This window comes from Peromyscus maniculatus, chromosome 15 (assembly GCF_049852395.1).
Source record: "Peromyscus maniculatus bairdii isolate BWxNUB_F1_BW_parent chromosome 15, HU_Pman_BW_mat_3.1, whole genome shotgun sequence".
Taxonomy (NCBI): domain Eukaryota; kingdom Metazoa; phylum Chordata; class Mammalia; order Rodentia; family Cricetidae; genus Peromyscus; species Peromyscus maniculatus.
Window position 1 is genome coordinate 28,549,795 of NC_134866.1, and position 141,402 is coordinate 28,691,196.

A 141,402-nucleotide genomic window follows, 5' to 3' on the forward strand; every position below is an offset into this window, starting at 1 on the left:
AGAAAACTGATACCCACACCAAGCCAGAGTCAAAACTGCAACCCTGACATCTTGAAACCAAGTTTATCACTCTGACAATTGTTTCATGCTGAAGGTTCTCTTAGGAACCAGAGAACAGGCACAGTGGGATCTTTCTAAATTTTGGGCTCAGGAGCTTGAGAGTACAGATTTAAACTTTGTGTTTACATACCATCTAGCTTTTATTCTCTGTGAAAGAAAGCTCATTTAAGTCCCCCAACTTTGAAAGGGCTTCCTCGACATTCTAGTGTCAATGATAAATTTCCACCCCCAGATGGGTAAGAATGCAAAACGTACAAAATCTCCGTGATCTCCTTTTTCTACCCAGCCTTTCTTTTTGATACAGGAGGGACTTACCTGTTCAATTGTCAAGGACCCAGTGCATAATAGGGTTCATTCTATCACTTTCAAACATACCCCACATCTTTGTAGTGCTACTATATGCTTTGTGACCTTGTGGGACAAAGCTGCATGATTTAGGGCTATGTGGTGTTTGCTGAATGTGTCTTTCTCCCTGGAATGTAACCATTTGACAGCTACTGGGCTATTGCTAAATCTTGACTTCCTGCACTGTTTTCTTCATTAAGCCTGACTCCAACCTTAGGCAGAGAGGTAGCACCGACGATCCAAACACTGCCAGTAGCTACAGGAGTCTGTTCTCCGAGGTCTAGAGACCCAGAACACCAGAGACTGATGGAGTTCAGGGTACTTCAGGAAAAGGCTGGACTGACTGACTAGCCAAGGATCATAGCTGAAAATCGCCCGTAGACGTAGCAGTTTTTAAAACTATCAGGCTCCCGAGCCCTGGAGCGCCTTCCTTTCTTCCATGGGATTTATCCTTTTCTCCTTCGTCTTCGAGAAGTAATGTTCCTGTGCGACAGACACCACAGGACCGTTCACAGCAGCAAGGCTTTACTCCCGAGTGGCCCTGGAGAGATAACCTGTGCCCTCGGAGCTGCAGGCCGGAAGTATACCGCGTTGCCATGGCTCCTGATGTCATTGCTAAGAGGTGTCCGTCCCCATGACAACGCATTGTCTCCAAGTTCAGAAGCTTAGCTTCCTTGCTTCAGGACAAGACCTGGCTGGCGGGGACACTGACAGGAGGCAGCAGAGATCCTCACTGCTTAGCCAGGTGAGGGAAGCTAGGAAGGCGTTTCCGGGTCGGGGGAGCCAAAGGTGCTCACCAGCTTCCAGGGCAGGTCGTCTGAACCCAGGCGGGGAAGATGGGGCCAAGTCCCCGAGAGGGTCCACCTCTAGGAAGCAGCAGTAGAAAACCCCGCGGAGAAACAGCAAGAGATGTTTGCCCCCGGGGAGCCAAGTGCCAAGTTCTAATTCACGGCCCTGTGTAGCTGCATGGGAACGGCGTGTAGGATTGTTTAGAAAGGAGAGTTAGTCCTTCTGCCCAACCCATGTGTGTGTAGTTGAGTGTTCTGGAGCCTGGGTCAAGGAAAGCGAAGGCAATATTCTTCAGGGAGCGATTTGGAGGGTGTCAATGTTCAGTAAAGTGTGTGTGTGTGTGTGTGTGTGTGTGTGTGTGTGTGTGTGTGTGTGTGTGTGTGCATTTAAGGGTTAGGGATAGCCTTGAGAAATACATTTTACAAATTCTTCATCAACCACTCCCCCGACCCTCCTACGAGGTCCGCCTTTGTCAACAGCTAACAGCAGCAGCCTAAGTAGGCACTTGAGTTTTAGCCTCTTAACTAGAACGTTCTATTAAATAGTGGCATGGATCCTGGAAAGGGGAGGATTAACCAAAACACTGTAGGCTTTACTGATGAAAACTGATTACTTTTTGGTTTCGCTTTCCCTTAGCGCTGCCAAACAGTATTTGAGTTGAATAGGTCACCATAGTTTGGATGACCCGGTAAATGTAAAAGATGTGTCATGTAGGAAATGCTTTTAAAAGAACTTTGGAGGCATGATATAGAGTAGAAATTGGGAAAAAGAAATGAACTCTGATGAGCACCTTCAATTTCGTCTTCTTTGGAGTTTCTGCATGTGGGTCTGCATCAACTATTTGTAGATTTGTATTTAGTAGTTTTAATTTAAAGTTAGTATGATCTAGCAGAGGGAAAATAGAACAAACGTCCAAGCCCTTTCCCCAAAAACTGACCTCACTTGTGATTTTTGGTAGGAAGATGCAAGCCAACCCCATCCGCATTCCAACTGTTAGCAATGACACCGACTGGGACTTCTGCTTCCATCTGTAAGTACTGGCAGGACATGGACATGATGCTCACTCGCCAGAAAGGGTGGGCCTTGCCACTTTAAGGAGAGCCTGAGCAAAACTTTCCATAGAAGAGAAAGGTCCACAGCTGTGCTGTATGTTAATAACATTATAGAATAACATCCATTTGTGTCTACAACTTCTGAAAGATGGATGGCAACTGTATTTTCCTAATTTACGAAAATGTTCAAGTTTATACAAATAAAGCAACATAATAACAACTCTAGTAAATCCAGTGAGATAAACATAACAAAATCAGAGTAAGATTTCATGAAACAAAGAGGCAATGGATAAATAAAGGCATTTAAAAATTATTTTTACTATTTTAAATTGTTTATGTGGGGTATGTGCACAAAAGAGGGGTATGTGCATGTGGGTGCTGATACATGTGGAAGCCAGAAGAGAGGGTATTGGGTACCCTGGTGCTAGAGTTACAGATAGTTGTAAACCACCTGACGTGAGTGCTGGGGACTGAACTTGTGTCTTCTGGAAGAGCAGTAAGTGGTCCTAGCAACGGCGACATCTCTTCAGTCCTAATAAGAACTTCTCCGTCCTCATAAGCAATCCTTATTGAGCAGGTTCTGTGTGCCTGTCCTATCACGACTCTGTAGGGATGTGCCGTCTGCACTGCATTACTGCACTGCATTAGATGGTGATCATAAGTCAAAGAGAGGTTAGGCAGTTTGTCCAAAGTTGCACAGCTAGTTAGTGGTATTGAATCCAGCTTGTCTACTTTAGCCATTAACCATTTCTCCATATGGTGATTCGCTTACTCTTGGCACTATTGGCATTTTGAGTTAGATAACTCTTTGTTAGGGAGATTTAGAAGTATACCTTGCTTTTAACCACTATATGCAAGTAGCACTGCCCCACATCTGTGACAAACAAAATATCTTCAGACATTGCCAAATGGCCCCAGTGGGCAGAATCAGCCTTGGATGAAAACCACTGCTTTATTCCAGTGTGTAGGAAAAACAACAGAGACAATAGCTATCAACCACTCTGGCATTTACATTTTTCTGATAGCCATAATAAAAAGTAAACGAAAGTAGGTATATTTAATTTTAATGCTATTTATTTTAGTATACTTAAAATATTATGTATAACTGCTAAATATTTTATACTAATTGCTAAATATTTTACACTATTTTTTCAAAGCATGTCATCAAAATTCAGCCTATTTTCACATTTTTGGAAATATTTTAATTCTAACTAGTCATATTTCATATTCATAATGGCCACCTGTGGCTAGTGGTTACCTTATTGAAGATTATATATCATAAAATATAAGGTTAAATGTTATGCAACTATAAAAATGGACTTAAAAATTTAGTGTTCTATATTTTTATTCTGTATTTATCTCTGAGAGAGATGACTCAGCAGTTAAAAGCACACTCTATGCATCCAGAGGACTGGAGTTCAATTCCTAGCACCTACATGGCAGCTAATAACTGTCTGTTAACTCCAGTTCCAGGGAATCCAAACCTCCTTTTGGCCTCCATAGGCACCGCACACACAAGGTGCATAGACACAATACAGGTAAAACTGTGGAATATTACTTACACTATGTGAATATATGTCACTGTGATCTGTTTAATGAAGAAGCTGACTGGCCAATAGCTAGAAAGGATAAGGTTAGGGGAGAGCCAAACAGAGAATGCTGGGAAGAAGAAAAGCAGAGTCAGAAGAGTCACCAGCTAGATGGGGAGGGAGCAAAACATGTCAGAGAGGTAAATACCACGAGCCTTGGAGCAGCATATAGATTAATAAAAATGGGTTAATTTAAGTTGTAAGGGCTAGTTACAAATAAGCCTGAGCTATTGGCTGAGCATTTATAATTAATATTAAGACTCTAAGTGGTTATTCAAGAGTGGCTGCTGGCACAGGAAAACTCCACCTATACAAAACACCCATAAAATAAAAGTAAATAAATCTTTTTAAAATATAGAGTTCACAATATAGCATACTGGAAATGATCATTCTTTAACTATATTACCAATCAGGGTTTATATTTATTATTTGAACAGATGGAATGAGTCACAAGTCTAGGGAGGCTTCACTTGCCTTGCTGATTCCTTTTATTCTGACTTTCCTGAGAGATCTCACTTGTCATTATGTAGTGTCTTAGTTAGGATTTTATTGCTGTGAAGAGACCCCCATGACCATGGCAACTCTTAAAAAGAAAAACACTTAATTGGGGCTGGCTTACACTTCAGAGGTTTAGTCCATTATTGTCATGGTAGGAAGCATGGTGGCTGGCAGGCAGACATGGTGCTGGAGAAGGAGCTAAGAGCTGTGCATCTTGATCTGCAGGCAGGAGAAGGAGACCTCAAAGCCTGCCTTCACAATGACACACTTCCTCCAACAAGGTCACACCTAGATAAGAACCCAGTTTATCACTTGCCTTCCAGTCAAAGCCTATCACCAGGCTTTCTCTTGCTCTAACTAAAAGCATGCTCATCTGTGGGAAGGTCATTCTTCCTTGGCCTGAAGAAATGCTGCTCTATCCACATGACCTGGCACACCTGCTTGTCTCTGGGCATGTTATTTGGAAGACTACTCTGAGTGGGTTTTATATAACTTTTCAAACTTGGTGTTAAAGATAACACAACATTTATCTTCCCATCATACCTTTCTCAATTCCCCCATTGAAAAGAACAGCAAATATACATTGCCCAAGTAGTTAGTGTGAAAGGATAGTTTTGTTGTTGTTTTGATAAGATCATTTTGCAGCCCATATTGGCCTTGAACTCATAATTCTTGTGGTTCAGTCTTCTGGCATTATAGGCATAGCCCACTACCACTGCTTAAGAAAGACAAACTTTATTTTTAAAACTTTGCATTGTCTAGAATCCAAAAAAGTATTGTGACTACAAAGATGATTCCTATGGGAGACATTTCTGATTAGTTATCATTGCTCTTAAGATGTTGGAATTCTGTTTATTCCAGATCATTTTCATTTTTTCTGGTGATATTAGGATATGTTTATCTCTTTTCTCTATGAATACACTTCCAGTTACTTCTTTCACAATTGCTATTAACCTTGAAGCTAGGGATTTATTTATATTGTATGTTAATGTATATATGGTGTGTGTGTGGGGGGAGAATTCTCAACTTGGTTCTTTCTTGCCGAATTGGTTTCTAACACAACAAAAGAGGCACATGCACTTGACCTAGCATGTGGCTTTTCTCTTGCCAAAAGCTGCATTCTCTTTGGTTAAATTACAAATTACACATGGAAGATTTTGAGATTTATGAAAGAGAACCTGTGAAGTTAGTCTATCCTCAAAACGTTATTCCCTATCTCCTATTTCATTGTATCCGTTCCTTTGCCTGACTGGGATCTAAATTTTAGGGTCTTCAAGATCTTCTAACTCAACACTCTCATTTTGTTGAAGGAGGAAGCCGAGTCATGGGGTCAATAGCAGGAATAATAGCAAGCATTAAAGAAGCATTTGCAAAGTGCTGCTCACTGTACACAGGGGTTGATGAGGATGACCTCCTTTAGTCCTAATTGCATTAGGCAGGCATTCACATTGACCTGCCTTTATGGAGAAGTCATTTAAATAGCACTTATTTAGGGTTCCGTGGTTCGCAGGCAGAGGAGCTTTGCCTCTACTGCAAGGTGACAAGTTTACCAGATGTTTTCTTCGAGCTACTGAATTGCTGCATAGATGCTAGGTCCTTAGAGTAGTGTGAGTTTACTGTGTATCTTTATCTCAAATTGAACTTAGAAAGTGTGGTGGTTGGAATAGGAATGGCCCCCATAAACTCTTGTGTTTGAATGCTTGGCCCACTGGAAGTGGCACTATTAGGAGGTTTTGGTCTTGTCGGAGTGGGTGTGGCCTTGTTGGAGGAAGTGTGTCACTTTGGAGGTGGGCTTTGAGGTCTTATAGGCCCAAGTGAGGCATAGTGTGGCAGTCACTTCTGCTGCCTAGATCAAGATGTAGAACTCTGAGCTCCTTCTTTAGGACCATATCTACCCTCATGCCACCATGACAATAATGGACTAAACCTCTGAAACTCTAAGCCAACCTCTTTTAAATGCTTTTCTTTATAAGAGTTGCCGTGGTCATGGTGTCTCTTCACAGCAATAGAAACCCTAACTAAGATGGAAAGCAAGTTCATATCCTCCAGCTGAGGATACTTTAGCCTTCTCTTTTGTCTTTTTTGAGAATCCTGATGCATGCCCTCTTATGCCAACAGGTCACAGCAAAACAGGAACCCAGCACAACACACTGATGACTTGTTTACTATCTGTCAGTATAGAGAGACTGAAGAAGACACTACAGTCCAGAAAAAAGGGATGGCTCTTCCAAAACAGCAATTAGCTGAGTCCCAGGAGAAAGTTGGTCAGCTCGTTAAGGAAAAAATGGTAAAGCAAACAAAATATTTACTGGGTTTGGGTTGCCATTTAAAAGTGTGTACACAATATGAGATAGCCTGCCTTGACTGCAGAATGAAGCATGTGAGGAATCCATTGTGTGTTGTAACTTGAAGAAAATATAGCAGAGCATAGTTGAGCATAGTCTACCCTCCAGTTCTCTGTCCATTTTGGTGTCTGTTCCTCACAAGAGGGCTCATGCTTTTAACTTTTAACCAAGCTTATAACTAAAAAAATTCAGTGTTTGCCACATTCAGTTGCTTTTTGGTTAGCCTGACCTTTAAAAGTCTCTTATCCCTTATATCAAGATTTCAAAGTGATTCTTGGGTAAGAAGAGGCTCAGGATGGTAAGGCAGGAGGTCAGGAACAGTAGTAGTCAAGCAGACAGGTGATATAGGAAGGATGTCATGGCCACAGTAGACGCAGCCATAAACCAAAGTACAGAAAGCAGTGGAGGTGAGCATCCATGAAGGTACATGCATTTCTAAAGCTGAGTCAAGGACTTGGGAATTCTGATTTCTGAACAGATGTATAAACAAAAGAGTTCAAAATCTAGGATCTTGAGACAGCAACACATTGACTTTCCTTATTAGGACACAGCCACCAGCCTGCTCCCAGGTTCTGATTTATCAACAGAGAGGTTCATACACTGACTCTGGCCATTCACCGTCAAAAGATGATTCTAAAGTACATGTGAGGAAAGCAGGAAGAGGGCTCAGGGAAGGCTGAGAAGGAAAGGACCTTTGCGGCAACCAGTGTTGATATCTCTCTAATGGATGTCTGCAAATCTCCTTTTGCAAGCTGTCCAGAGAACATCAGTAGACAACTGTCACAACCTGGGTCTTCTTCAGTTCACACATGCATTCTGGAAATATCATTCTATAAGCAAAAAGGTCCCATCTTCCGCACCGTGAAAGTGTACTTCTTTGCTTTATATTGCTTCAATAAGCACCATGACCAAAAGCAACTTGGAGAGGAAAGGGTTTATTTGCCTTACATTTGCAGACAACAGTCCATCACTGAGGGAAGTCAACTCATGCAGGGGCACAGGCAGGAACCAGGGAGAAAAGACACTTTCTCGCCTGCTCTTTCTGGCTCGTGCTCAGCTAGCTTTCTTATAAAGCCCAGACCCACCTACCTATGTCTTTTCTGCCCACAGAAAAGGTGCAGAGCCCTCCTGCACCAAACAGTAGTCAAGAACATGTTCCGTAGACATGCACAAGGGGCCAGCCTCATCTGAGCAGTTCCTCACTCGACTCGGTGACTCTAGGCTTGTGTCAAGTTGACAATAGACTAACCAGCATAGCAAGTAGAGGTTTTAAGGTTTGAAACTGTGTCCAGTTCAGATAATGGTGATATTTATATCTTGGGAGTTAAAAGTCACTCCGCCCTGAAGGACAGGATACTACTGTAAACAACAGCGGTGGAATGGCTTAAGCCCATTCTAGTTGTCTCTTCTTCCCTAAGACAAGGAGTGTGGGAGGGGTACATACTGTTAAGGGCCAGCCAGCCCGACTCAGAGCTCTGGACTCCTCCTCTGACAGTTTTTCGAACACTTTGTTATATACTCAAAACAAAACTTAATGTTTGCTATAGTTAGCCTATGATGAACTCTCCAAAATGCTGACTGGATATTTTTAAAGCATTGGGAAATGCGGGGCTTGCATCATAAGAAGGAGGTGAAGTACCTAGCTAAGGTAGGAAATGCAGGAGTTGGAAGGAGGTGGACTGTGGACCCATATGAAGCATTACTTTATTTTAAGTGGGATATAATTAAATGACTTAACAAATTTGCATCATGTGGACATGAACTAATTCTCTTCTTTCAATAACTCTTTGAGATTGGTGGTACAGGCTTCCAAATTTCAGGAAGGGAAGCTGGGGTTTGGGTGACCTTCCCCCAAACAACAACGTAGCCAGCAAACATCACAGCAGGGCTGGATCTTCCGCTTTTGAGTCTTTAAAGTGCTGTTTTCACTTGACCTGGAAATTGACATCTGGAGTTAATGACCACTGTCACCACTGGATGACTATGTAAAGTCACTAGAATTCATGACAGCACAAATGTGTAGTTTGTGATTTATTTATTTATTTATTTTGGTTTTTCGAGACAAGGTTTCTCTGTGTTGCTTTGCGCCTTTTCTGGAACTCGATTTGGAGACCAGGCTGGCCTCGAACTCACAGAGATCCTCCTGCCTCTGCCTCCCGAGTGCTGGGATTAAAGGCCTGCACCACCACTGCCCGGCATTAGTTTATGATTTTTCTAGAGCTCTCTGGAAAGCTCATCCTGTTACTCTATCTTTATCTGTATCACAAGAGATGGTCCATTCATTGGATGCTGCAAATATACCTCCTCTGTGCACAGTCCTCTAACAGTGAATGAGAGGGATAACCCCTCCCTTCTGGTTTCTTTTGAGACAGATTCCCACTCTATATATAGCTCTGGCTGTCCTGGCACTCACTCTGTAATCCAGGCTGGCCCCTAACTCACAGAGATCCACCCACCTCGGCCTCCTGAGTGCCGAGATTAAAGGTGTGAGTCATCACACCCAGCAGGAATAAACTTCTTAAGGAAGTTATAGTCTATTTGGGAAGGCAGATAGTAAACAAACCAACAGCAGTATCAGACGGGAGGAACATGAGTCCAAAATAAACCAGGCAAGGAATCGCGAGTGGCTGTTTCAGAAAGGTAGCCAAGAACAGCCTCCCAGGTGAACAAAAGGAAAGTGAGTGAGAGTTCTCAAAAGAGCATCTCAGGCAGGGGAGCCCACAGTGGACGCCCACCAGCCCGATTCAGGGTCAGCTGGGACAGTATGCTTGCAGCAGTGAGACAAAGATGAGAACAGAGAGGGTTAGAAAACGGAGGAGGTGATCAGCGTAGGGTCACACTGAGCGGAGCCGTGCAGGCTATGGTGAAGACTTTGGATTTCATTAAAAATAAAAAGGATGACTGATATATACAGGCCAGTAAGCTAAGCTAATTATACTTTTAAAAGATTGTTGCCACATGAAATGTTTAAAATCATTTAAGCTTATAATAACTATAATAAACTACTTGCTCGCCATTGATGATGCTCATGAATGAACTTGTTATTCTGAAAGTGGGTAGGCAAAGGGAAAGAATGATCGTGTATCCTGCCCTGTCATTACAAACTGTACCAGTACAGCGGGTAGCCAAGAAAGTAGGTGGCAGAACTTTCTGGCTTTGATGTATTATTCTTGGTGATTGTGTATATGTGCACACGTGCATGCATCACAGTGCATATAGTGATCAGAGGACAACTTTGTAGAATCAGTTCTCTTTCCACCTTTACATGGGATTCAGGGATTGAACCTTAGTTCACCAGGCTTGCAATTTTAAAAGGCAGCAAGTGCCTTAATCTACTCAGCCACCTCACCAGCCCTGAGGAATTTCATTTCAGGGAAGTATTCTGGCTAACACATGAGGGAGCTGTGATGGAGAATGTGTGCTAGCCTCAGGAAACAAGACAAGCAAATAGTAACTTCTGATAGAAGAGCACACTTATAAAGTAGTTGTGCTTAAAAGTTTTTGTTTGTTTGTTTGGGTTTTTTGTTTGTTTGTTTCCTTTTGTCAGAGATAACCTGGTCATGGTGGCATTCAACACTCAAGAGGCAGAGGCAAAAGGATCGAAAGTTTAAGGCCAGACTAGCTACATAGTAAGACTCTGTCTCAAAACACAAAACAACAATAAAAGTCCTCAAAAACTTCAAAATATTGGGTTTATGACACTATTTGATATTAAAAAATCACTGCTGATGTTTTGGTGATAATGATTTTGTGGTTGCTTTTAATCTCATATCTTTTAGAGCTACCCATGAGATATTAATATATGAAATAATATAGATTTTCTTCAATGTACTAGAAGGCAGAGTCATGGAGCATATACCTGAGTAGGAGTGACAATGACAATAAACAGGAAACCAGTGAAGGCACATGATCACTTTCTATGTGTTATAAGTTTCCCATGACGAAGTGCTCTGGAAAAGCTCTTTGGCTATGAGATAAAAGACCGAGTGTGAAGGACAAGAGCGGCACAAATTAGGAGGGATGTATTGTCTGTCCAGCCACATAACGATGGGGGTGCATGAGAGTGAGGAACTCAAAGTGGAAATGAGAAGAGCTTGGTTTCAGGATGTATGTGTAAGGCGGAGCCAGACTCAGTGTGATGAGAAAGAATGACCAAAAAAAAAAAAAAGATACCAGGCCAGTGCAGTTCTAACCAATAGTGAGGGACCCCAGACTTTCCTCCTTTCCTAAAAATGACTTTTTTTTTCCTCTCTGCAGAATACCAAAGCAAACAAGGAGCTGATTCGGTGTTTCATCCTTTCTCGGATTATTTTTGGGGAAGAACACTGGAAATGTGCACAGGCTTTAGCCAACCTGGCTTATGGTTACCTGACACTGAGAGGTACTTTCCCCAGCCAGGTCTTGGTGGGCCGGTCTGTGAGGCCAAACTGAGCCATCCCTTGGGAGCTGAGATGACTGGGAGGGCCCCTACTTAGTTAGCTCCATGCCACAGTTCATCAAGAGAAGGGGGAGAGTCCATGGGCACAGGAGACAGTGTACCTTAGTAATAAAGATGATGGTGGTGGTGACAGTAGTTACTGAACGTTCACTGTGTGCCAAGGTAGTGTTTTTTAGTCTTCATAAATCCCTCAAAGGGCTGTATGCGTTAGCTTGTGGTGAAGACACTGGGGCACAGTGAGAAAGAACAGGGCACTAGGAAGCTAATACTCTGAAGAAAATACTCAGCTCTGGGGGATGGCAGACCCAGTAGTTTGCTGGTACAGGGGTACAAGCTAGAATCTGTAGTTGGTTGTTTTTACTCTTTGCTCTTTGGGGGCCCACCACCCAGATCCCAAATAAATCACACACAGAGGCTTATTCTTTCTTATAAATGCCCAGACTTATATTGGCTTATTTCTAGCCAGCTTTCCTTAACTTAAATGATCCCATCTACCTTTTACCTCTGGGTTTTTACCTTTCTCTATTTCTGTGTATCTTTTCTTTCCTTGTTATTCCGTGTCTGGCTATGTGACTGGGTGCCTGGCCCCTTCTTTTCTCACTCCTTGGTCTCTCTTGCTTCCTAATCCCTCTTTTTCTCCTATTTATTCTCTCTGCCTGCCAGCTCTTCCTATCTTTCCTCCAGTGTTGCTATTGGCCGTTTAGCTCTTTATTAGACCATCAGGTGTTTTAGACAGCAACAGTAACACAGCTTCACAGAGTTAAACAAATGCAACATAAAAGAATACAACATGGGCCAGGCGGTGGTGGCACACTCCTTTAATCCCAGCACTCGGGAGGCAGAGGCAGGCGGATCTCTGTGAGTTTGAGGCCAGCCTGGGCTACCAAGTGAGTCCCAGGAAAGGTGCAAAGCTACACAGAGAAACCCTGTCTTGGGGAAAAAAAAAAAAAAAAAAAAAAAAAAAAAAAAAAAAAAAAAAAAAAAAAAAAAAAAAAAAGAATACAACACATTTTTGCATCATTAAAACAAATGTTCCTCAGCATAAACAAATATAAGACATCTTAAAATAATATTCCATAATGGGAGTCCATTTGCTGAAACTGGAACCCGAGTAAAAGCTCAGAGTTCAGAACTTTTCAGTAAGGGCTCAATAAATATCTTCAATAGACAGAGGCATTTCTGGAACAAAGGGTGAGTGGAAACTGAGAAGGCAGTATTCTGTACAAAACTCCTTATAAATCAGAACATCATAGGCTCTCTTCAGACCCAAATGGTGAGAGTCCTTACTGAAGGACAAATAAAACTTTCTCCCCATGGTGCTTTTGGTCATGACATTTATCCAGCAACTGAAAGCAAACTAGACTAGTTGGCGGCTGAAAAGTAGGTCTGCAGCTAGGAAAACATGAGTTTGGGGGCAGTGAATACAGAGTACCAATTTGAAGTCATAGGTTTGGACAAGTTTGATCAGAGAAAGTATGTAAAAAGAGGAGGAAGGAGGGCAGAGGACATAAGAGCAGAAAGCAGGAATGTTAGGAATGGGCATCGGGAGAGGAAGCAGAAAAAAAATGGAAGGGCCATGTCGTGGGATAAGGGAGGACACGAGGTCTCCCAAAGAAGTGTGGTCTGGTCTCAGCAGTTGATAGTCAGAGATCAAATAAGGTCAAGGCTGGTGACCCAGTAGAGTTGGCAGTTGGGTCCCTGTTATGGATGAGAACTCTGTCTGGGCCCTGGGAAAGTCGGGATTCACAGTCACTACCCAAGACCTGTTGACTGGGAGATGGACAGTAGGAAGTGAAAAGGAAGATTTGTCTGAACTTAGCATAAGGCCAGAGGCTGTTTTTTATGGTGTGGGTAGAAGATAACCGTGGTCAGGCTATACAAGAAGCTTGTCTCATGTCCCATTGCCCGCTAACTAACCTTTACCTTTCTAATTCTACTGAAAGCTGAGTCAAATAAGGAGGTAACCCCACAAAAGATGGTGTCAACAACCTTTTCTGTGAAATTCACAGATGTTCCTGCTATGTGAGTAGGAAACCACATTTTGGATAAGAGGTTAGAAGAGACAAATTCTGTGAAAGGGAGCGTTTGTTTGTTTGTTTGTTTGTTTGTTTGTTTCCAGATGGGAGAATGTTTTAGTTAGAAAGAAGTACCTAGACTTGAAACATGAGTCCCTCACCCCCAACCTAGCGTTTTCTAGGCTACACTGATTATGGCCTTTCTTGGAGAATAGCTCGGTGCAGGTCTCCCCAACTTAATCCTTTCTAGTGTCTGGCCCATGGAAATCAGCACCATAGACCTTTGAGAGCGATAAAGGACTCTCTGAGTTCTACTTACTTCTGTTGCTACTAATCCAGTAACTGCTTCTAAAATGGACAGATGGACAGAATAGATGAGCCAGCCTGCTGTGGGGAAGGAGGGAACAGCCATGTGTGTCTTCATGCTTGGATGCACATGTTCATGTCTTAGAGACATCAGACCTGCTTTCTTCATTCCCCTCTGGGTCCCTTCCCACATTGGAACATGGGTGTCAAGCCCAAAGGCTGGTTTTTCCTTCCGTAACCATTTTATGATGAATTTATACATACAAAAGAAACACCAGGAAGAGCACACTGGAACTATCACGTGCAGGCACCCTCAAAGAACTTAGAACCTCTTGTGTGAAGTGAGCTGCCTGGAGACCTACGATGGCAGGTGTTTAAGGTCAGAGTTCTGTAATTGATTTAAATAAATGCTCTTGGAAAGGTTGGTAGATGGTGTGTTTGTGTGTTTGTGTGCATCCCTATGCACATTCAAGAAAGACTAAGAAATTAATAGGATGTGGTTGGTAGAAGAAAACATGGTGTGGGAAGTAAGAGTCTAATGAAAGACCAGGGCAAAGGTGAAGGCTTAAGGAAGCAATGTGCAGTATCTGTTTAGACAGCAGGGAGTACCCTATGTAGCCATGATTTGGACTAGGAAGATGAACTTGGAAATGAGGCTGTGCTGGGCAGATAACAGCATGGCTTTTAACATTGAACTGATACAATAGGCAAGAAAGGCTGCTGGAGATATTCCAGCAGGCTGCTGAAAATATCAAAGTATCCCTTTAGCAAAACTAATCTCTCAATGATAGTTGAATGGAAGCAACTGAGTTATCTGGATCTAATACTAAAGATAAACCTAAATAAATAAGTGAAAAAGCAAGGATTCAGGGATCTAGGAAGAAAAGACCATTTTAGAACCAAGTCTCGATTCCAGGAATCTTTCCTAAATACACGCTTACAACATATGGATAAAGCTATTTTTTGAAGATTGGCTATGGTACTGAAAGATTAGAAACAACAAGAATCTGTCAACAGAGAGCAAGCACATATACACAAGGGGAGAAGGACTTGTTGAGGAGCATGAAGGACCTCTGTGTACTGTCAGGGGGGTGTCTGAGCGCATCTTTAGGGAAAAGGGAATCACAGTGAAGGGCAGCACTAGTGTTTACTTCTTGCGTACATAAGAGGGGAATAGACAAAGAGTATGCGAGATAGACAAGTATGATAGCGAATGCTTATGATAACAGTAAACCAGGTTGAAAATGAGGCCTCAATGTTTGCTGTTCCATATGACTTCAACTTTTCTTTCTTTCCTTTATTTTCTAAGATGTTGTATTATGTAGCCCAAGCTGGCCTCCAACTTACTATGTGGCTGAGGATGATGTTGGACTCCTGATCCTCCTGTCTCCACCTCCCAAGTGCTGGCTCGATTTTAGCATTTCAACCAAAGAAATAATCTGTCCTAAAATGATCGTGGCACAGGAGGGCACAGCAGCACAGGTGTGTGACCTACAGCAGCCAGGAAGCTGGAGCAGCAGTAGGATCACAAGCTAGAAACCAAACCACAGAGCAAGTTCAAGGCCAGCCTGGGCTACACGACACTTGTTTTCTCTACCCACCCCAGAAGAAAAGGTAAATTCCCAAAGGTGACTTTGACCCCAAACAGGCCATTTTCATTGATGAACAGATCATGAAAGGAGAACTGGAATTATTGAGTGAAAAGTGTTTTGTTATTGTTCTCTTGTTTGTGAGATAGGGTCTCACTATATAGCCCCGGCTAGCCTCAGACTCACAGAAATCTGCCTGCCTCTCACTGCTGGTATTGAAGTCATGCACTACCAGGCCTGGCTGGGTGCAGGCTTTGATGTGTTGATTTTGAATTTCAATAGAGAAACCTACTATTATCTTACTTGGTGCTAGAAACCTGGGGACAAAATGTGAGGATGGAGAAAGGAAATCATAAGCACGAGGACCATCGGAGACTAAGACTTGGCAGGAGACATGGGTGTGACAAGCACTTGAAGCTAGCTCGGGTTGCAATTACAGGAGTTCCTCAGATTTCCAAAATGTAAAAAGAAGAAGAATATGCAGAAAGACTTGAAGAAGGGCGTGGCAATGAGTGGAAACCTTGGGAAAGACTTACTTAGCAAAGAATCGGTTAGGAAGGATCAAGTAAATAATGGTATTTGGTACTGTGGCAAAATTGACAGTAAGAAATTGTGATTTGATGTATTTGGTAGGTCTTTGGAGACCTCAGAACAGTTACTCCACAGTGGCTGCAACAGAAGACAGTTTCCAGAGTTAAGTTCAAGGAACAGGGATGGATGATTACACAGTACATTCTCTTGTTTTGGTTTCGTTTGATTGGTTTTGAGACAGTGCTCCATTTTGTAGACCAGGATATGCTCAAACCTATAATTTTTCTGTCTAAGCCTTCTGAGTGCTGAAATTACAGGTGTGTGCCACCATGTCTAGCTAGACTACATGCTGTACATACTAGATATTGAAAGATATGAAGGAAGATAGGAAGGATAGCTAAAAATGTCAAAAAAAAAAAGACATTGTTTTACAAAAGAAAGAGATACAATAGTATTTCAGGCAGAGAAGAAGGAGCAAATTGGAAAAGAGTATTGGAAATGTCTTAGTTAGGGTTTCTATTGCTGTGAAGAGACACCATGACCATGGCAACTCTTATAAAGGAAATCATTTAATTGGGGGTTGCTTACAGTATCATTGGTTTAGTGTATTGTCATCATGGCAAAGAACAGGACGGCATGCAGGAAGGAATGTTGCTGGAGAAGTAGCTGAGAGTTTCCACCCTAATCCATAGGCATAGGAAGAGAGAGACACCGGGACCATCTTGGGCATTTGAAAGCCCAAAGCCCAACCCCAGTGACACATTTCCTCCAGCAAGACCACAGCTACTCCAATAAGGCCATATCTTTTAATCCCTCTCCAGTGTGCCACTCCTTGCCGACCAAACATTCAAATATGAGCCTATGGAGGTCATTCTTATTCATACCACCACAGGAAGCATTTTTTTCAAATGGGGTAGCTGGGTATGGTGACACATGCCTGTTCTCCCAGCACTTGGGAGACTAGGACAAGGGAATCATTAGATCAAAGTCATTCTGGGCTACATAGTGAAACCCTATTCAATCAGTTAGTGGACTAATGAGTGGGATGGGGTCCAGGAGGGAGCATGAAACCTTGGTAGAGCAGAATGTGTAGGTGGTTGTTGCTTGGTGAGGTAAAGTTAAGGATGCTGGGAGTGGAACTCTGTTTCCAGCTGCCCTGAAGGGCAATTCTAAAGAGCTTGATGACAGGCAGCAAAAAAAGGACAGGCAGAGACACCAGGGTCGTCTGACGCATGACGATGAACTGTTTCCAAGTGCACTGAAAGGAGCAGATGGTATGTAGACAGGCAGTTTCCTGCTAGTTTGCTTGTTATTAATGAGATAGTAAATTAATCAGTCAGCTTGTTGTAATTGGAAACTGTCCAGATATTCATGCTCTGTTGTAAGTGCTACAAAACCAGAAAAAGTAAAAGTCATGAGCCCCGTCTTCTCTAATTAGAAAAAAAACAAAAAACAAAAAACCTGATACAGAGACAACTGAGGATGATTTAAAACAAAGCCAAACATAACAACAAACAAACAAAAACTCCCACAGATGATCTAGCCTGCAGGAAACCCAACTCCAACTTAAAATGAGTTTGCATTTGAGAGAGTCTTCGCAGAGCCATGAAAAATGGATACAAGAAATTAATAAGAGAAACTGTCTCTGGGAATACCAGTGGTTAACGTGCAGCTAGACTCTATTCTAGTACCACCTAATCCTTTCTCATGCATTAAATTTACCCTGGAGACCACAATAAGATGGAAGGTGTTTTCATGAGCATCTCTTAGGAAGAGAAATCTTGAGGCACAGGTAAACTAAATAGTTTGTTCAAGGCCACATGGATAGTAGTATGTGGCTATGCCAGGACTTATTTCTAGGAAATCTGACCACTGACCTTGGTCTCTTGTTCCATAATAACTTCTTTTTTGGTTTTTTGAGACAAGGTTTCTCTGTGTAGCTTTGCACCTTTCTTGGAACTCGCTTTGAAGACCAGGCTGGACTCGAACTCACAGAGATCCTCCTGCCTCTGCCTCCCAAGTGCTGTGATTAAAGGCGTGTGCCATCATCACCCAGCCCATAATAACTTCATAAACATAAAAGATGACCAACGGTGACTGCTTTCAAGTGACAATAGTGACCTTAGAAGACTGGATCACTCTGAACAGATTTCCTCTGGCCTGAGTCATGTTAAGAGACATCAGAGGCAAGCATGGTGACACACCTTTAATCCCAGCTTCCAGGGTCAGAGACAGTCAGATCCCTGAGATCGAGGCCAGCCTGGTCTACAGAGTGAGTCAGGACAGCTAGGGCTACATGGAGAAACCCTGTCTCAAAAAACCAAAGTGGGGAGAGTAGAGAAACACAGACAGACAGACAGACAGACAGACAGACACACACACACACACACACACACACACACACACATACACACACACACACACAGAGAGAGAGAGAGAGAGAGAGAGAGAGAGAGAGAGAGAGGAGAGAGAGAGCAGAGATATCAGAGAATAACTACCCACACTAAAACAAAATGATTAATATGTTTCTAGATAAATTTGAATCCATTCGACAATTCATCAGCACTTACATGTTACCACTGACTCAGACTTCTGCAGGCTTTGATGCTACTTTGATTTTTACCTCATTTATGCATCTTAAGTGCAAGGTAGTAAGGGTGGTGATGCCCCTGGAGTGGAAAGGCAGAGAAAAGAAAATGATTGAGCAAGCACTGGGGTTGAATACATGGAAATTAGAGTTGTTTGATGATGCACCTGTGACATCCTTCATAGAAAGACCCAGTAGAAAATCTCATATATATGCACATGTGCAGAGTTTTCTTTTTTTCTTTTTTTTTTTTTACAGAAAGGAAGTATTTTTCAATTAAAAAATGCAAATTCATTTCAAAGTGACACTGACAGTGACTTCAGAGGACATTTTATCACGCACTTTCTTAAATGGTGTGTGCCATAAAAATAATTGCTATCAGAAAATGGGAAACTGCATAAATACTTCGGACATAAACAGAGTGCTTTCATACTTGAAAAGGATGGAAAACATTTCTCTAGAGCAGTGGTTTCCAAGGTCTTGGGAGTTAGTTCCCCTTTCACTGAAAGTGCTTGGGCACTTTCCATTTCTGTCATTTATTACAAAGCAGGTTGAGAAATATTTATATATGTAATATGATAAATAGTTATAAGACAGGAAAAAAAACAGGCTAAAAACAGCACCAAAGTGTTGGTCCCCCAACACATGATGGCATCTCTAGTGCCCACAGGAGCACATGCACCCTGCCCAGGCCGGAAGGACTGTGAAAGCAGCACTTTCCCCCTTCAGTGCTTACTTTGCAGTGTGGGAAAATCCCAAACCCTGCTCAGTCTCTTTTGGCCCCACTGGTTTTCAGTTCAGTGTTTTCTCTGGGGACATAGGAGTGTGGAGACCACTGTATAGCTGGCTGGCAGATGAGCCTGCTGGAAGACAGTTCCTCTCAGAGACGTCACAGCAAGCCAGGCACCACCAGAGAGCAGTGGGAGGGAGGCCTATGAAGCCCTGGGGATGCTTCAGAGCAGGTTTCATTGTGGTGGTCGTTTCACTTCCAACCTACCCACCCAGGAAGGTTATGCTGCTGCGGAGATGTTGAGTAACTCCTCCATGTTCACCCTTCTTCCTGCCAGGGAATCAGGGAGACAACTGAGTTGTGTCGCTACACTCCCAAGTATCCACGTCATTTTGGAAAACAACCCATTTGATCAAAAGACTCTCGGTTTCCTATTTTAATGTCTTGGGTTTTAGACACCAGCACCAGCTTCTAATGTCTCACTTTCCGAGTTGACTAGTTGATGGGCCTGAGAAGTGAGATGCAGTCACCTCACCTTAATGTCTGCTTTGTTTTGAATGTGTCCTCTCTAAAAATCTAGGTGTCAGCAAGGTGACAGTATCAAGCAGTGGAGCTGATCTAATTATCCGTAAGAGATGGTTGGGCCAGATAATCTCATCTCCAAGAATGAGATTATGGCCTCAGTAAAAGAGAGCATAAGCCATCCTCCCACGTGAATACAGCAAGAAAGGCATACCTACCTGTAGATGGCATACTCTTAGACCTCCCAAGCTCTAGGACTTTGAAAAAATAAACTTTTGCTCTTTCTAAGTTATCCAGTCTTAGATGGTCTATTATGGGAACACAAGAAGGCCAGCCTCCGAGACTACATCATACAGACCCAGTGCACAGTTGGTACATCTTTAAGTTCAAACTGCACTTTTAGTCTAACGGGTCCATTTCTTACCTTTTCTAACACTTTCGTTTTCATGGCCTCAGGCTTTACTCCAATGCAAACTCCTCTGTTAATCAAAAATCCGACCCACTCACTCTTCAAGACCAAGATGAGCCCATAAAAATAAGAGGATTTTGCTAACTCTGACCAGGCATAGTGGTGCATGCCTTTGATCCCAGCAGAGGCAGGCGGATCTCTGGGAGTCTGTGGTCAGCCTGGTTCTATATCATGAGTTCCAGGATAGTCAGAGCTATAAAGTGAGGCCCTGTCCCAGAAATAAAACTTTTGCTAACTCTATTTCTCCAGGTGTGGGCCCCAAACACCCTGGACTAACATCACCCAGGAGAGTTGTTATCAGTGTGAACGTTAGGTCACCCTTGGGGACCTTATTGCTGTTTTAACTGGCCATCTTATTTCTCACCGCTGTACTTGTAAACCAGTAACGACTGGAAGCTGAGAGCGAGGCCCTGCACAAGGCAGTGATAGAGCTGCACGAGTCTCTAACTGAGGACCAAGCCCTCTCTTTACAGAGCCCACTTCTTCCTTCAGCTAAGCTCTTCAGGGACTAGTTGGATTCAGGATCAGGTTTAGAGCCGCTCCATAGAAGGAAGGCTTTGTGCCTTTCACTGTTGTGACTCAATGAGAAGGCCCCGCACATTGAGAACATGGGAGGCCTGCAGGTCCCAACGGCCACTCCTTCCAAACATCCCTTGTTGAAAATTGAGTCGAACCTGTGCTGTGAAAGCATGCTCCAAGGCCAAAGGCAAAGTTGAATTTTTTTAGGCACAAGGCAGTGGTGTAAAGTAAGAATTAGGGGCACAGGAGGCCTACTTGGCAGGAATGAGCATGTTCACCGGCCCTAGATGCCTTCAGAGGGGTCCACAAGTAAGCACTCCTTCTTGATTTCATTAGGATGGAAGAGAACAGGATGGTATCCAGCCCTTCACTTTTCCCATGAAGAACAGGGAAAGACATGAGTTAGAGTTGATGATGAGGAGGTAGTCCAATAGACGGTATTCTCAAGTCTGTCTTCTACCTCTGTTAACTGGACAAATAGCTTGGATAAGATCTCAGGAACACTAGATTTTTTTTTTTTTTTTTTTAGAAAACAAGAGGAAACCCCCACCAGTTCTAGCTGGGACTTGGCATTCCCTGAGTCTTCCTAGTGAGGGGCCCCACTGCACTTATAAATTGGATTCTTGTGTGTGTGTGTGACCAATTAGTATGACCAGCTTCATCTTGGATTGGACAAAAAGAACCCTCAGATGGAAGTAATTACATTCCTAAACCCTTGTATTTATAGAATGTATTTTCCAGAAAGCTGAAAGCTGGCCCTATTTGTCTCCGTGTGCTTGGTTAGGGGCAGTTTTCATAATGAGTATCATTTGCCATTTGGAGGATGGAGATGCTTTGCAAGTTGAAAAGGTCACATGCATTTGCAGCAGAATGTCGAAGGGGTTACTCAACTCCCACTCCTGAAAGTCACTGATTTCTAAACTGAGATCCACAGACCAATGCCAGGGAGGCTACATAAAGATCATCTGTGGGTTCAAAATACAACTTCCTGGACCTGTTCTTTTAGAGATTCCAGCTTCCTAGGCCTAGGTTAGATGCTGTATGAACACTCCAAATACTGCGATTCACTAGATTTAGGAACCATACCTGACAGTCACACTGTCTACCTTCTGCTCTTTCAGGAATGCCTTTGACTGGAACATGCCTTATGAAATGTCTTTTTTTTTTTCTTCTTGACACCCCCTAACTTCTCTGACACCTCTCTAACCTTCCTCAGGCCTCCCAGCTCAGGCCAAGAAACATGCTGTGTCGGCCAGGAACACACTGCTGACCTGGAAGCAAAACACAACCTCAGACAAGGAGAAAAAGGAAATCCTGGGAGCGCTGGTCATGCTCTACTACACTCTGGGAATAGCTTGGCTCCTCCAAAAGCGATATCCTTTCTTGCCCAAGTGGATCTGGTGATGAAGGTTACGGGCTGCATGCCAGATGGGAGGGTGGAAGGCGGAAGTGGTTCCTATGAAGTGTGTTCCAGCATCAATATGGCCCTCCATAAGATATTTGTCCACCCACAGAGGTATGCATTTGATTTTTGGGTTTGTTCCTGTAAGGCCTGAGTTGAGCCCTGGAAGGGATCTCACTAGCCACACACCCCATAGCCAATTGGAATGTTCTAAATCTGGTAGGCCTTCCATGGAACACTCAAAGTTAATATTCCCAATGCATATGTAAGTGGTAGTGGTGGTAGCAGTGTAAGCCTGGAGAGAGTGAGTGGTAATTTAGAAGGCACTTTAGCAAACTAGCTCCCTATCCATAGTAATTCTCCGGGGGAGCCTTAAGAATAAGTGCTAAATGGCTTCTTCCCTGGGAATTTTTATTTTATTTTTTTAAACTAGGTCTAGGATAATTCTGTTCCTTGAACTGGTTGAAAGACACAAATAACTATAATGTGTAGCAGAACCCACTGGTTTAATGGTGCTTGATCATCTAATGCTTTTTTTTTTTAATGCTGTTAAGAATATTGCCTGTGAAAACAGAAGCCACACAAATGGACCACTGGTGAAGTTCTCCCTGTCTCCAGAAAAGGAGCCTGGTGTATGACTGTATCACATGACATACTCAGCTTATAAAGGGGTTGGGAGTTATGTCAGCTTATAGTTGTAGAAGTTCTAGTTCAAGATCTGCTGGATCCTCTGCTCTTGGGCCTGTAGCAAGGCATCATGTCAGGAGTGCCTAGTAAAGTAGAACCATTTACCTTATAGCCAGGGAGGAGATGAGAAAGAGGAAGATGCTGGACTCCCACTGTGCTTATCAAGGGCATCGCCTCCCCTTCTCCAGTAACCAGATCCCACCTCATCAAGGTTCTACCATCTCCCAAGTATCATGATAATATGCAAGCTCTTGATACGCAGACCTTTCAGGACACCAGCGAGCAAAGTGATATCAACATCTATCCCCAAGAAATGTGTGATTTTGATCTCTATAGACTCCCCACTTGGAAGGTGTCAAGAGAAGTAGAGTTCCTGAGTAATCTTGAGCATTCTGAGCTCAGAAGCCTCCATCTCTCCCCCTCTATATACCTTCCTCTCCATTGGGTCTGTCAGTTTGCCATATCTGATATGTGGTCTTCTGCTGTTACACCCTTAGTGGGGAGCGATTAAAATTCGGGAAATGGAAGGATGTTTGGGAATTAAGGGGATTTTCTTTTCTGCTGTTTGCCTCTGGCTCCAAACCTGCTTTTCTTGGATTTTATAAATGAACCAAAAAGTCCCTTTCTGCGTAATTAGTTCCTCTCGTTTCCCATCGCTATGAAACAATTTGGTAAAAATGAATAACTGTTGTCGGGCAGTCGATGTCGCTAAAGGATATCTAGTATAATTTACAGTTTCCGTTTCTTCCTGCAGACACTCACCACTCCAGACCTGGATTCAGGCAGCCACCACAGGAAACCCATGGCCTTGTTCTTTTCCAGAGAATTCTCCCTTCGTGATGACACACACTGGAGAATTGAAAACACAAATAGCTGTTTTCAAAACAACTGCTTGGTTTTCCCAAGGGCCCCATGGGTTAGCGTATAGACGGCTGTCCTATACAATGGCAGTTAGTGTGCCTGGCATTTCCCTTGACTGACTCACTGGCAAACAGGCCTATATCCACCTGCAGAAAGCGGATAGAAACATGAAGGAACTGAAAGACTTGAACAACGGAGGTGTTGGGGGAAGCCAAGTCTCAGAGAAAGACCTAACCGTTGCTTTGGGCAGGTAAGATCTAGCCATAAAGAAGCAGAAGCTTTTATGAATGAGGTCTGGGTTGTTTTTTCCTGTTCTTTGACCTAATAAAAGGGGGAATATGTTTGGAGTAAAAAGCCCAGAGCTCAATTGATAATAAAAGAGGTCCTATTTGTCAATTGTGGGTTCTGTGAGTTTACTGAGCACTGCCACCATTAATCCTCACAGCCACCACTGAGGTGGGCCGTATGACTGTGGTTTCCTCAGAGAGCCAGGAGACTGAGCTGAGGTTAAGCAATTGGTCTAAGGCAGTGGTTCTCACCTGTGGGTCGTGACCCCTTGGGGGTCACAAAACATATATCCTGCATGCCAGCTATTTACATTGATTCTTAACAGTAGCAAAATTACAGTTGTGGAGTCACAACAAAATAATCTCATGGTCTGGGGTCACCATGACATGAGGAACTGTATGGAAGAGTGGCAGCTTTCGGGGGGCTGGGAGCCGCTGCTCTAAGGTGACTTGGTTTGTTCTATATGGCATCTGTGATCTGAACTCATCTCTCTCTGCCCTTCATTATTGTAGCTCTCCTGTGGTTACTTTGGGATGGACTTGTTTTTCTGAGTTGCCTCTGTCTTTTGTCATAGAGTATGGCGTCTTCACAGATAAGGAAAGAACACTTAAGATGGCTGATTGGAGACTGTCAGAGCTATGGACAGATGTACATTTTTAAGGAAAGCTCTGTTCTGTGTAGAAACAAAGTCCACAGGATTTGTTTAAGTCAGAACAAGACTTAAAACTGTTTAGAGTTGAGTTAAGGATCCTTTGAGAATCCAGTATTTAGAAAGGAGAGTGGGCCCATCAGATTATCAGGAGAGAGAAATAATGAAAGTTTACTGTTCCCCAGATTTTTCAAATATCTTCACATCCTTGAAAGAAATCTCTAGTTCTAAGCTCTCGGCACAGTGGGGCAGATGACTGAGTGGTAAGTAAATGAAACATGTGCCTCACATCTGCCTCCTCTAAACAGCCATGAATCTAGAAGTCAAATGGGACATGGTGGGGACATGTTGGAATGTTCAGAACAAAATCAGACTATTGACTCAAGTCTGTAGGGCCATAGTTAGAGTCTGGTGAATGTCTCCTGCTGTCACAGAGGGCAGTACTTAAAGGTTTTCTGCCTTATGTGAAACAAAGCCATGTTTCCTTTTCTCCATCTATTCTAATATTTTACTCATTCATACCACAATCTTTGAGTATCTGTTTTGTGTGGGTACTAAGTGTCAGAATGCTTACTAGGAATAACACATACCACACCCTGTTCTCAGTGCTTGGAAATTGTATTTCATTCAGTCCTTGCCATAACCTATGAGGGTAGACATTCTTAATATTTTTATTTTACAGATAAGAAAATAAGGCACAGGAAGATTAACTCAAGGGGACAGAATGAGTTGAAGATCTTGGCTTATCATTGAAACATCTGATAGCCTATTTTCTGCACCATCCCATTATATTTGATGTGTATCAACTATCTAGTAAAGACAGATATCTAGTAATGCCTTTTTCCATTGAAGGGTAGAGACACTAAAGGCAAGATTGTCCAGGCCAAACAACTTGCTAACATCTTCCTCAAAGCTCTTGATGGGAGCCATTCTTAATGTCTGAAGAGCAAGAGAAATATTTTTGATTAAGAGAAACACATGTCTGGTTGATAGAAGAGATTATTGTTACAAAGAATGATTGGACATTCTAATCTAGTGCCTGTGCCCTTGGTCATGCACACTCATGAATGAGTGTGACAAGATGAATCTATCAGAAAGGCTAGCTTACAGACCTTTTGCTCTCTTCAGGTGCAAGTCACAAATAGGCAGCCCTGAGTTCTTTTTTATTGAGTCAAACTCAACTCTGTTGTCTAGGCCGTTCTCAAGTTTACAGAAATCCTCCTGCTTCTGCCTCATGAGTACTGGAAATATGGTTATGGGGCATCATATTTAGCCTAGAGTTTTGGGGGCTCACAAACCCAGAGGCTTTAAGCCTGAAGACCAGGAGCTTTATGATTTTAGAAGCCAGAAATCTGTAGTTCTTGTTGCTGCGGCAGAGACGTATTGCTCTGGGTTTGGAGCCCTGTCACCCTGCAGTAGATGGTATGGCATCTCCTGAGTCTCAGGAGTCAGGCTCTTCCCATTTTAAACATTGATAGCTCTCTAGATCTTTGCTTGAGGGTCTTGCAGTACCAGCTTTCAGAGTCTCTTACCTTCTATAATCTATAATCAGTTCTGAACCCTAGCTGTGCTCTCTGGAACTCTTTAGACACTTTGTGTGTGTGTGTGTGTGTGTGTGTGTGTGTGTGTGTGTGTGTGTGTGTGTGTGTGATAAGCAGTCTCAGGCTGAGTGTTACAGGGTCTTAGTGTCTTCTGTGAGAGCGATGAAGACTACAGGTGGGCAATAAAAGACAATTCTGGAGAAGCCTCTGTTGGCATCTAGCTTTGCAGCTCAAGATATTGCCCTACTGAGAAGCCTCTTGACTGACCTGAAAAAACATGAAAATGTGTCTGCTTGTAAGCCAGAAAAGGTGAATGGCATGCTTGTGCATAGCTTCTAATCCCATAGTCACAGCCTCACATGTACATGACTGCTAGTTCTACCAGTTATCAGTCTTACATATAAACCAATCATATGTGTTACACATGTGTGGCATGTAAGCATATCAATCACAAGCTTTCTGCTGAGTCCTTAGGGCTTGCGCTTTGTCCCACCTTCACTAATATTACACGATCCACAGGTTGTGTTTATGAGTAAGTTACCCCATCTTATGAATTCTGGGTGACATTTTTTATTTGCATTTTTATAAAAATTGTATCAGAATAAAAGTATCTTCATGGGTTAAGCAAATGGTGGTAGTCTGTGGGATCTTGTAGGCAAAATTCAGGATAATGGGAGTTTATTTAAAGCAACACTAGGTTTTGAGCCAACCATCCAGATGATTTGTCTATGAAGACAAATTCTTCTTGGAATTAATTCCTTATGTGTCTGCAAAGTAAGTGACCTCTGTGTGACTTTCTACCTTCTTTTCTTGTAGAGCCTCCTTGGCCATGCACAGGATGAACCTAGCTCTGGCATACTTTGAAAGGGCTATTGGCAACATCATCATTGCCAAGGGTCATGGCACATCAGAACTGATTAGTCTGTATGAAGAAATCGCTCAGATTGAGCAGCTGAGGAAGAACCATGAGCAGGCCATCCAGTATTTGCAGCAGGTTGGTTCTTTGGCAAGGTGGTCTTGTTTGGATCCAGACCCAGTTGCTTCTCATAACAAGGAGTTAAGATTGGTCCCTTTACCCTAGCATCCTAGCATAGAATTGCTTCTATGTTGTCTTAGTTAGGTTTTTTATTGCTATGAAGAGACACTATGACATATTTGTTCTGTGACCTGATTGGGAAATAACACAGCCCCTCCTAGGTCTCTCATCTCTGTCCGTGCTGGGAGGAAAACAAGCTTGAGCCTACCCCAAGAGGAAAAACTCATAGGGGCAGCCAAACTTGACTTGAAGAAGACCAAAAGGAAAGACTGGCAAGACAGATCAAAGGTATTTGCCAGGCAAATACCTGGTGACCAAAATTTGATCCCTGGAACCCATGGGAAAGTGGAAGGAAACAGCAGATTCCACAGACTAGCCCTCTGAGTTCCACATGTGTCTGTACATGTAGATGTGCATACATAAGCAAATAATAACAGTAGGGATAATAAATAATTTTTAATGTTTGGCCCATAGAGAGTAGCACTATTAGGAGGTGTGGCCTTGTTGAAGGAAGTGTGTCACTGTGGAGGTGGGCTCAAGCCACATGCAGTGTGACAGTTCATTTCCTGTTGCCTGTGGATCAAAATGTAGATTTCTCAGTTCCTTCTCTAGCAACATGTCTGCCTACATGCCACCACGCTTTCCACCATGACAGCAATGGGCTAGACCTCTGAACTGTAAGCCAACCCCAATTAGATGTTTTCTTTTATAAGAGCTGTCATGGTCATGGTGTCTCTTCACAGCAAGAGAATCCCTAACTAAGACAGAACTCTTATCTGAAAACCCATCGTATTTTGTTATGTCAGATGCCCTTTAAGTTCACTGAAATGAGTTTTATTTCCAAATCTAAAGTTAAACAAGTGGAAGTGTATCTCACGTAGGGGTAACTAATTGACAAGTACTCAGGGCAAACCAAAGCAAAGGAAGAGATATTGAGCCTATGTTATAAATACAATTTAAGGCACTTCCATTTAAAATGTGCTTAAACAGTTAGTTAAATTGACCTTTCTCTCTTCTGAACAAAATGCTGCAGTATGGTCAGAAGTCTGCTTTCCCCACAGATATCCTGGCATGCTGGATTCCGTACATGGAGAAAGTAGTAGCACAGCCCCACAGTCTTACGTTAAAAGCAAAGGAGCTAAGAAAGGTGCGGAGAACAATTTGACAACCCAGGATTACAAATACTAGGCAATGGAGAGCAGCATTAGAGGATCTGCTTTGGTGCCAGAGTTACTGCCAGAGAAAGACAAGGGTTTTGAATTCAAAGTTCTCAACACTGTGGTCAAGCCAGGCAGTAGTGGCGCACGTCTTTGATCCTAGCACTCAGGAGACCAAGGCAGGCAAATCTCTGAATTTGAGACCAGCCTGACTATACAGGAAGTTCCGGGACAGCCAGGACTACACAGAGAAACCCTGTCTTGGAAAAACCAAAAACCAAACAAACAAAAAAAAAACTGGTCAAATTAGAATGAAGAAAGTAATGAACATCAATGTTTATAGCAACACCAAAAAAATAAGAGTTAAAATTTATAGAATGTTTTTATCAAGTGCACTTGAGTATGTATTTCATTTAACCCACAAAGACCTTAAAAGTAGGTATCATTATTTTATCTCATTTTTAGGGATTAGAAAAGTGAAGCACAGAGTTATAACTGATTCAGCTGAAGTTATATGGCCAACAAGTGGCAAAGTAGAAATTTGAACCCAGAAAATCTGACCCAGGAGCTTCTAGTTTAAGGAACAGTATGCACACTTTGCACTGCCTGGCTTCATGGTGGGTGGGTGATGATAATCCCTTTAGCTCCTTGAGAGAGTTACAAGTCGTTATGCATAGGTGAGTCTGTCCTTGCTGGTAGCTATGGGACAGCTGATTTCACTCTTCTTTTCTCCTAAGTGACATACTTTCCATTTAAATACAGATATTTAGTAATACCACTAATAATTATTATTATTGTACACTTCTCTAATGGTTACTGAATTCCAGGTGATATTATAAACACTTTACATATATTAATCTATTTAACACTTACAGCAACTGTTTGTGACAAATTCTATTTTTATCATCTTTTCCTCCTATATTTGAAGAAGTTAAGGGACTATCCTCTGTCACGGTAAGTGTCAGCTAAGTAGGACTGGAGCTCTTGGACCCATGTTTTATGACTTTTTGATACTGAGCTCTCAAGATTCTGAGCTAATGTTATAGTTATGTTCTGCTATGAGACCTCGTAGAAGTAATGCAGCTAAGATTTAGTTAGAACTGACCATGTGATGCATCGCATCCAGTGTTTGCATATGCTGACTCTTTTAATCTTTCCTGAGCCCTAACCAGTAAGACCCATACATTCCTTTCTGTATAAGAAGGTGAAATCTCGGGTTGGGGATTTAGCTCAGTGGTAGAGCGCTTGCTTAGCAAGCACAAGGCCCTGGGTTCGGTCCTCAGCTCTGAGAAAAAAAAGTGAAATTTCTCGTTCAAGACCCACAAAAGTAAGTGACTGAGCTGGAACTCAGGCTCTGCTCTCATTTAATTCTGTGTCTAGCTGAGTTGGTTCCCAGTTAGCTAGTAATTCTGACAGTTGCTGAGAAATGCAGTGAAAGACTGTCACTGGGTACTGACCTTGTCATGGGTTTCTAGACTGTCACCAGGTACTGATTTTGACATGGTTTTTTTTTTTTCCAGGCCTATTCTATCTGTGTTTCTTCATTTTCTGAAGTCAGCCCCCAAACTGCTGAGGCGAGTGCTTTGCTAGCTAAAGCTTATGCCATGTCTGGAGAATCCCAGCACAGGGGTAGGTAGAGGAGGTGGCTTTGCATTTATCATCACTCCCCAGTGACATGAGAAGCAAACTGATGAATGATCCATAAATAAGAGATTATAGGTAGCTACTCATGTAATGGAAAGATAAAGCTAGTACAATTTTGCAAAAAAAATCAATTCCATAATTACACATGAGGTCACAACTGGAAATATCTTCCCAAATTAATGGAGCACTAAAACCAACTATTTTCTATTTCCTGTACTCCTTAGAATATCTGCCCCATTTACCTTTCTAAACTGTAGAGATCACACACACTGTATTCGTGGCTTACCATATGGACTCAGTAGAAGGGGAGGCATCAGCTCCTCCTCTCTCCCTGCACTCAATCTTAACTCCCTTCTTCCAGCTTTACAAGAGAGAATGATGTAGCAGTTAGAATTTCCAGGACCTGTATTCAAAGATAATGGACTAGGATTTCTAGAGGGAAGCTAAGTGTTTGTTGAGTGTCTCCTCCAGCAAGACTCCTCTGTCCAGCAAGGTGGTCGGTGTGAAACTGGGTGGCAGACAGATGGCTGAACGGGTGAGGGAGGCAGGATTGGCTTGAGCAGCCTGACGGATGCCGGAGTCGATTAAAGGGACTTTTCTCTGTCTTGGCTTCACAGACGATGGGGTGGGGTCTGCCCTGTCGGAGGAATTTGGGATTTGTGCAGAATGTAAAATGTCTTTCCCTAGCCAGGTGGCAGTGGCCCACACCTTTAATCCCAGCACTCAGGAGGCAGAGGCAGGTGGATCTCTGTGAGTTCGAGGCCAGCCTGGCATACAAAGTGAGCTACACAAACACTGTCTCGAAAAACCAAAAATAAATAAATAAATAAATAAAAATAAAAGATGTCAAAAATGTACATTGGAAAAAGAAACAGTCTTTTCAAAATAAGGTGCCAGAATTACTGGATTACTACATGTAAAAGCTTGGAACTCAACCTTATCTCTTATCCTGTAAGAAAATCACAATATAAGACCTAAAATTCTCAAACTAATAGAGGTGTAAGTAGGGAAACCCTTCAGGATATTGGTGTAGTAAGCACTTTCTGAGAGTGACTGCAGTCACTCAGGAACAGCACCAACAACTGACCAATGAGATTTCATGACATTAAAACATTGCACAATAGAAGAAAAGATTGAAGAGGCAGCCTTCAACACAGGAGGAAGTCTTTGCTAGCTCCACATCTGAGTAATACCTGGAACATAAAAAGGACTAAAACAAACAAAACAACAACCCAAACAAACCAGTCAATAAATGAGATAGTGAAATGAGCAAACAGTTCTCAGAAGAAGAAAGGGTAACAACGGTGGTGGTGGTGGTGGTGGTGGTGGTGGTGGTGGTGGTGGTGGTGGTGGTGGTGGTGGTGGTGGTGGAGGTGGTGGAGTGGTGGGCATAGCTGCTTCCAGATGGCCAGTAAACACAAAACCATGTTCAGCATCAGTACCAATCAGAGACGAGCACACAGAGGTGAAGTTGAGATTCCATCACCCCAGTCAGAAGTCACAGGAAAGCAGGCTTATGTGACCCCAGTGAAATCACATATTTTCAAATGTGTATCTTCAGGCCTTATTAAACTAAATTAAACTCCAGCTAGATTAAAACTTTACCATCAAAACTGAAAATAAAAATTTTGATGGATGAAACTTTATAATAGCAGTTTTAAAATAGAAAGAACTAAAATTAAACTCAGAGAAAGGACTTTCTATGCACACATAAAGGTATACAGTGAAAGATGCTGAAAATTTTCATTACAAAAGATCTAAAACCATGTCTATCAAGCAAACAAGAAAAAATGCTGATGAGGATGTAGACAAAAGCAAATCTTGAACAGTGCTGGTGGGAATGTGAACAGAGATATTTGCATATACATTGGTGTTTGTTTCAGCCCTATTCATAATAGCTAAGTTCTGAAACTACCTGGGTGTCCATTGACTGGAATGGATAAAATAGATACACAATGAAATGTTTTTAGCCATAAAAAAGAATGAAGTTGTGTCATGTGCAGGAAAATAGATATAACTAGAGGTGATCATATGATATGGATTTTATGTGTTTTCTCATGGAGTCATAAAATATGTACAGATGACATAAACGTTGAAACAAAACTGTCAAGGAAAACAAAGGTGGATGCTGGGAGGGTGGCAGGAGATATTAGCCACACATCTCATAGCTGCGACAAAATGCCTGAGGGAAGGAGTGAAGGAAGAGTCTGTTTTGGCTTACAGTTCCGGGGAGTGCATTCCATCCGAGAAGAGAGTGCATGGTGCAATGATGCCGATGACCAGATGCAGCTGGTTTAAGTTCAGGAAGCAGCACACTGATGAGGGCCTGTCCTTGGCTCCCCTTCTCCTTTTAATCCATCCCAGACCTCGGCCCACAGAGTGACACTGGCCATACTTAAAGCCGGTCTTCTTATTTCAGTTAATTCCTCACAGACTTGTCCAGAGATCTGTTCCCATAGTGATTCTAAATCACAGGAAGTTAACAACCAAGAATAGTGCCATATGAGGCATTAGGACTGGAAATGTGATATGAAATATATCACATTTCATATAGATGTGAATGAAAGAAGTCTTATGTAACCCAGTACAATAAAATAAAAAACTTTTGGAAATTGTATATATTCAAGTTTTAACTTCAGCTAGATTAAAACTTCATGCATCAAAACTGAGAATAAAAATTAGCCATGAAAAAATACAGTTCTGGAAAGGAAAAAAAAAATTAAACTTAAGCCAAATGATTTTTTAAGCATACATAAAGGTATAGTATGAAAAAAGAGATTAAATTTTAATTACAAAAGGACCTGAAACTATGTCTGTAAACAGAATTTAAAAGTCATCCAGGATGAACAAGTAGCTTAATAGATTCATATGGATAAAAATAATTTTTTGTTTTTTTGTTTTTGAGACAGGGTTTCTCTGTGTAGCTTTGGAGCCTTTCCTGAAACTCACTCTGTAGCCCAGGCTGGCCTTGAACTCATAGAGGTCTACCTGCCTCTGCCTCCCAAGTGCTGGGATTAAAGGCATGCTCCAGCACTGCCCGGCTAAAAATAAATGTGTAGTTAACCTTCCTAAGAAAGAAATTTCCAGGAGCCGACAATATCATTGTGGAATTCTATGTAGCATTTAAAGAATAATACCAATTCAACATAATCTCCACAACATAAGGATGCTCTGGAGGAAGGAAGGTTGGAGAAGGATGGAGAAAGGAGGAAGAATGATGGAATGACTTGTCAGATAAAGGTGCTTGTGACCATGTCTTGAAGCTTGAATTCAGTTCCTCAAACCCACATGGTAGAAGGAAAGAACTGACCTCTGAAGGCTGTGCTCTGATCTCTATGTGCACACCATGGCACATGAATACCATCCTTACTACCCTCCATGTGCACTCACAAAAATAAAATTTAAGATGTATTAAAAAAAAACGAGGGTGCTGGGTGGTGGTGGTGGCGGTGGCGGCGGCGGCGGCGGCGGCGGCGGCGGCGGCGGTGGCGGCGGCGGCGCACACCTTTAATCCCAGTACTTGGGAGGCAGAGCCAGGTGGATCTCTGTGAGTTCGAGGCCAGCCTGGTCTACAGAGCGAGATCCAGGACAGACTCCAAAACTACACAGAGAAACCCTGGCTTGAAAAATCAAAACAAAACAAAAAAATAAAAATGAGGGACTTTCAGCTCCTTCCTTTCCAGAGCCAGCCACATCTTCTTGTGTAGTGCTAGCCTCGTCCCCGAGACACGACGGTGAATCGAATAATGAACAGATTTGGCCATATTGGGCACTGGGTCACTAAGGCTGCCGTCAGCTCTGATGAAGTGGATATTGTCATCAGTGATGCCTTTATTAACATCAATTATATAGTCTTCCTATTCCAGTATTATTCTACACACAGCAAGTTCCAAAGCATAGTCAAATCTGAGAAAAGGAAACATGTCATGGGAAGGCCATTTCTATCTTCCAGGAGTGAAATCCTGCCAACATCCAATAAGGCAGTTGTACAGTCTACTGGAGTCTTCACAACCATGAAGAAGTTTGGGGCCCACTGGCGGGATCTGGCCCTTGGATCTTCTGATGTTGCCCCCAAGTTTGTGATGGGTATGGGCCACAAGAACCATGACAACCCACTCAAGGTCATGAACAATGCCTTCTTTGCTGTCAGTTGCCTAGTTCCCACCCAGCCAAGGTCATCCCTGATGACTCTGGCATAATTGATGGACTCATGGCTGCATTCCATGCCATCACCGCCACCAAGAAGATGGTGAAGAGCCCCTCTGGGAAACTGGAATGATGGCCGTGGGGCTACCCAAAACATCATCCCTGCATCTGTCAAGGCCGTGGGCAATGTTATCTCAGAGCTAAAAGGAAGGTCACTAATAGTCTCCTGCATTCTTACTCTCAATGTGTCTGTCATGGATCTGACATTTCCACTAGAGCAAACTGCTGAATATGATGACACCAAGAAGGTGAGAACACACTGCAGAGCAGGCGCTATGCCCAAGAGTAGTTGGCTAGTACAAAATGCACCCATGGCTTTTTTGTGTGTTTTGTTTTTATTTTAGTGTTTTTTGCTTTTTGAGAGAGAGAGAAAAAAAAAACAAGCATGAAGTTGGAAGTTGGGTGGTAGGGAGATGGGGAAGAGAGGAGGACCTGGAAGGAGTTGAGGGAGGGGAAATATGAACAAAATAGATTGTGTGAAAAATTTTAAATAATAAAGAGGGTGGTAAAGCTGGCACTGGAGGGCCCCTATATCAGTTAGGGCTTCTAACCATCCCAGCCCCTTCAAGGCATCCTGAGCTATACCAAGGATCAGACTGTCTCCTGTAACTTTCAACAGTAACACCCATTCTTCCATCTTTAATGCTGGAATTGCCTTCAAGGACCTGTTTGTCAAGCTCATTTTCTCCTTTATATTCTTACCACAATAAGTGGTGAACTCATAATCTACATGGTCACTAAGGAATAAGAAGCCCTGGACCACCTACCCTAGAAAGCACTTGAGAGGAAGAGAGTGGCCCTCAGCTTCTGGGAAGTCCCTGACCCAATTCAACACCTAATGCACTGAGCAGCCTCCTCACAGTTTCCATCTTGACCACCAGAAAAAGGGGCGAAGTTTAGGAAGTCCTACTCTCCAATTTCACCAGTAAAATTCACTGCACCAAGCTCCCTCCCACCACCACATACATACAAAAAAATAACATAAGAGAATGCTTCTTATTTTTATGATATCATCATAATTATATTACAGGGGAAAAACAAATCAGTACTTTCAGATATGTACTATAGAACATTCTTGATGAAATACATAGCTGATAAATACTATGCCATAAACAACCAAAAGTTCCTCCTAAAGAATTCCAGGCTCATTCAATATTCAACTTTCAATCAATATAGCATACAAATAGACTAAAAATGAGAAGCATATAATTTGTATCAATTGCTTCAGAAAAAAATTATACAAAATTTAAAACCCATTCATGATGAAAGGGAACCTCCTTAATTCATAAATGTATGTATTAAGCAGTTAATATCCTGTTTAATGGCAAAAGACTATTTCCACCTTAAGATCACTCAGCAAGGCAAGGATCTTTAATTCATAACTCTTATGTGACATAGTACTACAAGTCTTAGTTGAAGTAATAAGGCAAGAAAAACTTAGGAATAAAACTTGGGAAAGAATATTAGGAAATTTAGGAAAGAATGTTTGCTATTTGCAAACAATGTATTATCTCTGAAGAAAATTTTAACACAGATATGGTACTTCTTGACTCCATAAGTTTAAGCTTATCAAGGTCTCCAAATGAAATCAGAGCTGATCTAAATAAATGCAGACACATCCTGTATGTGGAATAGAAGACTTAAGACAATAAAGGGGGTCAACTTTCCAGACATGATCTAAGAACTTTAATTATAGTCATTGTCCCAGCAGGAATTTTTATAAATAAAGATAAGACTCTAAAATACATCTGGAGAATCAAAGATCAAAGAAGCTACAATAGCTAAGTCCATTTTGAAAATTAAGGGTATAGTTAGAGGATGATAACTAATACAATAAAGCTTCAATAATCAAGAGAGTATGGTAACACAAAGATCAGAATTACTACAACATAACTCAGAGTCCAGAGATAGACCTATATAAATATGACCTGTTAACTTTTGATAAAGGTACAAAGGAAATTCAATATGAAAAGGATAATCCTCTAAGTATTAAGACAATTGGACAATCACATAAAAATAAGTTAGAATTTTTGCTTTTTTCTATCATACACAAGCACTGACTCATAGTCCCATGTCCTAATGTAATAACAACTAAAGTTTATATAGAAAGACAGACAAAAGAGATAAAAATTAAATACAAATGGTCAATAATCATGAAAAAAGTATTAACCAAAAGTAAATAAATAGTGGCAAGCTATGGTACTTCAATGCCTGTAATGTCAAAACTCGGGATGCTGAGAAAGAAGGACTATGAGTTTGAGATCAGTCTGGCCTGCATGGTGGGAAGAGAGGGAGAAGAGGGAGAGAGAGAGAGACAGAGAACTGGAGATATGCTTTTTTCCCTATTGAAGTCTTAAATGATGATGATAGGCTTGGTGACAGCAATTTGATTCAAACTCTGGATAATAACTTGTCAGGGTGTTGCACATCCTGGTGTACATATCTTCTTTTCAAAATTTTATGTATATGTCTATGTGCAGGTATGTGCATGTGAGTGCAAGTGCTCTTGAGGCCAGAGATGTCAGATCCCTCAGTGACTGAAGTCACAGGCAGTTGTGAGCTGCCCAGTTTGGATGCTGGGAACTGAACTCTGGTCCCTAGAAGAGCAGCACAGGCCCTTCACTGCTGAGCCATCTCTCGACGCCCTCAAAGTATGTATATCTTTAGAACAGCAGTGAGATCAAGTTTTCACTTAGCCTGTGTAAGATTTTATTTAATTTTACTTATCAATTTTACTTATTTATTTAAAAAGGAGGATTTAAAAGTTAGATGATAGGCTAGATGCCGCCTCTATGTGTCCTGGTGAAGGACAAAACATAGGAAAAAATAGATTTTATTTCAAGCAGAGAAAGAAAGAAAAAAAGAAAGAGCTACAGAAACTCACAAAGGAAGCGAAAGGAAACCCGAAAGGCACAAGGAAGAAGATCAGAGATGCAGAGTTGCTGAATTGCAGCTCCAGCTCACCACCAATAAAGAGACACACCACAGCTGGCTGGATTTAAAAGAAGACCAAGACACATACCTCATTGGTAGTCTTAGTTAGGGTTTCTGTTGCTGTGAGCAAAGCAACTTGGGGTCGAGTTTATTTTGCTTATATTTCTACATTATAATCCGTCATCAAAGGCAGTCAGAGCAGGAAAGTGGAGGCAAGAACTGAAGCAGAGGCGATGGAGGGGAGCTGCTTACTAGGTTACTCCTCTTGAGTTGCTCAGCCTGCTTTCTTGCAGCAACCCATGACCTCCATCCCAGGGGTGGAACCACCCACAATGGGCTGGGTCCTCCCTCATCAATTACTAATTAGAAAATGTACCACAGGCTTGCCCACAAGCCAATCTGTTGGGGAAAATTTTTTTTCCTTTTTTCCAAAATGACTCTAGTTTGTTGTCAAGTTGATATAAAAGCTAGCCAACTGGAAAAGACATCCACATACCGGGAGTCAAAGGATGGAAAACAATCTATCAAGTGGATATAAGACAAAACTAAGCTTACAAAGCTATTCTGGTGTCTGATAGAGTAGACTTCAAACTTAAAATATAAGAAATAAAGAAGACCACAAAGTACTAGTAAAAGGAATGATAATCAAAAAGATCTAACAATGATAAATAAATTACACACACACACACACACACACACACACACACACACACACACACACACACACAATGGTAGGGCTCCCAATTTGATAATCTCTAACAAAGGTAAAAAAGTTCAGATAAGTCCTCAGATAATAACAACGGGCGGTTTCATCTCTAAATGGGTCATCCATATTAAAAGAAAAGAAACCAGTTAAAATACATCACTGTTCAAATGGACTTAACAGATACCCACAAATATATCTATAAAAATTCTTTGCAGCAGCCAATTTAACCTTCTATGAAACAGAACACATTCTAGGCCACAAGTCAAGCTCCATCATATTTTCTTGGATCTTATCTGATCGTATCTCACCAAAACTAGGAATCAACAGCAAGAAAAACAGAAATATATGGAGGCTGAACATCGAGTAAACCAAGAAACAATTAAAACTAATTTCTGGAATCAAATGAAAGTGAAAGTACAAATTACCAGAATCTTTTGTGATACAGCTAAGGCAGTTCCCGAGGAACATTTGTGCTCAAGGGTCCTTACGTTTAAAAACCGGAGGCCAGGTGCGGTGGCATATGCCTTTAATCCCAGCACCAAGGAAGCAGAGGCAAATGGTTTCCAGGGATTCTGGGGACAGCTTGGTCTACATAGTAAGTTCTAGGACATCCAGGGCTATGTAGAGAGACCCTGTCTCTAGTTAATTAATTATTAATATAAGACAAAATCTGAATGCTCTTAAATGACATAATGCTGCACCTCCAAGTCATATAAGAACCAGAACAATCCACACTAAAATCTATAGATGGCAAGATATAATACATGTTCAGCAGAAATTAATAAATTGTCATTAAAAGAACAGTATAAAGAATCAATCATACAAAGGGTTAGTTCTTTGAAAACTAAACAAGATTGAAAAACCTTTGGTCAAACTAAGCAAAAGAAAGAGGGGACCCAGACAAATACCACTGAAGATGAAAAGGGAGAAGTTAGTACAGAGTTCATTGAAATTCAGATAATTACCAGGAAATACTTTGAAAACCTGCAATTCAAAAACAAAACCCCTAGAAAATCCAGAAGTGGACAAATTTCTAGGTGCATGTGACTTATCAAAGTTAAATCAAAAGAATATAAACTGCTTAATTAATTCCACAATAAAAAATTGAAGCATTAATAAAAAGCGTCCAACAAAGAAAGCCTAGGACTGGTTGAATTCACTGCTGGTAACTAACACCACAGCTTCTCAACTGTTAGAGACAATGGAAACATTTGAATACTGACAAGCTCATTTATGAAGCTAGCACTATCCTGATCCCAATGCGAAATAAGGGAACAGTAACAAAAAGGAAAACTAGACAAATTTCCCTGAGGAACACAGATACAAAAATTTTTCCATAGAATTATTGCAAATCGGCTTCAAGGATACATTAAGAACATGTTGGAGCCGGGCGTTGGTGGCGCACACCTTTAATCCCAGCACTCGGGAGGCAGAGGCAGGCGGATCTCTGTGAGTTTGAGGCCAGCCTGGGCTACCAAGTGAGCTCCAGGAAAGGCGCAAAGCTACACAGAGAAACCCTGTCTCGAAAAACCAAAAAAAAAAAAAAAAAAAAGAACATGTTGGTTTGATTCCAGGGAAGAAAGGTTGAATCAAGATATGGAACTGCTATACAGTAAATAAAATGAAGCACGTAAATAGAAGACAGAAATCTCACAATCATCTCTACCAGTGCAGAAAAGGTCCTCAAAAAAGTTGTGTTCCTTCTTGATAAAAGACTATGAGAACTAAGAATAGAAGGAACATGGTTGAACACAATAAGGCTATATATGACAAATCCATAGCCAGCATTATAACAAATAAGAGAAACAGCCCATTTCCTCTAAAGTCAGGAATGAGCCGAGGGTATCCACTCTCTTGGCTTTTATTAAATTATAGAGTTCAAAGTCTTAACTAGATCAATAGAATGAGAGAGAGAGAGGGAGAGAGAGAGAGAGGGAGAGAGAGAGAGAGGGAGAGAGAGAGAGAGGGAGAGAGAGAGAGGGAGAGAGAGAGAGAGAAGAGAGGAAGGATACAAATAGGAAAAAAGTTAAAATTTCTCTATTCATAGATGACATGGTGCTGTACTTAAAATACACTGAAGATTCCCCTTTCAAACTCTCAGACATGATAGCAAAGTAGTAGAATACAAAATCAACATAGAAAATCAATATGTCAATAACAAGAGAAGTCATGGGGTGGGGAATTCTATTCACAGACACTTTTTAAAAAGCCAGCAACTCAGAATAAACTTAACTGTGAAGGTGAAGGATCTCTACAAAGAAAAAATTTGAACACTGAAAAAACAAAGCCAAAGCAAACACTAAAAGGTGCTTAAAACCTCCCATGTTCATGGATTGACAAAGTAATTTTGTGAAAGGGATTATATTAGTGAAAGTAATGCACAGACTCAGCGCAATCCTCACTAAAATCCCGATGGTATACTTTATAGCACAAGGGGAGGGGGTCCTAAAATTCACGTGGAAATACAAAAGACCTTAAACAACTAAGGCAGTCCTTACTAGAAAGAGTCATGTTGTAGGTATCACAAACCTGATCTCAAAATACATACAGATCCCAGAAACTAAAACAGCATTGTGCTGGCGCAAAAAGAGGGCGCAAAGGAACAGAAAAATCGCTGAAGAAAAACTACACAGCTCCAGTCAGTTAATTTTTGACAAAAGAGTCAAGAACATACATTGCCGGGGGAAATGAAAATGACAAATGATGCTGGGGGAACTGCTGGTCAGCGTGTAGAAATAGTGAAATAGAAGGTAGCATGGCCGCCTGTACACACTGAGCCTTGGTCAGAGCCCTGGCACCTCACGAAACCGGCACAGTGCTGTGCATCCTCTATCCAGCACTCAGAAGCTTGAACCGAAAGTTCAAGGTCATCCTGTGCTACGTAGAGAGTTTGCAGCCAGCCTGGGATACGCAATGTCCTGCTTCATGGAAAGAAAAGAAAGGGAGTCCTGTCTCCTATCCTGAACAAAGATGAATTTATAATGGGTCAAAGACCTAGACATAGGACCTGGTCTTGAAACTGCTTATGGAAAACATGGGAAACACTTCAAGATATAGGTATAGTCAAGGACTTTCTGAAAATAACTGTAATAGCACAGGAAACAACCCCGTCACTGACAAATGGAATAGCATGACATTAGAAGGCTTCTTACAGCAAATAAAATAACTATCAGAGTGGAGAGATAGCCTGCCAAAGGGGATAAAATATATAAGATATACATTAGATATAAGATTAATATAAATTAAAGAACTACAGAAATTAAACACAAAAAAACACACCCAAATCAATCAATGAATGTTTTAATAAATTTAAATAGTTCTCAAAAGAAGAAATAAAATGGTCAATATTTGAAATTAAGAAAATGCAAATTAAAATTGATTTGAGATTCTGACACACCCCAGTAAGAATGGCTTTTATCAGAAAATGAGCAAACAAAAAAAAACGCTGGCCAGGATGTGTGAAAAGAACCTCTATAGTGAGAACGTAAAACTTGCAAAGCCTCTCTGGAAATCAGCATAAAGTTCTAAAAAAAAAAAAAAAAACTAAAATAGAACTTCCATATGACCCAGCTATACCACTCTTAGGTGTATAACCAAAGACGTTTAAGTCAGTATACCAGAGACATTTGCATATCCTTGTTCATTGCTGCACTTGTTCATAATAACCAGTGTACTGGCTGGTTTTGTGTGTCAACTTGACACAAGCTAGAGTTATCGGAGGAAAGAGCCTCGGCTGAGGAAATGCCTCCTTGAGATCCAGCTGTAAGGCATTTTCTTATTTAGTGGTCAATTGGGGAGGGCAGCCCATGGTGGGTGGTGCCTTCTCTGGGCTGGGGGACCTGGGTTCTATAAGAAGGTGGGCTGAGCAAGCCATGGGAAGCAAGCCAATGAGCAGCACTCTTCCATGGCCTCTGCATCAGCTCCTGTCTCTAGGATCCTGTCCTGTTTGAGTCCCTGTCCTGACTTCCTTCAGTGATGAACAGCAATGCTGAAGTGTAAGCCTATAGACCCCTTCCTCCCCAATTTGCTCTTTGGTCATAATGGTCTGTTGCAGCAATAGAAACCCTAACAAGACAGCCAGGAAAAGAAACCATCCTAGATGTTCTTTACATGTATAGAGAAGCCAGAGAACAACTTGCAGGAGTTCTCCTTCCATCGTGTGGGATGTTGGGGTTGAATTCGGTTCCTCGGGCTTGACCATGGTGCCGTGGTCACTGAGCCACCTCACTGGCTTCATTAATAGCAAGAAAGTATAAGCTTTCCAACTAAGGACAGGATTAAGGCAGAGGTGATCTTCCCTCAACACTCCTTTTTAACATCATATTAGAAGTCCTAATGCAATAGAACAAGAAAAGGAGAAATGTGCTATTTAGGAATAAGAACTAAAACCTTTATTTGAAGATGATCTGATGATCTAATTTGGAAAACTAAAAAAATCCTCATCGTCATCATCATCATCAACTCTCCTGAAACTAATGGACTATAGATAATATGCAGAATTCTAGGTTAATATACAAAAAATCCAGTCACTGTGATTACGACAAAAACAGACAAGTGGAATTTCTAATTAAGATGAAAGGATCAGCCAGGCGGTGGTGGCACACACCTTTAATCCCAGCACTCGGGAGGCAGAGCCAGGTGGATCTCTGTGACTTCGAGGCCAGCCTGGGCTACCAAGTGAGTTCCAGGAGAGGCACAAAGCTACACAGAGAAACCCTGTCTCGAAAAACAACAACAAAAAAATGAAAGGATCATTTCTATTGGCAACCCAATAAATAAATAATTATAATTCTAACAAAAAAAATGTGAGAAATGTCTAGAACAAAATTTTTAAACCTGAAGAAAAATAAAACCAAGTAACTAAGAGATATTTCATGTGCATGGATAAGAACATTCATTATTTTTTAGATATCAGTTCTTCCTAACAGACTGAATCCTATTCTAAGCAAAATACCAGCAGGTTACTTTGTGTACACTGAGAAACTGAACTGTATGTGGGGCGGCCAATCTCCCGATAGCCAGCGCAACACTGGAAGAGGAGCAGACTGACTGTAAGTTTACAGTGACCAAGACAACATAGAACAGGCAAAAGTTCCCATTATTTTATACATTTTTATATATTGACTATGTAAGCAAAAACTGTATTTGGAATAAAAGACGTTAAAAGTAAATGAAAGGTTCTCCCCCCACCCACCACCACCACCACTGAAGAAAGCCTTTGGGACTAAGAAAACACAATTATAGCAAGCCCATAGAAAGACGCTATGAAGACAAGAAGCCAAAGCCCAGCTTTTCCTTCAGGGCTGGGTTTTATGTGCTCGTTTTAGTTTTCTTTCTCTTTTAAGTCTCTGAAGGGTCTTCAACCCTTAATTTAAGGTTGGTCAGTGTAAAGAGAGACAAGATGGCTAACTGGCCCACAACTGTTGTGTAAACAAGTCCTGATCCAGACTTGAACTTGTTGTTGAGCCATCAGTGGGGGTGGGGGTGGGGGTGGGGGTGGGGGTGGGGGTGAGGGTGGGGGTGGGGGCCCTCCTGGCAGGAGGAAAAAGCCCACAAGTCATTTGTTCGAGGCAGCATGGCCAGTTGCAATCTAGGCTGGCCTGGAATTCCTTCTGTAGTCCAGGCTGGCCTAAAACTCATGGCAGTCTTTCCTGCCTCAGCCCCTTGACTGCTGGAATTATAGGAGTGAGCTACCATATTCTGGCTACAACAGTAAATTTTTAAACAGAAAAAATTGCCAAATCATATCTCTGTATGCATACATACACTTATGTGTATACATTAAAGATATATAATGAATACATATATAGTATATATAAACACAAAATATCAAAGTTTTCGCTGAAACATAGTCTTTCAATGTACCTGGAAGTCTAATATGGTAATTATTTTGGTCTTTAGGATAACAGAACTATTTGGACTGATGCACCTTCCCCCTCTTTGAAATCCATGCACCCATTTCATCATAAGACTATCATCTAATTCTAGCCAATCTTGTCATGGACTTTTTGAGGGTCTCTGTGAAACCTGAGATAAGAGCAGGCACACACTTTAAGCATGAAAATGTCAAGGGAGCCCAAGCTGATGATAGACATCTACAAAGGCTTGAAGTTTGCTTTAAATAATCCTCTCCATTTTTCCAGATGCAGTTGAGATTTATTTCATAAGAAGTATTAGTACATATCAAACATTGGGCTCTAAAGATTATGAAACTCTCACCGCTATTGAAGACTTTTGTACATGGCTCATCCAAAATGGCGAAAAACAGGTAAAGGTTACCAAGTCATAAACATGATTCCTATTTTATTTGTTAGCTATAGATGGCCTTTTTGTCTCACAGTTCAGAAACTAGAGATCACACAAGTCTCAGATGAAGCTGAGTGCCACACATAGAACTGCTGTTGCTTACAGTATTGATATAATAATTTGCTTTTGCTGTGAAGTCCTTCAAATCCACAACAGTTTAAGCTCTACCTTTATAAGTTTACTAATTTGAATCAAAATTAGCCACCACCTTTGGATCGATCTAACTGAAATGAATGATAAACGGTGCTGTTGACGGTGCTGGTTACCGGAGGAAAGGTCACCGTCACAACAGAACCCAGTATTAGTTTCAGAGTTTTATTAGGAGGAAGGGGATGGGGGGGAGGCACGTGCAGAGGGCAGAGGGAAAGATAGTGGGGAGGGGGAGAGAGAGAAGAGCAGAAAGGGGAGGGGGCCTGCATCCGGCTCTTTAAGGGCTCCTGACGAAGTGGGTTTATGGAGCTACACCATGCATGTGCTGATTGTGTGACCAAGTAGTTGTCAGCGCTCACTGATGTCGTAAGACACAAGACCCTTTGCTTAACTCCTGAACTGCGCGTGTGTGGTCATGTAGCTGGAGTGAGGGCGGAATTCTAACACTAACTGCTTTAGTTTCTGTTTTTTGTTTTTTATTTTTCATGGTGGTATTTCCCTTTCAGTCTGACCTTCATCCCTTACTAGCCACAATCTCATCTTTAAAAGTTATGTAAAATATCTTAGGTGCTATCCTAGTTATCATTTCTTTCTTTCTTTTTTTTCATTATTTATTTATTTATTTATTTATTATTTATTTTTTATTTATTTATTTATTTATTTATTTATTTATTTATTTATTTATTTTATTTTTCGAGACAGGGTTTCTCTGTGTAGCTTTGCCCCTTTCCTGGAACTCACTTGGTAGCCTAGGCTGGCCTTGAACTCACAGAGATCCGCCTGGCTCTGCCTCCCCAGTGCTGGGATTAAAGACGTGTGCCACCACCGCCCGGCTTCTAGTTATCTTTTCTAGTGCTGTGATGAAACACCAAGACCATATAAAACTTTGGGAAGGAAAAGGTTTATTTCAGCTTAAAGTTCAACATCACAGTCCATCAGTGTGGGAAGTTTGTAGCATGAATCTTAAAAGTTCTTATTAATAAAATCAAACCTGAGGCCAGTTATTGGGGTGAAATCTGGAAGATCAGAGAGACAGAACAAGCCACAGCTAACCTCACCTGGCCAACTTCTCAGCTGGTCATGTTTCCTCAGACTGGAAGCTTCTGTGTCCTCATCCCAATGGCTCTCAGCTGAACTGTGCTGCTCAAAACCTAAAAGCTCAAGCAGCCAAATGCTTAACCAGGCCAAATGCTGCTAGTTTCTGGTCCTCACGCCTTATATATCTTTCTGTTTTCTGTCTCACTCCCTGGGATTAAAGGCTCAATTTCTGGGATTAAAGGCGTGTGTCACCATGCTTGGCTGTATCCTTGAACAGATGGATTTCTGCCTCTGGAATGCTAGGATTAAAGGCGTGCACTACCACTGCCTATCCTCTATGTTTAATATTGTGGCTGTTCTGCCTCTGACCCCAGATAAGTTTATTAGGGTGCACAATATTTTGGGGAACATAATACCACCTCAGAAGTTAGGGCATAAACCCACCGGGAACAAACCTGGAAGTAGGAAGTGAAGCAGAGGCCATGGAGGAATGCTGCCTACTGGCTTGCTCCTCATGGCTTGCCCAGCCTACTTCCTTATAGCACCCAAGACCATGAGGCCAGGAGTGGCACCACCCACAATTGGCTGGACCCTCCCCATCAATCCCTAATGAAACGACCCACAGCTGATGTATAGATGCATTTTCTCAATTGAGGTTCCCTCTTCTTCAGCTTGTGTCAAGCCGATGTTAAAACTAACCAGTACAGGTACTGACATTTTTATTTAATGATCCCATTAGTCATTTGCTTAGGAAGTTGTGACCTAAGCTTTATGTATTTAAACACAGTGAAGACCTTTGCATGTTATGAGATTCCATATGACTTTGAGCTGTCCAAACCAACCTTATACTTCCTCGGGCAAGTGGGGACAATTGGCTAGATCTGATATCAGCCATATGACAACTTATACATTAAAAGTGAGTGTATAAGCATATGGTTAAGAATGTGTTTCCTTTCATTAATAAAAGCTTCTTTTATTATACATATAAGTATTTTTAAAACTGTTTTTTAGTAACTAGTATTTGTAAAATGAAAGAAACATAGTGACTGTGACATGTTCTAATGGCTCAGATGGTTAATTTTGAATCTCAGTGCCATAGAATAATGACATGTCTATAATTTTACTTTCAAAGATGAGTTTTCCAGCCTTTGGTAGCTTTTTCTTGTTAAATGATGGTGTAATGGTGAACATCACGATCTTGTGCATGATAAAATTGCACACTTGGTGCTTCACAGCCCTCCTCTTAAAAACCCAGGTGCTCTCTAGGACAGCAAGCTCTTGGGAAAAGACAAAAAAAGACCTGAGTGCAAGTGATTACTAATCTATTATCGAGCAGGACTATGAAGTGATAACTTTGGCATTTAGAAAGGAAGCTCCATGAAGGCAGGAATGGCAGTCTGCTGTGTTCACTGCTCTGTGCCCAGTGTGTCAAACAGTAACTAGCACATAGTAGGTGCTCAATAAGTATTTCATGAAGCTGTTAATTTCATTGCACATCTTCTGCTTTGAAAAGGAATTCTTTAGCCGACTTCCACGTCTAGTGTGAGCTATAGACTCATTGTATATGAGCTATAGGCTCATTGTAGAGTACCAGAAGAGATGCATATGACTTGGTCACTTGTTCAACAGACTAGAAGAGAAGGAAATTTCCACAACCTAGTAAAGGCTACATATGAAAAGCCCATGATGGTATCATAGTCTGTGGGGAAAACTGGAAGCTTTTCCTCTGAATATTATAGAGTAGGAACAGGACAAGAATGCCCACTCTCAACACTTCCTTTTAATGTTGAGCTGAAAGCACCAGCCAAAGTGAGTGGGCTGGAAAAAGAAACAAACAGTATTCAAATTAGAAAGAAGGCTGAATTGTCTCTTCAGAATGATGAAACATTATATGGAAGTCCTAAAGATCAATCCCCCCACATCACCCTCTCTCTCTCTCCCTCATCCTCCCTCTCTCCCTCCCTCCCTGCCTCCCCCCCTCTCTGCCTCTCTTCTCCTCCCCTCTCTCTTTCACACACACTTAAAACTAATAAGTTCAACCAATCTACAAAAGACAAAAGAAACACAAAATGGGTTTTGTATCTGTACACTATTAATGAAAAATCTAAAATTAAAGTAAGAAAATAATCCCATTTACATGAGTATAAAAAAAGAGGACATACATAGAAATAAATTTACCCAGGTAGGTAAAATATTTTCGAATACTGAGAAAAATAAACAGAAATTTTAAACTATATCTCCGCTTTCCTGTTCTGAAAAATACAAAGGCACAGAGTTTTGAGATTCCTGAATTATTAGCATTGCTTCCTGAAAAGCAGCAGTTGATATCCTTAAATATGTATTATTCAACAACCCCTACCTCTAAGGCTCAGGGAACATTGCAGGAGAGGAGATGGAAAGATTCTAAGAGCCAGAGGAGCAGTTTTGCTGTGAGATGGTTTTCTCTAGACAGAACATGCGTGCTGCATCCATGAACTCAAAAACAATAAAGCCTGCACCAGACCACACCAGTGGACATACCAATGGGGGGATGGTTATGCACAGGGTACACTCCCAGATGAAGACCTGCAGCCAGTAGGTGACTGAGGAGGGAGGGAGAATCACGTTTTCCTCAGGGGTGAGCCCTCTAATACGTTGTCAAGCATACATGGTGGTCTCTACACCTGGATGCATATGGAAGAGGTCATGAACTTGAGAGGGAAATGTGGGTGGGTGGGTGGGTGAGGGATACATGGAAGAAGTTGAAGAGAAGAGAATGAAGGGTAGAAATGAGGTAAACACAGCATATTCATGTATGAAATTCTCAAAACTATTAAAATACGTAAACTGTTTTGTTCAATGTGGCACACAAAAGATGATGATTATATGTTCAACAGCGCTAAAGAAATGTTCTGTTTATACATTCAAAAATGGGTAATTGGGCAATGCCATACATAACTCATGAGAGTACAGCAATAACTAAGCCTCTTTGCTCTTTCTAAATAACATTGGTGTATGGAAACACCAAGGGCTCTGTAGATAGCTAAAGCCATTCAAAGCAGAAAGAATCCAGCTGGAGCCATCACATTACCTGACTTCAAACTGTACTACAGAGTCATAGTGATAGACAGCATGGCATTAGCACAGAAATAGACACATAGGTCAATGGAACATAACAGAAGACCCAGAGACAAACCCCAACACCTAATCTTGACAAAGGTGCCAAAAACATGCGCTAGGAAAATGATGACCTCTTCCACAAGTAGTGCTGGCAAAACTGGGTATCCCCTGAGGAAAAATCAATTAATTCTACATTTCTCAGTCTGAACAAAAGGGTACTCAAACTGGACCAAAGGTCATAATTTAAAACCAGAAATGCTGATGCTGCTAATGAAAAACATTAAACAACAACAAAACAAAACAAAAACTTGAGGACATAAGTAAGGGCAACACATTTCTAAACAGAACCTCGCTAGCACAAGAAACTGCTCCAAGGATCCACAGACCAAATTATGTGAGATTTAAAAGCTCCTTAATAGAAAAAGAAACAACCAGATAGTAACCACCCAGCAAGGCTTAACAGTTCCTTCAGGCAAAGGGTTGACATTAGAATATATTAAGAAAATGTGACCACTAGACACCAAAGGGAAGGAAAAAGAAAGCTCCACAATGACCTGAACAGACAGTTCTCAAAAGAAGAAACACAAATGCCGAACAAATGGTTTTTAAAGTGTCTAACATCTGTAGCCATCGCTGGAATTCCATCTCACCTGAGTGAGAACTGTAGATGTAACCAACCGTCTTACTAAAGAACGTCTTATATAAGAAACACAGAACCAATGTAAAAGAGAAAGCCAAGAGGTCAGAGCTCAGAGCTAAAATCTCACCCTTCCTCCTGTGGTGGTCCTAGCTCTCCAAAAGAGACCTATTTCCTGTGTGTATGTCTTTTCATAGTCTTTTTGTTCTGCCTTCTCATTGGTTGTAAACCCAAACACGTGACTGCCTCATCACTGTCTGTATGTACAGCCCCCCAGGTCTTAAAGGCATATGTCTCCAATGCTGGCTGTATCCCTGAACACACAGAGATCTACCTAGCTCTTCTACCAAGTGCTGGGATTAAAGGCGTGTGCCACCACTGCCACACTCTTGCTATGGCTCGAATAGCTCTGACCCCCAGGCAACTTTATTTATTAGCATACAATTAAAATCACATTTCAGTACAAATAGAATACCACCATAGAGAACAGTTAGAAAATCAAGAACACAAATTTCTAGAAATCTATGGCAGCAAATGCTGGCAATGGTGTGCTGAAAGAGGAACCATTACCTGCTATTGGTGGAAATCAGTGTAGATGCCTCTCAAAGAAGTAAAACTAAAACTGCCACATAACTCAGCTATTCCACTTCTGGGCATATGACCAGCAGGCTCTCTGTCGTACCACCGAGATACTTGCAAATCCACCTTTATTGCTGTTTGTTTCACAATAGCAAGGAAGTGTGATCAACCTGGATGTCCATTGAGTAAAGAATGGATAATGGGCATGTGGTACATAAGTGCAATGACATTTAGTCAGCCAGTAATGAAAGATGTTGGGAGACAGAGATAGGCAGATCTCTGTGAGTTCAAAGCCAGTCTGGTCTACAAAGTGAGTTTCAGGACAGCCAGGGCTACAAAGAAAAATCCTGTCTCAAAAATTAAAATAAAATAAAGAAATAAAGAAGAAAGAAAGAAGGAAGGGAGGGAGGGAGGGAGGGAGGGAGGGAGGGAGCTGTAGTTGGAGTTTTCTCCAGTCCTGCCTGGCCCATGGTCAGGACAAATCTTTCTCACCCGCTAGTCCCACAGCCGCTTAGACCCAACTGAGTAAACACACCGAGACTCATATTGCTTACAAGCTGTATGGCTGCAGCAAGCTTCTTGTTATCTAGTTCTTATATATTAAATTAACCTATATCTATCAGTCTATAAGTCTACCAGTACCTTACATCTAGCTTTTCATGGTGGCAGCTGGCAGCGTCTCCCTGACTCAGTCTTCCATTTCCCAGAATTCTCTTCTGTCCCTGTCCTGACTATACTTTCTGCCTGGCTACTGGCCAACCAGTGTTTTATTTATTAACCAATCAGAGCAACACATTTAACATACAGAACATTCCACAGCAAGAGGAAGGAAGGAAGGAAGGGAGGGAGGGAGGGAGGGAGGGAGGGAGGGAGGAAGGAAGGAAGGAAGGAAGGAAGGAAGGACGGAAGGAAAGAAAGAAAGAAAGAAAGAAAGAAAGGAAGGAAGGAAGGAAGGAAGGAAGGAAGAAAGAAAGAAAGAAAGAAAGAAAGAAAGAAAGAAAGAAAGAAAGAAAGAAGAAAGAAAGAAAGAAAGAAAGAAAAAGAAAGAAAGAAAGAGAAAGAAAGAGAAAGAAAGAAGAAAGAAGAAAGGAATAAAGAAGAAAAGGTTTCTGGAAGATGGTGAAACTAGAAAGCATATTAGAACAGTGTTTCTCAACCTGTCGGTCTCTGTTTGGACATAGCCTAAGGCCATAGGAAAACACATTTTTTTTTTTTTTTTTTTTTTTTTGGTTTTTCGAGACAAGGTTTCTCTGTGTAGCTTTGTGCCTTTTCCTGGAACTCACTTGGTAGCCCAGGCTGGCCTCGAACTCACAGAGATCTGCCTGCCTCTGTCTCCCAAGTGCTGGGATTAAAGGCATGGGCCACCACTGCCCGGCTAGGAAAACACATATTTATAACACAATTCATAGCCATAGAAAAATTATAGTTATGAAGTAGCAACAAAAATAATTTTATGGTTGGAGGTCACTACAACCCTGTATTAAAAGGTCACAGCATTAGGAAGGTTGAGAACCACTGAACTAGGAGATAGCCCAGACTCAGAAGGACTAATATTCCTTTCATATGTGGACCCTAACCTCTGTTGAATGTGTGTATTCAGGCTCACCATGTTGGCACAGGCCTTTAACATCCCATCACTGGGACGTAGAGGCAAGCAGAGCCCTGTGAGGTTAACCTGGTCTACACAGCAAGTTTCAGGCCAGACACAACTACATAAGGAAAACCAGCTTCAAAGGGGAAAAAGAATGTGTATCTGCATGGGAGTCAATGTGAATAATGGCCAGGAAGCTAGAAAGGGACCCACAACACCTGGAGGGGGCTTTAAAGGAAGCGGGTAGGGAGGACAGTGGAACAGAGTGGATGAAAGAATAATGGGGTAAAGGAGGAGGTGTATAGACAGCAGACATGTGTGCATATGTAGGTGTAGAATTCATCTAAATGAAATACATATAAAAATCTCACGGCAGCCTGCTACTTTATAAGTTAATTTAAAAATTATATTGTATATATTTTTAAAAAGACAAAATATTGGGAAGGCAAATGCAGACAATTGAGACAATGAATGGTTCATGTTGACCTATACTGACCTTTCTGCTGTGAAGTGAGTAGATTAGAGAGGGCATTGTCATGAAAGGTGAGTGGCTTAGGGCGGTGGTGGTGCCCACCTGTAATCCCAGCACTCTGGAGGCAGAGGCAGGTGGATCTCTGTGAGTTCGAGGCCAGCCTGGTCTACAGAGTGAGTTCCAGGACATCCAGGGCTACACAGAGAAACCCTGTCTTGAAAAAACAAAACAAAACAAAACAAAATGTCAAAGTTATGAAAGAGAAAAGGGAGGAAAGAACTATTATGGAGAAGAAAGAATTTCAGAAGCAAAAATGCAACTATGATCAGACACTCTACTTTTTAAAATTATAAATAATATTATTGAAATAATTGGAAAATGTACATGTTTGGTTAATAGTATTGGATCCATATAACATTAGCATGACAATGGTATTGATATATAGAATAGTCTTGCTCTGCGAAGATACGGAGTTTAATATTTAGGAATAAAGTTTCTCTATGTCTATAATTTATTTTTAATAATAATGTATGCACATGTACTCATCTTCACGTATACATACATATATGTATATTTAAGAAAAAAATAGAATAAAAGTGGGGAAATGGTATTCACTTGTGAATATAGACAAAAATTTTATGAGTGTTGATTCTGCTATTCTTTGGCTTTTCTGAAAGTTTGAAAAGTGGAAGAAACAAAGAGGGCTATGGAATTTTGGCTGGCATGGAATCCTGACCCTGTGGCCAAAGTGATCTTGATAAAGAGCTTAAAAAAGAGGCTTTTATGAGGCCCCTTTCCATTGTCTGTAAAGTAAGTACAGTGATAGCCCTTATCCCATAGAACATCGTGAAGATTAACGGAACTGTACATGTGGATTAACTGGCATTAACTATCATTGTTAACATTAATTCATAGTATGGTAGAGTACTTGGGTGAGTCATCATAACTGACTGCTTCTGACTGACTGTGTAATTGTGGGGTAAAATGACCCTTTTTACAATATCCATATCATAGATATGGTTAATTTTGTTTTTAATTTATATCCCCTAGGTGGCTTACAAACTGATAAAGTATACACTGAACTCTCGCACCTATGGTGACTGTGGTAAGAAAGTAGCCGAAACCTTTTATAACATGGGCAGCATCTGTTTTGCCAAAGGAGAGCTCAGAAATGCGATTCAGTTGTTAAGGAAGGTGAGCAAAGAAAAGCAACATCTGGCTGATTTTGTTACATTTTTGTTTTCATGGACTTATTATAAGCAGGATGTGGGGAATGGTGTGTGTATATATGTATGTGTATTATTCAGAGTTCTCTATAGGAACAGAACTGATAGCATGAATACACACACACACACACACACACACACACACACACACACACACACACACACACACACGGATTGATTAGAGTGGCTTGCAGGCTGTGGTCCAGCTAGTCCAACCATGGCTTTCTACTTGCACAAAGTCCAAGAATCTAGTAGTTGCTCAGTCCATGATGCTGGATGTCTCCGCTGGTCTTCAGTATATGCTGGGATCCTGAAGAAGCAGGCTCTAATGCTGGTGATGGGATGGATATGCCAGCGAGAGTGAGGGCAAGCTGGCAAAGAGCAAAAGCTTCCTTCTTCTGTGTCCTTTATATAGGCTTCCAGCAAGGAGGTGTAACCCAGATTAAAGGTGGACTTTTCCACCTCAAAAGACTTCGATTTTTTTAATTTAAAAGTTTTTTTTTTTCATTTTGCATACCAACCACAAATCCCCCTCCCTCTCCTCCTCCAGCTTCCTCCCTACTTCCTCCCCCGCCCCATCCACTCCCCAGAGAGGGTAAGTAGGAAGTCAACAAAGAAAAGACCGAGATTAAAGGTAGGGTTTCCCATTTCAAATGGCTTGATTTAATTAAGAAAAATCCCTCACAGTTGTACCCACCTGCCTGAGTTTTATAGTTAATTCCAGATGTAGTCAAGTTGACGATCAAGAACAGTCATTACAATATGTATATCTTTTCTCTTCCAATTTTTTTTTAAACCTTTGTAAGGAATATAACCAGTGAGTATGCCAACAGAACAAAAGGCTAAAGACTCAATGGGCTAAACCAGGCATGGTGGTGCACTGCTTTGGTTCCTGTACTCGGGCGGCAGAGGCAGGTGGATCTCTGTGAATTTGAGGCCAGCCTGGTCTACAGAGTGAGTTCCAGGACATCCAGGGCTACAGAGAGAAACCCTGTCTCAAACAAACAAACAAACAAACAAACAAACAAACAAACAAACAAACAAAAAACAGAAAGACTTCAAGGAGAGCATGAGCACAGAACCTACAAAGTTAGAAAACTGCTCACTGAAAAAACGATCATTTGAGGCCTAAAGATGAGATGAAAAAATACTAAGGGTGAAGTGAGAAAGGGCTTCCGGGGAAGCAACAGACCAATAAACACTCAAGGCCACGGTGAATGTGATGATGGGGAAAATGAAGAGTCTGTGTGCACAGATGTTGAGCAGTGTTCCTCAGATCTAGAACTGAAACATAGTGAAAGGCACAAAATCAGATTCCCGAGCTGCACCCACCTGCCTGATTGTTTCAGAGGTTCCCAGTTGTGTCTAGAGGCTGGCTCTCTGTTTTGTTTTTCAATATTACAGAGGCAATTTTTTAACATCTTGCTGTTTAAAGATCCATGATTTATATGATGAATTACAAAAGCTCTTCTAGGAACTTACAGTGTAAACTATCATGAGAAAATGGTTGATGTGTTTCAAGTAAGACCTTTAAGAACTGTATGGATTTCCAAAGAAGAAATTAGAATAACTAATAGACCTAGTACAGAGATCACTGAGCAACCTTTCTGAAATGAAAAAGGACCTTACTATAGACATTGTAAAGGTGTTGCAGTTCCGATCCAGAATGTCCCCACAGACTCACGCTTTGGACACATGGTCCTCAGCTCAGGACACAATTTAAGGAGGGTGTGAAACAGGTGGCAGGCTCCCTAGCTAGTGGAAGTTGACTGGGGGTTGGCCTGGAAGGTTATGACTGCCTCTGGTTTCAGGCTAGCTTACCAAATTCCTGACTGCAATGAGAGTCGGCTCTCAATGAGATGAAATGGACCGTGCTAATGAAGACTGGGGTGGGTCAGGAACTGCCCACAGAACTCCAAAGAGGAGGAGCATCTCCAGCATTATTAAGGACCAGCCTTAATAATCTTCTTCTTCCCAGGGGCCCAGAAGAGAGGCTACAAATGGCGAAAATTATTTTGGGGGAAAGAATCTAAGTACACCGGGCTCTTTTGTCCATCTACTTTATTCCTCTGGGATAAAATTCTGTCCACACAGTTTCAGTTCTGCTCTCATGCCTAGCTCCTTTCTTGCCCGATTTCTCTCTACATTTATCTGCTGTCCCCTCTAAGTTCTATCTTAATTCTCTCATCTTAGTTCTGCCCCATCTAGGTTCTCATCCATCTCGTTCTTTCCCATCTTAGCTCCTCTCCCATCTCCTTCTTTTTCATCTTGTTCTTCCTCATCTGGCTCTTCATCTTCCATTTCATTCCTTTAATACTTTCTTCTATCCCTTCAATCTAGTTCTTCCCCATCTCAGTTCATTCCTCTCCAGTTCTTACCCATCTAGTTCTTCCATTCTCTTTTCTCTTCTCTATCTAGTCCTTGCTCTGAAGATAAAACTTCCTTTTATCCCTTTGGCCCTTATCTCTCCAAGCTATCTCTGCTCCCACAGCTTCTGGCAGGGCAGAGGAAGTGTGCTCGGTCACTAGGCAACTTGGCTAGGCAGCTTTCATCACAGCCAGATGTACCTGTAAGTAGGAACCCCTTAGTTCTGAGTTCATTGTTAAGGGTGGATCTAAAACTAGAGATAAGACTTTGGAAAGGAAAAGGTTAAGCTTAATTAACATATCCCCCAGGCCTTCTTAACAGATAGTGTGGATGCTTAAGTCTGTTCTTAGAGAATACAGAGGTATCTCTGATAAGATACTTTCGGCAGTCCAGGGATGGTCCTGTCTGGATGCTGCTAATGACAATAATTACAGAAATGCCTGAAGTTAGGGATTCTGTTTGCATTACTGCTCAGAAGGTTATCTAAGTATTCCTTTAGTAGAGGAGAAATTTGTGCCCAAAGAATGATGGAAAGGCTACAATAGCACATGAGAAATTCATAGTAGGAAACCGCTAATAATCAAAAGCCAATATCACCAAGACTCCTTGAGCCTCGGTGTGACCTTTGGAAGGCCCTAGGCTTCTTCCAGGTATTAGCTTGTCACAATCAGCTGAAATACTACTTCATATTTTTGCGACTTGCAGCAGGACAGAGCATCAGCTTTAGATGCTTAACAGAGACTCTTTGTCAGACAGAGGAAGAGAAACATGTGGATATATTTCTAGTGGTACTTTTGGCTGATGTCTTTCTTGGTAATCTCAGGTTTCACATAAAAGGAATCAAATGATTAATTCACAAAATTTAAAAAAAACAGATATTTAGAAATTATAACCTGTGCCAAATAATTTTAATTATGTCTAGTAAATGTACATCATATTTGGAGGTATACAATTTAATCAGCTCTATATACAGATGAAACTGTTGCTCCAATCAATACAATATATTGATTGGAGCAGATGTTCTTTGATATCCCTGTGTAGTTCATCAATCCCACATTATCTTCTGATACTGGCAGAACAGCAGCAACAACCAAACCAAGCAAAAAAATTAAAAAAAAAAAATAAACCAGAAACATGTGTCAATGGAATTGAGGACACAGAAATAAACCTACACATCTATAGAGATATAATCTTTAAAGGTGTCAAAAATATGCATTGGAAAAAAGACAGCCTCTTCAACAAATAGTGCTAGGAAAATGTATACCTACCTTCATAACAATGAAACTAGATCTGTGAGACACAGCTAAGGAAGTTCTAAGAGGAAAATTCATAGCTCTGAATGCTTACATCAAAACACATTGATATCTAAAATATCTTAATGTACCTGAAGGTTTTAGAAAATCAAAACAAGCCAAACCCCAAAGTAGCAGGCTACAAGAAATAACAAATGCCATGCCATTCATGACTGTATTAGATATGGATCCATAGTAGATGCCCACCAACATATGAATGTATAAATGAAATATGGTGTGTAAACATAGTGGAATTTTATTGAGGAAAGACATTGTCACATTTTTCTCATATGCTGAAACTGGAGTGTGTGTGTGTGTGTGTGTGTGTGTGTGTGTGTGTGTAGGACATGAAAGTAGAAAAATAACTATGAGGAGAAGAATCTAAAGAGAAGGGGAAGGAGGAACAAGAGAGCGTGATGGAAATGTGTGAATGAAAGCAGAAAGATGGACTATTTGGGGTGAGGAAGGGGTCACTCATAAGGGGAAAGTGGCCACTGGGCCAAGTAAGAACAAAGTAAAATGATATATACATATGGAAATGAAAATATCATAATGAAACCCACTGCTCTGCATGCTAACAAACTTAATGAAGATTTCTCTGTGTGTCCAGATTCTTCTGTCCCATTGATTTGTCTGTCTGTGTGCTAATGCATATTGAATAGTGTAGCTTTAAAACAAGGCTTAAATTGGGGACATTCTAGTTCTCATTCACATTTGTTGATGGTATTATGGGATTTTTTTTTTTTTACATTTCCAGAGGAATTTTACAGTCGCTATGTCAATTCATATTTTAAAACTTGCTGGAATTTTGACTGAGATTGCATAGAGAGGTCAGATTTGTTTGTAGAGATTTGGCATTTTAATAGTGTTTGTTATCTCTCTCAAGAATATGGATTACAGAATTAATACAAATTATAACTTATTTGCAATAATATTTTGTAGTTTCCAATATATGTCTTGTACATATTCTCTCATATTTATCTGATTTTGCATTTTTATCCTATTTAAAATACATCACTTTGAATTTCACTTTCTGATTGCTTGTTGCTGGTATATGGACACACTATTGATCTGGGTTTTGTATAATCTTATGTCTCATGACCTTGATACATTTGCTTAACTTGTTAGTTCCAGTACTGTGTTGTAGATTTTCTAAAGAGATAGTCATATCATGTGCTAATAAGTACCATATCTTTCATTCCAAGCTGGATGATTTGTATTTCTTTTTCTTATCTTACTGCACTGGTTAGAATACAGAAGCTGTGTCAAGTAGACCAGATGAGAACAGATACCTTTGTCTGAGCCCAAACTTGGTGAAAAATTATTTAGACTTTCATTATTAGAGTTGATTTTAGCTGTAGATCTTTTCAGATATTATATTATGTTGAAGAAGTTTTCATTTCCTTCTGAGCTGGTGAGAGTTTTTAATTAGAAATAGATGTTGAATACTATGAAATTATTATTCTGTCTCCACTGAGATGATCCACAGCTAGTTTCTATTTAAATAGTTCCATTTCTGTGTCTTCAAGTTCTCTATTTTTTTAAATTTAGAATCAAAACAGTTGTTAATCTTATCCAATTTATTTTCAAGCCAGACATCTTTATTTCCAAAGTTTTTATTAGATCTCTCTCTCTCTCTCTCTCTATATATATATATATATATATATATATATATATATATATATATATGTGTGTGTGTGTGTGTGTGTGTGTGTATCCATGTCTCTGTTTAACCTTAAAAGACACACACACACACACACACACACACACACACACACACACACACACACACAAGTGGGGGAGTGAATGGAGAATGAATATAGTTCCAATGATAGTTTTAATGTACTTTCTATTTTCCTTCTCCTCCTGCTCCTCCCCCTCTTTCTTCTTCCTTCCTTTCTTCCTTCCTTCCTCCCTCCCTCCCTCCCTCCCTCCCTCCCTCCCTCCCTCCCTCCCTCCCTTCCTTCCTTCCTTCCTTCCTTCCTTCCTTCCTTCCTTCCTTCCTTCCTCTTTCTCTCTTTCTGGTGACAGTCTCACTATAGCTCAGATTGGTCTTAAAGTCATGATCCCTCTTGCTTCAGCTTCCTGAGTGCTGGATTATAGGAATGTGCCACTGTGCCTATATGTTTCTTGGTTAGTTAGGATTGGTTGCTTTTTATCATTATGGATCTCATTAGTTTTTTGTTTGTTTTTCATGCTGAGTGAGTAATCTTTGTTTGGATACTAGAGTCCTGAAACTCACTTTGCAAACCAGGTTGGCCTCAAACTCAGAGAACCTTCTGCCTCTGCCTCCCGGGTGCTGGGATTAAAGGCTGACATTATAGATCTTATTATTGGATATTGGATATCATTATTATTCTTGAAATTCATTCTAGTTAAACTACTTGTAAACAACTTGGTCCATGCATTGCTTTGAAGATCTCACAGAAGATTAGACACCATTTAGTCAAGGGTGAGAACAGGCACTAACTTGACCTGGTATAAATGCCAGGTGCTCTGCCCAGCATCCCCTCCCCCAGATGACTTCTTTTTGTGCATTCTGCAGTTTTCTCTCACGCAAGGGCTAAGCTTTGCTACTTGAGGGGGACTCACTGCAGATACACATTGTTTTTCTGTCTCCTCTCTGTTACAATTTTCCAAGAGTCTACTTGACTCTCAGCTCTACGAGAGATTCTGGTAAGCCCAGTTTGTCCTGTCTTCTCTGTGTGATAGCCCAGACCAGAAACACAAAGCAGTAGCCTAGGACAATTACTCTGTTTACCACACTTTCTCTCTTTGGGATAATCACAGTCTTTTATTGCTTGATGTCTAGTATCTTGAAAATCAGTTCATGAATTTGCATATTTCCTATTGGCTGTTTGAAATAGAGATTAAATCTGGTTCTATTATTCCATTTTATGTGGAAACAAATGTTAGCATTAAAATGTTAAGAAACTTGCCTAAGAATAAAGTGATTGGCATCAGACTACAAGGCGGTTTTGCCAGGCATACATGGAGTTTAATTGTATCTATTTAGTTTGAGTTATTTAAAAAATCCTGAGAGAAACCACTGTTGTAGCCATGTCTTAAGAAGGGACTCTATCACTTTCGGGTCCTGTCACTTCGATCATCTGTAGCAACGGGCACAGTAAACTGGACTGCATCTATATTGCACGTGGGATACAGAAAGTAACGTGAGCCTTCAGTCCACACTGCTTTTCTCTTTGACCAGGAACCAATGGAATGAAGTACGGGTATTTTCATACGTAAACTTGTAACCCAGCAGGTCCACTAGGCTGCTTCTGATTTTAGTTTGCAATTGACACTGACATGTTTGCTCTGGGTCTCTGTGACCTGTTATGTTTCTCATTTCACCTACAGTGTCTGATGGTTCAAATTCTTATCTATGGAAGTAAGCATATTAAGACCAGAGAGACTAAAAACCTCCTTACCCTATTGCAGAGGTAAGTTCTGCATCTGGATACAAACCATGTTGTCATGATGGGTATATGAACCAGCCTGTCTCTGATGCAGTCAGGTATTGGTGATTATCTAGTAAGGCAAAATCTCACCTCAGATACGAGTTTTGTCAAGTTCTATACTGGACATTATTAATTCAGCTCTTATTAGCTTAGAACCCAGACTTACAGGAGTTGGCTGTAACAATATGTAGTATATTATTACATATGCAAATACATTAAGCATATCACCCTCAGTGCTGAGCATTTTAGCCAAATTCTGCATGACAAGTCTTTGCTGATAGCATGATAGCCACAATATTGTGTATTTATGGATTCTAGAAAGTCAGTAAGTGAATACATTAAAATTATTTTTCTCATTGAGTATATCTAGGTCTTTAAATATAAGGCAGGTATTTGGGCAGATTTCGTATGTTCAGATTTTATATATATATAAAGGTTTTATATATATATAGGTTTAAGCCAAAGGGAATGCTTGCCAGAGACCTGCCCCATTCTCTTCCCTTTTCTTATCATTGATACTTACACATCTCAATGTGATATTGATCTTGAATTGGTCCCTTCTAATGAAAAAGAGACTAAAAATTGTTAAGTGTTTGCTAAAACCGCCAACTGACCTAGGTTCTGCTTAGAAACAATTTCATTTAAACTTCTGTGACTACTCAATACGAAGCTCTGGTTTGACAGAATGGAACCCAAGGTTCTGAAGATTTTTCTCAGAGCTATAGTCTTAGAGATTTGGATCCAAGTAAATGTGACCCTACAAGTGGAAAGTTCTTTAACAAAGAGGTTACTGGTTTATGAGTATCTTAGTTAAGGTTTCTATTGCTGTGAAGAGGCACCATGAACATGGCAACTCTTATAAGGAAAAAAACATTTAATTGGGATGGCTTACATTTTCAGAGGTTTAGTCTATTATCATCACCATGGTGTGATATGGTGGTGTGCAGGCAGACATGGTGCTGGAGAAGTAGTTGAGGGTCCTGCATCTTGACTTGAAGGCAACAGGAAGTGATCTGAGACACTGGGCATGGCTTAAGCATATATGAGACCTCAAAGTCTGCCTCTACAATGACACACTTCCTCCAGCAAGGCCACACCTACTCCAACAAAGCCACACCTCCTAATAGTGCCACTTCCTATGAACTTATGGGGGAAAATTACACTTAAACTACCACAATGGGTGAGGGTAGGACTCTGATTTCATTCACCAGAAGTGGTTCCTAGTCAGTCCATCCTCAGCAGACTCATCAGGTTAATCAGGTGGGAGAGATGAGCTTGAAGAAACAGTTGCAGCCCATTCTATCCATACCAGCCTCAATCAGCCACACTTCAGGTAGGCTCTGAAGGTTATTGCCTTCTATAACATTCAGTTTAGGGGCACAGAGAAACAGCCACACAAAGAAACAGGGAGGAATTTGCTCCCTGCTTGCAAGTGTGTATAAAAGCGTATTTCTTAACCAAAACAATAAGAATACGGAAAGCTAGAGTATAGATCTCTTTCCGTTTCTCTAACACATGTTACTTGTGACTCATAAACCACAGCTGGGTAGGTATGTTTTTCTCTCAGGCTGAAACTGAAGCTTAGGGTGTTTTGGGTAAGATGTGAACTAAAGTTGATCAGACTCTCTTTCTTTTGCTATGTAGTAAGGACTTCAGTGGACTTGAGTTATACACATGGGAACAGCAACTCAGCTGACACACTCCAGAACCATTTCTGTATGGAAAACCTGAGAATAATCGATTTGCTCAAGCTAAGCTGCCCAGAAAGAGGCAGGGCTGGGATTTCACACAGGTCTCTCTAACTTCAGAATGTGGCCTCTGGAGGCAGTATAGCTTCTACTATAAAAGCAGATTTAAAACTCCAGGCTTCAACTCTCCACTCTTTCATCTTAGAGAACTTACTTTAACGCCCTTAGCCTTACTTAGAACTCACTTAACTCCCGTAGCCTGGAGTTACGCACCACTATAATAATGGCACTTCCCTCTCATGTCTGCATTAATGAGACCATACGTTATGGTCAGGTTCTGGCCAACTTTAAATCTTAAATGTTTACTGATTGTCAACATCATAATAAAATGTCAATAATGATAGTAATTCTTTTTCTGAAGTATAGACATAATGAGCCAGGATGTTTAAATGAGTCGTATATATTACCATATTATTATTTTATGTTAGGAGTAGGGTAAGGAATATTCATGACTGGAGTAAGACAGGATTTTAACCTATTTTTACCACCTAGGAAGTACATGAACCTGAGCAAATCTGCTACTCCTCCTTGAGCCTTGGCTCACTAACATTTCAGTAAATCATGAGTTGTTAGTACTTTTTAAGTCATAAGGATTGAAGCAGAATCCTGTCTATGCATGCCCAACAGAGTATGTGCTAAGTCAGTGTTAGCTGCACATTCTTCCCTCCCCTTCCTTACAAAACACTCACTGCCTCTTACTTTTAAGGCAACACATCAGAATATTTGAAATCTGAGGTAACTGTTAGTCAGAATCACCATATTTTGTGATTGAGGATTTGACACTCTGCCTTATTCAATGTACCTATTGTGTTTTGAAATTACTACCAATGAAACAATAACAAAAATAAAAACAACAACATGCGATTTCAGAGACAAAATACAGTCTCTTTCCTCAAATTTGGAGTAAAACTTCTACCCAGCTTGTATTCAAACAAGAGAAGCCTCACAGCTGGAGAGATGGCTAAGTCAGTTAAAGGAGCCTGCTGCCACCTCTGAAGATAATTCTTGAGACCCACACGGTGGGAGAAGTGAAAAGACTCCTGCAATTTGTCCTTTGACCTCCAAATGCATGCCAATGCTTATCATGGCATGCAACGCAAGAGTGCATATACATGCACACACCAAAACAAACAAACAAAAAGTAAATATAAAGATAGGAGACCCACAACTGGTCAAGGCTCAAATAATAAGTGACTGCTGAGTGCTCAGCCCTAAAGGAGATATCGATCGATCGATTGATCTGCACTCCCCTCCTAGGGCTCAAACATCGTTGTGGAAGAGGCAGCAGAAAGACTGTAAGGAATAGGGTGGTTGGGTGACCACAAGGAAACAATGTCCTCAGTGTACAAGAGTCGCTCATGTGAGCTCATAGTGGTTATGACACCACGAACAAGATCTACACAAGTTTAAGGCCCACATGCAAAATTAGATAGGCAGCATTAATAGGACTGGATGGCTTTAAAAAAATGAGAAAACAAAGTTGGATGGGTGAGATGAGAGGTAAATCTGGGAGAAGATGGAAGAGGGGACAGGACAGTCAAAATACAATGTATTCTTAGAGTTAATAAAATATATTTTTAATTTTTTAAAGAGAAAGTTCAAGATAAATGGATAAATAAATAAATATTTTCTCAGTAGCCTCAAGTTGACAAGAGCCCTAGAAGGAGGAGAAATTAAGGGACATTTGTGGAAGCCGATGTAGACCAGGCAGTCTACATTTCTTGAGGTGTCTGAACTTAAGTGGATCAGGTTTCAGATTCCCACTCCTTCACTATGTAGAGGATCTAGCTTTGATGGGTTTGCATCTGCATACGGAGAAACCTGTTCAGTAGGTCACACTCTGGAACCCATTTTATACACAGACACACTGAGAACTGAGTTTCTCCAGTTACTTTGCCCAGGAAGAGGCAGGGCTGCTGGGAATTTAATATAGGTCTCTAACTGCTCTCTTTCTCTGCTGAAGACAGCAAGATCTAGACCTAGCCCGAGTCCATATAAGGGGAAAAGAAGTCTTTTGAAGGCCTCTGCTGTAGCAGATATTGCGTCAATAAAGGTTTTTCTTTCCCTGAAACAAGCCGGTATCTCATTTCCCAAGAACTGCTGAGCAAAGCCATGGGTAGTTGCCAAAGCCCAGATGTCCAAAAGCAATGCACGGATTGCTCTCTCTGCTTCAGCATCTCACTGGAACAATCAGTCCCAGATGTCCTGGGACTCTGCTGTGTTCCGATGTGCTCTAGTATGCTTTCCCCCACCTCCTGCAGGAACGTAGTGAAACAATCTCTGGACTGCCATGGCCAGCAGCCTGAATTCTTGTCTTTTGGGGCCTATGCAAAGGAGTTAGAGCAGATGGGCCACTTGAAGCAGGAGTTAATTCCAAGGCAGAACAATAGTTGCAAGGGCACAAGGACATTCTGTAAGATTTCAGTGCATGGAACAGGCAGAGAAAACTTCAGATTTGGAAACAAACTTGGAGGTTGTTTGGTTCAAATTTTACCTGAGTCACAAACGCACTTCATTTTTGTTGTTTTGTTTTGTCTTTAGAGACAGGGTTTCTCTGTGTAGCCTTGGCTATCCTGGAACTCGTTTTGTAGATCAGGCTGGCCTTGAACTCACAGAGATCCACCTGCCCCCGCCTCCTGAGTGCTGGGATTAAAGGTGAGTGCCACCACCGCCCGGCTATTCACTTCAATTTTAACCATTCATAAATCAAGCTCTTAAGAATGAGCACTATGCTTCAGGTCTTTTCCTTTCAGAGAAAACACACATGTACCAGTTTAAAATTATTCTGTAGCACACTTTTAATAGAATTATAAATGAAAATGATGTGGACTAAATTGTGAAGCCAGAACTTGAGTGTAAACTTTGTGCAGGAAGGGTCCAAGGTCTTCAAATGTAGGTAGACAACTGTAGCACCAGATAGAAAAGAAGCCAGAGAGGGTCTTCCAAGCAGTGTGAACAAAAGCTCAGTGTCCTCGCGATGGTATGTATTTCTCAGGGAAGCAAGTAGACTTGACTTGTTCTAGTTTAAGGTGCATGAGTAATAACGTGCTGCCAATAAACTTGGGATGAAATACTAGGGCCATACTATGGGACTTTCACTTCATAAACTATACTAAATATTTTAGGACTTATTTAGATGGCAACTATCGAAGAACTTTGAACAGGTTACAATAGCCAGTTATCAGCTTTCAGACATTAACTCTGATAGCAATGGGCCTGAAAGATAGTACCTAAGGAGAAATAAGGAGAGTACTTAGAGGGCAGATGCACCAGCCCAAGAGAGGTGTTGTGATCTTTAAGTACCTAAGCTATAGTGAAAGCATGTATAGATGGTAGACTGAGAAACATTCTATAGTCTATGTTGACAAACTTTGAAACCAATTAGATGTGAAGTGTGGCAGGGGCAAGAAACAAAGGTGGCTTTGAAGTCTCTGGCTTAGGCTGGAGAGATGGCTCAGCAGTTAAGAGCACTGGTTGCTCTTCCAGACATCTTGAGTTCAATTCCCAGCAACCACATGGTGGCTCACAACCATCTGTAATAGGATCTGATGCCCTCTTCTGGTGTAAAGGTGTACATGCAGATAGAGCACTCAAAATTTATTTATAAAAGAATTTATAATTTATTTATAAAATAAATAAATCTTAAAAAATAAGAAGTCTCTGGCTTGACAACTGGGTGAATACAATGGACAGTGCTGGCAGAGGAGAGGAGACTATCTTGGAGGATGTCTAGGACCTAGGGAGATAATGATTTCCATGTTGCATATGCTATGTTTGAAGTACTCCCTGCACACCCACTTGGCAATGTCCTGTAAATCTACTTGGCAATGTCTAGTAAGCTGCGGGCAGTTTGGAACAAGAGCTCAAGGAGATATATACTGAAGCTTATGAGATAGATAAAATAATCTACAGAATGTGTGTATATGTGAAACAACAGGACTTGGAAAGAACTCTGGAGAGCACGCATGCTTATTTTGGAGAGATTGTAGCATGATGATTTAATACCTTAGCAATGGGACACAAATTTGAGCTTTCATATTAACAGTAAGACTTCCTAACTCTCACTTTATCCCTAAAAATAAGATCACTCTATCTAAGCATTTAATATATGGCAGACACACAACTTCCATGAACTGTAGTAGTAGTAATAATAACAACAATAAGCTATTGGCAAAGTCCAGTGGTAACACAGGACTTTAATACCAGCACTAGGGAGGCAGAGGCAAGCAGATCTTGATGATTTCAAGGCCAGCCTGGTTTACAGAGCTAGTTCTAGGACAGCCAAGGCTATACAAAGAACCCTGTCTTAGGGGGTGTGTGCAACTGAACAGTGAGCATACATGATTTCTAATCTCAAGCAGTATTAACCAAGATGAGTGTTAGCTTGTTATTTGTGATAATGGAAACTACAGTTATTATAAGCCCAATATAAGGGGAGTCAGCCTTCTTTATACAGCCTTCTTTATACTTTGTACTTTATTGAAAATACTTGTTGTTATACTACCTTTTTGTTGGGTATTTTGGGGGGAAAATGAGTGAAATGTTTAAATGCATGTGTCCCATGACTCTAAACTATGGCTCAGACTCTGTCTTTTGAGATCCTTACACAAATGATGTGCATGTCTGTCTGCATCTTCCTTAAAGACTTCTTTCATAGGAAAAAAATGGTAGAAAAACTTAATACCAACCAGAAGAAACAGTGGTATATGTTTATTTTCATATAGCATGGTCATTCAAAAACATGGTTTGTAGATTTCTGGAGAGTCACAGAAAATACCTCAGATATATTGAAAGGAATAAGAAAAAAATCCATATTGTTTTTTATAAATATATGATTAGTAAAGATAATAGTATTATCTCTGGGCCATTTGAGTGTGGAGACTTTCTTTATGCTATATACTTCTGTTATTTTCTATTAAATTTTATAACATGCATTTTATTTGTGGTGATAGAAAGATAAACCCAAGCATGTGACACAAGCGTCAATGTTAAGAGATAATTCAGTGTAGCAGTAAGAACTGGGATTACACCAATGGCTGGGTTACAACCCAGCTCTGCTGTCTATTAGCTGTGGTCTTGGACAAATCACTGGTCAGTTTCCTCATCCATAAACTAGGGATAAGCACAGAATGCCCAATTCATATGGCTGTTGTAAGTAAATGAGTTAATGTGAGGAAAACTGTCTGGAAAGACATCTGGCATGGAGCATGTGATAATCAGAGATGATGATGATAATGATGGCAGATGTGAAGTGAGTGGAGACTAATAAAAGCCATTCTACTGGCAAATAGGAAATCCCCATTTACTAAGATTAGCATGAATTCGATTAGTAGAACAACTTTTTGAGACTGTTTGTCCAGTACGTGATTAAACATGTTCCATAATAAGAAAGTCACTTAATACCTTGCAGTCTGGTCCTTCCATTACAAGAGAGTCCTAACTATAGAATAATTTAGACCACAGACTAAATGTAGTGTTACAAAGCTGTTTGAATCTCATTCATTCCAACACTTTTCACATACAAGTTATCCTAAATTTCAGCTTTCTTTAATGAGGGGTCAAATAGAATCTATACTATACAAACATAATGCAGAGTGAGAGTATTTACACAAGGCACTTGGCACCAGCATGTAGTAGGCAATATGAGATTAATAGATATTGACTGTGACTATTAATCCAGACTGATTGGCAGTATGAAAGCATGGAGTATCACCTTCATTTTCATCCTAGTCAAATATCTCTGGGACAACTGCAAACTGAGAAGTTATGTTGATAGAGTTCTTTGATGAATTTTGAAGCTATATGTGCCAATAGAGGGGGTTAAAAAAAAAAGGTTCCTTTTTTACAAGAAGAGAAAGAAAGCAGGTACCACAGAGTCCATTGACCTATCAGGGCCCAAGCTTCTTTTTTTTGTTTGTTTTTAAATAAACTTTATTATAAAAACTTGTGGGTTGGGGGGATTGGCATACACCAAACCCAAAGTCAATACATCTTAATGACATCTAACTTGTATTCAGTTAGAGTAGCCATTCTGAAGCACAGAACTCGACATTGGACTTTACTCTTTTAATAGCAAATGTATTTAATGGATTTATTCACCACCCAGAAAGGAAAAAAAATCTATGACACAATTAGAACTAGAGAAACATCTTTCAGAGCTCATGTCCATTACCTGCATTCAGTCCTTCCTCATCTTGGGCATGTAAACACAATGGAGCAGCTGCTTCTGGGCTGGGAGGCTGGGAGGGGAAAGGTGAAGGAATGAAGCGTGAAAACCCCTTTGTGAAGTTAAAAGGGAGAGTATTTGGTCAGTATGAGAGAGTGAGAAGGACCATTGGCTTCAGGGTCCAGATACTAACTGGCAGCAGCTTTTCCAGATCAGGATTCAAGCACTAGCTTGATATAGTGGCTCACATGGAGAAGCAAACACTTGGGAGCCTTTAGTTCTCTGCCTTCAGATCTCCTTTATGGCAAACAGTGACTCCTAAGCCATGAAGAGGCAGTTCTGGGGGTTCCTTGTTTTTGGCAGAACCACTGGGAGATGGATAGTCCACAGCCATTCTTCCTTGCCCACAAAATGGACAACTAGGAGGGTCTAGTGTGGACTAAGACAAGGCAAGTTCACACCCTTCATCTCATGGTATCTCTCGGTTGTTAACTTCCTGGAGTGGTACTTGCAGATCAACAGCAAAGTTCCAGCTTTGGTAGTGTGTGGTTTATTGGCATTTTCTGCCATACGCTGTGGGCAGGGGAATACCTATACTATCAACAATTATTTGCTATTCAGGGGTAGAGAAAAGAATACTGTCCTCTGAGGCAGTGACCCTCCTGGGGGATAGCAATTATGCTCTGAGTTACTTATACATTTTTGGACTCAGTCTACCTGTCTTATGCATGCCTTTAACATCTGGTAAGAACCCACCAAATAACAGATACAGCCAGAGAGGTCAGAGGTTAGCAACATAAATAAAACATTCCATTCACCATAAGGGGACAGCCTTCAGTGCAGGAAATAGCTCAAAGAAACTATAAAAATACAAAACATGAGTTCCAGATTAGAGCCCCCTATGCAGTGAGGAGAAGAAGAAGACAGTAGCTAGAGGACCCAGAAAAGCCTTCAGAGTGTAACTACTGAGCTGTTTCCCAAAGGGAAAGTTCATCCAGACCGAAAAGAGAACTCATTCCAGGAAGAAAGAGAAGTGTATGCAAAGACAAAGCAGAATGAAGGAGGGCAGTGCCTGGAAAGAATGGTAAGTACTTAGCTCTTGCACAGGGCTGCACTTTCAACTCGGGAATGCTGACTCCAAGAGATGCACACAGGCTACCTGGGGAAGGAGAAAGAGCTGTGATAGAAATCAGCTTAGAAAAAAACAAGCAGTAATAAATAAAGGGACGTAGGCTGATTTGCCTCAGGCCTTTGAATATACTAGATTCTCTACCTACACCTTTAGAGCACATTATTATTAATGCTGTATTTTTATGTAGCTGAATTGCTTTTGAGACAGTAATTTAAATTTTAGCAAGTGAAACTTTATACTATCTTTAGGACCAAGATAGACGAAGATGGTTTTGTTCAAATCAAAGGATGTAGGACATGCTTGATCTGAGGGTTCAAGAGTGATTTTGTAGTTTGATAAAGAATTTGGGTCCTACTTTAGGGCATGATGAAGTCTTAGGGTAGTAATTATGTCAACAACCAACTATTTATCTGATCATAGAAACTTGATTTTAACATGTCCCTATGAACTAAATTGTTCCTCATGATTCACAGTGGTTAAGAGTAGCTCAAAAGCTGGACATGGTGGCACCTGCCTCTAATCCCAGCTGCTTGGGAGGTGGCAACAGATAGATCACTTAAGTTTTGAGGTCAGCCTTAGCAACACAGTGGGCCACAGTTCCACTGTCACTCTGGAAACAGGGAGGCCTGGATTCAAACTACTAATACTTTCTAGTTACATGTAATCCCATTTGGCTTTTCTATAAAATAGAGATGAAAACCTTATCTGTGGGGGACCCCCCCCTTTCCCCCCCAGGGTACTCTGGAGGAGTGAGGAATAAGAGATTTAGCTCGAAATATAGAGGGGAGAGAGACAGATAGAAACACAGGATAGCCTCGGGAGGGCCTGGATCCTTATCCACCGGCCCCTTCTGTCTCTTCTAAAGGGCTTTTTAAAGGAATGCCAAGGGGTGGAGCAAAAGACCTCCCCCTAGCACAACCAAGGGCAGACCCTTCCAATCACCTGGTAATCACTTATGGGATCAATCTATCCCCTTATGCATCTGTGCTGGGTAGAGCACGCTCAGATCTCACGGGTAAACCTCTGTGGGCTCCCACACTTATCTGTGCCAGGATTGCTGCAAGAAACACATAAAGCATTTGCAAAGCGTTGGCCCACAGTAACCATGTACTCAATTAACAGCTATCTTTATTATCGTGATTTTATGATCTTTGCGTTACAGCATTGATACTTAAAGCAAAAGGGGCAGGGGCGGGCTGCTTGGAAAAACTAATACTAAGCTAATGTAGAAAACGTTTTGTTGGTTAATGCTTCAAAAGAGGTCAAGAACCCCTGAAAACAGAAAATGTAAATACAGTTTGAAACAAACACTTAAACCCCAAACAGAGACTGATTATGCTCAGTGCAAGTCGGTCTTGCCACACAGAAGCTTTTGCGCAGGGGAATCCTGCCACCATGTGGTGGCTGATTTCTGGTTACTAGCAGTCACAATCCTCAGATCTATGGCCACCTCTGATTTCCATTGAAGGGAAGTAAATCTGTGCCTGTTTCCCCTGCTAACATTAACTCTCCTTTACTGACTAGGTAACTAAAGCCACAGGTAATTCCCTGTACATTAGGCAGGAGTAGTCAGAGCATGAAAGAGTCTTTAGTGACGCTGTACATGTAAAACCCCAAGTTCCTTGCAAACCTGTGTATCAGATTTCTGCAGAATGTAGTAACTCCATCCCTCCAAGGGCTATGAAAATCACCTTTTTGTAGACTTGAGGCATAAATAGTGTCTGAAAACCACTCTTTCTAGAAACTTTGTGGATAAGTATTTTGGCCCATACTTCTAAGCTAGCTCAGCTCTTCCAGTATTAGCAAACAGTATAGAAGCCTTAATGGCCAGAAACAGGCAAGGTGGGTCCTCTATGGCTTACTGTATACCTCTGGGATTTGAATATCTGTGCTCTTCAGAAATTATTTGAAAATCCTGAAGTACACTGGATAAATGAGGTAGGATTTTCTCAGCTGCTATTAAATGTGATCCAGGGAGTTGTTACTCAGACTTTGCCAACTAAGTCCAGGGAAGAGCTTCTTGGTCTTTTAGGAGAAATGCAAGGCTCTAGTTCTGTTCTGGACATGTTTAAAGACTCAGCACGGTTGAGTATGGTAATGGGAAGTCATAGGATACTTACAGTCTTTGCCTGAGGATGAGCACAGCCTTTCCACACAGAGGAGGCAGTGATGTGGTGTGGGAGGGCTGTCATCCAAGGGAACAACCAAATCAATGAAAATGCTTTTCTCTTTCTTTCTAGGTCTCACGTTATCAGTGAATTAAGAACTCTACATAAGCTAGCCAACAATAATAAAAACAACTTTGTTGCTAACTCAAATTCTAGAGTACAGAACGTGTTTATCAGCATGGACAGCAGTGGCAGAGCCAACGTGGAAGATTTTTTTTTTTTTTTTTTTTTTTGAGACAGGGTTTCTCTGTGTAGTTTTGGTGCCTGTCCTGGGTCTCACTCTGTAGCCCAGTCTGGCCTTGAACTCACAGAGATCCACTTGGCTCTGCCTCCCGAGTGCTGGGATTAAAGGCATGGGCCACCTCCGCCTGGCGGTTTTTTGTTTTTGTTTTTTGTTTTGTTTTTTTTTTAAACTAAGAATTGTTTTAACTAAAGATTCTTGAGGGAAAAGTTCCACCTCGCAGCATTGTAGGTGGGATGTGTAAGAGCTAGAAATTGAGGCCTTGATCTGTAACTTGGTAAAGAAATCTTTGGATCGCGCTTTGTCTAGGTTGGACTTCATGTCATTCTTAGGAATTTGCTCTTATTATGACTCTTCCTTCTATTTTTTAAATTGTAATTCCTTTAAGTCTTTACTTTCCACCCCCTAGATACTGTGGGTTGAACAGAACCACGTGCAGCTGCACCCCATACCCAGTCCTCACTTTAAAAATTATATAGTACCTTACTAAGCAGTTGATCAATGGACATCCTAATAAACTATTTGGAAGTGGTTTTAGTCATAGCCTGTTTAAGGCTACTAAAATGTCTTTGTGAGTAAGGTTTGAGTCTCCTGAGACATTTGCCCTGATATGATCATATATCAGAATCAGAATCGACTTTATTTTATAAATGAAAAAATTATGGGTAGGATAAGAGAAATTAAGGGACTGTGTCTAAGGTCAACTATCCCTTCCACGTTGCCTCTAGCAGGCTGGATTTAAAATCTTTAGAAACGGGTTGGCTGGGAAGGTGGCTCTGTTCCTAAAAGTTCCATCTGTGTAAGCCTGACTACCTGAGTGCGATCGCTGAACACACGAGAAATAAAAAGCTGGCAGTGGGTGACCTGATTCTGAAATCCCAGCACTCTTGGGTGAGAGGCACACAGGAGTGTCATCTGGAAGTAGAAGCTGATAAGCCAGCCAGCCTGGTATGCAGCGCTGTAACAGAGATAAGGGAGACTCTGGGCCAGCCGGGTCCAAGGCAAGAAGACTCTCAAAAGTTGTCTTCTCACCTCCACACAGGTGCCATGGCGTGTGCCCCACCACACACACACACACACACACACACACACACACACACACACACACACACACACACACAAACAATCTTTAGAAAAGGTTTGTGAAAACATTCCTCAGCTGATCAACTATCTAGGAAAAGAAATGGGCATTATTGAATTATATTATCTTTCATGTTGGCAAGAGAGAAATTTCATAGCAGTTTAAACAACTTTAAATTTTTTTTTTTTTTTTCTCCCTGGGCCTGGAGAGATGGCTCATAGGTTAAGAGCACTGGTCTTGAGTTCAATTCCCAGCAACCACATGGTGGCACCAACCATCTATGATGAGATCTGGTGCCCTCTTCTGGCCTGCAGGCAGAACACTGTGTACATAAATAACTCTTCAAAAAAAATTTTTTTTCCTCCCATCACCCTGTTACCTGACAGGCTTTGTCTTTAGGAGAATCTGTGTCTTGCTACCAACTACCCTACCACTTAGGACTTACAAAACATTTTGGTTCTTCATTCAAGAAGTTATTTGTTCAGCCTGTGAAATCCACTAATCACACAATCCCTAAGTGACAGGAAGTAATGAATGGCGTTTGGCTGTGGCCAGAGCATGTGTGCACCATAATTTCAAGGCCAGCCCACAGACCAGCAGGCTCTCTCCAGGCTGCTGCCAGCTTTCTCCCAGAATGCTTTAGCCTGGCACTCAGAACCAAAGTCCCCAGGTTGCAGCCCCGACTCCTCTTCTTGTCATTGCTTACTTACTGGTTACTCAGCTTGTCATTGTTAATTTTAGCCTTGCCTGGAGATGGGACATTTGCTTGTATTTGGAAGTTCCAGATTGACTTAAGCAGGCTTGGAAGAGTTACTTCCACGTCTACACCCTAGTTTATGGATTTGAGAAATATATAGGCACGAATCCACTGTGGTAACATACCGGGTAGTTCCACCAAAACTTAAAAATGTTACTGCTTTGTCAACTCGTAAGAAACAGCAGAGCTGTCCCCTTTACTCATCTGTCTTGAGGCGGCATGGGTCGGGGAGAGTCGCCCTCCCCACCTGCCTATCAATGCCTGGGACAAGTGGAGAGAGCTGGCCCTGTGGTCATTAGAGCCCAAGAGTTATCCCTGACCCCCACCAGCTGCAACACTCGGGACAGCAGGCCCTGCACCTCTGCAGGGCAGCACAACAGAGCCAACCCTGTTCGCACAGGTGTGGGTAAACCAGCCCTGAAGCTGAGCATGGGAGAACTGTCCCCATTACTCATCCATCTTGTGGTGGCATGGGTGGGGGAGAGTTATACGCCCCCCCTCCAAAGAAACAGTAGACAAATTGAGTATAGCATAACCTAATTTAAAATTGCGTTCTCTTTGGAAGCTAGGTAAGTAGCAAGCTCCTTTCTAAATTCAGTCTGTTGGGAACCAGTGACTGGGATCACACAGCCAAACTCTTGATATTTCTCCCATCCAAGTACTAACTGGACTAACTCTGCTTAGCTTCTGAGACCGACTAGATTGGGATGGCATGGCTGTAGACAAAGGTTTACTGTTGCTAATGGGCCTGAGCTACACAACTTTTTTGAATTAGCTAACAGGCCATAGCATTTTTGGGTGTATGAGGGTAAGCTATTTTCTTATGATCTCCATATCAAGTTAGAAGAAATCCAGCCCAAATCAAATTCTGTCATATGCAGACGTTTAAGCGGCTTTAGCAAAGTTTCTGCAATCTGTCCATAAGCTCACTGAGTTCCACTTACGGTTTAAGACATCCATCCATCCTTTCATATCAAAGTTCCACTTGATCAGAAACCAGACAATATTGTTCCAACCTAGTCAGTAGCAGCAACCAAAACCTCTCAGACAATAACAGCAACCAAACCCTCTAAGACGATAAAAGTAGGAAAACTGTTTAGGAACCAAACTTCAGCACTATTCCTAACAGGACTCTTCTTTTTAATAAAAGGATAAGGAACTTCTCTTAATTAATTAGTCAATTTACAACCCTGAATTTCTTTAGTTTACCAAGGAAATCTACAACTATCTTATATTGATCCATAGGCTACTAATTTCACAAGGAAAACATATTCAAAGATCATCAAAATCCCTATCCATGACAGATCCGGATGCTCAAGTACTCCTAACACCTCTAATTAGAGCACGGTCTATTCCCCTAAAGGGCAATCTGCTACAGCACCAACGAATGTGCTTAGGTGCATATAACCTGATGTGTTTAACAGTAACACTGCAAAGTGAGGCTCAAGCTCTGTGGCTCAGCACTTGCCTAATGTGTCCAACCCCCTAAGTTTTATTTCAGGCAACAAGAAACAGAGAGTGTGAAGGCAGGAAGGGGAGGAGTCTATATATTCATAAAAAAATTGTAAAATGAGTGTAGACGCACATATGAAGGTCCGAGGGCTCTTCAGTTTGGTCTATCCTTCTACCCTTTATTGAAGCAGGTCTTTCTTTTGTTGTCCTACATACTCCAGACTAGCTGGACCATAAACTTCTGATTCTCTTCATCTCCCATCTTGCCCTAGAGTGCTGGGATTACAGATACACAAGTGCATCCAGTGTTTTCTTAAGGCCTAAGGATTGAACACAAGTCACCAGGCTTGCATGGATAGCGCTTTTACCCAGTGAGCCGTCCCCCAGCTCTCTCATTCTGAAAGAGTCCTACTCCAACTGTTGAGAATGCCAAACCCTCCTGCTTCAAGCAACTGCAACTAATTTTTATAGGGATAATTTACATCAGATATTCTGTGACTTATGAAAGTTTAATAAATTAATCTCATCATTTTGAGTGGTTAAATAAATTCTAGGTAGATACATAAAATGAGGAATAAACAAGTTAAAAAGATAAAAAAAAAAGGCTATCTTCCTATTTGTGGCAAGTGAAATTTTACCAAAAAGAAAATGATATAAACTTTAAAAAGACAAAACTAAAACTTGTAAAACCCAGCTTGTGTTCATCCATTGGCTGTATGTGCAATGACCTTTAGCAGCACCCAAGTGTCGCCTGCTCTGCCCGAGGAAGCCCTCCTCTGGGTGGTGTCTCACTGGAGCTCATTAAACTTCATGACCCAAAAAAACATACAGAGGCTTTTATTATTTACAAAAGATATGGCCTAATGGCTCAGGCTACTCACTAGCTAGCTCTTGTATCTTAAACTAACCCATTTCTATAAATCTATACTTTGCCACATGGCTTGTGGCTTAAGGGTACTTTCACATCTTGCTTCTCCTGGTGGTGGCTAGCAGCATCCTCTCTGCTCTCCTTTCTCTTCCTGTCTATCCGTTTGGATTTTCTGCCTGCCTCTAAGCTGTCTTGCCATAGGCCAAACAGCTTTATTTATCAACCAATCAGAGCAATACATATTCACAGCATATAGAAAGACATCCACAGCAAGCTCGTTTAAAAAAAAAAAAATCCCAGCCGGGCGGTGGCGGCGCACGCCTTTAATCCCAGCACTCGGGAGGCAGAGCCAGGTGGATTTCTGTGAGTTCGAGGCCAGCCTGGGCTACAAAGTGAGCTCCAGGAAAGGCGCAAAGCTACGCAGAGAAACCCTGTCTCGAAAAACAAAACAAACAAACAAACAAACAAAAAAATCCCTAGGTCAAGGAAAACATACATAAAAATTCTTTATTAAATCAGCACCTTGATGTTAGAATGATTTGGGGTCGAATAGGCAGCTAGTGATTAAGAGCACATAATGCTCTTGCAGAGGACCTGAGTCTGGTGCCCAGCACCCATGTGGGGAAACTCACAACTGCAACTCCAGTTCCAGATGGTCCTCTGTGGACACCTGCACTCAAGTGCACACACCCACACATATAATTAAACATAAATCTAGACAACCACAACCCCCAACCATATGCACCTAAAAAGATAGTTTTAAATGTACAGATGCCTATCCTTCTTAACTAACTCTATCAATAGATTCAATTAAAAAATTGTTTAATAAATTTAAATTTAAAACACAATCTCAAAGTAGAGATTCTTCCATCTAACAAATATTAATGAGTACCTAGGTACACAATGAACAAACCCCAAAATCATTTTAATGTGTGTGCTGACAGAGAGGGGTTAGTCTAAATGTTATAATATTTTCTTACTTTAAATATAAAGGAAAACTGTAGTCCCTCAAGTGTCAAACAATTCCCTTTCACAATTACATTTTAGGGCTGTCTAAGTGTTCATGGAAACAGAAAATCAGTACTTGTTTACATTAAATTGTTATTACCTAGCCCGGTGGTAAAGAGTCAGAACTTCATTATAGTCATGTTTTGTTTTTTTTCTACTTACAGGGCTATGGTTCAATATTATGTTTTGTTAATGACAAAACAATCTTTTTTTTTTTTTTTTTTTTTTGTTTTTGTTTTTGTTTTTCAAGACAGGGTTTCTCTGTGTAGCTTTGTGCCTTTCCTGGAACTCACTTGGTAGCCCAGGCTGGCCTCAAACTCACAGAGATCCGCCTGCCTCTACCTCCCGAGTGCTGGGATTAAAGGCGTGCGCCACCACCGCCCGGCTGACAAAACAATCTATATGCCACAAAAACTATTTTAGTAAAAACTGCCCAGAAAAATACAAAAAAACTCAATAGCTGGTTTTGATTTGGTCAAGAAGCTTCTGTAGGCAAATGGAAGGTGTCAGGTGCTACCTGCATCATACAGCTTTGAGAACAAGAAAACCTGTAACCCCGAAGGCTGTCTGTATGGTGTTCAGGGAAAAATAAACTACAGAGCTAGGCATGGTGACACAAACCTTTAATCTTAGCACTCAAGAGGCAGAGCCAGGTGGATCTCTCTGAGTTCAAGGCCAGCTTGGTCTACAAAGTGAGTTCCAGGACAGCCATAGCTGTTACACAGAGAAACTCTGTCTGGAAAAACCAGATTTTGTGTGTGTGAGAGATGGGGATGCCGGAGAGCTGGTTCAGTGGTTAAGAGCATTGTTGCTCTTGCAGAGGACTGGGGTTTGCTTCCCAGAACCCACGTGGTGGCTCATAACTATCTGTAACTCCAATTCTAAGGCAGTAAGGCCTTCTTCTGAACTTGGCAGGCACCAGCCACATATGCAGTGCATATCTGTCCAAAGTAGGCAAAAACACACATATAACTACATGAATACATTTAAAAAAGATAACCACAGGAACATTACAATAAGCCAGATACTTTATGGCTATAGCAAAACATTTATTCACAAAATAAAAATATTTGCAAAATGGGACCTTGCTCCTGTCTTCTCCAAGAGTCTCTATAGACAATCCAGTATGAAATCAGGGAGATTATGCAGTCAGAGTGACAACACAACTATAAATACATACACATATTCACAATGAATAACTCAGGACTCAGAAACTTCTTCATCGGGGCAGCAGTAATATTCCACAAAACATATTTGCCCATCTTCATTTCTAATCATGTACTGTAAGGAGAGGAATCCTCGATTATCTGTCCGAATAGATACTTTACAGGATAAAGCTAATGCCTTTGTAGAGGGTTTCAGTAAAGAAAGTTTGTATCTGTAGGAGAATAAATGAAAAGCTGTTATTTGGGTCCACTAAATGCAACACACATAACACCAAGTAAAGGACAAAGCTAGTTAGGAACTACTGAGCAGCAAATACTTGTCAATGCGTCAGTCTTTTCTCTCACTTTATCCACCCGTGATTACAACCCAATATCCTCAATTAAATCCAGAGCCCATCCATCTATTTTTTTAATGTGATACATTTTTTAACATATTAAAAATTACCTGTTTTGTTTTTATATGGAAATTTGGTACTTAACTTCATCTTTATCAACAATGCAACCTTTATATTAAGAACTGACCTGTTAACCTGGGTCTTATTACAGTGAAATGCTTCCATCAAGTCAGAATCTTTGGGATAGTCAAGGTGGGAGCTTCCCGCATTTCCAAAAGTAGATAACCTATAGGTGAAAGTAAGTAACTCATTTATTCATCGGTTCAATAATAAGCAATGTTAGGATCTACCTTAATCGCCGCCTTAAATGACATATACAAAACTGGTCATAGGGACTGAGAAGATGGTTTAGTATATTTGCAGTGCAAGCCTCAGGAACTGAGTTCAAATCCCCAGAACTCACATGAAGGTTAGACATGACTATATATCTGTAACCCTACCACTAAAGGATGAAGACTGAAAGATTCTCAGAACCCAGTAAGCAGCTGCTTAGCCAAAATGAGGAGCTTGTGATTCAAGGCACCGTGATGGAGAACAGTAGAGGAAACTCCCAATGTCCTTTGCTGGCCTTACATGTGCACATAAGGGCAAAGGCACCTGCACATTCATGTAAATGCACCACCATACACACAGACCACATACACGTGTGTGTGTGTATTTATAAATATAAAAAATATTATGTATATATAAATATAAAACTATAAAAAAAGCTTGGTTGCTTGGGTGATCCCACATAATAGGCCCAAGCTGTATAGTTCAGTTTGGTCTTGTTCTCAATTCTCTTGCTTCCGCCTCCAAATGCTAAGACTACTGGCATGTACCACCACACACAGCTAAAAAACACCTTACCAGCATCATAACAAAGCTTTCCACGGGACGCTGTAGAAAGTACCCAGTAACAAAGTATTAAAATACTTTTACTTTCTACTTTTATTCATGTGTGTGTGTGTGAGTCTGTGCATGTGACTCCAGGTGCTCTCAAAGATCATTTTGGAGCTGGAGTTTCAGGCAGTTGTGAGCTGCCTGACACGGTGCTCAGAATGAAACTTGGGTCCTCTGAAAGAGCAGAATATGCTCTTAATTGCCTGAACTATCTCTGCAGCCTAGAAACAGCTCGGAAGAAAATCTCACATCAGAGTACACACTATATACTCTATACAGCTGTATAATCAGAATTAACTTTCCTTATTCATATATGAATATACCTCAGAGAACTGTTAATAATGGAAAACCTTGATCTAAACCTCCTGTTCCTAGCTTTTACTGCTGAACCATTTACATGTAGTTTTGCCTTTAAATTATGCTTTACTATTATGGCGTTTCTGTGTGTTAGACTGATCTTTTTTTTTTTTTTTTTTTTTTTTGGTTTATCGAGACAGGGTTTCTCTTGTGTAGCTTTGCGCCTTTCCTGGAACTCACTTGGTAGCCCAGGCTGGCCTCAAACTCACAGAGATCCACCTGGCTCTGCCTCCCGAGTGCTGGGATTAAAGGCGTGAGCCACCACCGCCCTTGCCCATTGTACTGTTGGCAAATATATACACTTCTGAGTTTAATCTCCAAGAACTGCCTAGCATTTGTTATGGGAGGCACATGCTGAGAAGCACAGTGATCAGATCTGGGAGATCTCCAAGCTCAGTTTCTCCTCTCCAGGTTCCCAGTCAGTCAGTCTTCTCCTTTCTAATACAGCTTTTCTCCTTGTATCTTATGCTCCACTATCCTGCAGTTATGATGGTCCTCAGATCTAAATGTCCAATCTAGGCTAATTTCCTGAGCACTGTGTCCAAGTATCTAACTACCCCCAGTGTCATATGAACTTCAGATTTTAGCATATCCGGAAAAAGAATTCACTACCATTTCCACACACTAAATTGTTTCCCGTTCTGGAAATACAGGACCTATCTAGTTCCTTCTGCTGAGAGTTGATTTGGAAAAGGAGCTGCTGATGTTTGTTTTAATTGGGGTGTCATTGCTTTCCATTTTGGTTAACTTTTTGACATAACATGAGTGAAAGTTTTATCTGACCAATATCACAACAAAGAGCCTGCTGCAATTGTTCCTAAGTAAAAAACAAACAACCCCCCCAAAACAATTTATATGCTCTTATTTCATATCTTCAAAATTGTTAAGTTCTCTAAAATTTTAGTCCTGAAAAAAAGAAAAAAAAACCCACAGAAATTTTACTGGCACAAATGTCAGAAGAGTTTCAACACCGTATTCTTGCTGAAAAATGCCTGGACCTATGAAGTTCACCTGGACCAACCCTCCAAGTACTCAAGTACCGTTTCCCAAGTACTTAAGAGTATTATCTTGGTATTTAATGGTTCGCAATTTTGTTCTCTGCTGATTCACACATTGTTTTCTCCTACCTTAATTTTAAGGTGTTTTTACTAGTCTGAAGATGGATTTGTACATTAGATTATCAATAGCTACTTAGTTTAAAAAAAAAAAAAAACTACCAGCAATATCTACTTCCTTTTGTATCCTGAACTAACTTAAAAAAGGAAAAAAAAAAAAAGAGAGAGAGATACCATATAATACAAACACGCTGTTTAAATGTTTTAGTCCAATATTCTTTTTGATGTAACCTCATCTACATCATGGAGTACAGCAATGAAAATACAGGTGGCTTGTAGATTATGAGAATGGGCTTCTTATCACCAAACCAACAGTGCCTGATTATAAAATGCTACGTAGATTATTCTCATGTCTTAAATTTCCTATCTTGGAGTTGTGAAATTATAATCAAATGCATCTGAAAATTTTGAAAACTCTAGGATGGGTAAAAAGTCCCTGCAACTCAAGCAAATGTTGGGTGGAGAGTTGGATCCACTACCAGACCACATTAAGGATAACTGTACTCATGTACCTGAAATGGGGCTTGTCAGGAGACACGGTGATCTGCAGAACATCACTTGTCATGTCCAACTCAGAAAATGCTTCACGGAGCCCCTCTGACTGCAGGATAATCTTATTCATAACATTGGTGCTACAGAAATCAAAGTCCAGAGTCTCTTCAGGCTCCTGAGTGTTAATTTTGCAGACTGTCACCACTCCTCCTTCTTCTAGAAACAGCATCAGAGGGTGACCATAACCTTGGTAACACATCCGAAGTGCAGTGAGCGTCCCTGCAATGAAGGAAGTCATGCAGGCTGAGCTCTGTGGCTCTGGATTTAGCTTTCCCTCCAAATGACACACATACTGCCTTAAGAATAATTTATTCTGCGAAGCTTCTAGCATGCATGTCTCTTCTTAAAGAATCCCAATTCCTGTAACTGCAAGGAAACTGGGAGCAAACCTAATTTGTTGAAACAAATTTTCCACTTAAAATGGAAAACATGCCGCAGAAAAATGCTTACTCAAATACAATGCCTCCTACTGAGATACAGTATTATTTAAAATCAAATTGGTAGCGATAGAGGGTAGCCATTGGGGATGTTATTTAACACCTTACATCCCTACAGAGGAGGAATATAAAATATTCTGTCTCCTTTCTACTGGCTAGAGAGCCAGTAAGGGATATGGGGAAGCACAAGTTCTTAGGAAAAACCAGCTGGGGAACCCTGCAATATAAAACACATGGTTAAAAACATATGTATACTGCAGTATGTGTATGATGGCTGTGAGTGTGGGGGCATGAATGCCATGGCATGCCCATGGGCTTCATGGAACGAGTTTTGAGTTGGTTCTCCCTCTACCACAGGACCTGGGACTCAAACTCAGGTTCTGTCAGGCGTGCTGGGTAAGCACTCTTACCCATAAGCCATCTCACTTGCTCCAAGTGTGTAATCAGACTCAGTCACAGACTGTGCCTAGACCCACTATCCCAGCATTTTGACAGCATAGACGAGATCACAGCCAGGGGTCCACGGTGTGGCAGAGTACACTGTAATCCCAGGACTTGGCAGATGAGGCAGAAGTATCCCAAGTTTAAGGCCAAGGTGAGCTACACTCCAGATCCTGTCTACAAACCCCAAACTAACAGTGGAGCTGCCAGTGCAAGGCCATGGTTTCAGGACCACCACTGATGCTCTCTAGCTTACACTCAGGTTACTTTCCTATGAAAGAAAATCATTCTTGGATGCTCCTGAGATTCTTCCATTGTAGTCTTATGCTCATGGCAACTGAATTTCCTAATCTCTAAAAGTAATTTCCTAAGCAAGTAAAAATATATTTTGAAGAAACTATTTGAAGAAACAGACATAATTTATGAGTCTTATCTTAATTTCAGCAAACTATTTTAAATACAGTCAACTGGGAATCAGGAAAATTTTTCTCTGCCTGTAAGTAGATGTTAATTCTAAGTAAGTTTGAGAAAATATGTAATTAAAACAAATTTCACAATGTTAAACATATAATTTATGACTGTTAAATGTGTTCTTTGATTTTAAACTTGGGATCTTGGAGCCTTGTGTGATGATTCTGTCAACTTGACAGGCCCAAAATTCCCTTCGGACACAAAGCCCTAGGTGTCTGTGAGGGAGTGAGGTGGCGGAAGTCTCACCCTAACCCTGGGTACCACCATTCCAAGGGCTTCCATCAGGGACTGAATAAAAAGGAGAAAGTCACCCAAGCAACTTTCTGCTTCCTGCCTATGGCTATAATGTGGCCAAATGCTTCATGCTCTTGCTCCATGCCTTTACTTGCCATAATGGACCACACCCTCAAACTGGGAGCCAAATGAACAGGGCCTTTGTCAGTCACTCTGTCACGGCGACAAGGAAGGTCAGTTAAGATGAACTAAGATGAGTAAATACCTCCACAAATACATAAAGAACGACAACCATACAGTGAACCGATACTTTGAATATTTATTTATGTTCTGTGATTATAACCACTGGGAGGAAAATGAACTGGAAATTAGTTTTCCTTTACTCTTTGAAAATTTAATACATTGCATATTCATATCCAGCCCGTACTACTTCTCTCTGTTGAACTCCTCCACCTGTTCTAAAGAAATGTGATTTTCCTCCTCTAGCAGCCATCAAGTGCCAAAAGCTTCTCCACTCTGGGTAGGGCCTCAAGAGCCCTTCCCATAGCAATTGGTTTCCTGACTAAGCATTTACTGGGGTTGGAGCTCAGCTGGCAGTGCTTGCCTAACATGTATCAAGTACTGCATTCAATTCCCAGCACCACATAAAACTACAGGTGGTTGCTGTAATCTCAGCACCTCAGATGCAGAGGCAGGAGGATGAGAAATTCAAGGACATCCTCAGCTACAGAGTGAGTTCAAGGTCAGTATGGGATACATGAGACCGTGTCTCAAAAAAGAAGTTTATACGGGCTGGAGAGATGGCTCAGAGGTTAAGAGCACTGGCTGTTCTTCCCCAGAGGTCCTGAGTTCAATTCCCAGCAACCACATGGTGGCTCACAACCATCTGTAATGAGGTCTGGTGCCCTCTTCTGGCCTGAAGGGACACATGCAAGCAGAACACTGTATACATAAAAAAAAAAAAAAAAAAAAAAAAGTTTACATTCTAAAATTCTTCCTGTGTTTTTCCAACCATAGTACCTGTATGCCTTCATCATCATCACCATCATAAAATATAAAATATAGCTCACCTGGCGTAGGACTTGATCCAAAAATAGATAAACAGTCTAAAAGGATAGTTAAGTTAATACGGAAAGTAACAGATTCTTCCTGAATGATAAATTCTTGAAACACTTCAGCCTATGAGAAAAGTAAACACGGAAGTGAGTTATAGTAAAGAATGACAATTCACATGTAAGATTCTATATTTCACTTTATACTTAAAAAGTAACAATACCGCGCCAACTGCGTGAGAACAATTTCTCATTCTCCACTAAGATATCAATTTTTCAACCATTACTCATTAGAATACTACTAAATGGTTTAATAGTTAAAGGTATAACACTAAGTTGGGTCCCATTTAGAAGCTCCTGAAGTGGGGAGGGGAGGGAATATGATGAAAATATATTGTATGAAATTTTTTTAACAATTTAAAAGTGAGCCTGGAGAGATGGCTTAGCAGTTAAGAGCACTGGCTACTCTTCCAGAGGACCCAGGTTCCATTCCCAGCACCCATATAGTAGCTCACAACCATACGTAACCATTTCCAGAGGATTTGATACCCTCTTCTGGAAGGTACTCTGAAGGTACCAGGTACATACCTTTTGCAGACATTCATGCAGGCAAAACACTTATTATACACATAAAGTTAAAAAAAAAAAAAACTTAATTAAAAAGCCATGAAAAAAAAAAGACCCCTCCCCAAGCAGGGGTCCTTCATCTTCATTTCTGGATATAAACCCACTACCCATGTGAGCTTTCCCTGCCCCTTACCTTGAGCCCCTCAGTTAAGACTAAAGTCACTTGTGAATAGAACAATTTAATAATGCATGCATCATAACAGTTTCCGATTTCTTTTTTTAGAAGTTAATTCTATGTGTGTTGGTGTTTTGCCTGTGAGAGGATGTCAGATCACCTGGAACTGTGGTTACAGACAGTTGTGAGCTGCCATGTGGGTGCTGGGACTTGAACCTGGGTCCTCTGGAAGAGCAGGCAGCGCTCTTAACTGCTGAGCCTCTCCATTTTCTTTTGAAGACAGGAACCGTGTTTTATTTATTCCTCCATTTGTGAGGTCATGCTATACACATGTTCAAAACTATGAATTGATGTTAGGATCTGATATGAACCATATAAAGAGATTACAGCTGTAAGAATAGATTATAGCGGGTGATGGTGCAGGGCTTTAATCCCAGTACTTCCAGACAAAGTAGAGGCAGGTCAATCTAGAACTTGAGTTCAGTCTGGTCTATAAAACAAGTTCCAGGTAACCAGAGTTATATGTGAGATGTTAGACCCTGTTTCAGCAAAAATAACAAAAAAACAAACAAACAACAACAACAACAACAACAACAACAAAAAACCCAAAACACTATTACAGCCAACAAGAGGGAAAACTAAACCTTGCAGGACAATAATTATCAAGAGTAAACAAACATTGAGTTTTCATCATAAGACAGCTGAAATTAAAGCTGTTGCTGTTGCCACTTATGTAAATGGGGATGATATTCGTGCCTATTTTTGTAAGGATTAAAAGAGGTAAACGACAGTCTGGGCTCCAGAGTGAGTTCCAGGACAGGTGCCAAGCTACACAGAGAAACCCTGTCTTGAAATCTCCCCCCCCCAAAAAAAAAGAAGAAAAGAAAAAAGAGGTAAACAATGAGAAGAGTATCTCACAGTTTAACCTTAATAAACTATCATTAGTGGGAAAAGCATTTGCTGTCAGGAAAGAAAAAAAAAACAAAGTAATGGCATTTATTCTCTAACTTGAGTTTTTTCGAATCATTTCCTTCAAAATTCATGAACTAGGCGAACGCTTAAAAGTGCCTCCTCTCCCCCATACCTGAATAAAGGCATTTGCTTGCACGCACTTTGCGTTTTCCACTGTAACTTTGAGTCCATTTTTAGTGGCAAAACACGCGGCGTGTTCTTTAAAATGAATGGCTTTCAAGACCGTGGAGAGATTCCTCACGTTGTCAAGGCTGGCCACTAGGCAGTACTGTTCGTCCTCGTCCTGGACGTGCTGGGTTAGGAGAGGCATGGATGGTCGGGATCCCGGCACAGTCGGCTCGGAGACAGGGGTGCTCCTCTCCCGGAAGACCTCTGAAAACCCGAGAGACGCACAACCAACCTGGCATCAGTGCTGACAAGACGGGCCACCTCGACCCGAGCCGAAATCGGCTGAGCAGGGAGATGATCGCCACTTCTGCCATTTTAACTTTTGGGGAAATTCTATCTCCCTGTTTCAAAACTACGGTTTCCTCGTCTTTCATGGAGGGGGGCGGGGGGGGGGACAAAAAGCAATTCACAGAGCAGCACTGGCGTGGTTTCCACAGGTCAATAAGTAAATAAATAGGCTACAGAGCCGGCTTAGAGCCTGTGTGGCGCCTCCTAGCGCCACCAACCCCGCCACCCACCGAACCGGAGCGGCGGCGGCCCCGACCGCCACCCCGCCCACCAGCTCGCTCGCCGCTGTCACAGCGGCGCTGCCACTAAAGGGGAGCCCCGGGCACCAGGCCCCTGCCTTTGAGGTGATGCCCGACGCCTCGCGGCCCTTTCCAGCCCAGCCCCGAAGCTAGCAAGCCGGGCCGACAGCTCCCGCCGCAGTTCAGATCCGCCGCCACTTGGGCCACCGTCACCACCGAGCCGCCGCGGGCCTAGAGAGCCTACGACGAGGCCGGAAGAAGAAGGCGCTCTACAGCGGGATGACTAAACCCAGAGCCTAGTGTGTGCTACCATAGAGAACGGAAGGCGGAGCGAGCGGCAGGGCCGGAAGTGCGGCCGGCGGCGAGCGCGGCGGGGCAAGATGGCGGCGACCAAGAGGAAGCGGCGTGGGGGCTTGGAGGTGCAGGCGAAGAAGCCGAAAAGGAGCCGGAAAGATGCCGGGCAGCCCGCTAAGCCGGACGCCGTGGCGAAGGAGGTGGAGGAGGAAGATAGAGATCGCATTCCTGGTCCCGTTTGCAAGGTAAAAGGCCCAGCTGCGGGGCTACGTGTGGCGTGAGCTTCGGGACCCGCTTTTTGGCTACCGACGTGAACAGCCGCTAAAGCTGTCCTGGCTCGCGAGCTCAGGGGTCCCCTGGACTGGGCTGGACAGTGTTTGTGTCTAATTTTCGTGCAGGTGGCCTCCTTAAGACAGCCGTCCGTAGACCCGTAGCCAGCTCACAGGGAGGCGATTGAACGGGGTATTTATTCCTAGTATTGTGTATCAGACAGGGATACCGAAGTTTGCTCGCCAAGCCTTAAAGTTACTGTCTTGTGAGTCTAACTTGTTTGGTTGGATCTTAGGGATAATAAAAAAAAAAACTAGACGAGACCATGAGTTTTATCTGTGTTCAGCGGTGCTCCTTACTATATATAAAGCAAGGTGAGCTTCCTTGGCCTTGGCATCTCCGAGATGATGAACAAGACTTCTTCCAGAAATACTGGCCCTGAGAAGGAAAGGCAGCTTCCTAGAAAATTGCATGTGTTTAGAGGGCGAGCAGAGTTAACTTTCAGTCAGTTGAAAACCCCTTAAGCAAGATGTATTAATGGAGGAAAAGATCTTGCCTTAGACTTGTCAATGCCTGTCCTGTGCTTAGTGTATTACTACTTTAGTACTTAGGTAAAAAGGAAATGTAACAAGTGATAAATAAATATGAATAAATAAATATGAATAATAAATATAATGATAATATATAATAATAATATAATAAATTGTAGCCCAGTTTTAATTAACAGTTAAATCTTGTACTCTTGTCTGACAGGATAAAAGATGCTTTCGAGAAAAATGAGCTGGATTTTTAGGTTTTTCAACACGTGTTAGTGCTCTCCCTCTTTTAGGAGCTGGACAGAAACATGTTGGAATCTAATCTGAACCACACTATGGTACATTCATTGGAATTCATGAGACACTTTTAGGATAGTAAGAAAACACGAAGGACTTAGCCTTTGAGCTTGATTTCAAAGAAAGGGTTTAATTTTGATATTCAAAGAGAGAGTGAATGACAGAAGAATTCATCAAAGGCATTAAGGTGGGGAAATACAGAAAATCTAAAAATTAGAGCCAGGTTGGTTGCAGGGCCAGTGTTGGACAGTGGTGAAATAAACAGTCAAAATGTGTTTTAGAATCCAATCATAGAGGGTATATGCCGTTTTGAACTTTGGAAACCCCCGGGAGGTAAAATCATGACTTGGACAGCGCTTTTAAATTATGCTGGTTAGATAACTGTCAGAAGTACTTCTGTCGGGGAAAGCCAGACATTCAGGAGCTTTGCAGCTGATAATCAGTTATCAGGGTTTAAGTAAGGACACTGTAAGATTTACAAATTGTTGTAAAGAGGTACTGTTAGTATTTATGGTTGTGATGTCTATTTAAGAAAATAAGGGCAGATGGGATAGTCTGAATTCGAGGAACTGAAACGATGGTAGCAGAAAGGAGGAGGGGAGAGAGGAAAGGTGAAGCTTGGGAAGGAAATTTGCCGGATACAAGTATGGTAAAGTTTAGTGTTACACACTTGAGTCTGAAGCTTTACTCTTAATACATGTGTTATTAGGGCTAGGAAGACTTCTTACCTTTCTTTACATAGTTGAAACTGGAAATGAGCATAGGGGACTTAATGGAGAGAATAAAAATTTAAAAAATGAAAGGGCGCTAAGAATGAATCCTTACAGTAGTAAGAAGCAATTGAAGTGTTCTTTGTTTTGTTTAATGCTTGTTTTAGACAGTTCACTATGTTCCTAGGATAGCCTTACATCCCTAGGTTCAAGGGATCCTCCTGCTTCACCCTCACTAGCTGGGGCTGTGGAGGTATACCACCATGCCTGGGTCTGGAAACTTTATAACACTGTCAAGAGAACAGACCAGATAAGTTCAGCACAAGATGTTAAAACCTGTTAATGTTTTCTTTTCCTTAGGGCAAATGGAAAAATAAGGAGCGGATCCTCATCTTTTCTTCTAGAGGAATAAATTTCAGAACAAGACACTTAATGCAGGACTTGAGAATGTTGATGCCCCATTCTAAAGCAGGTACTTCAGTATCACGTACTTTAAAATTTGTGTGTATGAACTCACCTCATTTATGTAGAACACAATACAAGGGTTGGGGTATAGCACAGTCAGTGAAGCCGAGGGCCTGAGTTTAATCCCCAGAACTGCTGCCATAAAGGAGCCGGGTGTGGTAGTTCACGAGAGTTCACAATTACCACTTCGGTTCTGAGGCAGCTGGATACCTGCGACTTGCCGGCAAGCCAGCCTCGCCAAGTTGGCAAGCCCTAGGCCAGTGTAAGTACCCTGTCTCAAAAAACAAGCGGAGCCGTGCCTGAAGATAAACACCGAGGTTGACCTCCAGACGGATGGACGGGAACACACACACATTTCTAAGTTCATTTTTTCAAGTACCACAGTTTTAAAGAAATTTAGCATTTTATAATAAACTGTTGACAAAATCCACATTTTCTTTACTTTCCTAAACATGTTTCTTAATATAGAAACATTTTCCAAAAGTGTAAGAATACTTTGATTACAATGGCTTCCAAGGTCAGAAGATGGGTGAGATGCTAAGGAAGGACTGGCAGGTGTTTCCTTCTGAACTTTAAAAACTTTTCTTTACTTACTTAATTGCTTGCTTATTTTTCTATCTATCTATCTATCTATCTATCTATCTATCTATCTATTTATTTGTTTATTTATTTATTTACTTATTTATTTGAGGCAAGGTCTCACCATGGAGCTTTGGCTAGTCTGGAGGTCACTATATGGACCAGGCTGGCCTTGATCTGCCTGCTTCAGCCCAATGTTGGGACTAAAGTATGTGCCACCACCTGTGGGGCATTTACCCACCACCCCCACAGCTTCCCAGAGTTTTCTTGAGTGCGATCAGCAGGAAATATTAGATAGAAGGATTTATAGCGGAGAATCTTGTGGAGATAAACAGATAGAAAATAAAGGATAGCCTTGAGAGGGCCTGGAACCTATTCCAACGAGCCCGGACTGTCTCTGGTCCAGGGTTTTTATAGAGACGCCAAGGGGTGGAGCAAAAGACCTCCTCCCCCAGCACAGCCAAGTGCAGATCATCTCAGACACCTGCACTCAGGCCCGTGGTCCTGATCATCCTCTATTCGGACCTGCTGGGTAAAGCCACGAGGAACCCCAGAACGGGCTCCCACAACCACCCATGGCTTACCAGGGCTCTGTTGTAGAGACTAGTGAAAACGTTAGCTCCTGAGATTCGCTATCTGCACTGCTGTGTGTGGCTGTTTCCTGAGATGTTTTGTATTACGTTTTACATAATGCTTGGTTCTTCAGTGCTGCTCAAGCTGACATTGCCTGTGCTGTCTCCCATCCCTGAAACTAAATCAGAATTTTCATCGATGCGTTTCATTTCTATGGTTATTCAGAGCCAATTTTAAAATTGGTTTATTTGATTCAAAATTATATTTTCATTAGTTAAAATTATAAGTTTTGGCCAGGTGTGGAGGTACACACTTTTAGTCCCAGCATTTAGGAGGCAGAAGCAACCTGATCTCTTGAGTTCAAGGCCAGCTTAGCCTACATAGTTTGTCTCTTTAATTTCCGGAGCTGGGTATAGCGGTGCTTACCTATAACTTCAGTGATGGGGAGACGGAGGCAGGAGGATCAGGAATTGAAGGTCATCCTGAATTACATAGGTACTCTGAGGCTAACCTGAACTACATGAGACCCTATCTTAAAAAATAAAAATAGTTTCAGTTTTGAGTAAGGCCAGGTGGCACAGGCCTATAATTTCAGCTACTTGGAAGCTGGGGTCAGAAAATTGAAAAGAGGGCTGTGTAAAGTTACACACACACACACACACACACACACACACAAATAAAAATAAAAAATAAAACAGCTCAGTGGCAGAGTACCTGCCTGGCTTGTGCCTTGCCCGGGTTCCAGTCTCCAATACAGTGGCGAGTGTGCACTGCACTATCTGCCCACTGCTTGTTTAGTTTCTATTTAAAAAGAAGGAAGAGGTCGAATGGCTCTAGGTCTAGTCAGTCTTAAAAATCTTCTGTCACATTATCTACATAGCATATGTAATCAAAGCAAGGTAGTCTTCAAATCCATAATTTACTTGCTTTCTCTTTTTCTTTTTATAGATACTAAAATGGACCGTAAAGATAAATTATTTGTGATAAACGAGGTAATTTTAAAATTAATTACAAATATTTTATTAACTCAAAGATGACTCATTTAACTAAGGGTATTTAGTGACTTGTAAAAAGCATTTTGTGAAAAATTCAAATTTTATTGATTTCACTAATCTGTCAGTTATTTTTCTTCTGTGATAGCTAGTATTATGTGAAACTTACAGTAGGTACTCTTAAGAATTATGAGTTAATGCCGGGCGGTGCTGGCGCACGCCTTTAATCCCAGCACTCGGGAGGCAGAGCCAGGCGGATCTCTGTGAGTTCGAGGCCATCCTGGGCTACCAAGTGAGTTCTAGGAAAGGCACAAAGCTACACAAGAGAAACCCTGTCTCGAAAAAAACAAACAAAAAAAAAAGAATTATGAGTTAATTAGAATTAACCAACATGTATGAAATTTTAAAAATGTTGGCTATTTATAGAAAACTTATAGAAAGTACTTTATCATAAGTATTAAATGTGCAGAGAAAATTTGTTCTCGAGGTATTACAGACTAGAAATATCAAAACTTCAAAGTACTGTTGGAGATACTAAGCTTGTATTTCAAAGCAAGACTTTCTAAACAGTTTGAAGATAATTCTTTGGCTGTTGAAAGGCTTTTATTTGGTAGTTTGGCACAGACGTTGCTATAACATAGCATTATTGTGCAAGCTGTGGCAACATTGTTGGCCAGAACTAGAACAATTCCCTTTTGTCAGGGAGCTTTCAGTCCAGTGAGGGAGATAGGACATAAACAAGACTTATAATTTCAAGTGAAGGTAAGAGGAATAAAGCAGTGTCTGTATTTTTCATTACTGAGCTAGACTAGAAAAGCCTTTCAGAAGGGGAGTTGTCAACCTACTATTCCAGACTTAAAAAGAAAACTGGTGAGAGAACATTCCAGAACAGAAGGCAAATCTTTTAAGTCCTTAATATGATTCAAAATGAGCATGGTGTTGCTACCCTTTAATCCCAGGACTTGGGATGTAGGGGCAGGCAGATTTCTTGAGTTCAAGACCAACCTGGTCTACAGAGTGACACAGAGAAAAAAAAATTTTAAGGTATTGATTAAATCATTTTGAAGTAGGTTTTACTTACTTTTGCTTCTTACCAATCCCTTAATTCATGAATAAAAGCCTGTGTAAATAAATTTTTAATTTTAATTTTTTTTTTTTTTTTTTTTTTTTTTTTTTTTTTTTTTTTTTTTTTGGTTTTTCGAGACAGGGTTTCTCTGTGTAGCTTTGTGCCTTTCCTGGATCTCGCTCTGTAGTCTAGGCTGGCCTCGAACTCACAGAGATCCACCTGGCTCTGCCTCCCGAGTGCTGGGATTAAAGGCGTGTGCCACCACCGCCTGGCTTAAATTTTATAAAATTAAAGGATAAACCTAAAAGGCTAATGGTTAAAATAAAGGGTATCTTTGGTTTTCTTAGGGCTCTATTTTGTGATACAGTTTAACTGTTGCATTTCTTATTTTCAGTCATTATAGTTTGTGCATAAGACTATTGTCAGAAGAGATCTTCAGTAATAGCACAGACACCTGTTACTCTGGAATATTAGGCTGGCTGGGTGTGAGTTGGCAGAGTATCAGGATAAGGCCAGTCTGGGCTGCATGGTGCCCTGCCGGTAAAAAACAAAATACATCGTATCTTAGACTTGTTAAGGTTTACCTTGAGTAGACTGCCAGAAAGGAAATATAATTCTGTGTGTAAATATATGCAGGTTGTTTTTAGTGGCCTTGCTTAAATCTTTCTGGAAAAATCTGGTTATTTATTGCAGTGAATTACTTTCATTCTTAATAATATTATCTGTTCCTCCTCTCCCCCCTTTTTTTAGGTCTGTGAAATGAAAAACTGCAATAAATGCATCTACTTTGAAGCTAAAAAAAAGCAGGATCTCTATATGTGGTAAGAGAATGTAATAATGGAGTTGAGTTGTTCCTTGTACATCTTACATAACAGGATCATCCTCTTATGTAAAAGGGAGGAATAGAGTAGACTTATTTGATTGCAGAGTATTTGAAGCCCCTAAAGAACATTGAATATTAAAGACATGGGCTGTCTAACACTATAGACATGTGCATTTTATACTATAGATGTCCTATCTTATACTGTAGATGTGCTTTTTATAATCTGCCGGTAGTGGTGAACATTCACTGCATTGTACGTTCTAATCCTTTAAAAGCTTCCTTCATACATTTCAGGCTTTCAAATTCACCTCATGGGCCGTCTGCTAAATTCTTAGTTCAAAATAGTAAGTTTGACTTAACATTTTTTTAATGAAAATTTTAGAAATGTTTGGGGATAATCGTGTCAGAAGTCTTAACTTTGTTTTCATTACATACCCTGGCTGAACTTTAGTTCATACCCTGGCTGAGCTGAAGATGACTGGAAACTGCCTGAAAGGTTCTCGCCCCCTTTTGTCTTTTGACCCTGTAAGTTTCTCATTCAGTGCGTGGCATCTAATTTTCTTACTTCTAGTGGTTGATTTTCAGTAGATAGAGTTACATATAATTCTATTTAGTTAATATAAAAAAGATTTTAAAGAAGGTACTCTTGATTTCAAATAATGTGTTCATATTTTTATTTCTAGGCTTTTGACGAATTGCCACATTATGCTTTGTTAAAAGAACTCTTAATTCAGGTAAATAGCTTTCCTACAAGTATTTTTAGGAATGTGTAATAGATGAATGCTTTCCTCTGAACTTGCTTGTTAACTTAGACATCCAGAGTATATACTGTGCCTTGGGATGAAAAACTAACAGACCTCTTTTCTACAAGATCTTTAGTACACCACGGTATCATCCCAAGAGTCAGCCATTTGTGGACCACGTGTTTACATTCACCATTCTGGATAACAGGATATGGTTTCGGAACTTCCAGGTTAGCTTTGTTTTACTTATTATTTGTTTAAATGTATTGGGATGTGTATAATTAATGACAATGCAAATGTATAGTCTTGCTTTAAATAGCTCCATTTCTCTTCAAATATTTGTGATGAATGATTGTCTGCTGCCACACACCTGAAATCATCTCTACCTACTTCTTGTTATGGTTGTTGGTTGATGTGATATATAACATTTGTAACAAACTACTATACTCATTTAAAAAGGGAAAATAGATTGGAAATCTGTGGGCTGAGTGGCTTCAGCCTTTCCTGAATCCTGTAAGGACCGTTCATTGTTCCTCTTCTGAAGGGTTAGTTAGAATGCAGCAGGTAGAGGGGTAGGCTGTTGTTAAGACTTAGGAAAACACAACTGCTATAGTAACAACTTAGGTGAGTCATGGCATGACTCATGCAGGAGAAGTAGGGATGCTAGAAATCTCTAAGCAGGAATTTGACAATATAAATGTGCAGAAAAACGGAGAAGTGGAGAACAAGATTTCATGCAGCAATGATGGACATGGGGCTCCTGTCTGCATGTTTTATAGAAGAATCTTTACAATGTCAGTTAAATTTGACTTCGGAGAGTAGATCTATTAAGAATGTTAATGTCAGACAAATCCCTGTGACTTCCCCAACATGTTCAACATAGTGGGTCCCAGGACAGCCAAGGCTATGTAAAGAGACCCTGCCTCAGCAGATAAACAAAAAGAAGTTAATGTTTGTGAGGCTCAAGATATGAAACAAATTCAGGTGTCTCAATTTACAGAAACCCTGTGGGATAAAGTTCTGGGTGTGTGAGCATGAAGACATCATGTTTGTAATCCTATGTCTGGAGAAGTAGAGACAGGTAGATCCCTAGGGCTTGTTGGCTGGCCAGCCTGGTTTAATAGGTAAGTTCCAGGTACCAGGAGAGGCCATCTCAAAAAGTGGGCTGCTGAGATGGCTCAGCTGGTTAAGTGCTTGTCACTCAGCCTGGCAGCCTGAGTTTGTTTGGGGCACAGGTGGCAGGAGAGAACTGATTGCTGTAAGCAGTGGTGTGATTTGCCACTTGCCAAGTTCTCAGATATCTTTTCAAGATTATCAGTTGTGGTCTTGGGCTTCATTTGTGTTTGTTTTGAGACGGGGTCCCTCTAGCTCTGACTGGCCTGGACGTCAGTATATAGACAGGCGTAGATCACCTGCCTCTGCCTCAGCCCCCAGTGCTGAGGGTAAAGAGTGCCCTGCTTGGTTTGTCACTTCTTAGAGCATGTTGTGCTGGCGTTTTGGTTAGTTTATCTTGGGCAAGATTATACCCAAACCTGAAGGAATCTTTCTTTTTTATTTGAAGATTATAGAAGAAGACGCTGCTCTAGTGGAAATAGGACCTCGTTTTGTCTTAAATCTCATAAAGATTTTTCAGGGAAGCTTTGGAGGACCAACTTTATATGAAAATCCTCATTACCAGTCTCCAAACATGGTAAGCTGGGTATTTTGATTGTTTGGTGTGTGGGGTGGGTTTTGGGGTTTTTTTTTGTAATTAGTGTTTTACCTTCTTTATGACTGAATTTGTTTTGCTACACATTTTGCTACGTGCAAATTACTACTGTAAAAAATGATTCTGGGTGTGGGGACATAAGTGAAGACGTGACTCAGAAGCATGTACTCTGTTGTGTCTAGCATCGGCGTATCGTAAGGTCCATCACAGCTGCAAAGTACAGAGAGAAACAGCAAGTCAAAGATGTTCAGAAACTGCGGAAGAAAGAACCAAAGACTATTCTTCCACATGACCCCACTGCAGATGTCTTTGATATACCAGCAGAGGACAAGCCAGTAGAAATACAGTGGGTGAAACCAGAGCCTAAAGTAGATCTGACAGCGAGAAAGAGAAGGATTTACAAAAGGCATCGGAAACTGCAGCAGAAGATGAACAAGGGGAGTGCAAAGTGAATCAGTGGATAACTATCTTTTTTAGTTACTGGATATTTATTTTGTATTCCATGTGTAAATACTTTTAGTATCAAGAACTAGCTATGTCTAATTAAGGTGCCATTTAAAAAAAATTAAAATCTTAAAGGCAATGTTGGTCTTTTTCTAAATAAAGCATCTCCAGAATGCACCAGTTACTTTCTATTCTTTTCAGAGCCCATTTAGTATTACTGAATATTTAGCACACTTATAGCTTAGGCCTGCCCTCTTTGGTTCGAGTTTTAGTTTGGTCAACCTGAATTCAATCAGATCTATTGGGTTCTGATTACTTATAAAGGTGTTAGGCACTTTGAGAGCAGAGTTTGGGGGGTGTGGGGTGAGGTCATTTTACTGAGGTTTCACTGCTGAAGTCACTAGTTCATGAAGCCAACTTCTTTATCTCAGTGAAGAGTTCATTTGATTCTTAGGTGTTGAAAACCTGCTAATACCTGTCTGTAAGCGTTTTTTAAATTTTACATTTATCTTAGAAGCAATTACTATAATTAGATGTAGTAAAAGGAAAAATATAGTTAGGATATAAGAAAATTGTAGGATTTTCCTCCTGTGAAAACTACTTAGAGTGTAGAAGACAACTTCAGCTTCTAGAGAGCAGTCGCAATAGTGAAAGCAGCAACTTGATCCTCCAGTGATACGGGGATAGGTGGCTGAGGAGATGCACAGGTGTTTTATATATACTTTAACATACATATATACATATATATATGTTAGAATTGTATCCAATGGTTTTGTCATCCTTTTTCACTTAATGTTGGGTGTTTCCCCACATCTGCAGCATGTTTACTAACTGCATAGCATTCCTATTATAGCTATAATAGCATCATATGCTTTATCCCTTCAAAGATACTTCAGTTTTCTTTTTGTCTTTCTATTGTGATGTCTGGTTAATATTTCTATACAGAAACCTCTGTACAAGACTCATAGTTAAAACTGCTCAAAGTTTTAAACAAGGCTTTCTGATATTTTTGTAAGGTCCAAAATTGTACCTTGCCAGACATTAGAATATTCATATCCTTGGTGTGGCTTGACAGAGTACCAACTCCAAAAGGATTTTGTGTGTGTGTGGCGGGGGGGTGCTGAACTAACTTTGTTTTTCTGTGGTAGGGTTGTTTTTCACTTATATCTAGAAGTTTTATGTAGTTACTTGTTCTAGATATAATTCCTAGTTTAGTTTTTGATTTTTTTTCTGTCCTTTGGCTGTTGTTGCTGAGATAAACATCCTGACCAAAAGCAGCTTGGGGAGGAAGCAATTTATCTTAACTTCGAGGTTCATCACCGGAACATTAGGGCAGGGACTGTGGCCTGAATCTGGAGGCAGGAACTGAAGCAGAGACTCAGTAGGAACACAAGATGACTGGCTTGCTCAGCTCTTTTGCTTTTAACCTACCACCTGCCTAGGGATGGCACTCCCTACAGACATGTCCACAGGCCAATGCAAAAGAAGTACTCACCCAATTGTTGTTCCCTCCTCCCAAGAGACTAGTTTGTCAAGTAGACAACACAACGTTACTTAAGACCTGAGTGTAAGGGGCTGGAGAGATGGTTCAGGGTTAAGAGCACTGGTTGTGTTTTCAGACCTGGGTTCGGTTGAAAGGTGTTTTTAATTGTGCCACTTTTCTTGAAATAGTTTTACGACTATTTGAAGTCAATTGAGTGATGTGATTCAGGTCAGAGGTTCGTTCCCCTGAAGTACTTGTCTGTGGCCAGGTTCTCATGGCCATAGCTGGTATAATACAGGCGACAGAGGAGAATTGGTTGGTTTGGCAGTTAAGTATAGCCTTGAATGAAAATGAGACTAGGGTGTTAACATCCCAGGGAGAGTTCATTAGAATATTTGTTACGAACACATTACATATAAAAAGAAGTTGCCAGTTTTGAAAGACGTGAATTAACACTTCAGATGTTCACTTGTGAAGGCTTGGTAGAATTTCCCATTTCACAATTACCCTCTTGTGATTTTTTTTCTCTCTTCATTTTTCCAGTCATAATTTCAAATTAACAGTTAACTTGTAGAGGTTTTTAATCCTCAAATCCCTTTCACCCACAGGTAGCTTATATAAAATCGATGTGTTTAATAAGAGTGCTCTTGAAACAGAATACAGTGCTTGTGTCTGTAATCCTAGCTCCTCAGGGGCTGACACTACAGACCTGCAAATTCAAGACCAATCGGGACTATGCAGTCAGCCACCACCAACCAACCAAAGAGGATTGACTGAAATAACATCCAAGTGAACCAACTTTACAGTCAATCAGTTGTCATGAGCCCAAATAAATGGCTTCCCTCCTCAAAGCAGCAAGTGACTTGGAGTTTACAACCACACATGGCTGAAGGGAGGAAAAGTGTATCTCCCTCCACGCCCACCCCCCATACTCCCCATTCCTAATTGATTCTCAGGAGAAGAAAGGCCTTAGGTTTCTTGCAAACTCGAACTTTTCCAGCCCTACTCATTACCAATTTAACAAATGACTGAAAAAAAAGGTAAGTCTTCATTTCTGAGTAGTGACTTAGACATCTAATATATAGAGAAAAAGACATCTAATATATAGAGAAAATGAATTGGGCTTTGTGAATGTGTTGGGGGTGGGATATTAACAAAGGGACTCTCCCTGATCTGCTTGGATGCTTCAACCCTGTACAAAAGATGTTCACAAGGAATATCTTTTGCAGGCATATATTGTTAAATAGAACCCACAGCTACCTGATATATGTAAACATTCCATCTTATAGTGAAATTATTAATGTATTTTAATGGGCATTGGGATACTATTTTGACATTCAGTTGATTAGAATAGGTGCACAGATCTCTCATCACACAGTACAGAGTAATTAATAAAGCTACTCAGACCCCCCAAATCTTCAGGCTAATTACCATCCCATGACTATTCTCATTCTAATCCTGGAAAGGTAGTAGACTACAGAAAGTTAGAATTCAAGAGTGATGCAGGGTACTTAGGTTTCTCTTAGGTCATATAAATATTTTACTTTTTATTAAATATTTCCATGCAGAGGAACAGGTTTGGGTGTGTGTGTGAAGAAGACATCTCTTTTTTTAACAAAAGGTTGGTCTTGAACTCATGACAATCCTGCCTCCCAAATGCTGTGATTTACAGGCATGAACTACCATCCTCAGCCAGCCAAATTAGTCTTCCAGAGTTTGCAAACAAAAGCACACATGAAGGGAGGAAAAAATGTGTTATCCCCTTCCACAACCAAGGAAAGGTCCCAGGAGAGGAAATGCCCTATAAACATCCATTTTCCTTTACTCCTTTTCCTTCCTTCCTTCCTTCCTTCCTTCCTTCCTTCCTTCCTTCCTTCCTTCCTTCCTTCCTTCCTTCCTTCCTTCCTTCCTTCCTTCCTTCCTTCCTTCCTTCCTTCCTCCCTCCCTCCCTCCCTCCCTCCCTCCCTCCCTCCCTCCCTCCCTCCCTTCCTTCCTTTTTCTCTGTTTCTCTTTCTCTTGGCCTTGTTTTAGTAAGGCTGCATGTTGTTTAAAATAAGGCATTTCACGACACTGATTTCCATGACTCATTCGTAGGAAGAGTACTTGCTGTCAATGTGGACATTTTCTGTTTAATATATATGTAAATGAACTAGTCTGGTGGTAGAGGCCAATAAGCCCAGCCTTTGGGAGGCAGAGGCAGGATCCTAAATTTAACTCTATGTAAACCAAGCTGGCCTTGAACTCACTAAATACTCTAAACTGCCATCTGCTTCTTGGGTGGATGTTGGGATTAAAGGTGTGTTCTTAATACCCGGCCCTCACCTTCAAGTACGTGGATACTGCCTGGCGGTGGTGGCACACTCCTTTAATCCTAGCACTCGAGAGGCAGAGGCAGGCAGATCTCTATGAGTTCAAGGACAGTCTGATCTACAGCGCGAATTCCAGGACAGCCAAGGTTACACAGAGAAACCCTGTCTCGGAAAAAAAAAAAAAAAAAAAAAAAGGCAAGCCGGGGCGGTGGTAGCGCACACCTTTAATCCTAGCACTCGGGAGGCAGAGCCAGGCGGATCTGTGTGAGTTCGAGGCCAGCCTGGGCTACAGAGTGAGTTCCAGGAAAGTCTCCAAAGCTGTACAGAGAAACCCTGTCTGGACAAACCAAAAGGGGAAAAAAAAAAAAATCAAGGCAAAACAAAATGTTGATACTTGCCTCTTAAATTGTTTCAAAAACTGATTTAAGCAATCCTCTTATTTACTGTCCTTTATCATGCATATTGGTCAAGATGCATCAAAAGAGATCCTAGTAAGTGGGAGCTGAGATACTAAACACTCGTGTTTCGACCAAGAACTTCGGGCTGAAACTCGGCACCGGACTACTGGAAGCCGGAGTTGCCTCCTCTGTGAAGTTTCCTCAGCTGAGAAATAATCTCACTCCCCATGCCAAGCCTCCCCGGGGCCCCTCCACTCAGGCAGGCTAGTAGGTGCCACCCTAACAGCCGACTGTGCTCACAATGCCTCTCGTCGTGGCTCCCCCCGCCCACCTTCCCTCCCGGCCAGCCGGAGGCTCCGCCTCCGCGGCGCGCGGCGGGCCCGGAACCCAGCCCAGCCCCCGCCCATGCGGAGCCGCCGGCGCCGCCCCCTCCGCGCGCCCGCGTGCCGCAGCCCGCGACGTCCGCCGCCGCGCGTCTCCGCCGCCCCGCGCCGCTGCCGCCGCCGCCGCCGGGCTCGCTGGCTGGCCGGCTGCTGGCGCCGGGCTCCCGCCGGAGGAGAGGACAACCAGCGCCGCCCCCGCCGCTTCGGCCCGGGCCCGGGCGTCGGCCCCGTCCCGGGCCCCGGCCCCGGCCCCGGCTCGGGTCCCGTGCCGGGCCCCGCGTCCAGCCCCGCCATGAAGTGTCACTACGAGGCGCTGGGGGTGCGGCGCGACGCCAGCGAGGAGGAGCTCAAGAAGGCCTATCGGAAGCTGGCCCTCAGGTGGCACCCGGGTAGGTGACCGACCCGCGGCGGGGCGGGGAAGCCGGACGGGCCCCCTCCTCGCCCTCCCCGCGCCCGCGAGACCCCGGCCGGGCCTGGCGGGCCGCACGCGGTGCGGACGGCGCGGTCCTGCCCACCCCGCGGAGGAGAAGCGGCTCCAGCGGCGGGCATGCCGCCCGGTGCACGCCGCTCGCTCGCCCGGCCGGCCGGCGGGTCGAGCCTCCGCCCACGGCTGGGGAATGGCTTTTTTTAAAACAGGCCTGCTCGCGCCCGCCGTCAGACTTTCCCGGCTCCCGCAGCCCCGGCCCTGCACTGGACACGAGTTTCCCAGGGCGACTTCTAGTTGGGTGGACTGCCCGGCGAACTCCCTGAGGTTACTTAGGAGTTTGCTTCCCCGGGGTGGTTTTTTTTTTGTTGCTGTGAAATGGGTTTAGGGTGACTTTTACGGAGTCCGATCTGTCTTCCAGACGACGGAACTTAGTAGTCGGGTCCCGTCTACTTGAGAGTCCCGCGAGGCGGAGTACTGGGAGTTAAAGCCAGCGCCGCGCACCTGCTGGCAAGCGCTCCGCCAGCCAAAAACAGCAGCCTGTGTTTTTAAGAAATCGTTTTGGGATGGGGTCTCAATTCAAAGGCCAAGCCAGCCTTTGAATTTGTGATTCTCCTGCCTCCCCTTCATGAGTACTTAGGATTACTGTCCCGTGCTACCAGCTGTGGCTGGTTTCCCTATTTATTTTTGTTTTGTTTTAATAGTTTCACTTTAGCTTCAAGGTGTTCATCCTAGAGTCTACATGAGGTGGTTATGCACACATAGGTGACCACTAGGTACTAGTAAATAAGCCTTACTTGAGTAGTAAGTAGTATACACTTCCTTTAAACAAGCTTAAAATAGAAAAAAGTATACCATATAATGTAAACATACGTTTAAACTTAGTTTTTCTCATACATGTCCGGAAAATGCAAGGCACTTGCACAGGTGTATAATACGTAGATTTTTGAAATGCTAAAACAGGGGCCTCAGAGGCTTGTTAGGAAAACATGCCTTACACACATGAAAACTGCTAGTGTGTGAATGGAAGAAAACAAAGGAAAGGAAATGACTGCGGCTAGGTATGGTGGAGAAGAAAGTTTGTTACAGATAAAAGGGAGAACATAGTCAGGGCACACATCTGTGGACATGACCCTGAGCAATGTGGGGACAGGGGGAGAGGAAGAGAGGTGCAGCAGCCAGAAGGCCAAAGGTACAAAAAAGGGCGGGTAACCAAAATGTCTGGATTATATAGGGAAGGGCAGCCCAGCCTCTGAACTGGAGAGTTCAGGGTAGAGGGTGGGGTATGCAAGCCATATCCTGTAACAGGTAGGGCCTGAGGGATGCTGGGAGAATCTGGAGGCTAGGTCTGAGCCGATAATGTTAAATAGGCACCTCAGCTGTTTGCCCGGGGTTTGAAACTTGAGCAAAAGGGTATAATTGCTATTTGGGTTGAGCAACTAGTAAGCACCCAAGTAATGGGAACGGGGTTACCACTGTGCGCTGAGAGGTGCTGAGGCGGCTTCTTGACATAGGACCTTGGACGAGGTACTGTTTCAGGAAGACCACTACTTACAGGAAGGCTACAGAATGGTTTGGGAGAAGAGTGAAGGAAAGACTGGAGGCCCAGAGTGGGAAGGTCTATAGTAGATGGAAGAAGAAACATAGGTATTGGTGTGATGACATTAAGTGAGACCATATGTGTATGTGCACACATGCACACACCCATTGAAAGGACAGAAGTTTTAGATTGCAGGAAGTCAAAAGAAAGAACCAAAGTAAATAAACTCGAAGAAAGTGTATAGGTGGTGGAAAAGCATTTTCATAGAGTAAGGGCTAATTATCATTAGAAGCTGAGTTAGAAATTAGAAAGAAATTGGGAGTTCCTTGACTTTCAGAATGGGAAAGGGCAGGACAGAGAATTAATTCTAATGGCAAGTGCATATGTAATTTTGAAGATAAGATAGTTAATAAAACATTCTTGGAGCATAGACTGAAATCAAATTGTAGATATTGGGCCTTGGATATTAGGCTAAGCACTATTATTACTATTAATTATCTTGCTAGTATATAGAGTCCTTGCTGGTTTTATTATAATGTCTCTAGGAAGGCACCATGAAGGCTATTGAGGACTGAAGAGGCCTGGAAACAATGGACAAGGATGGGCTCTTGGGGCCAAGGGGAGGAGAAAGGTCCTGGTGGAGAGATGATAGAGAGGAGAATTAATGGTGCGTTGGACAGTTGGAGGAGGGAAGGAAGAAGTGGGGAGAAGTAATACTGATTGGCTTGGAACTGACTGCAGTCTCTTCTGAATATCATGATTCATCGCATCCTAAATACCTTTGGATTGGAAATATTTGTATAGTTCTACTTCCTCAGGAGACACATGATTCAGTATGCTTGCTTTCTTGGGCCACTTAGTCTTTAGTCAATAAATGTTTGATTTCGTTGTGCGTGCAAGGCACTGTGCTAGATATTTGGGGAGCTAAGCCTTGATTTAGAGAAGTGGCTTTCTAAAATTCATCCCATGACTATTCTGAGTTCTTTGCCAGGTGAACAAGGCAGGAGAGGTCCGTGCCCTGGTTGAACATAATGTTCTGTGGAGACACAGGAGAGAAAACCAGGCAGGTTGAGTCCTAGGAGAGAAGGGCTGTGTGAGGGCACATTCAAGTGTTGAGTCCATGTGCTCACCTGGGCTAGCTTTGTGTATATATATATATGAGAGAGATGGGAAAAGCCACCCGGGAAGTTTGGCTTTGAAGCAGTAACATCTAGGTGGAGACCATAGAGTGGCAGTGTGCCTATTGGAGGGAGGAGGAGGGAGCAGAAGAGAGAGGCTAGCAGAACCGGCTGAGTGGGGCAGGCAGGGAGGATTATTCACTGTAGGGTAGGAGTTTAGCCTAAGCTTTGGTAAACCACAGAAGAACTGGAAACAGCAGGGTGATAAATGCCAGTTTTTCTCTCTGGTTGTAATGGGACGGTGTGCTTCAGGGAGGGAGGGCAGCCTGGAGGTGAGGGCAGGAGTACCTAGGTGGACTCCCTGAGCAGGATGCCAGTGTTTCAGTGGTTGAGAGGAGTGGTTAGAAGAGAGAACACAGGGGGATGTGGAGGGGTTGGTGGTAGAGATTGTTAGTTAAAAGGTGTAAATCTTGAAGGACTGGTGAGTAAAGGACAGTCACCAGGCAGGCACAGGGCTGCATCACCACGGGGAGAGCACATGGCCAGAGGAGTGGAGCCCTGCAGATAAGTGATGCTTTCTCAGAGCAAGGTGTTGCAAGGGGCAGTCCAGCAACATCTTCCAGAGGGCACTGTAAGAAGGTTTAGGAGGTAACAGAAAACTACACAGAATAGTGCAGCCATGGATGCCTCAGGTGACTGCAATACCTCTGTCAAAGCGTAGACTCTTATTGCTTGTTTTGTTAGAGTCCTGCTGTTAACCTCAGTTCAACACAGTCATCTTATGTAAAATGAAAGCCATGTGACAGATAGAAAACATTTAAGGAAAGTTCTGCCTGGCAGTGGTGGTGCACACCTTTAATCCCATCACTCAGGAGGCAGAGGCAGGTGGATCTGTGAGTTCGAAGCCAGCCTGGTCTACAGAGTGAGTTCCAGGGCAGCCAGGACAACACAGAGAAACCCTGTCTCAAAAATACAAAAAACAAAACAAAACAACAACAAAACCCCTTTAGCTTTTTGCAAATTTCTTTGGGGAGGGAAAGAATGGGAAGAAGTTGAAGAAGGTGCAGTAGTACTGATAAAAAAGAACATACATGCACACACACCCCTGGCTAGCACTGTTTTTGTTTACGTAAGAAGAATCAGTTGCCAGCTTTTTAAACTTTTAGGTTGTTTAATTTGAGCTGTACTATTATGTCTTGACTATTGCTGTGATAAGATGCTATGACCAAGGCAACCTAACAGAAGAGTTTCTTTTGGGTATATGGTTTCAGAAGGTTGGTCCATGACAGCGGAGCAGAGGTAGCAAGTGGCTGGAGCAGCAGCTGAGAGCTTACATTTTGATCTCCAAGTAGGAGGCAGGAAGAAGTAACTCAAAATGGTGCTAGTTGTTTGAAACCTCAAAGCTTGCCCCAAGTAACACATCTTCTTCAACAAGGCCACATCTCCTAATCCTTTCCAAACAGTTTTACCAAGTATCTAAACTTATGAGCCCATGGGGGACCTTTTCAGTCAAAACACATGATTGGTAATGCTGCCTGTCTTCAAATGGGTGCACTCTGAAAGGATTAGTATTATGTTGTGTTACTTTTCATGGAAAGTGAGGCTTATAGAAGTAGAAATTATTTTTAGCTAATATAAGACTAATTTTAGTTCCATAGGATGGAAGAGGCATAGCAAACTGCTATGCTTGGAAAATATCAATGCTAGATATGTGGTAGAAAGCCATTCATAGGACTTGGGATCAGGTGATGACACACGAGAGGAGACAAGAAGCCCTCATGAGTCACTTAGACAAACAGTAAGGCTGCATGGCTATTTGGAGGGAACACATTCTGTCATATCTTCTAAACTCTTAGAAGACAGGTGTTGAGCAGTAGCTTAAAGAACTTGGTGTGTTTCATGTTAGATTCAAATGTTTAATTTCTGAATGTAGTATTCACTTATGACAGAACACAATTACCAAAGCCTTAGAGTTTTAAACAACAAAAACATCAAAGAACTTGGTGTGTTTCATGTTAGATTCAAATGTTTAATTTCTAAATGTAGTATTCACTTATGACAGAACACAATTACCAAAGCCTTAGAGTTTTAAACAACAAAAACAATGTGCAACAATTCATTATGTAGACTCTAAAGGTTCTGAAGCTTAGAATGTGGGCATGACTTGGCTTACAGCTTCTATTAAGGCTGTCCCACCACTGTTTCCAGGACCTGTTTCCAGACTCATGGACATGGTTGTTGGCAGGTCTCTGTTTGTTCCTTCCTGCCCTCTGTTCTTGACCTTGAACTTCTCTATAAACTGTCTGAGTTCCTCACACTGTGACATGAGTATTCCAGGAGAGGGCAAGAGCCCAGAATGGGAGCTGCCATCCAGTCCAGTTTCATACCATACCATGGCTTCCCTCTGAGCCTGCTATTGGTCAGACCAGCACTGCTGATGAGGAGAAGGGGCCTGTACAAGGGTGAAGTCAGAGACCACTGCTGGCTGCCACTTGTAGGCAAAGATGTTTTTTGAGTTTTGTGGTTAAGGAGACATGACTAAGAAGAGAATAGTTAGCATGTGCCTCTGTGTGTGTATATGTGTGAAAAGGTACACATGCGGAGGTCAGAGGACAACTGGTAGTAGTGGATTCTTTCCTACCATGTAGATTTCAGTGATTGAACGCAGGCCGTCAGGCTTGATCAAGGGCAGCATCTTTATCTGTTGTGCCATGTTGCTAGCCCCTGTTGAATACAAACTCTCTCTCTCTCTCTCTCTCTCTCTCTCTCTCTCTCTCTCTCTCTCTCTCTTTCTCTCTCTCTCTCCCTCCCTCCCTCCCTCCCTCTCTCCCTCCCTCCCTCCCTCCCTCCCTCTCTCTCACCTGTATCCTTGACTGACTGGCCTGACACTAACTATGTAGACTAAGCTGGCCTTGAATTCTGAGATCCAACTGCATGTGCTGCCCAAGTGCTGGGATGAAAGACATGTACTACCATGCCCAGCCTATTTAAAGAAAAGAACACACACATACATACATACAAAGATTCATACATACCTGTGTATGTGTGGGTACATGGCATACACATCAGTATGCCATGGAGGGTACATGGAGATCATGTGTAGGCCAGAGGATGGACAACTTGCAAGAGTGCAGCCTCTCTCTCTGCCGTATTGGTTCCAGAACTGAATCAGGTCTTTAGGGTTGGGAACAAGCATCTTTCTCCATTGAGCCATTTTGGTGGCCCATGCATATATTTTTTCCATGACTAAATTTCTGTGACTTATTTTAACAGATAAAAATCTGGATAATGCCGCAGAGGCAGCCGAGCAGTTTAAATTAATTCAAGCTGCATACGACGTGTTGAGTGACCCTCAGGAAAGAGCATGGTGAGCGTTGTGTTGTCATTCTCCTTCTCCTTCATTCGTTAGCAGGAATTGTCAATATGGGCTTGTTGGTTTCTTAACAGTTTAATGCACTGGGTGGTTTGGGAGTGTTGTAAGCACCTGCCACTTCTTGGTTACATAAAGTGCAGTCTGTGGGTAGGAAGGAACTTTACAGAGGATTATTCCAAGTGTCTGCTGTTATCCATGATGAAGCAAGTTTGGTGGTTACATAGCTTTAACTCGGATACCACAAATGGTTTCTCATTGAGAGGGGGTCCTTTAGTGTATGACAGATAGCTGTATTGTTACACAAGAGGGAAGCTTTGACTTTAGCAGCAATTTTTCATTTAATATAAAAATTATAACACTTTTTTTTTGGTTTTTCGAGACAGGGTTTCTCTGTGTAGCTTTGCGCCTTTCCTGGGACTCACTTGGTAACCCAGGCTGGCCTCGAACTCACAGAGATCCGCCTGCCTCTGCCTCCCGAGTGCTGGGATTAAAGGCGTGCGCCACCACCGCCCGGCCTAATAACACATTTCTATAGAGTACCAAAATAAATTTTATTCTACAAATATAATAAATACTTTCAACAAAGATGAGCTTATAATATAGTTTCATTTCGTAACAAGAACTTATATGTTTGAAGTTCTGAGTTTTCAGCTCAGCTCTTTGCTGCAAATGGTTAGTTTTTGAACTCAGACATAATAGTGAAAAATCCTGCTGTTGAGAAAGTGGTGCTGTGAAAGGCATCTGTTTTAAACATTGTATAACACACTAGCTCTCAAGAGAAAGGATAGGAAGGAAATTTTTAAACCACATAGACGATCTTCAACTTTCCTCTGAGCAGGGATTTTGGAGCTTTTTCCTAAAGCCAGATGTCTGCACATGTCTGTAGTCCCCTCCCTGTCCTCAAGAGTCACCTTCGCTACATAGGGAGAGCCTGCCTCCAAAACCAAAACAAAAGAATTGGTGTTCCTTTTAGTGTTGGTTTTCCTCCCTAGCTTCCTGTCATTTAGTTCCTGTCTAAATTGTAGATTGTCTTCTTGTTCCAAGACTCCCTTAAAGTGCCTGCCTGGTGATGCTCCTGTCACCTGGTAATGCTCCTGCCCCCTGGAGCATGTTCCATTTCATGGCAAGGAACCTGGCCTTAGCAGTAGAAAGGACCTGGGTTTCAATTCTGCTCTTGCTGCTTACAGACTTTATGATAATGAACAACCAGTATTTAATATTACTAAGCATCAAATTTCCTGCTGTGTTAAGCAAGGATGATAATAATAATAAATACTATTACAGATTTCTTATGAAGAGTAATTGGTATGTGTGTGTGTGTGTATCTTAGATGAAGTTTATATAAACATAAATACATTTTTCAGGTAATGTTGGTAAATTCCCAGGTCATAAATGTAAACTTAGTGTATGAACCAGATTATGTTCCATAGTGTCCCATTTAGTAGTTGTCTTTCCTGTGGATTTCACTAACGGCTGAGAGACAGTCTAGAATTCCCAGTTGATGGAGACTAGGACTGTATACAGTATTAGAAGTTGTGAACATGGTTTTAATCTTCAGTTCCTGAAAGTCTCCCAAGTCTCTTAGTTTCCAGAGTTCCTTTAAATTGTGTGGTTATCGCCGGGCGGTGGTGGCGCACGCCTTTAATCCCAGCACTTGGGAGGCAGAGGCAGGCGGATCTCTGTGAGTTCGAGGCCAGCCTGGGCTACCAAGTGAGTTCCAGGAAAGGCGCAAAGCTACATAGAGAAACCCTGTCTCGAAAAACAAAACAAAACAAAACAAAACAAAACAAAAAAAATAATAATAAATTGTGTGGTTATGGATTGCATGTGTTGAAACATATATATTTGGCTGATTCAGAAAGAGTCCTTGTGAATTTTTATGTAATTGTATTTAAAATAAGTCCTTTTTTGTCCAGCTCTTTTCATTTTTTAAAATTCTTTTAGGTATGATAATCATAGGGAGGCCTTACTTAAAGGAGGGCTTGATGGAGAATACCAAGATGACAGTTTGGATTTGCTTCATTATTTCACTGTTACCTGTTACTCTGGTTATGGAGACGATGAAAAGGTAAGACGGGGAACTTCTAATTTCTCATCAAGTGGTTAACTAAAACTCGGATGCAAAGAGATATCTTAAAATTATAGTAGAAAATGAAGTGCACATCTGTTCATGTTCAAGCTGTGGGCACGTGTGAATGCAGGGCACTTGAGGTGGTGAAGCTGGGACTTGTACTTCCGTCAGCTCTAAATCGAGTCCCATGTTTTCTGTGCTTAGACTGTTTCTGGCTTTGCTTTATTTTGTCGTAGGGTTTCTATGCAGTATATCGTGATGTCTTTGAGCTGATAGCAAAAGAAGAACTCGAATGTATGTCAGAGGGAGATGTTGAGGATTTTCCAAACTTCGGTGACTCCCAGAGTGACTATGACACGGTAAAAGAAAAATTAGGTTGCATTTAACAGTTAGCTTCCCTTACTGGGTTTTCTAGTTTTAAAAGAAATCCCTTTTTGTCCCTAACCTGACCTTCTCCCTCACTTCTCCCGCCGGCCGGGGCTTGCAGCTGTCTCACAGTGCCCACTCTGGACCTGTTTTCCCTGTGGTTGTGTGGTCACTCTGTGGCCAGTGAGACTGTTTTCTTTCTTCTCTAAACTGCCGTGGAGAATGTCTTATCCTGGAAAGTCTGTTAAGAGAACTGTCTTCTCCAGCAATTACTAATGTTAATGTGTGAGGGTCTGGAGTTGTGGTTTAGTGGTAGAACGTTCGTCATGCATGCACCGAGGCCTTGGCTGCAGTCCCCAGCACTGCAACAATTACCACTCAGCAAGTCGTCTTAGATACAGGAAAAGAAAGGGAGAAGATGTTGGAATCCTTAACATCCACTGCCTTCTCAAAGAAATTTAAGTTCACGTAATTCTATGCATTTTCTGTCACTAGGTGGTACACCCTTTCTACGCTTACTGGCAGAGTTTCTGCACACAAAAGAATTTTGCTTGGAAGGAAGAATATGACACTCGGCAAGCCTCAAACCGCTGGGAAAAACGGGCCATGGAAAAAGAAAACAAAAAAATTCGAGACAAAGCAAGGAAAGAGAAAAATGAACTGGTGCGCCAGCTCGTAGCCTTCATTCGGAAACGAGATAAGAGAGTGCAGGCCCATCGGAAGCTTGTGGAGGAGCAGAATGCCGAGAAGGCGAGGAAGGCAGAAGAGATGCGGAGGCAGCAGAAGCTGAAGCAAGCCAAGTATGCAGTGCAAGACTAGATCCTTTCTGGTGATGTGGGATCGGGGCTGTCCGTAAGGTGGTCAGCATGGTAGAGCAGGTCGGAAAGGAGCCAGCCTGATGCTTCCAGGCTAAGTTCAATCATCCTCACGCCTGCAGCTTATAACACAGTTTTCCTTCTTTTTAAATCAAAATTCTGGCACTGGGTAATGTTTCTTTACTTCCTATGTAAACACTTCTGGAATTGGTTACATATTTTCCTTCAGAGGCCCTTTATACTTGAGATCTTTGATTCTACTAAAGTGTAACTAATGCTAATTGAATCCTTATTCTGTATAAGGGTCTGTTTCAAATGCTTTTCTGCTTTCTCTCATTCTTGTGAGGAAATGAGGCGTGTAGCTGGTAAGTCACAGCTGGGAATGGGGCTCAAAAACTCTAATCCAGAGCCCTGCTCTTTAAAAAAAAAAAAAAAAACAAACTGTTTTTTGACTTCCAAAAATTAATTTTGAGCCGAGTGTGGTGGCGCATACCTTTAATCCCAGGGAGGCAGAGGCAGGTGGATCTCAAAGCCAGCATGGTCTATAAAGCAAGTCCAGGAAAACCAGGGCTATTACACAGAGAAACCCTGTCTTAGAAAACCAAAATAATAATAATAATAATAATAATAATAATAATAATTTTGTATGTGTGGGATGGGGCACTCGGTGGAGCGGGCAACTTGCCTGGGCCAGTTCTTCCCTTGTGTTATGCGGACTCCAGATCCCCAGGCTTAGGGGGACTTTGTCCTGCTGCTGAGCCATCTTCCAATGCAGAGCCTGCTGTCAGCTGCCATGCAGGGCTGCCTCTTGGTCTATTGTCATTCCACTTGATTGCAATATTTTGTTGTTGAGTTCTTGTAAAAATTTTGTACCTAGAGTATTTAGGGCTTTTGGTTTTTGGTAGCTTTTTGTTTGTTTTGATTTTTTGAGGCAGGGTTTCTCTGTGTAGCCCTGTCTGTCCTGTAACTCATGCTGCAGACCAAGCTGGCCTCAAGTTCAAAGATCCGCCTGCCTCTGCCCCCTGAGGGCAAGTGCTGGGATTAAAGGCGTGTGCCACTGCCGCCCAGCATTTATTTTTTTAACACAGATTATTCATTTACTAAAATTCTACCCAAACCCACACATTATCTTGTACTTTTTTGACACAACACTTAAAGTGCCCTGAAGCCTTTGCTGAGCTGCTGGGGTTTGTATTTCAAGCCCTACTACTTAGAGCAGGTAAAACCAGCCAGGTGCTGGTGGCTGTGACCCTGATCTAGCTGCGCATGCGTGGGAGGTTTGCACTCAGTGGCGCTGTGGGGGAGTTTTAGAGCCCTGCAGAACTGTGCTTTCCAGTGGAAATGAGGCTGTGCTATGTGTCTAGACTGGCAGAGCAGTACAGAGAGCAGAGCTGGATGACTGTGGCCAATTTGGAAAAGGAACTCCAGGAGATGGAAGCGAGGTACGAAAAGGAGTTTGGAGATGGATCGGATGAAAATGAAGTGGAGGAACAGGAGCCCAAAGATGGATTGGATGGTAATTTTTCTTGCTCTATGAAGTAGTTTTGGAAAGTAAATGTTAAGTTGTGTGTACTTAGATGCCTCCAGTGGCCCAGGTGTCAGACACCAGGGAATGGAAGAGCAGGTGGAAACCCGGTTAGCACCTGACTTCTACTTCATTGGTTCAGTGCCTCAGTTTCAATTTCTTTGTCATCTATAAGGAACTAGAAATTGGAGGTTTCATTGTGGCAATTAAAAAACATTTGTTGGCCTGGAGAGATGGTTCAACATTTAAGAGCACTTACTGCTCTTCAGATGTCCCAGGTTCAGTTCCCAGCACTCACATGGCAGCTAACAACTGTCTGTAACTCCAAGATCTGACACCCTCACAAAGACATACATGCAGACAAAACACCAATGCACAGAAAATGAAAAGAAATTATTAAAAAAGAAGAACATTTTGTTAAGCAGTATGTGAGTTGTTTTTTGTTTGTTTTTTTGAGACAGGGTTTCCTTTTGTAGACCTGGTATCTTGGAACTAGGTCTGTAGACCCTCTGGCCTCAAACTCAGGGATCTACCTGTTTCTGCCTCTGGAGTGCTAGGATTAAAGACATGCATCACCATGCCCAGCAAGTTTTAATATCTCTCTTAGGACAGTAGTTGCTATGCAGGAATCTCTTTGCTATGTGTCTTATTCCTCCCACTTATGACTTATGGAAGATACTTTTTGAAGTACTAGAATATTTCTTTTCTCTGCTTATATTATTAGGCAGACAAGTATATATTTTAAAAGGCAAGGTTTAGCCATTTTGGGGACTACCTGTAATCCTGATTTCCTCATTCCCAGCTCTTCCATCTATGAAGCTGATCTGAATATAGTTTCCTAATTTTACTTATTTATAAACTGTAGATTTTCGGGCAAGCAACTCAGATGATAAAATAACAATCTTTTTTTTTTCAAAGTGATTAAGATATGAATGGTTTATTAATGAGTCAAGTTTGTATGTACTTTGAAAAATACAGAGCACTCTATAAATGGGAAATGATCTAATTGTATTACTATTATAAAGTCCTTTTACATAAAAGACCTTGCTTGGTCTTCAGAAAATACTCCTTCAATGGAGGTTGTGCTAATAGAATTATCTTCATTTAACTGGTTAAAAAAGTAGGAATCTGCAGTTGTGGCATATGCCTGAGAACATATGAGCACTTAAAAATCCAGATGTTTTTGCTTTAAAGCCAGAATTTTAGCTAACTGTTGGATTAAGGATGATTACATGCATGGGAAATGTTGAAAGTACATATGCAATTAAAAACATTGCATTACATATAGTGGCCCTACCTTATTCTGCATTTTACTTTTGCACTTTGAGTGACTTTCAGTCAACTGTGGTCTGAAATGGTAAATGGAATAATTCAGGAATATCTCTTCTACATTTTAAATTGTGCCTTGGTCTGTGGGTGATGAAATCTTGCACTGTCCCAATCTCTCTGTGCAGAGTATCTATATAGTATATACCTTCCTAGTTACTGAGTACCTCTTAATCACTTTCTAGCCAAATAGATAGCAGATTAGTTGTGAAGGTTTCGTAGTACTTGTGGTCAAATAACCTTAATGTAATGATGACCCCAAAACATGAAACTATGGATGCTGACATGGAATATGCCAAAGAGAAGCCATTGAGTGCTTTCTTTAAATAGAAGATGAAAGTTCTGGAGGTAAAAAGAAAGGGGAAAGATCATATGCTGTCATTGCCATGGGGTCCAGGAAACTGAAGGAAAGCCATGCCTGTTTTGCTGTCAGGCTTGAAACTATAGAGCTGTAGCTTTATATGTGTTTTATAAGTATGGAGTTGAAATGGAAGGGCATTAATTTATCTGGTTCTGTACTGTCCAAGGTTTCAGGCATCCTCGGTTAGGGATCTGCTGAAGTTAGCATTGACCATTGGATGTATGATGTGTTTTGGCTGTTAATTGATTTCAGTCAGAATGTCTTTCAGAATCATAGTACTATCTGCAAAGAACCACAATGTGGACTATGAGACACCTAGGGATCCTTATTGATATAAAAACACATCCCAAATAGCAGTCATTTTATTTATTTCTTTAAAAGTAGATAATAAGAAATATGTAGAGAATTTCATTTAAAGTTTTAGTCATTTAGGTCTTATATACTGTATTGATAGTGGTCATTTTGTTGTAATAAGCCTCAGATTATGAAAAAGGTCTGTATGAACAGTACTAAACTTTACATGTAATAAGCTGTTTATGACTTCATTGGTAATGAGAGAGTTCTATAAACTAAGCTTAAGCATGTTAGCTCACAGTTTGAAAGTATGTTTGTAGCAAATCTTTCTGAAGAAGATGAAAAGAGCCTCATGGGAAAGGCATTACAGTGTTACTTCATGTTTTTGCCATGACTCACGGTTAGGGCTTTAAGGATTTTCTGAGTCTTCTGAACAAATTCAAGAAAAGAACCTAAAGGATGAGGTGATTAATTTGAATTCTTCCTTTAATCAACACAGCAATGCTCGAAAGGGACAACTCAAATCCCAACAGCATTTTCTTGTAAAGAAATACCAATTTTTATTTCTGAGTTGTGTGGATCTTGAGTCCCTCACTAAGGATGCATACTTTGTTAACTTTTTAGGTTATTATCATTCTTATCATAGTCTGTTATTCCACAGGTAAAGACAGCGATGAGGCTGAGGAGCCCGAGCTTTATGATGACCTTTACTGCCCAGCTTGTGACAAATCCTTCAAGACAGAAAAGGCGTAAGTGTCCATCTTTGAACTCGCTTTTTGTTTTGAGGCACGGTATAACACTCAGTAAGTGCTCAGGGGTTGGCGCATTTTGGTCACCAGTATCTCATCCTCTGGGGTTCTTGTTTGGTACAATAAGAAGAGGCATTTGTGCAGTTAAGCCTGGTGTACCCATTAACATAGCCAGTATTCCTGTGTGCTATTTCCAGAAAGTCAGCTATGACGAATCAGGGTTGGCACAGGTGAGGAAATGAGACAAATCTAGTCGTCTCTGCACTGGTGTGCGACTTCCTCCCACAGTCACACTCCCGGCAGCTCGTTGCTGTGAGCCTCGGCAGTTTAGAGTTGTCCTGCAAAGAGTCTGTTTGCTGAGGTGGAAGTGCTTCATCGTGTGGAGACATTGTAGAGGGAGGAAGAGCATGGGAGCTGACCGAGGACTGAATTAGCAGGGGATGAAGCAGAGCATGTGTATCCAGAAGAGAGTGGGGTCTGGGCCTCATAGAGAGGCATGAGATAACCCTCGGGAGGGTGCCCAGGAGTCAGAGAAGCAGCAGAGATAGAAACAAGACAAAAAGCTACGGTCAGAGAGATATAAAATTTTATTTTGGAGATACACCTAAGGGAAAGTTACAGGAGTAGCATATGGTACCCTCCTTAGCTCATTGCTTACACACTGTTCATTTGCATGTACGTAGCCATGTAAACATGCACAAGCATATACATAGCTTTTTTCCTGAATAATTTGAAAATTACGTATATAATGCTTCTTTGCATCTAAATATCTCTATATACAGTTCTTCAATAACAAGATAGTTTGAAACGATTTCCTAAATTGTTCTAGTATAATAAAAATTCTGGGAGTCAGAAATTGAGATAAAGACCTGATCAACCCAGGGACCAGCTGAGAGTCAATTGGCTGGCCCTCTTCATGTTTCTCCTGATCCACCAGCACTGCAGATCCCCCCACCTCCAATCCCTTTTCTCTCATTCTGTCCCTCTCTAGCAGACCTCCTCAGTCCAGTAACTCTATGTCTGATCCAGGTCAGCCAACTGCTGATTCAAGATGGCTTTATTGGCACAGTGGAATGGCCATGTGACAATTCTCCCACAATATATGTCGTCACTTTAAGTGATTATAACATTGATATGGTACTCTTATCTAATTTATTGTTCATACTGTAGTTTCATCAATGCATTCTTTATTTGTATATTTCCACACTTTAGTACAGAATCCATTCTGGGACCTTATGATGAGTTTGTATATTTAGCCTTTTTAAATCTGGACAGTATACTAGTCCTTTAAACAACTTTTTAAAAAGTATTTCTTTCTGGGTTTGTCCCTTTATTTATGATTTAAGGTCAGGTGTGCATCCACATACCGGCTACTGCATAGCTGTGTTGTGTTTTCTGTGGGTCCCATGTCTTCTTAGTGATGCTGAGCATCGATCACTCAACCTAAGTATTACCCAACTTTTGTGCTCTAGCGTTAGAATTTCTTTTGCAATGAATTTTCCTCGAAAGCATTAAACATTTATTTAATGATCATTCTATAAAATCTTAAATGTTCCATAGTCCTGAAATTTTTGAGTGTACACATGATACCTCATGTTGGAAAACTCAGAACCTGACCTACTGTGAGAATTATTCTATGTACAGTGTATTTAAAATATTGCATAAAGTGACCTTCTGAGGCATATGTGAAACACGAATGCATTTTGTGCTGAGGATTGGATACCAGCTCCAAAATACCTTATTGCATTTGAACAAATAGTCCAAAATTCGACATCTAAGCCACTGTGGTAGCAGGCATTTTGGAAAAGGGAAACACAGCTGTATCAGTCTTTATATTGGAGGCTGAGTGATGCTTTTCTGCTCCTCTTGCATTTACCAGTCAATTCTGGGCCACTCTGGTAAGCAGTACCCTTCTCTTTCCCCGTTTATTTCTCTGTTGTAGAATTTTATATATATGGTTTTTGTTTGTTTTGTTTTGTTTTCGAGAGAAGGTTTCTCTGTATAACAGCCCTGGTTGTCCTGGACTAGCTCTGTAGCCCAGGCTGGCCTCAAACTCACAGAGATCCACCTGCCTCTGCCTCCCGAGTGCTGGGATTAAAGGGTGTGCCACCACATCTGGTAATGTGGTTACCATTTTGAGTATTTATTTTCTAACTCAAGAGACCTTGATTTCTCCAGGGGATTTTGGTCTAAGGAGAATTTTAGTGGGAAGGAACAGTAGCAACTAAAACAAGGAGTCTAAAAAAACTAAACAGAACCTGAATTAGTGACACAGTTTGCTGCTTTGGGTTTTATTGCTGTTTCTGTGGTACTGAAGATCAAACCCAAGGGCTCTCTGCATCTGGTCAGCCACTGTGCCATGAGCTGTATCCTGAGACTTGTTTCCACCTTGACAGTTTAATGTTAGCCCTGGTGTGTGGATATTTGGGATACCTGCCTGAACCCACATTTAAGTAGTAAGAAAGAGGTGAGAATATGCTGTTGGAAAAGCAAAAGGAACTGAACTTGTTCTTCAAGGCTCGACACCACCTCTTCTCTAGACCCCATCCTCCTCCTGCAGTTAGGATGTCTTCTAGTTTCCAGAGGTTTCTAGAAGCCTGGAGAATGGCCAGGGACATAACCTGGCAAAGACTTCAGTTTTGAGAATTAAAAAAAAATCAAAATCAAAAGTAGAGGATTTGGCAAGAAAATACATGTAAATAAAAAGGAACAAATGAGAAGAATTGGGAAGGAACAGTTGCTTCATGGTCTAGCCGGGTTGGTGATTCCTGGCAATGCCCATAGACGTCTGTTACTCTGTATGCAGTCATGCAGCTGCAGGTCCAGGGGTCGCAGTCTTCCTGCAGTGTGGTTGTTGCACTCTTACAGCCACTCATGTCAGATTGTCCTTTCAGCATGAAGAATCATGAGAAGTCAAAGAAGCATCGAGAAATGGTCGCATTGTTAAAGCAGCAGTTGGAGGAAGAGGAAGAACATTTTTCAGGAGCTCAAATGGATGACAATTTGTTGAATGCCAATTCTGAGGAAGAAATGGAAGATTTACCAAAGCAAAAGTAATTCACAGTATTAAATTCCACTGACACTTTTGTCACATTAAAGATGGTATTAGAGTAGGTTTTCTTCCAAGGAAGTTGTTACCTACTATTGTTTGTATCTCCTCCAGTTAACAGGAACATTGGAGTGTTAAAAATGGGTGGAGACCTTATGTCTGATATTTTTATAGACTATGTAATGACTGTAGTGAAAGCATTTTCCTTCTTATGCAGTTGGTATGCTAATTACTCTGTCCAGTGTTCTCTGGACAAATAATGTGAGCATTTTCCTGTCATTTTAATGCTTTATGATATTACACGTTTTTTAGTAATTCTTTACCATTCTGTTTCAGTGTTTTTTATTTTTACTTAGTAAATCGTCACAAAGTCAGATACTTTACATTTTGACTTTTATTTGCTCTTAGGCTTTCTAAAAAACAGAAGAAAAAGAAACAGAAATCAGCTCAGGTATGTTGAAAGGTTTTATTATATATCTTAACTCCTACAATAAATACATTATAAATAAAATAATACCCATTGTAGATTTGAAGTGTACTTTCTTGTTCAATATACTCTCTATTAAGAGCTTCACTATTATCTTACGTTGGTTGTAAAATTATTTTATTGTCTGTGTGTCTGTGATGTGTGTCCATGTGTGCATAGGGATGTGTGTGCCTTTCCGCAACACATTTAGGAGCCAGAGGCAGTTATTGGGTATCTCCTCCTATCACTTTCTGCCTCGTTCCTTTGAGGCAGAGTCTCTCACTGAACCTGAAGCTGTGTTTTTCAACTAGGTTGGAAGCCAGCGAGCCCTTGGGGTCCTCATTGCCATCTCTACAGTGCTGAGATTACAAGTGCATATGAGACAACATCCATCTTGTTCTCTGGGTGCTGGGGTGCAAACTCAGGTCCTCGTGGTGGTGCAAGATAACAATTAAAATATGGACATAGGAGAATCTGGGTTTTGGTTATTGTATATGCAAATTTAATCTATCATGGAAGGTTTTAATCTTTGATTTTAAAGAATAATTTTGCTGTGTAATAGTCTCATTCAAATGGATCAAAGACCCAAATGTTAGATTGAAATGTGGACCTTTCTGAGAGAAATGAGGCAAAGATCATCTACCTGCCACTTATTTCAGTTAGTTCAGAAGGAAACCTTTGTGATGAGGGAGAGTCCACGTGGGTGTGAGTCTGCAGACTTGGTGAGTTGTCACTCAGAAGAAAGCAGAGTTGCCCTTAGTAAAGGACTGTTTACCAGAAACCTTCAGTGATGAGTCTTCTTATTACTTATTATCCTGACTGTAAAAATAATGTTTCTCATAGTAATTAAGAAATATAGAGTATAAATATCGTCTTGAATTCTATATAGATTACTTACTATTGAATCAAATTGTAACTGGGCTGTATATGTAATTTTTCCCCTTTCATTTTTGTTAATGTTCTTTTTTTTACATTAGTGAATGGTATCACTAGAAATTTAGATTAAATTTATTCTCATATTCACCTATTCACTTATAGTTTCTCTAATATGTATAATGAGCATCTAGCAATTTGTAAATTTTTATGATGCAGCGTTTTCTTTATCACAAGCTGGTCTTGAACTATGTAGTCTAAACTGGCCTTAAACTCATTGTCCCTTGGCTTTGCCCTTCCAAGTGCTGGGATTATAGACAAATCCTACTGTGTCTGGCCCCAGGGCATCTTCACTGCTTCTTTTGTATTTCTGGAGCTCTACTTCTATGTGTGTGGGGCATCATTACGTTATTAGAAGTTTTGGAGACATAACACAGCCCATTTTTATATAGGGGCTCTGGAGATATTTTAGTTGGAAGAGTACTGCACAGTATAAAGACCTGGGTTTGTGTCCCCAACACCCACATTAATTAAAAAAAAAAGACAAGCTTGGTTGTGTTTATCTGTAATCTGTACTGGGAGGCCAGCCTAGGCCATCAGTGAGAATCAGGTTCAGAGAGAAACCGGTCACAGAAAGATAGAGGGCGGTAGTGGAAGACACTTGACATCTGCTTCTGGCCTCCACATGTGTAGATGTATGCATGTGAAGCCATTACTACTAGATTGACTGGTTTAATAATGGCATATATGTTCTCTAGAATTATGATAACAATTTCAATGAAAATGGAACTGAAGAAGGAGTAAAGGTTGATTTAGAAGATACTAACTTACATGAAGACAATGCCAAAGATTTAGAAAATAGGCCCCAAGAAAATGTCTGTATCACAGAGACCACAGAAGTCTGTGAGGATCCAAAGAGTGAAGCTAAAAGGTAAGGCAAAGTTGCCTATTATTTCCTGACTCCTGAGTAATTAATGGTAAGCTCATCAAGAGTAGATTAAACAGAACCTCCTCCCTCTGCCTAAGTTACATGTAAGCTGCAAGTATGTATACACATTCACACAGACACAAACATATATCTATTAGGTCTCACTGTGGTAACTAACATCAGTACCTCTGTAGTAATAATATTTCTGTCTTAACTATCACTATGGTAACAGTATCACTGTTATAACAATCTCACTGTAGTACCATCAGTATCACTGTGGTAACAGTCATGCTGCTGTAGTAATAATAATTTTACTGTGGTAGCAACAGGATCACTGTGGTTCAGTTCTGGAAATCCTTACTTTGCCCTTGTCAGTACTGTGGGAATAGGGCTACTTCTGAATCTGTTTCCCTATCCCACTTCATTAGATTGGCACTAACTAAATCATCATGCTGTGTCTAGCCTCAGGATGTCAGACCATAGCTCATCATCGTGGTGACTTCCTGCTCAAAGAAGCCCTGGTGTGCTAGAGGAAGGGGCCTATTCATGGGCCTATTCCATATGATCCTGTGGGCCCTATTCCATATGATCCTGTGGGCGACTCAGTGGACTTGAGGACTGGGTCAGGTGGAACAATAGGCCCCTGAACTCTTCCTGTGTCTACTAAGTGTTTTTACTTTCCATGTGACTTCTACATGAATAGTCACTTGAGAGTGATCAAGAATTCTTGGATTTGGGCAACCACTGATTATAGTCTAGTTTTCTCATTTTACTGATGTGAGAAAAGGACTCAGAGATTTCAGCTGACTTCTTTCTTAACTGCTGAAGAGGGGCAGGGCTGAGACACTTCATCACCCCACCTAACCCTCAAGCTGATTTCTCAGCAGTGGCTGTGGTTTAGCCCGTCATTGCTTCTCCTGTGGTGAGGAGTGCTTCTCTTCTGCCAGTTCCTTAGCAGTTAAGAAATCACTTGGATTCTCTGAGTTCTTGTCAACACAGGTCAAGCTGGTGCCAAACTTGGAATCCTCCTGCCTCAGCCACCCACATACCTTTTTTTTTTTTTTTTTTAATGAAGCACATCATGTCTGCCTGTAATCGTAGCACATATAACATGGCAGAGAGCACATTAGAGCTCACAGAGGAAGGAGACTGATAGAGGAATGTTCTGGGTTCAAGCTAGTGTTGAACCCGACCTGGCTAGTGTTCTGATTTTTGGTTAAAAAGTGCTGGGAGAACACACTAGATTAGCAGAAGGACATTACTTTTTACTATTAATTTCTTTGTTAGCATATAAAATAATGGGTTTCTTTTATGACATTTTTACACTTTTTACTTTTCTTGTAGTCACCCCAGATGCTATTTTTAATAAAAGTAAATTTTTTACTATCTAATGAATTAATTTTGTGAAAATACATTATGTTTTTATTCTCATTTCACTGTGGAACTCTTGAAATGTTTGACACAGACTAGATCAGGTTCAGGAAATTGTTAGTTGGGAATGGTACCTAACATTAGTAATCCTAGCCTTCAGGAGCTTGTTGTTTGGTTTTTCGAGACAGGGTTTCTCTGTAGTTTGTGCCTTTCCTGGAACTCACTTTGTAGACCAGGCTGGCCTTGAACTCACAGAGATCCTCCTACCTCTGCCTCCCGAGTGCTGGGATTAAAGGCGTGTGCCACCACCACTTGGCAGCCTTCAGGAGCTTGAAGTGGAAGGACTGCCACTAATTTGAGGCCAGCCTGGCCCACATAATGAGCTCTGGGATAATCTCAGTATAGCACTGGTTTTTCAGGGAGTGTGACATGTTTTTCTTTTTAATAAAAAAAGTATGTGAATACTCAAGAATGTTTTAGGGGTATTCTTTAGCTTTTATTTCAAGTAAAGTTTTTAGTTTTGTGCCAAACTTTATTTTTATCTCTTAAGTTTTTTAAAATTCTTTGTTGACATGTGAAAATTAACTAAATTAGACATTAAAATGAATCAAAACCAGTTTGACTCATACATTTTATCTTTTGAGTATTTTTGGAAGTAGATGACAACTAGAAAGGATTCTTACTTTTATATTATACCAAATAATTTTCTTTTCCAGTGTTCCTAAATCCAAAGGAAAGAAAACCAAAGATGGGAAAAAATCTGTCAAAGTACCAGCCGAACCACCAACAGTGGTAAGTCAATCTTCACCTTTACCTCTCTGTAGTGAACCTTGTTTGTGTCTGAAAGATGTTAGTGTATATTGAATGAGCTTTTCAAGGATGAACTAGAATTTGTGTGTGATTCTGTCTCTCTACATAGTTATAAGTATAATCTATATAAAATATATATGTCTTTTTACTCTAAAAAGAAGCACATTGGAAATACTAGGAACTGGAAGAGTTACTATTTCACTTTCCATGACTAAGCCAAGCCCTTGGTGATAAGAGTTGGGCCTGTTAAGTTGTAAAGCACAGACTTGTAGTCCACAGAGTGAAAGCCATTAGATTCTCAGGGCCTCCACAACTGATAGTGCTTGTTGATTTGCCTTCTGAGAACATCCACCTTTGTTGGTAGCTGCCAGTTTTGTTAAACATCCTTATTTTGCATTTCTCCAATGTTTAACCTTGACATTAAAACATACAACACTTTTATCAGCCTGCCACTTGCTCTGATCGGTGTTTACCTTCTTCTCAGAGTGACGTCCTCATCAGCTGTGCAACCTGCCATAGTGAGTTTCCATCCCGGAATAAACTGTTTGATCATCTCAAGGCGACGGGTCATGCAAGAGCAGCTGCAGCAGCAACTTCTTTAAACAGTGTAACAAGTGGTCGAAACAAGAAAGAGAAGCGTAAAACCAGATAGGAATTCTGCCAGTTCTTTCTTTCTCTCTTCCTTTTAACTGTCTCTAGATTTTGAAACCAAAAACTGAACTGAAATAATCTAGAGTTAAAATTTCAGTGATCTGCAATTTATTGCATTGTGGAAGATTATTTTTATCTTAAAAAAGACATTTTTGTTTAATATATATATATTTTTAAACATTTCACTAGTGATTGAATTCTACTTTTGCCATCTGAATTCACTTGAATGTTTCATGACAGGTAAATATTATAAATGTGTATCTTGATTTCTCATGTGAAGAGAAATGTACAGGGAAAATTAAATTATTTTGACACATACATGTGCCCCTTCGGCTTCAGTGTTTAATTCTGAAATGTTCTTCATTTCCTTACTATTGTTTTATTTTTGTCATGCTCCCTGATTTCTCAAAAACTCAGAACTCTTTTTAAAAAAATCTCACAGAGCCGGGCGGTGGTGGCGCACGCCTTTAATCCCAGCACTCGGGAGGCAGAGGCAGGCGGATCTCTGTGAGTTCGAGGCCAGCCTGGGCTACCAAGTGAGTTCCAGGAAAAGGCGCAAAGCTACACAGAGAAACCCTGTCTCGAAAAACCAAAAAAAAAAAAAAAAATCTCACAGATTTTTTTTTTCACACTTGATACCATGGCTCCAGTTCTCATTATAAATTTTCTTTTAAATAATTAGTGGTGGATCCCCATGTTATTTTTCCCCTAGGGACAGTGACAGGATAGAGCTAACTGACACACACGGCTCGCTTAAAGAACAGTGTCTCTGATGTAGCTGTGCTGACGTAGGTTGCTATACTGGTAATAATCAGTAAGGTATCTGTTGTCTCTGAATTGTGAGGGTGCAGGCTATTTAGTTTACCTGCAGCCCCTTACACGGTGACAGCTGTGAAGTACAGTGCAACAGCAGTGTTAATGACTCTTCGTGGGCCCCACCCCCACCCGCCACCCACACACAGTTTTCAAAAGTTGGGGTTTTTTTTGTTCTCTTAGTCCTTTAAAAACATCAAAAACATGTAGGTTCTTGCTATGTAGCTCTGATTAGTCCTGAACTCAGAATCCCACTGCGTCAGTCTTCCAAGTGCTAGAAGTTGAAGGTTATGCTACCCTGCTTAGTTAAAATATATATAGATATGTGTGTGTGTGTGTGTGTGTGTGTGTGTGTGTGTGTGTGTCTTTGGAGACATGATCTCACTGTGTAGCTTTGACTGGCCCAGAATGCGCTGATACAGATGCGAGTAGCCTCCGGCTCACAGATCCATGTTTCTCGGCCTCCCACGTGCTAACATGAAGTGCCATCACATCTAGCCAAACAATTTTCCTAAGGAAATAGTTTTCGAGAGGGGTGATACTTAAAGAAACACTTACTTTGTAGCAATGGTGAATATTCAATATAGAGAATCATTATAGCTGTGTGTGATCTGTGTCTAGAGAAGTACAAGGTTAGATGAAATAGGCAGTTCTTACAGTTGCTGTTGAGAGGAACTTTAAGCTCATTAGCTTGAAATGTGTGCTTTCTAGTCAATGGAAGTATTTCTGTTTTATCCTTGAGTTCGCAAATGAGTGTCACTTCTTCGTTCATAGGTAAGGTTTAAAATACCTAGAGGCCTCGGGGTTGGGGGTTTAGCTCAGTGGTGACCCTGGCTTTGGTCCTCAGCTCTAAAAAAGAAAAAAAGACAAAAAAAAAAAAAAAAAAAAAAAAACCTAGAGTCCTCAATGACAAGCACTTTTCTAATAGCATTTTAGAGGAAAATGCATCGGTGATCTTCGTCATTCTGATTACACTTAGAACTGCACCATTAGGAAAATGGGTAAAATATATAAACAAAATGCTTGGATAGTTAAATTTGAAAAGACCATTGTCTCTTAATATGACAGTTATTTTGTGCTTTCAGATGAGCAAAAGATAAAAATCTCTCGAAATACCAAGTGTTGAATGTTGAGAAATGGGAACATACTTCTTTAAAAGCCAAAAGTATTCAATTAGGTGATGTCTAAGGAAGTTGATTGTATGCAGCATTATGACCAAACAGTTCTGTGTGTGCCTTTTATACTTACACAAAGTGTGCAAGGGCACTCACTGCTGGATTGTTTGTACTTAGGAGTAATAATAACTTAGATGCCATGAACAAGAAACTGGGGGAAAATGTGGCCTACTCACAAGATGGCAAATGATTGTTAAGAGTAAATGCACGATAGTCTTCTATGGATAGTGAGCTCTGGGAAAAAAAGAGTGAAACTAATTTGTCAGGATGATATGTATACCCCATGCACAGTTTTTTACAGTGCTTTGCTGGTTGCTCTTTATATCATAACCAGTTTCTCACCAGTAAGAAAAAGACATTCAGGAACATTATTCCCTCCATAAATGAAAGGAAGGAATGGATGGGGCAGGCTGTCAGAAGGACATCCGAGTCCTTTAATCTGAAAGAACTGTGAGCATTTGCTTATTCTGAATGTTGGCTCTGTGGGGCTTGTTACTCTGCTTCTCACAGAAATACTTAAGATAGCCAAGAACAAATTAAATTGCCATTTCAGTAGCAAAATTATATGTACTTCAGTGGTTTAAGTTACAGTTTTTATTCCTGGCATATTAAGCCCATTGTGGCAGAGGTTCTCTTGTCTTTGAACATTCCTTCTTCATTTTAGAAGTGTGGTTTGTGGTTGGGCAAAAAGCTGTCCATAATATAAAAACTACCTCCCCTGCCCTCTTGCAGTTCACTGTCAGTTCTGGCCACTGATCTGAGTGGCTTCTGGAACATGTCTTTAAAAGTTGTGCCTATGTCCTTAGTCTGTCTTTTTATCTAGCTTAAGTGATGAGGCAAGGGCTGGATGTCTGCCCCCAATCTGGGATCATGTGTCCTCACTAGGGTTGATGAACAGAAGGATAAATCTCCTATCCCAATCCTTGGAGGGACCCTAGAACTCTAGAGGGTCCCTAGAATTATGTGTGCACCAGGCAGAGGTAAAGCTGCTACGTCAGGAAGCCACTGCTCTGGACTTTGTGTCATAGTGACTCAAACATGAATTGACTCACCTTCAAACATGTGCACAGTTACCCAAGTTGGGAAGGAACAGCTTTGAACAGAAACAGGACATATGAGATCTTGTGTTGAATTCTAGCTAAAGCTGAACACCATCTTGGAGATTGGTAAGCCTTAATTATTTTAGAAGGCTTTGTACAGATAAATAATTAGTTAGCCATCAAAAATAGGTAGAGGCCTCACTGTTGATGTCCATTTCAGATACCAAGTGCCTTCTGAAAATAGAAAAGGCTCATTATCCTTTGCACTACGTCAGTTGATTTTAGAGTGCTCCAGATTTCTGAAAATGTAAAGGCCAGAGGAACTGAGCCAGTAGACCACTGTAGTATATCTGTCTCATCAGATATTTTCCTTGTTTTCAAATTTATTAAGAATTCCAGGTGTTGCTGGGGGGCAGCCTTTAATCCCAGCACTGGGGTGGCAGAGGCAGGTGGATCTCTGAGTTCGAGGCCAACCTGGTCTACAGAGCGAGATCCAGGACAGGCACCAAAATTACACAGAGAAACCCTGTCTTGTAAAACAAAACAAAAAGAATTCAGGTGTCTCACCATGTAACAAATCAGATTTTATTTTTCAAGACAGTGTTTCTCTGTGTAGCCTTGGTTGTCCTAGAACACTCTGTCGACCAGGCTGGCCTCTAACTCAGAGATTTACATGCCTCTGCCTAGTGCTGGGATTAAAGGTCTTTGCCACCACCACTGGCTATGAATCAGAATTTCTACTAGTCCTGTCCTTTAGTAACATCAGGCTTTTGTGGTGGTGTGAGCTCACTGTCCACGTGAGTCCATATGCAGAGCTGGCCATGTCTCTGACAACCCTTGAGAAGAACAGAAGGGTACCTGTGCTTCCTGAGGGTTGTGTCACCAACAGAAGAGTGACAGCCCCAGAGAAGTCCCACACACTGATGACCAGGGAGTGGTTACCTCTGCCAGCCAGACTCATGTGTGCTACCCTGCCGCCGGCCTATTCAGACTCTTTGAAGACTGGAGTCCGCAGCTGTGTTAGCGTCCCATTACAGTGATAGACACACGTGTGTCACCACCTGAAAGGAATTGTTTTTTGGTTCATGGATTCAGGAATTTCTGGCCATGGTCACTTGGTTCCTTTGTTTTGGGGCCTGTGGTAAGGTTAGACCTTTGTGATGGAGAGCAGTTGTGTATCTCATGGAGGTTGGGAGCAGAAAGGAAGAGGGGACCCCAAGTTCCCTTCAAGGTTGAGCTCCCAATGACTTGTCCCACAAGGCTTCACTCCTAAATTTCTGTCACCTGTTGTAGCACCACAGACTGTTGACAAAGCATGAGTCTGGGGGCGGGGTGCCTTCCATACCTGCAGTATGGTAGACACTCCCCACTCTGTTTTTGTCAAGGATACTTGGCTCATAGCTTCTAATCCCCACAGTGCTCCTTTTGTTCTAATCCTAAAATCAGCCAATTGGAAAGTACATGCTGAGGATGCTAAAGAGTCATTTTCTTGTGTTTCTGGCAAGATTGTTAGAGACAATTTGTCGTGTTTTTTTGTTTTGGGGTTTAATGCTTATTTTTTCAGAAAGAAGCAGCAGTTCAGGGGAAGCCTGGTTTCATTTTTTAGCTTAGAAATTGTTTCAATAATAGAATTATAAAGTATCTAAAAGATATTCAGCATAATATAAAAACAAATATTGCCTCAATCCTGCAGCTGGAAATGTTTCTGTGAATATCCCCCCAAACTGTTTCTAGGCAAATGTGTTTTCTACAGTTGAAGTTCTCCTCTTAATATTGTTTGAAAACTTGCGTTCCAACATAACGTATGCATTCCATGTCAACATGAGATGTTAAAGGATAGTACTGATTTTCCATAATTTAATCAGTCCCCTATTGCATTGAGTTTTGATCATCATCACATTCTGATGAATATGTTTACATTCAGCTTTTTGCTGGTTTGATTTTTGTCTTCCTCACCGGAGGATAGATTCCTCAAAAAATGTTGGAGCAGAGGGGTTCCCCCTCTAAAATATGCGTTGCACTAACAAGTGTGTCTGCTTATTATGTTCTGGTGGTAGCGTAGAAACAACTTCATGGCAAAGCCATGAGTCACCAATAATACAGCTTAAGCATTTGAATGCAAGTTTAAACTTAGAAAGGGATGACATCGTTTTCAGCAAACCCATGTTCTTCCTTACAGCACATAAATTTGTCCTTGGGTATCTGAATGACATCTGTATGCATTCCTTGTGACCAGGGTGGACTTTTGGTCAGGGACAGGTAAGCAGAATGCCCTGTCCAATGATCTGACAGTATGGGGGCTTTACCCTGTTTTCACCATATTCAAGACACTTAATGGAATTCTAGGATATTGCTGCAGAGAAGACAGTACCTTAGTTCAAGGAGTGATCTTCTTTTATGCTCTACTCACAGTCTCCCTACACTAATGCAAATAGACCCTCCAGGGTCCTCTTGGGTTCTTGCTGTTTCCCAAAGACCCTGCCCTCTTCATGTGCGGGTAACAAAACAAATAGCTGGAGTGTGAAAATCAAGGAAGGTATGTGAGGGGCCTCTTCTCAAACAAAAAAAAAGCAACAGAGACATATCATTCATTTGTTTAAGAGTAGAGTGAAGGAAAAACATGGTAAAAGGAGTTGGAGACCTGATCCCAGCCAGGATTTACTTATTACATCTCTGAACATGTTCTCTTGAAAGTATGTTTTTCCTAAGTTAGTAACTTAAATTATATGCCAGATCATATGAAAGGAGCTTAGTAGGGCATACAAACATCTATTAAATCCAAGTTCCTGTTCTTTTCGATTGTATTTCACCTCTGTACTGCACCACATAATATGCATTCCACTGTCAGTCTTTACCCATAGCTCCTGGTTAGTATGTTTTCTTCAGCTGAGCTCAGTTCCTTCACTATTCCATAAAGAGTCAGCTATGTGCCCTGCCTTGATTCCATGTGGACATTCACCTGAGGCCTGTACAAGAGGTTGTTTTAGCATCTGAGGTCTCTGGACCCTAAACAGCTTCCTCAAGAATCCTCAGGGAAAGATATGTGGGACTGAGCATAGCAACAACAAACTGGTACTAGAGTATATCTCTTCTGGTGCTGGAGAAGATTACTTGGTGATTATAGTGGCTTCAGATGACCTGACTTCCATTTTCAGTGCCCCTGTGAGCAGGTTCACACTGCCTGTGAGTCCAGCTCCAGGGGATCTGACACCTTCTTCTGGGCTCTGTCAGCACCTGCACTCATGTGCATGCCCCTACCTCCTTACACATAAATAAAAATAAATCTTTTAAAAAAGAAATGTATCCCTTCTACTCAGGACTTGGAAACTCCTTTCCTTTGGACATGTTACTCAATCCACTGGGATCCTCATTCAAGAATAGACAAGTTTAAAGCCATAAATATTTAACACTTACTGTTAGGTTGCTATGAGTTGTTCTGAAATCCACCAAAGTATTCTGTATAGAATGGGAGATGGTTCTTTTCCCTGAACCTGGGATTTGCAAACAAACAGGCTTGGGTTAGAATCTCCGCTCTGCAACTCACCTCCTGTGTGGGACCTGAAACAAATTATGTAATCTCACTGAGCTGAGCCTGTGTATCTGTAAAATGAAGACAAGGATAGATCAGTTTTCTGTTGCTGCTCAACTAATTATTGCACATGCAGTGACTTAGAATGGTAAAAACTTTGGGGCTGTGGAGATTGTGGAGGCCCACAGAGGTTTCCTAGTAAGATCTGAGCTTGCTTTACCTGGCAGGGCTGCATTAGAGGATGGCTTGACCATGTGCATGGTTACCAGGTGATTGGAAGGTTGCACTTGGCTGTGCTAGGGGGAGGTCTTTTGCTCCACCCCTTGGCACTCCTATAAAAAGCCCTTTTGAAGAGACAGAGGGGGCCAGTGGATATTGATCCAGGCCCTCCCAAGGTTATCCTGTGTTTCTGTTTCTTTCCCCTCTTTGTATCCAAATATTTCTTACTCCTCCCTCCTCAGGAGAACCCTGGGGAAAAAGTGGGAGTAGAGCAGGCCTCCCACAGAGAAATGGGTACCCCCACCCCAGGAGATTCCTTAGATTAAGGCACTTGCCTCAAAGTCTGACAACTGGAGTTTGATCCCTGAGACCCACATGGTAAAAGGAGAGAACTGACTCTTGAAAGTCATCCTCTGACCTCCGACTGGTGTTCACGATTCATAAATAGAAAAACAAAGCAAACCCAATCATGAACTTCTTATTTAGGACTCTGGATATCACACATCCTAGGATGGATGTCAGTAAGCTATCTTCAGGGTGGAATCAATAGACAGTACCCTACACTTCCCACCAAGCAAACTACATGGATCTCAGAGACCTTTATATGAAAAGCTTTAAAATGAGACTAAGTTTATCTCCACACTTTTGCAGAAGGGAAGGGATCCTTTAAGACATGAAAGCCTACCACTTAAATAGCACTGTATGATTTTAGATGGCTGTAGGTCTAACCATAGTAAAAAGATAAGCTGTAGATGTGGGGAATGGTTTATATGATATAGGACTGACTGATTGCTATCCAGAATGCATCTAAACAAATTCTAGAGGATCAATGAGGAAATGATCACTGTAAGAATGGTAGTTCAACTTTTGATCTCAAGACCTTTTTAAAAAAAGTTTGAGTGTATGGGCGTAATAGTTATTGAGATTCACTGTATTTAGACTTAGAATTCAGAGAGCTCAAAAAGCATTTTTAACATATATCATTAGGGGACTGAGGAGATGGGTTAGTGGTAAAGTACCTATACAAGTGTATGGACCTGCCTGAGTTTGGATTCCTGGCATCTGTATAAAAGCTGGAAGTGACTTTGTGTGTCTACAACCCTTGCTCTGGGGGATGGACAGGTAGATCCTGATGGCTTGCTGGATAGATGGTCTAGTTGAAATAGTGATCTCTAGGTTTGGTGAGAGACGCTGTCTCAAAAAACTAGGTGGAGAACAACAGAAAGACATCCAATGTCAACCTCTGGCCTCTACATAAGCACAAGTGTGTACACACACACACACACACACACACCATACTAGATAGTAATCCTAATACATAAAACTTCAAAAACATTTCATGAAAAAGAAAAGCACTGTCGACATCTTCCAGTGACATGGACATTGCTTCCCTTGTCACCTCTCCAACTCCAGCCTCCTTCCACTTATAAAGACCCTTTGATCTCACTGGATCCACCTGCGTCACCCAAGATAATCTTTTCATCTTAAGATCCTTAATACAGTCCATCTCCCTTGCTTTCCTCTCCTCTTGCTCTCACTTTGAGGTGCTACGGATTGAAACCAGGCAGGGCCTAAAGCATGTAGCAGATACTTTAGCTGTAGCCTCATTCTGCAAAGTCCTTACTGCCATGTAAACATCCACAACTTCACAGCTTTCAAGGGTCAAGGGACTGATGTCTGGGATAGGAGCATGTTATTTGGTTTATTTCACTCAAGAGGTACACAGGCAAATGATAATGCTACAGGGACATAGAAGTTGTTTTTGCTAAAAAGGAAAAAAGTTACTTGGGTCTACAGACACGCAGTGGCTAACTTTCTGATAGAACTCTATTGCAGGGTAAACTCTTGGTGTCTCTCTTTGTTTTGTGTCTATTTCCTTTACTGTTTCACACCCTTTGGGTCAGATTTCTGTTCAGCTCTGTACATAGGAATGTTAACCACTTAAAGAATATTCCTGATCATTCTTAAAGGCTAAAAGTGCCAAAATAGTAAGATATTTTCAAGATCTGTAGAGTCATAACCAGTAGATTGTCAACAGCTAGCTTTTATCAATTCATATTCTAGACACCCAAGGTGGTACCCAGAAGTCTCAAGTCATCTCCCTGTTATCAGCTTGCCCTGACAACCAGGAACAACCATCCCTAGATGAGAAACCATGTTACTCCCTCAAATGGCAATGATTTTCCTGGAGTTTGACAGAGCCAGTTCTGAGAATGATAAACCACACTAGTGGGACCAGGATGGTTTGACTATGCATAACCTCTTTCTTCTCTTGTTTCTTTTTTAATGGGAGAGTTGCTAAGGATCAAGCCCCAGAGCCAAATGTATATTGAACAAATACTATACCTGAACTAGCCCTTGCTTTTTTTTGAAATGAAGCTTCACAGCGTCATTTGGAATGGTCTGCATTTGTTATGAAGTCCAGGCTTTTCTCAAACTCATGATCCTTCTGCCTCAGCCTCTTGAATTACCCATGGGGAGGTACATTTAGTAGAGGCAGGTCCAAGCCCCTCCCCCTGTCTTAGTGCTCTGTGAGGCCTCCCACCATAGGTAGTGGGCTCCAAAAAGCCAGCTCAAGCACCAGGGATGGATTCTGATCCTACTGCCAGGGGGACCCTTAAGCAGATCAAGCTACACAACTGTCTCACCATGCAGAGAGTCTAGTCCAGTCCCGCACAGGCTCCTTAGCTGTTGGTCTAAATTTCACGAGTTTCAGCTAGTTTAGTTTGATTGTCTCTGTAGGTTTCCCCATCATAATCTTGATACTCTTGCTCATAAAATCCCTCATCTCTTTTCGACTGGACTCCTGGAGGTCTATATAATCTGGAAGCACATGTCAGCACTCTTAAGACAGAACAGAAGGTCCTTGACCACCACGCCACTCCCGACCCCCTGCAAAACACACACACACACACACACACACACACACACACACACACACACACACACTTGTCTTTCTAATGCTCTTCTGAATGAATCCCTTTGCTGTCTTTTATAGTGGTCTTTCATTTGGTTTCTGGAGCAAGACCTAGTTGATTGGTCCCCTCTAGACTGGAATTCTTCTAACAATAAAGTCAGTGAATCTAGGTTGGTCGGACTGCAGCTAGGTGCCCTGTGGACAGGTTTTATAAGGGTTGTACTGAAAAATATTTCTGGACAGATAGGTTCTTGTCCTTTTAGTTCTGTACATATCTGAAAAAAGTGCTGCAATGACATGGTACCCATGCTTGGGAACATTTCGTGATCTAAGTGCCAAACAGAATTCAGAACACATACAAAGAAGGCAGAGTAGCAGTGTTAGGTTCTGTAAAGGGCATCAGCAAGTTGTTTTGTCGGGTGTTTTAAATGCTGAGTCCTCTTATGTAATGCCAGTGTCAGCTGTACTGGTGGGATAAATCCAGTAGGTGCTCGTATGCAGCAGAGCTAAGGCCTGGCTGTGTTTATGTAACACTGATGAGCATGCCTGGCTCTCCTGTCACACAAGACAGAGCTGCACTTGCTGTATACACACTTAATGAGGAAGAACTGCTAAAACTTCCCCAAAAGACAAGCCACAGGCTCTGTGCTTGTATAACATCTTTCATCATGCTTTGGCTTGAACAGTTTCTTCCATCAGTACCAAAATAGGCCTTCGTAAATGAAATGGCTTTGAAGAAGACAAATCAAAACGACATGATACCAGTGTAAATTTGGGGAGCAATTTACTAATCTCTCAGTCCTGTTGTTTACTTCCTAGGGATGACTCACTGACTAGGGAAGCTGTCCAGACAGCCTCTCTTCATTCCAGACTTGGGTTGTCTCCTCTCTTAGAGGAGAATGCATGACCATTAGATTGAAAACTCAGGAGAGAAACTGGCCAGAGGTGTCTTCCATGAAAGGGCCAGTCTGCCTGTAGGGTGTCAGGCTCCAGTCTGATACAGACCCCTGGGAGGTGAGCAAAACAGTAAAAGCTTTTGTCTGGTAATGGACATGGGCAGAGTCATGGGTGGGGTTAGAGGAGACTCGTGGCTGTACAGTGCTACTATGATTGGGAAGTCTCTGTTTTATCCAAGGGTTTCACATTGGCAACGAATCATCACTACATACTTTTGACCCATCAGTAGTAGAACTGAGAAAATAAATCATTTTATTTTAATTGTTTCAGAGTTATGGTGGGAATATGTAGTCCAAGGGTAACCTTTACAATGATAATTTGTAATACTCATATGTTTGTAGAAATTGTAATAAAATTGGTCATTTAAGCAAGGCCAATTACTGCAAAGAAGGAGACGGGAACACCAGCATCATAGGTGTTAGCAGCAGGATGCCATAGAGCTATGAGTTGCTTCCTGTAAAAGAAATACTGACACCTACTCAAAGGTAATCAAACTTACACTAGCAAAAAGGGACCACCTTTTTTCAACTTCTTCAACTGTAAAATGCAAGAAGTTTGGAAACATTCTCGGTGGAGAAGGCATAAAAACACAACTTATAAAAATTGCAAATACAGCTGGGCGATGGTGGTGCACGCCTTTAATCCCAGCACTCGGGAGGCAGAGCCAGGTGGATCTCTGTGAGTTCAAGGCCAGCCTGGTCTACAGAGCGAGATCCAGGAAAGGCACAAAGCTACACAGAGAAACCAAAAAAAAACCAAAAAAAAAAAAAAAAAATTTGCAAATGCATAAATTATTGGTAACTCCAGGTTGATAATTCTAAAAATGGTACCTTATGAATGTACTTATATGGGTGTAGAAGGGTTATACCAGCAGCACTTTGTCTTTGAAACAGCTTCTCAACATATAACCTGGGCTGGCATATAATTCATGATCCTCCTGCCTCGGCTTCCAAGTTCTGGTGTTACAGGTGCAAGCCACCTCTTCCAGCTTTAGTTGTAGCAGTTTTTGTTTTTGTAAAAGTCAGCTTTTCTAAATAGCTGCATACACATGATAATAAAGTACAGTACACAGTGACCTCCCAGGTACAACATTGACAAAAGCATGATATGTTTATTCTGAGTGGTGTTTGATGGACCACTAATAGTGGCTACCCCAGTGAGATAGATTAACATTCCAGAATGTTAGTTTGGAAGGCAGAGTTGTGAAAATGTATACCTCCATTCTTTTAGCTTGCCTTTATTCTCAGAACTCATGAAGATGACTAAAAAAATACGACTGAATTGTTAAAGAAGGCATAGTTGCCCTGAAGATAACCTGCATGGGTCTCATTATATGAGCCCCTTTAAAAGCCTAGACTGTTCTATGTCTTGTGGAAGAAAAGGAAGTTGGAAACGTTCTGGTGAAGGAGAAGGATTAGAGCTTTGTTGCTGGTTCCGAAGATGAAGGAGGCCAAAGGCTAAGGGATGTGACAGCCAACAAGGAAAACAGGACATTCTTCCTACCGACACGAAGAGCTGAATCTGGCCACCAGCCTGAGGAAGCTTAGAAGCTGGCAGACAGCTTCCATACAACACGCAGAGTGCAGTGCTAAGTGACTTCAAATGGCAGCACAGACATTAGACATGTGTGATGTCCTTCTGGGTGAATGGTGGCATAGGTCACACTCTCTGTAGCCTGCAGACAGAAGTCCAAACTGATTAGACACTACAGGGAACCAGCTAATCTATTGTTGGTCACTTTGTCACCATGACAAATACCCCTGACAACCAGTCTTAAAGGGGGAAAGCTTCATTTGGGCTCATGGTTCATGCTCCATCCCTTCGCTTTGAGCCTTTGTTAGGTGGGGCAGATGATGGTGGTGGCTGGAGCATGTGGTAGAGGAGGATGCTCACCTCATGGCACCCAGGAAGGAGGGAGAGAGGGAGTGTGTGCGTGTGCGTGTGCGTGTGCGTGTGCGTGTGTGTGTTGGGGAGACAGAGACCTAGAGAGATTGTGATAGAAAGGAAAAATCTCTTTAGAGATTTCTCAGTTTGGTTGGGCCATTACCATGACAATACCCAAGGAGGACTGACTTCCACACATTTTAGTGTAATTGACTTAGAATATGCAGCACCACCTCCTTGGTGTTGGTCATGAAGGCAGCTTCTTCTGAGTCATGTTGTGGGAGGTCACATGTCTGAGGACCATATCAATTGTCTTAGGAAGAAAAAAGGGGGGCTCGGACACTGGGAAGATAGCCATCAGTGAACATCACACAATCCAGGAGAGATTGGTACGTTTGTTTCCCATCTTTCCAACCTACCCTAACCTGCATTGCCTAAGAGAAAAGGCTAAGACTGGTACTTTCACTTCCAGAGTAAAAATCCAGGAATGACTCTGTAGATGATACTGTCTTAAGCCCAGGAAGTAAAACAGAATAAAAAAATCAAAGGAGTAAGAGAAGATCCTTTCTACTTTTTAAAAGAGTAAAGCAAAGGATTGAGTATCCATGATAAACAATCCAGTAGGCCCTCAAGAGTAAGGTTGTCAAAGGTGGAACTGGTCAGTCTTTGATTCTCAGTGAAAAAATCCACATTGCCTCCCTGAACCAGCCTTGTCAGATCGGCATACTTTGTGGACATGTGACCTTTGCCACCATTCACTCAGAAAGACATCACACATGTCTAATGTCTGTGCTGCCATTTGAAGTCACTTAGCACTGCACTCTGCGTGTTATATGGATGGCACTCCATTTCTCAGGGTATTTATAAATCCTGAGAAGTGTTTTAAAATTTATTCTTGGAAAATTTCATACATGTATATAATGTAATTTGATTATGTTCACTCCCATTTCTTTTTCTCATTTCCTCTGAACCCCTTCTTCCCAACAAATCACTCTTCTACTTTTATGACTTTTTAAAAAATGAGTCATTGGGTTTAATGAGCACTCATGCTTGCATGAGCATGACTATGAAGTGACTTACTGGAGTATGGGCCACTTAACAGTGGCCACGCCACTGGAGAAAAATGGCTTTCTCTTCCCATTTTATAAACTCCCCTACAGCCATCCAAAATACCTCAACTAGCGTATGATGAAAAATTTTGCCACAAATCCTCATCTACTAGGTTTCTTGATAAATTTGCAAATCCAAGAAGGTATCCATGACAGTTACAATTTAGAAAGGTTTTTCTGTGACATTGTGGAGAATGGATCAGGAGAAATGTAATATTGAAAGCCAAGAAGCCAGATGCTCTGATCCTGTGCTTGAGCCAAGATGAAGGAAAAGGACCAATGAACATTCTTCCCAGATATTTAGCCTCGGGAATATAATATGGTGGAAGGAAATGGAATCAGAAAAAAAATGAATTTAATTTTTAAGAGCATCCAAGAAATATATATATGCTTATGGATTTCTCCCAGAAACTGACTCTAGTAAGGAGTTAGCAGGGAGATTATTAGTGAGTTTTCTTGGGACCACCCATGTGAAGGAGGAAAGGAAACAGGAAATAGGATTGGATACAGAGAAAGGTCGGTAGGAACAGCTCATCAGGGCTGGTGCTTGTTAGGCTAAATGTCTGAGTCCTTGCGCTCCTGATGCACCAGCATTAGTCATCAATGAGTGTGGATCATCTTGGGAGCAATGTTCTGTGCTTGAGGCAATCGGGATTGACAGCTGGAGCTGTCTGCTGATGACACCTCTCACCACTGGAGCAAAAAGTACTTTCACACACACACACACACACACACACACACACACACACACACACACACACCTAGAGATAGCAACGAAGAGTTGAATATGGTGAGCAATATGGCATTTGAGGTGCAAAATATCTGAATGAGGTTTCCTTGCTAAGAATAAAGATTTATTTAGTTTAATATGCCTTTGATTATACACCACACTGTTTTTTTTTTCCTTTTTGTTTTGTTTTAAAGACAGGAGCTTATAGTGTAACTCAGGCTCCCCAGGAATGTTTTACTCTATGTATCCCAGACTTGTTTCTTTAAAGAAAAACAATTCTCTGAGACTTTCATACAGTGTGTTTCGATCATATTTACCCCCATTCCTCTCCATAACTCCTTCCAGATCCACTTTACTTCCCTAGCCCTCACCCAATTCATACCATAGAGAACAACGAACAGAAACAAAGCAAAGCAAAAACTTGGCAAAATAAAAAAGTTGTGCTGCCCTTATGTTCTTAGGTGTGACGCCGTCTACTGGAGTGTAGTTGACATAGGAGCCATGTCCCTAAAGAGAAGTGACTCACTCTCCTCTAGAAACCATCAAGTGTCTGTAGCTCCTCACTTAAGGGTAAAGTTGAATTTATTTCTAAGTAAAAACATTTTTTCTTCATCCTCCTGAATACTGGGATTACATTCATGAAACAAAAGGCTGAGTGATTTCACAGAGTTTTTAATTTAAAAATACCCCATATCATAAGTGTTGTCTATCAGAGATAAGAAGTAATGCAGAAGTAGAGGGTTCTGGGATGGCTCATATGGTAGTCTGGAAAACTGCCATCATGGACTGAAGTGGATTCTTCCATCAATTCTTCCAGTGTCAGTATGTCAACTGTTTTCTGATATTATATCACAGTATTAAAATTGCTGTCTCCTTTCTGGGTAGGCAATGAACTATAATTTCAAAGGGGGGAAATCACCCCACACTCACATTGCATATTTCTTTTTACATACTTCTTGAGTTAAATATGTATGTGGCTTTTCCTCCCACTAATCAATTCTCCAATGCTGTGGACAGAATTGTTTGTCCCACATTTCAATTATGATGCTACTTATCAGGAGTTAATACATGTCCCATAGGTTAAGAACTCAGTCCCATATGTCTGTGTAGTAGAATATTAAGGTGTGTTACTTTTGTTTGTGTTATATTTGTTTAACTCGGTGAAGCTGTGTTACTGTGCTTGTCTAACACACCTGATGGTCTAATGAAGCGCTGAACGGCAGGAGAAAGAATAGGTAGGCTGGCAGGCAGAGAGTATATATAGAAGGAAAAATCTGAGAGGAGAGAATTGAAGGAGCCAGAGAAGGAGGAGAACTCCGGGGCCAGGTACCCAGCTACACAGCAAGTCATGGAGTAAGAAACAAACAAAGGTATACAGGAATAGAAAAGGGAAAGTCCAGAGGCAAAAGATAGATGGGATAAGTTAAAGAAAGCTGGCAAGAAAAAAGCCAAGCTAAGGCCAGATATACCTAAGTAAGAATAAGCCTCTGAATGTGATTTATTTGGGAGCTGGGTGGCAGGTCCCCCTAAAAGAGTAATAAAACAACCAACATATCTGCTTTCTACTAAGACACCAATTGCAAGTAATATTTCCCAGGGTATCCATATTTTTATTTGATTTAACTAGGGTTTGAAAGTTCACAAAACTACCTCTTAAAGCTTGACAGAAAAATCTCAGAAGGACACTGTATTTGCTCATTGGTTTATTTTTTTCACTTATTATTTTTTGAGACAGGGTTTCTCTGTGTAGCCCTGGTTTTCTTGGAACTGGCTCAGTAGACCAGGCTGGCCTCGAACTCGGGGATCTGCCTACCTCTGACTCCTGTGTGCATCACCATGCCCAGTTTATTGGTTTATTTTTAAAGGATATTCTAAGAGGTGTAAATTAGATGAAGTCCAGAAGCTCCCACCCTCGACCAGCCCAGTAGGTCATCTTTGGAAAACACAGGTCTGCTAATCTTTTATTTGCTTTATTTGTTTGTTTATTTTATTGGCTTTAATCACATAAGGAGAATCACTAACTCTGTCTTCAGCTTCTCTCCTTTTCCCTGACAGTGGAAGTCAGGGCCTTTCTGGAAATACCCAAGCCAACCAAGAATGGCTTCACAAGCACAAACATATGCCCACCACCCAGGGAACCTTAAGAAACTGGGGAGGGGCGCTCAGGAGCTGGGGAACAAGGGCAAATGTTAGAACACAGAACCTCCTTACACCCCATCACTTATGAAGAATTTAAACTTGATACCAGCAGCTAAGGATGAAGACTATACGTATCTTATTATAGCACAGTACCTTAGTCATCTCACTCTCTTTTTAAAAACAGGAACTTCATATGAAGGTAGGTGGGAAATCTTTTCTAGAAGCTTCCCACTCCACCTCCAGCAGTTTTCCCCTTTTAATCTTGTTGGCCAGGGATTTATGAGACTACTGGGGGCTACAAATTCATCCCTGAGGTTGGAGATAAAGTCCCATCTCTTTACAACGGGGAGTGGGACCCTCTTTCCACACCTGGATGGGAATCAGCAGATCACAAAGCTGTGGCTGGAGTCATGGTTTGGATAGGAAGTGTCCACAGGCAGGCTCCTCTGTTGAGTGCTTGGCTCCAAGCTGCTTGTGAGGCTCTGGAAGGGAAGAAGTAGATCACTGTGGAGTGTGACTCTGAAGGCTATGTCTGGTTCCTACTGCCCTCCTCACTCCGCTTCTGTCCTACAGGAGTCGACCTTCTCTGCCACAGGTACCCGCCACCATGATGTTCTTCTGTCCAAGTACTTGTGGCTGAACAACCATAGACTGGGCGGTCTAAGACAAAGTGAGCAAAAATAAATCTTTCCTTGGGATAGGTTGTTTTCTCGGGTATTTTGGTCACAGTTACGTAAAAGTAACTCAGCCAGGCAACCACGTGTCTGCTACAGTGGATAACACTAAGATTCAGTGATGAAGAGGAAGGGACAGAAGACAGAGAGTGAAGAGTTGGAGAACAGAGAAAACAGGAGCAGGGAAGCCAGAGCAGGTGGAACTAAAAAACAGAAGGTGAAATAAATTGTGGTAAGAGCAAGTCAAAAGCCTGATGTGCGTGCTAGACTGGGCAAGTCGAAGGTTCATAGATGGGTCTGGGCACTGAAACCTGTGATGTGAAGTGGTTAAGCAGAAACTAAATTATAGTAGGATAAGAAATAAGCCCCGGGATAATAAATTATAACAGAGTGTGATTGCTGAGAGCTCTGACAAGGCAGAACATCCGGAAAAAATATAAGGCTACCATGACAAAATGATCAGTGATTGCCAGGCCCCATCATTACTAATCAGTTTTGAGCACTGTGGGAGCTGGGTATTATTGTGATATGGGAATAGTCTATTTATGCATTTCTCAAAACTTGCAGAACATCACTTATGGGGTGAATTCTGCAGAATAAAAAAAAATACCTGTATTTAAAAAATGAAAAAACAAACATAACATGATCTGCGTGGATCCTCTCAGCTGCACTGTAGCTCGAATCTTAAAAAGTCTTATTAATAAAAACAAACCTGGAGCCAAGTACTGGGGTGAATGCTGGAAGATCAGAGAAGCAGAACAAGCCACAGCTTCTTGACCTTGCCAATTCCTCAGCTGATCCTGTTTCCTCAGACTAGAAGCCTCTGAGTCCTCATGCAGAATGGATCTCAGCTGAACTGCTGCTAAAAGCCTAAAAGCTTAACCAGGCCTAGTTCCTGGTTTTCACGCCTTATATACCTTTCTGCTTTCTGCCATTACTTCCTGGGATTAAAGGCGTGAGTCACCATGCCTGGCTCTTTCTAGTGTGGCTTTGAATTCACAGAGATCCGGATAGATCTCTGTCTCCCAAGTGATAGGATTAAAGGCATGTGTGCCACCATTTTCTGGCCTCTATGTCTGTCTAGTGGCTGTTCTGTCCTTTGACCCCAGATAAGTTTATTAGGATGCACAATATATTGGGGGACATAATATATCACCACGCTGGACCTTTCAGCCCTTCTAAGGAGGAGTGAGTAAACTGGATGACCACTGGCCAACTACATTCACATCCTGCCTAGACCCAGGGACCTAGAGTGAGACAGCCCAGGCTCAGCCTGCCCCAGAAATCCCTCAGCAATGGAGGACAAGGGTCAAATGTGAAATAATGTTTTCAGAATCTCTGCTTGATTCTCTTACCTAGTTTTAGATCAAAAGTTGAACTTGTTAGGTCTAAGTCTCATTATATTTAAAATTTGACTAATATCAAGTTTAACTCTCTATCTTAATTCTTGGTGCCATGGTATCAGTATTAGCACGGTGAAGTCTCAGGGAAAATGAGGCAATGTCCACCCCACCAAGCAAATTACCAACTTTTGGGGATGCCTCTATTGCACGTGTTTTTCATGAGCCTATTTTGAAATTTTAGAAGCTGACTTGTGTGTGTGTGTGTGTGTGTGTGTGTGTGTGTGTGTGTGTATGTGTGTGTGTGTGATGAGTGTGGCATATGTGCATATGTGTGTGTATGTGTGTAACTATACATGTGTGCCCACTTGGTTAGGGCAGAGGAAGATATCAGGTTTCCTGCTCTTTATCTTATTCTTTCCAGATATGTTCTCTAATTGAGTATCTGAGCTACTGGTCAACAAGCCCCAGCAATCCTTTTTTCTCTATAGCCCACAGATCTGGGGCTGCAGACACATGCATGGCCGCACCGGACTTCTTATGTGGATATGAGACCTAAGCTCAGGTTGTGCAACACTTACTTCCCGAGCCTTCTTTGCAGCCCCAATTGCTTTTGTGTTTTTAACCACGATGAACTGATGAAGGAGAACACATTTCTCTTGTTTCTCTTGAGACAGGGTCTTATGTAACCCATGCTGGCCCAGGATGAGCTTGAACTCCAGATTCTCAAACCTCCACCTTCCTGAGTGCTGGATTACAGGTGTGCACCACCACACACTGCTTAGCATCTTAAGCTTCGTTTAGACCTACATGGCCCCCTCTTTGAGTAAAGATATCCTTTCATCTTA

General features: G+C 41.5%; 4 protein-coding genes across 6 annotated transcripts; 3 read left to right on the forward strand and 1 right to left on the reverse strand.

Annotated features, from left to right (window-relative positions):
* The first annotated feature begins 1,026 nt into the window (after positions 1–1,026).
* On the forward strand, positions 1,027–71,177 carry Ttc23l (tetratricopeptide repeat domain 23 like). Of its 3 annotated transcripts, XM_006991370.4 has the most exons (13): positions 1,027–1,150; positions 2,153–2,224; positions 6,452–6,620; positions 10,936–11,059; positions 21,601–21,757; positions 23,459–23,584; positions 26,629–26,806; positions 29,526–29,634; positions 43,639–43,763; positions 52,418–52,561; positions 59,613–59,695; positions 68,611–68,711; positions 71,000–71,077. In XM_006991370.4, exons 2-12 carry the CDS (start codon positions 2,157–2,159, stop codon positions 68,684–68,686), a joined length of 1,359 nt encoding a protein of 452 aa, XP_006991432.3. In that variant the 5' UTR covers positions 1,027–1,150; positions 2,153–2,156; the 3' UTR covers positions 68,687–68,711; positions 71,000–71,077. The 3 variants fall into 3 exon arrangements, with proteins under 3 accessions (XP_006991432.3, XP_076407874.1, XP_076407875.1); XM_076551759.1 differs by lacking the exon at positions 59,613–59,695 and having other exon boundaries at positions 71,000–71,177; XM_076551760.1 differs by lacking the exons at positions 59,613–59,695; positions 68,611–68,711; positions 71,000–71,077 and adding an exon at positions 53,144–55,811.
* A 6,185-nt stretch (positions 71,178–77,362) lies between these two features.
* Positions 77,363–86,073, reverse strand: Rad1 (RAD1 checkpoint DNA exonuclease). Its single transcript, XM_042261421.2, has 6 exons — positions 85,944–86,073; positions 85,263–85,522; positions 83,455–83,563; positions 80,762–81,020; positions 78,023–78,121; positions 77,363–77,712 (listed from the first exon to the last, which is right to left on the reverse strand). Exons 2-6 carry the CDS (start codon positions 85,458–85,460, stop codon positions 77,535–77,537), a joined length of 843 nt encoding a protein of 280 aa, XP_042117355.2. The 5' UTR covers positions 85,461–85,522; positions 85,944–86,073; the 3' UTR covers positions 77,363–77,534.
* Positions 86,074–86,163: 90 nt separating this feature from the next.
* On the forward strand, positions 86,164–95,522 carry Brix1 (biogenesis of ribosomes BRX1). The gene is made up of 10 exons (XM_006991369.4): positions 86,164–86,384; positions 88,313–88,424; positions 90,518–90,561; positions 92,378–92,448; positions 92,745–92,794; positions 92,902–92,975; positions 93,134–93,184; positions 93,322–93,423; positions 94,755–94,883; positions 95,084–95,522. Exons 1-10 carry the CDS (start codon positions 86,226–86,228, stop codon positions 95,351–95,353), a joined length of 1,062 nt encoding a protein of 353 aa, XP_006991431.2. The 5' UTR covers positions 86,164–86,225; the 3' UTR covers positions 95,354–95,522.
* Positions 95,523–100,028: 4,506 nt separating this feature from the next.
* On the forward strand, positions 100,029–122,346 carry Dnajc21 (DnaJ heat shock protein family (Hsp40) member C21). The gene is made up of 12 exons (XM_076551762.1): positions 100,029–100,307; positions 106,274–106,367; positions 108,318–108,441; positions 108,681–108,803; positions 109,306–109,610; positions 110,990–111,141; positions 113,793–113,880; positions 116,775–116,933; positions 117,338–117,380; positions 119,027–119,199; positions 121,284–121,359; positions 121,862–122,346. Exons 1-12 carry the CDS (start codon positions 100,211–100,213, stop codon positions 122,027–122,029), a joined length of 1,602 nt encoding a protein of 533 aa, XP_076407877.1. The 5' UTR covers positions 100,029–100,210; the 3' UTR covers positions 122,030–122,346.
* The last annotated feature ends 19,056 nt before the right edge of the window (positions 122,347–141,402 follow it).

Coding starts and splice junctions, on each gene's coding strand:
- Ttc23l (XM_076551759.1), top strand. CDS start 2,157: ATGCAAGCCAACCCCATCCGCATTCCAACTGTTAGCAATGACACCGAC. Junction 6,621..10,935: donor AGCTCGTTAAGGAAAAAATG/GTAAAGCAAACA, acceptor TCCTCTCTGCAG/AATACCAAAGCAAACAAGGA. Junction 11,060..21,600: donor TGGTTACCTGACACTGAGAG/GTACTTTCCCCA, acceptor AACCTTCCTCAG/GCCTCCCAGCTCAGGCCAAG.
- Brix1 (XM_006991369.4), top strand. CDS start 86,226: ATGGCGGCGACCAAGAGGAAGCGGCGTGGGGGCTTGGAGGTGCAGGCG. Junction 88,425..90,517: donor GATGCCCCATTCTAAAGCAG/GTACTTCAGTAT, acceptor TTCTTTTTATAG/ATACTAAAATGGACCGTAAA. Junction 94,884..95,083: donor ATTACCAGTCTCCAAACATG/GTAAGCTGGGTA, acceptor TGTTGTGTCTAG/CATCGGCGTATCGTAAGGTC.
- Rad1 (XM_042261421.2), bottom strand. CDS start 85,460: ATGCCTCTCCTAACCCAGCACGTCCAGGACGAGGACGAACAGTACTGC. Junction 81,021..83,454: donor TGGATCAAGTCCTACGCCAG/GTGAGCTATATT, acceptor CCTTCATTGCAG/GGACGCTCACTGCACTTCGG. Junction 78,122..80,761: donor CCTGACAAGCCCCATTTCAG/GTACATGAGTAC, acceptor TTTCACCTATAG/GTTATCTACTTTTGGAAATG.
- Dnajc21 (XM_076551762.1), top strand. CDS start 100,211: ATGAAGTGTCACTACGAGGCGCTGGGGGTGCGGCGCGACGCCAGCGAG. Junction 108,442..108,680: donor GTTATGGAGACGATGAAAAG/GTAAGACGGGGA, acceptor ATTTTGTCGTAG/GGTTTCTATGCAGTATATCG. Junction 109,611..110,989: donor CAGAAGCTGAAGCAAGCCAA/GTATGCAGTGCA, acceptor CTATGTGTCTAG/ACTGGCAGAGCAGTACAGAG.